The 144,179-nt window shown below is 38.0% G+C and overlaps 7 protein-coding genes across 7 annotated transcripts; 3 read left to right on the top strand and 4 right to left on the bottom strand.

The window, feature by feature from the left end:
* Positions 1-5,020: 5,020 nt before the first annotated feature.
* LOC145778685 (putative monocarboxylate transporter 5) lies at positions 5,021-17,791 on the bottom strand. Its single transcript, XM_082590234.1, has 7 exons — positions 17,710-17,791; positions 15,407-15,570; positions 14,595-14,832; positions 9,400-9,529; positions 8,382-8,520; positions 6,719-6,932; positions 5,021-5,186 (listed from the first exon to the last, which is right to left on the bottom strand). Exons 1-7 carry the CDS (start codon positions 17,783-17,785, stop codon positions 5,029-5,031), a joined length of 1,119 nt encoding a protein of 372 aa, XP_082446360.1. The 5' UTR covers positions 17,786-17,791; the 3' UTR covers positions 5,021-5,028.
* Positions 17,792-25,787: 7,996 nt separating this feature from the next.
* On the top strand, positions 25,788-27,473 carry LOC145779044 (kelch-like protein 25). The gene has a single exon (XM_082590624.1). It carries the CDS (start codon positions 25,788-25,790, stop codon positions 27,471-27,473), a length of 1,686 nt encoding a protein of 561 aa, XP_082446750.1.
* Positions 27,474-42,256: 14,783 nt separating this feature from the next.
* LOC145778499 (cytochrome c oxidase subunit 4 isoform 1, mitochondrial-like) lies at positions 42,257-43,588 on the bottom strand. Its single transcript, XM_082589986.1, has one exon. The coding sequence runs from the start codon at positions 43,430-43,432 to the stop codon at positions 42,899-42,901; it is 534 nt and encodes a 177-aa protein (XP_082446112.1). The 5' UTR covers positions 43,433-43,588; the 3' UTR covers positions 42,257-42,898.
* A 6,417-nt stretch (positions 43,589-50,005) lies between these two features.
* LOC145778313 (uncharacterized) lies at positions 50,006-53,536 on the top strand. Its single transcript, XM_082589775.1, has 3 exons — positions 50,006-51,095; positions 51,392-51,533; positions 51,620-53,536. The coding sequence occupies exons 1-3, from the start codon at positions 50,702-50,704 to the stop codon at positions 53,142-53,144; spliced, it is 2,061 nt and encodes a 686-aa protein (XP_082445901.1). The 5' UTR covers positions 50,006-50,701; the 3' UTR covers positions 53,145-53,536.
* A 10,796-nt stretch (positions 53,537-64,332) lies between these two features.
* On the top strand, positions 64,333-72,862 carry LOC145778130 (serine--tRNA ligase, cytoplasmic-like). Its single transcript, XM_082589545.1, has 10 exons — positions 64,333-64,514; positions 65,147-65,298; positions 65,982-66,140; positions 66,688-66,832; positions 67,661-67,815; positions 68,709-68,930; positions 69,520-69,603; positions 70,283-70,480; positions 71,221-71,350; positions 71,782-72,862. Exons 1-10 carry the CDS (start codon positions 64,379-64,381, stop codon positions 71,916-71,918), a joined length of 1,518 nt encoding a protein of 505 aa, XP_082445671.1. The 5' UTR covers positions 64,333-64,378; the 3' UTR covers positions 71,919-72,862.
* A 3,702-nt stretch (positions 72,863-76,564) lies between these two features.
* On the bottom strand, positions 76,565-90,743 carry LOC145778230 (receptor-type tyrosine-protein phosphatase beta-like). The gene is made up of 14 exons (XM_082589689.1): positions 90,615-90,743; positions 87,428-87,570; positions 86,482-86,611; positions 85,729-85,998; positions 85,086-85,214; positions 84,191-84,331; positions 83,663-83,839; positions 83,133-83,222; positions 81,720-81,834; positions 81,235-81,392; positions 80,213-80,335; positions 79,011-79,157; positions 78,327-78,596; positions 76,565-78,222 (listed from the first exon to the last, which is right to left on the bottom strand). The coding sequence occupies exons 1-14, from the start codon at positions 90,724-90,726 to the stop codon at positions 76,730-76,732; spliced, it is 3,498 nt and encodes a 1,165-aa protein (XP_082445815.1). The 5' UTR covers positions 90,727-90,743; the 3' UTR covers positions 76,565-76,729.
* A 32,718-nt stretch (positions 90,744-123,461) lies between these two features.
* Positions 123,462-141,415, bottom strand: LOC145779045 (uncharacterized). The gene is made up of 17 exons (XM_082590625.1): positions 141,326-141,415; positions 141,063-141,082; positions 139,958-140,095; positions 139,183-139,281; positions 138,041-138,205; positions 136,226-136,355; positions 135,281-135,565; positions 134,105-134,245; positions 133,340-133,546; positions 132,630-132,770; positions 131,581-131,687; positions 130,062-130,336; positions 128,983-129,184; positions 128,407-128,548; positions 127,117-127,253; positions 126,064-126,315; positions 123,462-123,779 (listed from the first exon to the last, which is right to left on the bottom strand). Exons 1-17 carry the CDS (start codon positions 141,413-141,415, stop codon positions 123,530-123,532), a joined length of 2,781 nt encoding a protein of 926 aa, XP_082446751.1. The 3' UTR covers positions 123,462-123,529.
* Between the last annotated feature and the right edge of the window lie 2,764 nt (positions 141,416-144,179).

The raw sequence follows: 144,179 nt of genomic DNA on the forward strand, positions 1-144,179 counted from the left end.
GGCTGTTGTTGCCTTTCCTGAACTAAACGGCTGAACTTTGGTTGCACCGCATGCTTTCTATTACGTACGTAATAGATGAGCCAATCCTGATTTCACTGTAATCGACATGCGTTGTGGTAGATGTAGTTTAAGGTCAATGTAGTAGGCTACAGTACACACTCACTGTAGGCAGCAGCATAGATTTACTTTAATGCATACCGGTAGGGGAGACCGGGGCAAGTTGAGCAGGTTTTTTTTTAAATCTTTTTTTTTTACTAAAGTTTTCGAAGACTCAAGTATTGCATTTCAAAAACATGCTAATAAGCCAAGTTTTAAGACAAAAGCTGGTTGGTTTTATTTATTATTTTGCACTGTATTCAAGTTTAAGTAACGATTGCGCAACTTGCCCCGGATTACTTTTCCGGGGCAAGTTGTGCAACACCATGGTGGGCAAGCTGTGTAGCACCATGGAGTAAGTTGAGCAACACTAGTGCCAGGGGCAAGTTGAGCAACATATTACGACCATATTACAGTTGCACAACTTGCCCCGTCATCAATTGCACAACTTGCTCCATTCACACTTTTTTTAAAGAACACAAAATTTCAAGAAAACTAACAAATGTACAAAAAAAATTTACCTGCGAAAATACAACTACATCATATGTCTACTAACCCCTCCTGCTAAAGTTTGACTAGTTTTATTGTGCATCCAAAAAATCAAAATTTCGTTTGCATCCGAATTTAGATCCTAAGACTTAAACACCTTATATCGTTGATCAAGCCTATCCTGCCCAAAAAACTGATAACTGCAATTCACGTGCTTCAAAGGCATTATAGGTAAAATATAATAATGGCGTTAAAGATTCATTACGCTCTTTATTTCCTATCAAACGGGGACTTGCACAACTTGCCCCGTTGCACAACTTGCCCCGGTCTCCCCTACAGTTTATTCTCGCGGGCTTGAGCTTGACACATTTGCATTTAAAGAGAGAAATGAAAGTAAAAATATATCGCTTTTCGTTTTTTTTCTTCCAAAATTCATCAAGGTAATCACGGACCCCCGGCCCCAAATGCTTTCTCACGGACCCCAGGTTGGAAACAACTGCTCTACAAGTATGCGAAACTACCAGGAATAACTAATCAAGGCTTTGTCAGTCCGAGGATAAAGATTCAAAACCAACCAACCAATCTGTTGAAGCAAAAGAAGAGTTTATTCATATCATGACAAGTTTAGTCTTTTTCTAACCTGAACTGCTGCAAATTTTACTGTAGGCTACTGATTATGAAATTCTTTTGAAGAAGATTCAATACATGAAATCGTGATGTGCAACATGCTAATTTGTTATTTGATAATTTACTAAGTCGTACAATTACCATGAATATAAAATCTCATCATGATTGAGAACTATTTCTTTTAACAAAAGCAAGCTACAAGTTTCCGACTGGTTTCTAATTGAACGTTGAGCTAACGTAAGTTGATGTTAATTTCAAGTTGTTACTATACATTACAGAAACTAAGTCATAATTCCTCTTGTACAACAATGACTTTGTGTGCAGATTTTTGGCAATTTAGCTTCTTATTACCACGCAAGGTAGCCTACTTGTATGGACATTCGGTAGCTTGTTTACATATAGCTAGGCTGGCTGGCTTGCTCTTCCGTTTCTCTCCAAGGAATACCTCAACTGCCAAGCATTGCATATAACTTATGAGTATGACCATTGACCATGCGCTGTAGTACTATTACAGCCTACTTGATCAGTTTGCCTTTAACTCATAGTTTAACAAAATGACGGTTTTATTTCGTGATATCTTTATGATCCCCTTGTGGTAGGTAGCCTGGTAGGCTAAATGTTTTATGGGGTAATAAATACCAAAACCCTAAAACAAGACTGGTCTTGGTACGTTCTCTCCAGCTAGCAACGCTTAATTCAAGCTATACATTGTACTAACAACTTTGGACCTTCTCATTCTCTTTGTTAGCCTTTGTTTAGGGCAGAAGTAGCTTTGGCTACGCGCGGCAGCATTTTTGTCTGTTAACATTAAAGTTACATTTGATTACCGCTTAGCGAATATTCCTCGTTCAAGGTGGCTTTTATTGCTTTCATGAAATTGTGTTGTATGTTATAGCTTCTTAAACATATCCGCAGTGACGTTCGGTGGCTTAAACCATTGGGAAAGCAACTTGGAAATATGTTGCAGCAAGGTAGTAGGCACGAGGGGCGTAACCGTCGGGCGAAGCCCGAAGGCGTGTTGCCGAAGGCAACACTTCCAGCGGGGGGTCTGGGGGGCCTCCCCCAGAAAATTTTGAAAAACACTTCCAATTTGGTGCGCTCTGAGAGCATTTCCAAAACAAAATCTTCGGACTTTCCCAGTCCGAGGATAAAGATTCAATCAATCAATCAAACTGGGACTAGTCTAGAATGTTGGCTGCTTTTTTAGACTGAGCACAAAAACTTAGAAACTTAGAAAGAGCACTTAGAAAGAGCACTTAGAAAGAGCACAAAAGAGCAAATAATTAGCCTATAAATTAAGCTAGTCCATTCTTGAAGAACACAAGTATGTTTGCTCTGAACTTGTGATGTCAGTCTATTGACCCAAAGAATTTAAAAAACACTTGTGCTGTTTCAGTACTGGTTGGTTAATGTACCCTTTGGAATTGCATGTCTTATTGTAGAATCTATGTTTTTTTTGGTAAGAGAACCAGCTTTATTTTCAGCGTACTCAGTAGCCTATAGTTACAAGCCCGAAAATCACTCATGCGTAGAGGCTGTATTCCTTTCGCCTGAAACCAAAATCAGCCGCTATGAGATACGCATGACGTCACTGGGAAAGCAAGTTTAACCATAACACCAGATAACACATCTGATTGGCTAAGCAGCTGGTGTCGTTTTGCAAAACGATTGAGGATTGGATAAAACGAAGGCGTTTTTCAATGTAAGGTAAGCACTTTTGAAAGTTGATTTCCCTGGAGCTTCAGTGATGGTTTCTGACAAAAGCGTTTGCGTTAATTGGCATTTATAGGCAAGAAATGCGGTTTGGTGAGGACTTAGATACTCACAAGAGTTACGAGTAATTCTAGTCACGAACACAGTAATTTTCAAGTTAAAATAGATTTGATAAAAATAATAAGAAGTTAAACCTAGAATTCAGTCATTATATTTTGCATAGTTTTCGCTCAGGTAAGCACTGCTTTCCTTGCTTTCCCTCACCGATCGTCACTGCATATCCGACTGTAGTAGGCTATAGGCTTAGCATCTATATTTCAAATGGTTATAGGTAAATTGTTCGTAAACAGTTGTTCGTAAAACAATTGTTCGTAAACAGTTCTTCGTAAAAGTAAATCTTCGTAAAACAATTCTTCGTAATGCATTTCTTCGTATACATCAATTATTCGTATGGGTGAATTGTTCGTAAATATGTGACAGGTCAATTGTTCGTGAACAATTTTTCGCAACAGCAAGGTTTGTGTTGAAATTTCCGATGAAGGTGCATAATGCAAATTTTCCTGAATAACCAAGTTAAGACCACATAAAAAATAAGCACAATGAAAGAGCGCAGTTTTTGTTATTTATTCGAATACAACAATTGTCTGTGTTTAACAATTCTTCGCTTACACTACCAATACTACCTTAAGCACAGTCTAGCTAGAGACTGTGCTTTAAGTAACTTTGTGCAAATTGTCCACCAGCCAAGTTTAGTATGAAGTATTGTGTATTTTTAAGCACAATTAGCACATCTCCCAGCATATACGCTATCCTAATTAATTGTTCTTAAACAATTGTAACTGTTTTACGAACAATTGGTTGCGAACAATCAGTATTAGGGTCAATTGCATGCACGAAGAAATGATTTAGACAGAATTGTGTTACGAAGAATTAATTTTACAAACAATTGTTTTACGAACAACTCTGTTTACGAAAAAAACGTCGGACACCATTCCAAATTCTGAAAACCTATTTTGACTTAGGCTACAGTGTGTAGCCTAGGCTACTGCGTTAGCCCGAAGACGACTGTATTGTATGTCTTTCTGATTTCAACCTCTCGAGAAGATTTTTTTTTAACTTATCCTTTTGGCCACAACGATGTCTCAAAGTTAGTCAACCATCAAATGACCGATCCAAGTACTTTGCGTGAGAATCTCTCATGCGACAATTACCATCTTGCAAAATCTGTTTGTTTTGCATTGATTCAACGTCTGAGAATGTTCAATCAATGCAGAAGCCGTCGTACCGCAGTGAAAGTGTGCACTGTGCAGCCTTAGCTATGCTAAAGGTTGGGCGAGATGCGCAGTATGTGATATTTGATGCTTTACTTTGATGCTACATTTTGCAATCTTATACTGTTTGGAATTTTTGTGTGTATGTAGCAGTTGCAGATGCAGAGAGAGAGGAGGCGATTGCCCCTTTAAAACACAGAAAAGTAACTGTGTTCACGGTGTTTCTGCAAGGTTGCATTTGTGTCGACCTGTAGACACATTATTGTGCCTTGTTGAAATCGCCTCACCCCCCCTCAGGCATGAAAACGATGTTAAGCCTGAAGGACCTAAGCAATTCAGAAAATAAGATTTTTAATAAGTCATTAAATTAGAGGGCGTAGATTAGCCTATTCCAATTACCTTGCAAAACGTTTTTCATCGAAGGAGCTCTCTTGATAGTGATAATACGTCACAACAGTCATATATAACAGTAAACCTTAAATCAAATATAGTTATTACTATCTGAAGCCTTTACAAATTGTTTCACCTAACGGATCATCAGAAGGTCTTATTCAAATAGATTCTATTTGAATAAGACCTTCTGATGATCCGTTAGGTGAAACAATTTGTAAAGGCTTCAGATAGTAATAACTATATTTGATTTAATTTGCTCTGCTTTGCTTTTATGCTTAGCATTGAGCACTTTTTTGTAGTATTGATAGTTTTCATTGTTTTAACAGTAAACCTTAATATGCTTCAATATTAGTCAGGTGGATACTTGAATAAAAACCTTAAACTAAACAAAATAAATAAATTATTTTTTTTGCATAATTGTAAAGAAACTGACGCAAATTTAACGAGTTCTGATCGCAGCTTTTCTTTGACGAAGTTTTCTTGCGTTGTACCGTTCGGCTACAGGCTGAAGGAAGCACATCAGGGCCGACAGGATTAACAGCGAACCAGCAAATCGAAAAGACCAAACGTAAGATTTTGTTGCATCATATATGACACCTGCAGCATTAAATTATTTTATTGTTAAGTCATCACTAGGGCAACCAATTTTTTGACCTAAAAACTTTAAATTTGGACTTTATAATTTACAAATTTTGACCTAATTTTGACAATAACTTTCTGCGTTTACAACCCAAATGCGAAATACAAAGCATATTAGAAATCAAACCGTTAGGTAAGGATATCTTCTTTTTCTAATGAAATAAAAGAAAAATGTGGAAGACTGAAGGACACAACAGCTAACGAATAGGTAATGAAAGTCACTCGAAAAACTGCAAAAGATAAATATGGAGTGTCTTTAAATATCCTGAAATTACTGAGAGGGTTCGGCAGTATACTTCAACATCAAGTAATGTTTCACATAATCGCCTTTCAAGTTCCTGTCTTCTGTCATTCACTATTTAGGGGTTGAGGTAAACTTAGAAGCGTAATCAAGCAGTGTACTACTACAAACTTTAGAAGAATTTGATTGTTTAACCTTAGGCATAATTATAGGCTAGATAAAGACAAATTTGAGAACATCAGGAAGCTAAAACTCAATACTATAATGGTTTGAGTAATGAGCATTCAACTAATCAAGACCACGTTACCTGCCTTCCACGCCTAGCCTAATTAATATTCAATCGTCGGTAGTGGGCGAAACAAGATTATTACCTCAGAAATTGCAACAAATGGATGATTACGTCAGAATAGCAACAGAAATTGCAACAAAAAATCAGTAGCCTATCTGTGTAACTTCAATAAAATATCAATAGAGAGAAGAAAAACTACGTTAAAAAAATTTTTGACCTAACCATGAAATTTGACTTAATAACTTTAAAACCTCTCTTCGTGTCAGCCTGGAATTTAGTTTATAGACGTTTTATAAACTTTGAACAAGGCATAAAAATTTTGACTTTATTGACTTTTGGTTGCCCTAGTCATCACTAATCCTTATAGTGGTAAAGCAATCAATATGATAAACTGAGAAACATAGGCAGCTAAAACAGCTGAAAAAAAAGTGTCTAAAATATTCTAAATTCCATACATCAAAAATACTTTAGTGATGTCTAATCATCACAATGAGTTACTTTTGATTAGGCGCTCATCACCTGGAAAAATGTCACTTCGAAAGAGGCTGCTTGATTTTTTTTTCCAAACTGCATCTCTCATTCTAACTTCAATAATAACCATGTCACGAAGTGATATTTTGTATGGCTATTCTATTCTAGATACCAGAAAAATAAACTGTTTTCATCTATCAATTGTTTAAACAAATGATGTTTCAACGACAATAAACCTTTACAGAAAGCTTACAAAGCCGTATAGTCAGTCACTCGCCAATCTGGCGTATTGGTTCTGTGTACAAGATTTACAGCTCGTCATCAGCAGCAATCAAAATAAATTGATCTATACTTCGTTTTAGTTTAAAGTGCTGAAACAGTTGCAATATTGCCGGATTCATTCCAGAAGTTCATGCTTTAAAACCAGAAACTGTGGACCAGCAGTTTTTGCTTGCTCAGACTGAAACTAAGTTCCTGCTTCAGACTTACCGGCCAAGAATGGACCCAAAATAATGCCAAATCCTTCCAGCATTAACATCCAGCCAAATCCATCAATGAAGCGACTTGGATCCAGCAACAAAGCCACACATGCTTTTATGAATCCATATCCGCCGGAACAGAGCCCAAATAACACGGCGAACGTGAATAAACCGGATACATCAGACCAAAATGAACTGACAAAAGTTGCGATTCCGCAGACCATCTAGATAAGTTAAAAATACTGGTATGAGTAGATTAGATTTGGATACAAGTTAATTTATTGCTGTAAAACTGACGACACTTATCGAAAGTCAGAGGTGGGCAGTAGCGTACTACTTTTTGGTAACGATAGAAGTAACGGTGCTACATTTTTGTAAGAATAGTTCTGTAACAGCGACACTACTTTTTTCTCCAATGTAGCGGTAGAGCAAAGGCGCTACATTTGCTTCAGTCGTACTTTCGCCATCCGCTACTTTCCAATTTAAAGTGAAAATAAATTAATTGTTGTTAGAGAGTTTTGATAAAGACACTGAAGAATAAGAATAAAGTTTCACTCAGAACTTGTTTTTCATAACGACGTTGAAATAGCAGTGGAAACGAATGTGTTACTGATAGGTGAATTATCATTGGTTATCAAAGTCATTTTAACTTCACAACCTAGACAACCATTTTATCTGGTCAGAACGTACCCGATCTGATAAAGCTATAAACCAGATAAAGTGGTTGTCTGAGAAGGTACTTTAATAGAGCTTTCAGTGTTTGTTTAAGACAAAAGTAACGGTAACTTGCTCTACATTTGGTCCAAGTAGCGGTGGAGCCGCTGTTTTGACATATTGCAGCGGTAGCGCGCTACTTTCAAAGTAACGAATGCCTACCTCTGTCGAAAGCATACGGTTGCGTCTTTGGCAATGTGCTTAAAGAAATGCCTAAAGTTCAGTTCAGTTTGTTTTTATTTCTGACCATCACAACGAAAAAAACAATATATGACAAACATAAAAGAGGTCTAGAAAAAGGTAGAAGCGGCAAAACGCGGATGTTATAACGTGCATGATATCAAAGCAGGATAATCAGTTTGAAATATGGTACGGTCGCAACACCTAAAGGCAGACGCAAAGTTTGGTTCCTTGCCACATTAGGCTACCTCAAACGAAATTTCCCTCACAAGTCATATACTGGATGTTAAAATGTAAAACGTTACGACGTTAAGAAGATTTGATTTTTTGGTGAAACAAGAATCTACATATGGTAGGTTATAGTAACCTAAATCGATTTTTTTTATAATAAACGCTGTGTTGACGGATGTCTTGCATTTTAAAACCCCCAGAAAATGGACAGGCAAGCTAGTACAACATGCATTTAACTTTCATAAGTTAATGCAAAAACATCACGTTGTTGAAAAATTATTTTAATGTTGGGTTGAAGCACTAACACTACAAAAATACCATGCAATAAAATGAATTTGTTGTCGATTATTTTTTTTTTCAAAAATCAGTTTTACTGTTATTTTTTATCTTTTCCCAACATATGATTCGAGGAAGTATAATTTGTTAACTCAGTGGCTTATACGCAAAAAACTCTAATAAAATATAATTATTGTTGAAAATTGATTAATCTTATTAATTTATTATTAAATGAGTTATTGTTTTAAAAAAATTCTACAGACGTAGCCAACCTGTATTGCACAATACGACCAAAGGGGATTAAACTGGAAGTAACAGCAAACAAAACCAGACAATGGCCTTCCAACAAATCCGGCTAGTCCTATTGTTGAAGACAACCAAGAGGCAGAGTTATCATCCAAGCCTGAAAGCCTGAAACAATAAAGGTTATCTCAAAAGTCATTTTCAGTTTCCAAGGCTACGGGGATGTCCAACACTATTATATTGATGAGAATGAAAAAATGTAGGTCGCTAGACCATGTAGCTAAGTGGGCAACGGGAGCAGGTCAATGAAAAAAATAGGGTCACCATATAAATCCTATCAAATTTAGAATTGTGAGAGAACAGCTGATGAAAAAGTTGAACGTTGAAAAAAGTTGAACGTTGCAAAAGTTGAACGTTGAACCAAGAAAGGACGAATTCTACAAAACATAACGTCACAAAAAACACATCATGAGTGTCAAAGCATCATAATCGCTAAATCTTTCCTAAAATGTACAACGAAAAGATCCTAAATGGAAAAAATTACCTTCCGAAAATATACAAATGGAAATCACTTTATTTTTGTGTTCATTGTGGTAACATACAGGCTACAGCACAGTGCAACTGCAACACCACAGACAGCTAGAACCAATCAAAAGGCTTTAGTCATCAAGTCAACTGCTCCCACATTGGCATGCCATTTTAAATGTCTTGCCAGGACACAGCCGAGTGAAATCTAAATAAACAAAACTATACTTCCGTACTGACTACTTGAGCATCACATCAAAACTACGAAGTAGATGACTTTTTTTATATTAGCCTAACTAAGTACAACATGATGTTTTTCAACATGTTTTTTGACCGCTAAAGATAAACATGCGCCCTGAATTGCCGAAACATAAAAACAAGTTAACCCAGCTACATTATAATGATTTTAAAATTTTGTTATGCATTTGGCGTTGAGGAGTAAATCTTGTTGTTTTTGGTCAATGTATTTTTTAGACTTCATGAGCAGATAAACTAAAAATTTCAATAGCTTAACTCTATCACCTTCCTCGTTCCACTAAGTGCACATACGGAATGAAAAATGCTATCCAAGTGAGAACATCAGATATGGCAAGAACCATATACACTGGATTTTTCCACAAAATGAAAGATCTCTGTAGAAATCCTTTTTGTTCTGAAATAATCAAAAATTTAGTCAACAATGACATAACATACTGGTCTATGATGGTAAAGATTAAATGAGGCTCTTTACCAGGCATTTAGTTAAATAACATGATACGTTCTACTGGTGCAAACTAGGGGAGGAAGACAAGCACCTTCACGTGGTCCCCCCCGTCAGTAACATACGAAATTATACAAAATACGTATGCGAAACGAAGCTTGTCAAACAAGAGCTAATGAGACTGTTCAGCGCAGGGTGGGTAGGAAAATGCCCTTTTCAGGGCACGGCAGTGCTCGCACTGTCGAAAAGTACCGACGACCCACCGTACTGCAGCTGAACACCGAGGGCATCACGGCCAGCAAGCTCAACATCATCGAGCACCTGGCCACCAAGCATCAAGCCCTCATCATCCTCCTCCAGGAGACTCACTGGTAATAACCAAACTTGGTAATAACCAACTTCACACTCGCAGGCGCAACCTGCAGCAGGAAACACGGCCTCGCCACGTTTGTCCATGACCGGCTGAGCTGGTCCTTGGTTGACCAATCCCAAGCTCAATCGGAGATCGAGTGGCTTTGTGTAGATGTGGCAGGCTACAACATCGTCAATGTCTACAAGCCCCCACCTTCGCGGATAACATCAACAGCCATCCCAGTGTTCCCCCACCCCAGCCTCTATGCTGGCGATTTTAACTGCCACCACACTGACTGGGGATACAACTCCATCAACAACGACGGAGATAGTCTGGCCGCTTGGGCAACCAACAACAACCTCGCCCTCTTATACGATCCTAAGGGCGCACCGAGCTTCCACTCCGGTCGTTGGAACACTGGCACGAACCCAGACCTGGCTTTCGCAAGTGATGACCCCGATGATCGCCAGCCGGACAGACGTGTGTTAGAGAAGTTCCCAAGGTCTCAACACCGACCTTCGCTAATCACGGCCCCCTTGCTTGCCACACCTATTCCGAGCAAGCCTGTCAAGCGATGGAACTTCAGAAAGGCCGACTGGGAATACTACAGCTTCCTCACAAACGAAGCTACGCAGTACCTCCCATCCCCACACACCATCAAAGTGGATGAAGCCTACCAGGACTTCTGTGATGCAATCATATCTGCGGCAAAAGACTCCATCCCGCGAGGTCGACGGAAAAACTACATACCTTGCTGGGATGTGGAGTGCGACAGGCTTTACCGCGACTTCCTCCGTTCCCCCCAGGGTACCGCCACCACCAACTCAGCAACAGCCCTGCTGGCAAGATTGGATTCAAAGAGGAAGAAGCGCTGGACAGAAGCCATAGACTCAATCGACTTCACGCACTCCAGCCGCACAGCTTGGAGTACACTCAACAACCTCACTGGCAGATCACGTGCCTCTCGTCGCCAATGCCCCATTTCAGCAAATGCCATCGCCTCACAACTTGTGAAAAATGGAGTGCACAGAACGAGAGACCGTGAATCAGACAAGTCCGTCCTCAAGGAAATGACGGACCTCTGGAAGGTCCCAACACCTGTCGAGGGCAACATCTCTGGTGAGTTTACCCCAGAAGAATTTGCCTCCGCCCTCCAGCACCTAAAGCCAGGCAAATCCCCGGGCCTTGACCACCTATGCCCGGAACTAATACTCCAAGCTGCCCCCTCTATGAGGTCCTGGTTAAAAGAATTCCTTTCCTGCTGCTTGCGTCACCTGCGCATCCCAAGAATCTGGAGAAGAGCCCTAGTGGTTGCAGTCCCAAAGCCGAAGAAGCCCCCAGGGGATCCGAAGAGCTACCGCCCCATCTCTCTGCTCTGTATCCCCTTCAAGATACTCGAAAGACTTATCTACGCCCGTGTCGAACCGATAATAGACCCTCAGCTCCCTCGGGAACAAGCCGGCTTTCGCCACGGAAGATCAACTGTAGACCAGGTCACCCTGATGACCCAAGACATCGAGGACAGCTTCTCGGCAAAAAAGAAGGCTGGCGCCGTGTTTGTCGATCTCACGGCTGCCTACGACACTGTATGGCACAGCGGCCTTACCTGCAAACTACTACGTCTCCTTCCTGACAGGCACATGGTCCATATGATTATGGAACTTGTGCAAAACCGCAGCTTTACCCTTTCCACCGGTAGCGGCCGACGAAGTAGACTACGTCGACTCAGGAACGGCGTCCCACAGGGCTCTGTCCTGGCTCCCCTCCTCTTTAACACTTACATCTATGACCTGCCTGACACCATCTCCAGGAAGTATGCTTATGCAGACGATCTGGCTCTCCTGCATCCAGCCGGAGATTGGCAGTCAATGGAGAGGAACCTAAGCCAGGACATGTCAACTATATCAACATATCTCCAGAAATGGAAGCTACAGCTCAGCAAGGCAAAGACAGTGTCGGCGGCCTTCCACCTAAACAACAAGGAAGCAAAACGTGAGATCAACATTACCACCGATGACGAACACCTCCCCTACTGCGCCGAACCCACCTACCTCGGCGTAACCCTGGACAGGTCACTCACGTACCGACGACACCTGGAGTCACTGCGCAAAAAACTATCTGCGCGCGTTGCACTTTTGAGGCGGCTGGCGGGTTCCGGCTGGGGAGCTGATGCGAAAACCCTTCGCACAGCTACCTTGGCCCTTGTCCATTCTACCGCTGAGTACTGCGCACCAGTGTGGTGCCGCAGCTCTCACACCCGCCACATTGACACCGCCATCAATGACGCACTACGCACTGTGACTGGATGCCTGCGTCCCACTCCAACGGACTGCCTTCCCATCCTTGCAGGCATCCAACCTGCTGAGCTTCGCCGTAAAGGAGCCATGATTTCCCTTGCTCGTCGCGCACTGGACCCCGACCACCTCCTCCACAGTACATTCCAGCGCCTACCTGGAGGACAGCAGCGACTGAAATCAAGACGCCCATTTGTGCCCGCCGCACGACAGCTTCTGAACAACGTTGAAGATCTTGGAATAAGTGCGGCACACTGGACGAACTACACATGGAACATGGAGTGGCAAAACAACACCTCCCGACTCCGTGATTTCCTACCCGACGTCGATCCCCACCCTCCGGGAATGTCCCTCGCAAGACTTGCGTGGGTCCGGCTTAACCGCCTACGAACCGGCGTCGGTCGCTTTCGTTCAGACATGTGCAAATGGGGCCTGGCTCCCTCACCGGGATGCGAGTGTGGCGCCACAGACCAGACAGTAGATCATGTCGTCCATGACTGCCCAATCCATCAACCACCACATGGAGCGCTTGGACTGAAGGCCCTGGATGACGAGACTGTCGAGTGGCTGATGACATCATGCCCAAACATATAGTCCAGAAGAACAGCTCATACGACGAAGAAGAAGTTAAATAACATGATACGTTCTACTGGTGCAAACTGAGCTAAAGGATTATAAAATGTCTAAGGTGATAATCTGCTTTCATTCCGACGCTTCGTCAATCAGACACGGCTGACTTCTTCAGGGGGCCAGATCAGGTAATCACTAACCTACCTTTCTAGCAATGCAAATTCCATAAAAGAGTCACCTACTTCGTAGTTTTGATGTGATGATAAGTAGTCCCTAGTCAGTATGGAAGTGTAGTTTGGTTTATTCGGATTTCACTCGATTGTGTCTAAAGCAGTGATGTAGCTGGAAAGAAAATTTTAGAGGGACAAAAGCAACATTTTTGCCATGGTAAAAAAGGTAGTCACTACTTGATCTAACCCCCTGAAGAAGTCAGTCGTGTCTAATTGACAAAATGACGGAATAAAAGCAGATTATCTCCTTAGGCCTACGCATTTGATGATAGTTCAGCTTATAGTTTGCACCAGTAGAGCGTATCATGTTATTTAACTGGTCTTTATTAAGTAACCTTATTTTCGACTAGCCAGTGATTTACTAAACAGGAGATTACTGGAGGAAAAGTCTCCACTCGATAGCCGTACTTGGTAAACTTATCCAGTCAACAGAATTAAAAAAAAATGTATTATTGTCTTTTTACTCATTCTATGGCTTTTTTTTTACACTGAAGTTTATGTTTTTTCCTATCCAATGTTAAGAAGACGTTAGGCATATTTTGTGATCATATAACCAAAAAATGTCTTCTAACATTGGATTTAAAATATTTACATCATAACAGAACTTTCCAGATTTGAGTAATTTAGAGCAGCCTTTTAACAGACAAATTTTTTTGCTGCAATTGATCACAACCAGACAAGGATAACTCATGGATAACTTTTCACGTCAAAAAATGCTCATTCGTTACCCATATACTGTATAGTGTATATGTGAGTCCCATACTTGAATCCAAGCATCTGGGAATGAAAAGATAAGGTTCTCTTTACATTAAGCCTTCGGCTAAGCCTAACGAGAGCAAGGTGCTGGCCGGTTTCTTTCTCTCGGCCGCCTTTACTTCAGCCACTACGCCCACCCAATTTATTATACCCTGGGTAGAGGTGAGCGGTGGATAATTGCGATATAGGCTATAAGCATTGATAATTGCTGGCAGTCGGCTATTGTTTCCAAGTAGGCTATTGTTTTTATCTGCACAACAAAGTCGCTACTTGAGCTTGCAGTAGTCTACAGTAAACACTTTAAGCACAAATCTTTTTTTTAAATCCAAATTTTCTATTGGTGTTTTACAAACGTTTCGAAGTTTGAACTAAAAAACGTAGTCGCACCTTTGCACAATGAGATGTTATATGGCAGTCACGTTAACTTTTGTAACAGAGCGTAAATGAAGAAAGGATGCGCAACAATGTGGAAGATTGTTTAGAATTCAAGCTTAAGAGGACACCGGTTCGAAACCGCTCGAAAGCACTAGTCTGTTCCTTGGTGAGACACTTAAAAATATGCCAAAAATAAATTCAACTGTTCGTCTTTTATTGCTTTCAGATGTATATGGAGTTGCATTTGTAATTTGCAAAGTGCCACTACATTGTGTAGGCTATAGTCACAGTATTACATTGCAATTTGAAAACAAAATATGTACAATTTGTAAATGAGAGCAAAGATAAATAACAGTTATGCTTTTATTACTTAAGCAAATTCTTGACTTGTTAAATATTATTTACCCCCATTTAAAACGTCCCAAACAGTAACAACTTACTGTATTCTTCATCGTCGTTTTGTTGGAGGTACGTACAAGATCCATGACAACTTTTTGTATCAAACGATGATGCAACAAGACTTCTGTCGACTGTTTCACTGAGTTGTCGCTTACGCCTTTTTTCATCATTTACTCTCCAAAAATTCAATGGATGATGTGCGATTTCATTAAAAGGGATGAAGAACATTGCAGCCAAACTCAAATTCAAACACACTGCCCCAGTAATAAGCATCGTGCCCTGAAACAGTAGAAGTCATGGTAAGAGTCACTCATCATTGACAAAGGCTCAGACAGGCAAGGGTCCGTTCCTTTCAAGATAAATATAAAAACTAAATATCTAAGTCCAAATAGTAGCCTATGTTTGCCTCTCTATACTGAAAACTAGCAAAAACTAGAACTGGCCACTTCCTGCTATTGGGATCTTTCTTGGTCAAAATAGGTTTTACAATGTTTCTCGTTCAAGTTTCTGCACAAGTGGCAAATCAGTTGTTCAATGACGTTTACCTAAAATTAAGATTTACTGAAACAAGTTGGACAGTTGTAGCATGAGTATGTTTACTCATATTTCATACAAAGTGCAGTTTTTCTGATTTTTAAATTGAATATAAGGCGATCCATCTTCATGGACGAAAGAGAATGATAAAGGATTTGTAACGCTTTACGTTTTCGAGTGAAAGTTTTACTCTCGTAAAAAGCTTTTTTTGAAACATTTTTGAACATTTTAACAAGATATATTTTTACTAGTCTACTTTTATGGTCTAGGTGCATAACGTTTTCTGCAATATCGCATAACATTCCTACCACTTTCTTACCTTCCAAGTGTACAAATTAGACAAGTATTGTTGAAAAATCGAGATTAAGAATGTGGATATCGACAAACAACCGCCAGCGACACCTTCAGCAAGCATCCTGTCGCTTTTGAAGTAATCGTTAATTATTCCAAACGACGCAAATGAGCTGAAACCAGTTCCAAACCCTTTATAAGACACAAACTCAAAAAATAATTAAAGCCTGTACATTTTACTTGAACTTTATTAGCTAAGTCGATTGTGGTTGTACGAAGTAACCCAACGCTTGAAAAAATAAAGCTGGTATTAACTTGTTGAAACCCTTTCAGAACATGACGTGTGGGGTTCAAAAATTAAAAAGTAGGCCTTGTCTTACCTCAGAACTATTTGTTGCACAAGACGTTTCCTTGCTTGCTGTTAAGTGTTAACAAAAGCAGTTCAGAAATAGTATAAAGTGGAATGTTCGACCAGATTGTGTTTGATAAGAAAAATGTTGTCATCAAAGTAGGAGATATATTGAACCCACTGATTAGCCTAGAATATTGGTGCAGAAGCATTTGTATGCAACCAACCTTATCTTCATCTATATGGCAAGATTTCGTTTAAAAAACTGCAACACCACTTAAGACCACTGCACCATGTCAGCAGGGCCGGATTAAGGGTATTGTAGGCCTAAGGCTGTTTGCTAGAGAAGGGCCTAATTTTGCAAACCAAGCTATAAAAAGTAATAAGAAGGCTTAGATGAAAAATTCAAATTATTTACTGCAAAATAACAAAAACATAACAGAAAAATGGCTACTGATGGCGCGAAATTAGTTTTGGAAATAAACGCAATTTTTTGTGTCAAATTTGAAGCAAATGGAAAATATTCTGGAAAGAAAGAAATGGATAGTAGGTACCTGTGGTAATACTCTACCTAATGACACTATAAATCAGGGATTTTCAATCTTTTTCCCACCGCGACCTCAGAGCAATCAATGTAGTCTCGCGACCCCACTATAACAGTATTCAACAAAAGCATATTTAATGCAATATTTAACCAAATTCGGTTTATGCCGACATCCAGTTATGTTTAGTTTTGCTGTTCCAACTTACTGTAAAATTCCGAAACGAAAAACGATTTTAGCGATGTTATCACTGCTTTTATTACATTTCCTCCGATTGTTATTTCCATTTTCTATCAATCTTAGCTATAGATAATAGGAGAAAAAATAATGAGAATAATCTACGTTTTCGCACTTTCACTGGTTGAATTTATTGCAATCTTTTATGGATTTATTTAAATCAGTTTCAGTGAGATGGTTGGTGTTGCATATTTTTAACTATTAAGTTTGTCAATGCGTACACCTGTTGCTGAAAGAACTTTAAAACAAAATAGCTGACACTAATTTTTTTTAATGCCATTGAAAACGATACTGAGAAGTCTATATTTTGCATAAAATTCTACATAATTTTGCTTTTTTACCATAGCGTGGTTACTGGTTAACTTTAGTCTGCACAAAGCAATGTACAAGAACTTGGTGAAAAATATCGAATGCTTTCCTATAGTTAAAGCCTTTTGCAACGTCTGAAAGCTTAAACGATATAATAACCTCAAGTAGAGGAATGGTCGATTGCGAAAAAAACACAGTTTTTAATCTTTCCTGGCAAAAAAGAATTGAAAACAAAACACTGGAATTTCAAGCGCCTCGCAACTCTCCGAAAAACGGTTCGCGATCCCCAGGTTGAAAAGCCCTGCTCTAAACTCAATTTCAGTAAAAGTGGCGCCTACGTGCATGGTTTTGGAAATGAGCTCTTCATATGTGTTGACTCAACTCGGTCATTCGTTTTTAAGCAAAAACTGTAAGCTACTGTACTGGTAAGTTTATTGGATCTGTATTACTATCAACCTTACAAAAAGTTAATCTTAAAAAAAATTGAGTGCCGACATTTTCCAGGGCCTAAGGATATAGCCTTATTAGCCTAATGGTTAATCCGGCCTTGCATGTAAGGATCTTTTTTGTTGAACCGTGATGATTGCCATGATTGAACTTATTCATAAGCTCTGACATCCCATGTCTTGGGAAAGACGACAGATCTAGATATCTCTGAGGAGGTTGTTCAAAAATTAAAGACAACTCAACCCTTTGTGTAATCTCATTTTTCAGATTTTCTTTATACACTACATATATCATGCCGGATATGACGTTTTTCCTATCATAAAATGCAATATGACGTTTCTATGAAGTTTATAACCGGATATAACCCTCTACCGAAGTCATAATGATGATATGGAAACAGCCCCTTCTAAAAGGAGTCCAAGGATGATTTTTCTAATAAAAGCTTACCTGCAATTACGCCATAAGTAATTCCTAAAGTAAAAACATCCTCAGTTAAACAGCTAGCGGCCATTCCAAAACCCATGATGATTCCTCCAGCAAATCCACATTTTCGCAGCCCGTATCTGTTCAGAAAATATCCTACAAGAGGACCTACAAAATGTAAACAAGCTGTTCATGCCTTGGAAATGGGGTTTAGTTTCAACTCAACAGAACATTAGCCTAATGTTGGCTTATTATTATTATTAATTTTAATTCTGTTTCATAAGATCTGAGTCCTGACTGGTGGCGAAACCGTGACTACTTTGACTCGGTGCTCACCAGTGGTGTATCTTACAGGTCTTCAAGATGTTCATTGACTAACTTCAGGTTGAAGACAATTTCTCTCCTTTGCTTTAATGTGAGTAAGCGTAGAAAACCGCTCTCATACATGCAGGTAGTAACAAATGACAGGAGAGGTTTTGCTGCGTGCGTGCCTACAACAGTCTTTTCATTCTTGACTTTTGTCCATAATTAACTAAGGGTTTCTTTCTTAAAACAGTTCATCAATACACTGTCGCACTGAATGTCAATAAACTCCTCTTGAAATCCAAAATGCTTTGGTAGTTTTCAGGCAGGGTATCAACATCAATAGCAAATGGATTGCGCACACATTCCAAATTCTTTGCATTTTTAGGGATAATCAAATCAAATTCTCGTATCAATGAACCCAAATGCCTTTCTATGACAAGCTGGACATCGTCACAGCCGAACTCCGTATCTTCCAGTATCTGATTCAAAACAGTAAATGCTGTTTTCTGGGACGCGATCTTCTTCTTCCACAACTTCAGCTTTTCCATAAAAGAAATCAGTTTTTCAGATACATCGACCAACAGTATGTTTGATCCTTGCGAAGGTTGTTTGTACAGTGCCAAATGGAAGTCCCTTTCTGTGTGACAAACTCAAAAATCGTAACATAAAGATAAGAAAAATAAATACATTTTGCAAGATATCGAATCTTCCAGCAACAAAAAATGTTTTTTTGGTTCATTGCTGTTGTTCTAAATACAAGCCTTCACTAAAGTTTTTGGCTATGTCATTTTGCAAAATTGAAGGTTATTGGCATTTTAAAAATGCACATCTCTGTCTAAATGAATAAAACAGCTTTAGTAGAATATTTTAAACATTTTCTTTTGTGCAGTACCATAATACAGTAAAAGAAACGGGAACTGGATTATCAAGGATTTGTTTGCTCTTTGTTGAAGGAGAATTCATTCTCAGCGCTGACGTTTCAGTCAACCGTTAAACGAAAGCGTTGCTTATGACATAAACAACGCTTTACCACATAGGCCTACCGTTTACCACATACCACATTACCATCAGTGGCGTAGCCAAGGGGGGGGGGGAGGGTTTCAACCCCCACTTTTGGCACGCGTATGACTTCACAATATTGAGAATGATGCTTTCAGTCTTTGGCTCTAAAACAAAGTTTGCCTAATTTTAAATGAAACTGCATTAAAAGAGCGAGTTTTGCCAATACCAAACATTCAAATATCTCAGCCAGGAATTAGCAACAAGAAAACATAGACACTTAGCTTTATTTCCGAAAAATGGCGAAGAAAACATGATCTTATCCTTTTGCTATGCCACCGGACAGCACCATTTTACAGGAATATTCATACCTACATTTTTGTTGAAAATGCTCTCGGAATGCACCAAATTCAAAGCAATTTTTCAAAATTTTCTGGGAGAGGCCCCCCAGACCCCCGCCGCTGGGTGTTCTCTTACGAGAACACGCCGTCGAGCTTCACCCGCCGGCCGTCAAACCCCCCCTTTAAAATTCCTGACTACGCCACTGATTACCACATACATAAGTTATGTGGTACGGTTTGTATAAGCTTGTCAACCAAAGTTTACTGTATATGTACTGTACGTACAGTGCTTGTTGAGTTTATTGCAATGACTAGTGGCAGAGCTAAAGGTAGTCATAATGCAGCGACAAGCACGATGAAAAATATAGTTATGTTATTTCCCTGCAAAAACTTTGTATAAAACCTATTGTAGTGATACTGTTTTGTTTGTTGCTTTGAACTGCATTGGGAATTAAAGCAGGGACTAATAAATGAGGTTGTTGCCTATGATTTTAGTAGAAGTTAGAAAGCCAAAGTTGAGACCGACAAGACAAACTCGTAGGATATAAATCCTATCTGTTTTTTTTTTCAAAAGCCATTGCCAGGATATTTTTATTTCTATGACTTGTTTGATTGCTTGGCTGGCTGAAAAAACCGCAAATTTGTACAATGTGTTTTTAGTAAAGCATTAGAATTTAGAAAGCATATACTTGTTCTTGAGTAGGTCATTTATTACTGATAGTATTCATTGATTTATAAGTAGGCTACTGTCATGATTTTGTGTTAGTCGATGACGGTTTTTGTTCGTCAGCAAACTTTCGCGTTCCAAATACACAAACAAAACTTAAGGTACGAAGACAAAAGTTTTTTTGTTAAAAGCACTTGTATCATTTTTTATTTGTGCAATTAATTCAGAGAGATTTTGACTGTTGGTACAATATTATGCTTAATGTAAAATCTTCATGTTTCAAAATAGTCGTACAAACATTTACTTCCCGAACATAATATTTAAGAACGGCTTACGAATGACCGGTGGCGCCGCCAGACCTTCAACCAGGCGCGAATCTAAGAGTTTTTTTCGGGGGGGGCCAGAAAATTTGAAAATCAATTAAAAAGAAAGAAAAAGCTAAACAGATATGAACAATGATACTACGACATATACGATATGCTAGAAAATAGACATTAAAAGTTAAAACAACCATTTTCATCAATTGTGATGCCGAGGGACTAATATCAGCTGTTTAGAAGCATATCAAACCATTTGATGCGGAAACATACAATTTTTCACAAAATTTTGGGGGGGGCCCGGGCCCCCTGGGCCCCCCCCATAAATCCGCGCCTGCCTTCAACAATGGGATGGGGGGGCAAGATGTTGATGTAACTTCATAGACGTCATACATCTTGATGAGTGTCAAACAAAAAGCTTTGAGAGAATGAAGTTACTTTATTTCTGATATATTCAAGTTTGGTATAACGAATAGCTGTTTAGACGTTAATCTAGATCGAACAAGCGATCTCAGCCGTTACAGATGACTTGCATCCTTGCACAGTTTGAGTGAAATTACATCATAGGCTAAAGCTTTTCTTGCAAACAATGTACTAACCTCCGTAAATTCAATTTGAAAGGTTGAAACCCCCAAACCCTCTCCCTTGGCTACGCCACTGGTGTAAGACAGTGATATATTATTTAATTTCTCTTGTTTTTTACTGCTATTGTCTACTGCAATATAGCCTACCAAAAGTCCCACATTTTTGACATGTCTGATCTGTTGAAAAAAATAAAATTCAAAATAAATCACAGCTTGATTCCGTATGGGACTTGCAACTGCCATGGCTAGCGAAATTCTGCGCAGCTTTTTTCCAGATTGAAAAACCATTTTTTACAAATGCACTTTCTGATTATCCAAACGGTCTGTTAATTAATGCCTCATGATTTTGACTGGTCTGTTAGTTGACAGAGAAATTATCAAATACTGTACTGAAACGCTGTGAAAACGTTTTTCCATGGTTGGAAATTACAGATGTCAAAACATAGTGGATATATCAAACGCGGCATCCAGGCCGGATAGCGACTGTCAAAACAGCGACTGTCATAATGGCGACTTCATAATAGCGACGTAATGAAGTGAGCGACATTCCAAACAGCGATTGTATAAATGCCGACTGCATTAAAACAGCGACTGTTATGATAGCGACTTAACACTTTAAGTGCCATAAAAATGCCCCATCTGGCACCTATGTGGCATATTTTTGAATTTTATTTATTGTAGACTCCAAATTTGAACACAAAATCGAGGCCAGTATGATCTGCGGCAGTTCCTTCGAGCCCTTGCTCACAATTTAGAAATAAACGTGGCTTGATTTTTATTGCAAGACTTTTAGTTGTTTTAAAGTTCCTTTTGGTTTCAATCTTTTTCTAGACCCTGAATTTTATTGCAAGGCTTGACGACTTTCTGTTGTTTGGCTTGACTAGCCTATTTCTTTTTAAATCATGTGACTTCTATGGATAGTCCAAATAAAATGTTGTTTTAAAGTCCCTTTTGGTTTCAATCTTTCACTACGCAGTGTTTGCCTATTTGTGCGTGCATACGTGTGTAGAGAGGTGTGGGGGATGGAAGGTATGTGTGGAGGGGGTGAAAGAGTGCATGTGCGCGTAAGCCTTGGATTTAATAAAAAAAGTGAGGTCGCTGTTGTGGCAGTCGCTGTTTTTGATGAATCGCTGTCGTGTAGTCGCTCTATTGACAGTCGCTGTTTTAAATGAATCGCTGTCGTGTGGTCGCTCTATTGACAGTCGCTGTTCTGACAGTCGCTATTTGGAACCCGAGCCATCAAACGCAGGGGCGGTCACATGCGTATTGCGTAACCTATGACATTGTGAGAATTGAGGCTAATAAAAGTTAATGGAATAAATATACTGTGACGGCCACCGGGCGTAGCTCAACTGCAATAAATACTCAGCCGGTGTTAAATGATTTTTTATTCTTAATATTTCTTCTTCCTATCCACAAAGATTTCATCAGGAAAATGCACACTATCAAATGATAAGTTGAAAAAACAACATTAGAGAACAATTTTTATATTTCTTATTAAGATGCCAAAAATGCAGTATGACGGAACAATACAGTTAAAGTCAACATATTTTTACGTTTATTAGACGTAAAAACAAGCTTCAACGAAAGTAAAAATAATTAATTAAAACGCCAACCCTAGCCAGATAAATCTGCTGATTTTACATCGATTCAACGCCCTACAACGTTAAAAATGCACAATCTTGCTCGCGGAGACGCAAGTGTTACAATTTAAAGGCAATAAGCAACGCAATATCCTCAGAAATAAAAGAATGAGAAAATAATTTTACTACAAGTGAAACGTATTTTAAACGTAGGAACATGTTGACTTCAGTTGCATTATTTCGTGATACTGCATTTTTTGTATCTTAATACGTATATAATATAATTTTTCGCTCATTTTGTGTTTTAAACTTTATCGTCATTATATTGCGCATGAAATCTTCGTGGGTAGGATAAAGAAACATTAAGAATAAAAAAATATTTAACACCGGTGGAGCATAATTGCAGTTTAATAGAATAAACTTTAACTAATATTAACAGGACTATAACATACCAAGCTGTTGAAAACTCGACATGGAAAGGAAATTGTGGCATTCTTAGCTTCTGAATACTCCAGCCAGAGATAGTCATCAAACCACTGGTTGCTTAGTGTGGTTACTTGCTGCCCCGCCTGCCCCCCTCTGCCGGCGCCACTGCGAATGACTAATTGTGGCCCAGCAGAGTAGCGTCTAAGGGGCACCGGGTAGCATGTGTCCCCCCAATCATTTTGAAGTTGTAATTTTTTTTATTCAAAATTTTTTTTCTATAACGTTGATTTGAAATTTTCTGAATTATAAAGTATCAGGTGTGTGGGGAGTAAGGGGTCAGGCAGTACTGTGTTAAGACTTTTATGGACCGGGCCAAAATAATTTTGGCCCCCCTGCAGGCAAGAAAATCTGTGATAATATAGTGTGTATTTTAACTGTATTTATATGAATAGACTTTCTAACCAGTTTGGAAAACAACACAATGTAGGCTATAGGTTAAGTGATAGCATACACACTACACAGGTCTATCATGTCATAGCTACACCTTTTCTCAGAATGAAAGTCAAAAGCATTAAAGCTTTTTAATCAAAAATATACTGGCAATGGTCATGAACATTGGGGTCATTCAACCTAGAACTTATATCACACAGTAGAATTTGGCATGCTCATTAAATTGACTTAAATTTTAAAAAAATGGACAAGGATACACAAATTAGGAGAATTTTTATTTAGTTAGTTCCATTTGAAAGCGATATTTCCCTAAATTTACAATTATTCGAAATTTTACTAGCTATCATTTTTAAATAGGCTACGTGGGCCTAACAGAGCAAAACATTTTGGGGTGCAACAAAAATTGGCTCTATTACTCGTAGAAATAAACAGGGCCGGATTTAGCTGATGGGGGGCCCGGGGCACTTTTAGATGGGGTGGCCCTCGTGCAAAAAATTTGTTCTCGCCTCCGGCGCGAAAGACCACCTCTACCTCTACAGTAGCATTAATCCAGCACTGCACAGCATTTTGCAGAAACTTCAAAGGCTGAAAGAAAAAAATAATAATAACACAAGATCACATTTTTTCCACGTCGGGGGGCCCTTCAAAAGTCGGGGGCCCCGGGGCACCTGCACCCTCTGCTCCCCCTCTAAATCCGGGCCTGGAAATAAGCGAGGTCTACTGTACTATTTATTTTTTGCAATCTTACGCTACGACTCTTACTTAACTCTTTTACTGCGTTCTTACTGTGTTGTTTTATTAATTGAATGGTGAAGTGTTTTTTTTAGCATCGACAACCCACGGGTAGAAAAGAATTGACACAGCGAGAAGAGCACAATAAACGTACTCAAGTCAGATACTTTAGAGCAGCGTGGTCCAACTACAGGTCCGCGGGCCGCATGCGGCCCGCGGATAGAATTTTTGCGGCCGCGAGCTTTCACAGTATTGATTTAATTTGTATTTATGTTACAGAAAGTAATTTCAATTAGAACAAGTATAGCATTTGGATAAAAAGTGTTAAAAATTTAATTTAAAGTTGTAGACAGCAGGGCCTATACTGTTTCAACCTATCAGGTCTCGTCAGTACAACTGGGCTTCTTAAAGGCTGATAAGTAACTAGTGTTCCGGACGTTTAAGTAGATGATTATGAAGTGAAATGCTCCCGTTTTGTTTAAAATTTTAAGGATTTGTCTTGTGAATTTGAGAATAGATTTAAAGATTTTGATAGATTAAAACCTAATCGCCATTTGTGTAACAATCCTATGGATGTTAATGTAGAAACACGGGTACCAGAACTTCAACTCGAACTCTGCGAGCTTCAGTACAACCAATTCTTGCTGTCAAGAAAAAATGAAACCTCGGAGTGCTTCTGGAAATTGGTCAGCAAGGATAGATTTCCTAAACTGAAAAATTTTGCATTACAAATGCACTCAATGTTTGGAAGCACATACATTTGTGGGAGTACATTTTCTAGAATGACGCAAGTGAAGTCTAAAAACAGAAATCGAATGATAAACGAAACACTGGAAGATGGTCTCCGACTTTCTATCACTAACATTGAAATTGATGTAGAAACGATAGTATCAGAGAAACCTCGACCACAGGCATCTCACTGATACAGATTTGCAATAAATTACTATTTGCTGTTGTTTATCAATTTCGATTACGCACTCGCTATCATTTTATTGGAAATGGCCCGCAAGTTTTCACGTTTTTGTAAAGTGGCCTGTTAGTCAAAAGTAGTTGGACCACGCTGCTTTAGAGAACAGGCCTGTCACACCCGCGGCTGGGCATGATTTGGTGTTGAGATGCACCCGGGGTGGGGGGTGTCTAGCAGGTTAATTGGAGGACTCACATTGGGGGAGTCGAGGTACCTGTGGATGGAGAGTGTGGATCGAAAATTTTGTGGGACCCATCCGCAAAGTTTAGTTGGAACTGACCACGGAGACAGGCTTTGCTTTCCGAAATCCAAAAATTTAATGCGGTTCTCAGGTTAATTTACAAGTATTCGTTTGGCCCTCAAAACAATTTCAGTTTGAGATCTAAAATTTAAATCGTTTGAGATCTAAGAATAAATTATAGGCTGTCAATTCGTTATTTCAGCAATGTTTGCGGCATAATTTGTATTTTCGTTTTTGTTTTGACACTGCAGTTCGGGACTCTATTTGTGTTTTAGCTTTTTACTGCACTCTTACTCTACATTATGATAACAATTTGTACATCGTTGGTACTGGTAAAGTTATTTGAAATGAATTGTACATCAAAAAGTCTGCATTTGAAATTAAAATAATTGGTTGTTGCATTGGTATTGTAATCAGCTCATTTTATGTTTCAGCTGGAAAAATTCAGTAATTCAGTCGTTCCATCAATCTAATAATTGCTTTGTAAACATGTCATTTTCACTTGTTGGTAGAACTGAACTTGAGCAAGTGTCCAGGAAAAGAACAATTGAATCCAATTTGTTGGAATATGCGAATCAGAACAGACTCTCAGGATCGTTTAATGATGTTGAAATATGCGCAGGGAATGATCGTTTTCCTGCAAACAAGATGGTCTTGGCCTGCTTTTCAATTTATTTTGAATCAATGTTCAAAATCGAGATGAAAGAAAAATATCAGAGTTCCATTGAAATCAGCTGTGTAGATGGAAATTCAATGAAAAGTCTGATTGAATTTATTTACACTGGGAACATTGATATCAACAAAGAGAATGTTTGTGATTTGATTGCAGCATCCAATTACTTACAAATTGATGATGTGAAGCAGTTTTGCTTTGATTTTGTCAGTGAAGCTCTTAGTCCAAACAACTGTTTTATTGTTCTTGGAATAGCAGAACACTTTCAAAACAATGCAGTCAAAACTCGAACTGTTGAAATTATTGCTAGAAATTTTGATGCAGCATCAGCTACAATTGACTTCAAAAATTTCAAAGTAAAAGATGTGAGAAATTGCATTTCAAAACAAGATCGATCCATCGTCAATGAAGCTTCAGTATTCACTGCCATATTGGAATGGATCAAACACGATGAAGGAAATCGTGCCAGTGAGTTTCCTGAGCTTTTGAAACTTGTAGATCTTCACAAACTTCCACCAGCATTATTTGAAGAAGTTGTTTCAAAAGAAAAGTTGGTGTTGCAAAACCCTGGTTTATGTCAGCTGATGTTTCAAGCACAAAGCAAGGTTTTCAAGAATTTGATGCAACCAGACAAGAACACAAGAATATTGAGCTTAGGTGGAACTGATACATTGTCTAAAGTAATTGAAGTTTATAATTGTAATGATGAACCACCACTTGCTTTCCCTGATTTACCAGGGGGTCGAGATAGTGGTTGTGCTGTTGTAATACGTGGCTGTTTGTATTATGTTGGTGGAGAGAAACACGACGACGATGAAGGCAAAAACATTCCAACATCTTCAGTTTGGCGAATTGGTTTATCTGAAAAGCAATTGAAGTGGGAAAAAGTCAAGCCAATGAAAAAGGCAAGATCACAGATGGGAGCAACTGTGTTTGATGGAAACCCGGTTGCTGTCGGTAGCCAAGAACCTGGGGAATGTTATTTATTAACATTTAATTCATGGCATAATTTACCTTCATTGCAACAAGCCAGATCTGCAAACGCACTTGTTGCTTGCAACGATCGCTTGTACGCAATCGGTGGATCTGACAATGGTGAATATTTATCATCTGTTGAATCTTTGCGAAGTGGTAAAAAAAAATGGAAAGTTGTAAGTCCCATGCAAACTCCACGACGACGGCTGGCAGCTGTGTGTTGTGATGGATTTATTTTTGCCATTGGTGGAGAAGCTGCAGCTAATGAACATGATAGTGCTACACTTAAAAGTGCTGAAAAGTATGATTCATCAACGGATGAATGGACTTACATCAGTGACATGCATTTCTGTCGATTTACTTTTTCTGCTTGTGTTTTGAAAGGAAGAATATTTGTTGTTGGTGGACTTGATGAGGCATCTCAACCAGTCAAAGAAATAGAGTGTTATGACCCACAAACTAACGAATGGATTATTGTTGGAAAAACTGATGAAGAATTGTTTAATCATTCTGTTGTACCCATCTAACGTTTCCATCAACAATAAGAACTCCGTTTAGCGTGTCATGATGCTTCTTTCGTAGAACGCATGTTGTTTGCATATAGAGACCAATACTTTGATTTTAATTGTTTGTTTTACGTGCTTGCATGAATTGTTTGTTACATTAATTTTCGATTAGTTCATAAGTTGCTTTGAAATGTTTGAACATACAGGCTTCATCTTTTCGTGTGCATGGCATATGTTTGAGAATTGACGAAATTACAAATGTCACGGTAAGTGAGGTTGTTTTATCAACGCTACACACTGCACGTAGTTATAACTGTGTAGTTAATTTGTTTTGATATGTTAATGGTAAATTAGAAAATGTGAACATGTGCAAAGACAAGACAATGGTTGGCTTCTGTGTGCGCGTTGATCCATTTATGCAATTGACAGATAAGCTTGTGGTATAGTAATAATATGGTGCTAAAAATTGTTAAAAAATATGATTGATCGCCTGATGGGTTGATTTCAGTGATATAAATTCCATTCATATGTAGGTTCAGCTGATGGGTTGAAAAATGGAATATTTGTTATTGGTGGTGATTTTGATGCAAAGCTTCAAACAGTTCAAGCCCTACATAGCCACCATGCTTTGGTTGCTGTCTGATTTAATTTTTGTGAGAATTCGAATTTTCTGTTTCTTTGATCTAAAAACGTATTGCTGGCAACTATATAACAGATTTATTCCAATTACAAACCTTTTTATATAGATCCCAGACAGCCAACTTATCTGGTCCAGATCTTTACTAGATCGGATGCGGCGTATCTGAGCCAGATAAAGTGGCTGTTTGGGATGGTGTCCGACGTTTTTTCGTAAACAGTTGTTCGTAAAACAATTGTTCGTAAAATTAATTCTTCGTAACACAGTTCTACGTAAAGCGTTTCTTCGTACATGCAATTGACCGTAATACTAATTGTTCGTAAAACAGTTACAATTCTTTACGAACAATTAATTAAGGTAGCGTATATGCTAGAGATGTGTTAGTTGTGACGTGATGTAGACGAGCAGACAGAGTGTAGAGTCCCTGATTCAGAATGGCAGCGAAAAAGGAAAGCCAAAACTTTTGTATGGTGGCCAGCTTTATTACAAAGATTATAGTGCACTTAACGCACAAGGGCAAGAAACTACTTATTGGAAATTTGAGCATTTTCAAAGGAAATGTCCTGCACGAGTAACAACAGGGGCGCCGAAACAATTTTTGACTGGGGGGGGGGGGGGGCGGGATTATGAAAAAGGGCACTTTTGTTGCTAAAAGACCAATTTTGTAAAAACTTTTAAGATAAGATATAGCGATAATGCTCATCTATCAGCTCACTATCGAGTAATAATACAAGTGTCCGGTATACAATGAAGGACATCATGCTATGTTATAATGATGTAACCTACTGTGTTGCAGAATTTGTGCTGTGAATATTATTTTGAGCTATTGATTAGCGATTTCAAAAATATTTTCATTGTCGAATGTCTCGAAAACTAGAGCCAATTCGAAAAACCTAAGTGCATTTTCGGAATCAGGAGCCTGAAATACTTTAAAATGACTCTCACCTTTATTTGTGCCAATTTTTTTGTTTGTTGGCCTGTGTTATAATTAGGCTAAAAGCAAATAGCAGAAATTGTTATATTGCAAAATGTGCAGTAGCTTACATGACTTTAAAAGGGAACCATTGCCCCCCTGCCTCCCGCTTCCGGCGCCCCTGGGTAACAACTGAAAAATTGTTCACAAACAATTGACCTATCACCTGTTTACGAACAATTCACTATACGAACAATTGATGTATACGAAGAAATGATTTACGAAGAATTGTTTCACGAAGAATTAATTTTACGAAGAACTGTTTACGAACAATTGTTTTACAAACAACTGTTTACGAACAATTCACCTATAACCGTTTGGGATTTATCTGTATCACCTTCAACAACATATCGTTCTTAAATTAATTAATTTTTGTTACGCTTTACTATCGTTGATTTAATGTAGTCAAATCGACTCATTTTTTTACTTCACTATTTGTCTATTTCTAAGTTATTGTCAATTTTCTATTGTCCATTTCTCTTTGCTATTGTCAATCGATACGATCTTAATTTTGCTTTTTTCAAATTTTCTATGCTGTTCATTTGATCTGTATTGTGTTGTTTGCGCCACAAAAACAACAAAAATGTATATACGTTGTTTGTATTGTAGTAGTGTAGTATCGTATGTATTTGTGATATTAAACACTAGAATAGTATACTAGCGTGCTTGAACAGCCATTACGCCATGGCCTATAATTCTCCCAGTAATTGTAAGAAAAAAAAGTATTTTACAATTAGCTGCTTATGATTCTATTTCTATCAGATTAGGGAAAAAATAAATGGCTTGGGCTGAAACAGTTGCATTAGGAAATAGGTCAACAGCGTTATTGATGTAAGCCGCCCAGTGCTATCGAATATGGACTTTTATTAAAACGTAGTTTCAGGCTTAAACATAGCCTACTTTTCATAACAAGAAAAAGTTAAGTCATATTCTGCACCGGATCAAATTGGGATGACTAATTAGGTGGACTTTACCGCTCACTTGATAAGTGGGAACCAATGAAAGGAATTGTAGTCTGTAGGCTAAGTTTGAACGTCGATGATAAAAGTAAACAATAACACAACCAAGACACTAATCAATACGGTGCAAGCAAGCTAACTACATCAGTAGCCTACACGTTTACATAATCTAATAATCGAAATAGGCTACGTTTATGGCCTATTGCATAATCGACACACATTGATAAACTGCGTCGTTATCTATAAGAATAAGATATGAACGCAATATTTTTTATCGCAAAAATTTGATTGATATTACTGGCCTGTGCTGAAAAAGTAGCATATTTTCTTATTAAATCCTCACCAGTGCAACAACTGAATCCAGTAGCCAGGCTTCCTACAAATGAAACGCTGCTTGCTAAAGAATTAAAGTATCTTTTCCAGTCTTTGTACAAGACTCCGACCGCGTATAATAAACCATATGATAAACCATAGCCCATAGATGCAGCTACCAACACAATCCACCTGTATTTAGGTTTGAATGTTTCGTCGTCCATTACCTAAACATTAATGTTGTTTGGATAAAACGTTTGTTAAGCATTGGCTTATGCGTTATTTTTTGTATAAATGTCGATTTTACATCCACAACAATTCGAACAATAGCTCAACCAGCAGCGAAACTAGACCCATATTTCATAAGAGCAAATGTAAGTATAGACAATCTACCAAGCAAAGCCACTGGCCTTGTCTTCTGGTGTAAAATACAAGCAAAAGACAGGAAAATGTGGAAAAGATTGAAATACGACTGAGATTTTTTTCCATGTTGTTTACATTCCTGACATATAGTAGCTAAGCTAAGAGTTCTTAAACTGTTATTGTCGGGACCCATGTGTTCAATTTTAAATGCAGTTTATGACCCCGTCACCCCCAGGGGCGTTGACAGGGGGGTCTAGGTGGTACTTTTGGACCCGGGCCCGGAATATTTAAGGGGCCCGGATTTAAAAAATTCCACGCGACTTCAAACATTATCAAGATCTTAATATAATCAGATCTAAAGGAATTGCCATCAGAGGTTAAAAGAGCGATTTCAGCCGTCAGATGGTAAAGGAATGGGCCCCCTTCTGGGTACCGGGCCCACTTCAGCTTTCTAGTGGTAAAATAGTCACTTCAGCCACCAAACAGTAAAATAAGAATTTAGTCTAGTATAGTGATTTTCCTAACCACGAATATTACCTGAAACACGAATTTCAAAATAAACAGGCTAATATTTGTTCAATCTCAAAAACTAAAATGGCACAGGTAAGAAGATTGCTATCCCTATTTCTGCACTAAAAATTAGACCAAAACCGCTTTTCAGATTGCAGCAATCAGCGAATGTTTGACCTAGGCCCAAACACCTTTCCCAAATCAAATTGAAAACTTTCTGACTGTCTGCACTAACTTTGCTGTCTAAATTTTCTTCTTGTGAGCCTAGAATGACCAGTTAAACATCAATGGAATCGGGAATAATACTCCAGCGCCATGTGATAAAAAAAAATTCGAAAAAGCAACCGCTAGATAGAGATAGTAAGTTTTGCGGTTTAAGAAATTTTAAGATTGCGTAAGATTTGTTAAATGACCATGTTTAAACGACATCAATAAAAGTTTGTACACAACTTTTATATTCATAACATTGTCGATGAAGGGGGCCCGAAAATAAATTAGTACCGGGCCCGAGAAATCCTGTCAATGGCCCTGGTCACTCCATACACATTTTTTTTGATTAGTAGGTAGGTCTATATACTCAAAAATAAATTATAAAAAATATAGACGAGTCCTTGTTAAATTAAAACGCCAAACACAATGCACAATAACCGTAACACAAATCCTAAAACACCAACTTCAAAAGTAAAAATTTGCTGTTTCTGCAGGAGTGACAGCTATCTCATGATCCTGATGTTCACTTTAAAGTGCTTCGTTGTTATTGCTACAGCAACTGAAAAAATATTTTGTGATCCATACGACCCATTTCTTGGACTTAGTTGGCAACTCAACAAAAAGGCTGGTGACCCAATTGTGGGTCGTGATTATTATTTTGAGAAACCCTCGTTTAAGTCCTCACTCACATCATGATGCAGTGGTAGAGCTGATTAGTTTGGATGATTATTGATTTCACTTCTCTTTGAAGTTTTATCAAATTTTGTAATTTTATTTTAATCTCGAGACCTGCAGTGCTGTTTCGACGAAGTGTTGGGTCGCCCAGTTAGTAGGCTACTACATTTAGTAAGGGTGTTCGAAATAATACAGTCCGCCCTAATAACTCAGTTGGTTTAGCGCCTGACTTTACAAACCTAGACTCTTCAAGATCAAGCAACATTGGTTCAACTTTTGAGGTGTGCGCTTGAGCAACGCCATTCAAGGTTAGATCTCCAACGGAACAGCTCTCCAAAATCTCCATTCTGCAGCACCTGGTGAATGGAATAACTCACAGACAACAACCCTTCAACAATCAGAAACTTCACACTGTCAAACTCTGTGACAGGGCTTGCGTCAGTGATTCAAAGCCTCTAACAAGCATGCAAAACTACCAGAATTAAGCTCTCAAAAAAGCATTCTCAGTCAGAGGATAAAGATTCAATCAATCAATATTCAATTTTCAGGAAACGAGATAGCCTACATTGAATTCTTCTGATGAACGCCAATTTAAATAGAAAAGTTTTATAAAAAAGTTGTTGAAACAAAAAAACATTGTTTTCAACAACTATTTTGTTTTTACGCTGCCTACCTTGTTCTTTCACTTTTTGTTCTTACCCTACCTATCGTTTATTCGTCTTAAAATTAGATTATCTGATAACATAATATGATAGCATATATAAATTATTGTTTAACTGCAGACAGTGCACACCGTTTCGGCCTTCCTGCTTCCATTGTTTATGTGATATAAAGTGAAACATGTATTTTTTATCTTTTGTTTAAACCTAGGCTACTTTGTTTTGAACTTTGAACTTCTGCTAATATTTGCGTATTTTCAAGCCCGAGCATAATTTGCTGCATTACAGCTACAATCGTGCCTTAGAACCTTTTCTCTACTTAACTCTAAAATTAGTATCAAAACAATATTTTCATAAACTGAAAGCATAGGCTGCTTGCTTATGATATTTTGCATACTTTTAGAACTATAGAATGTTTTTATTTAAGCCCAGGTCTAAAATTCAACACCTTAAGGCTAGTGGACATTTTCTTGCTAAAAAAACAGACCTTTTTCTTGAGCGCATGCCGGTATCAAAAATGACAAGGAAATTTAAGCACACTAATACAAAACAGGAAGCGCTCTGGTTGTCAAAATAACGAAGTGCGTTGCAGCCGTGATAAAGTTGTAATGAATAATTAATAACATCGTCGCTGTTGTAAGTTATTTGATGGGTGGAAAATGGGAGCCATTGCCCCATCAAAAAAACAAAAACAAGAAAATTGTTTTCGGCTTTAAATAAACTATTGTAGCCTGTGTAAAGAAGAACAATTTTTCTCAAAAATTGAGCATAACACAAACAGTAGGCCTATGGCAATTGACACTACCTTACTTGCCAGACAATTGAATTTTGGTTTACAGCAGACTTAAGCCACTGCACTTTACCAAAAAAATAAATAAATCTTTTCTTAATTTCCATTTTAACTTAATAATCTTCGAGTTATTATCATAAGGAAAGACGATTGAACAACTAAAAGTGGCTTGCTATCCACTGTAAGTCATAAGACACTGTTTGGGCTAACCTGGCTACTTGTCGCTTTAGTGTTTGGCAAATGCTTCTGTTTTGCACAAAATCTGATAAATGAAGCCTGAGGCTATTGAAACACCTTTTTCGATATTACAAAATATTCTCCAGTTTATTAAATACAAATGGTAGGCTAGCCTACTGGTGAGTAGACCTACTGACTCATATAGAAATTTGGTAAAACAATTTTAAAATTCGATAAGAATAGGTACCGTATTAAGTTCAGTAAATTTTGATGTAGGCCTAATCTTGAGGTGTGGGGACAAAAAGAGTACGGTATCGTAGTCTTTTAGTGAATCAATCTTGCTCAAATTTGTTAATGCATTTGTAGGTTAGTGGCTGAAGCATCTACTGTAAAATAAGAGAAACGGTTTCATCACATAACGAATTGTGATTTTGATTTTACTAAGCTGTACCAGGGGAAGGATTGACGATGTTAGTCAACTAGAAAAAAAGTATTAGCTGTATGATATTACCAAAGAAAATTTCTAAAAGAAAACAAAGTCTTCGATTCATTAGGCCTATAAATTCGCATATCTGAGTCAAAAAATGTTTATCTCTGAAAATTTCTTATAGGGCTTCAGGGCAGTGATCTCTTACAGGACAAGCCCACGCTAGTCGATCGGCCCATAGGAAAAATTCCAGAGTTAGGCTATCTGTGGGCCAATTTGCCCCTGGCTACAGCTTAACTTTTTTTGCATTAACCAATTTAAATAACACTTAATATTTCAATTTTGGTAAAGAGGTCACTTTCTTCAACCACAAACATATACAACCAAGCAACCACACGGCATTTAACATGATCCACTTAATATTTCAGCATCACGCGTTTGGTTAAAAGCAATTGGAATAGAACACTTATTGATTTTTGTAAATAAATTAGGCCAAGTTTTATGAAACAAAACGCATAGTAGGCTAACTGATAATTATGACACAATAATGCTTCGTAGACTGGTAGGCACTTTGACATAGGACAGTTTTCCTTGCGAATCAGCTGATTTCAGTCATGCGACTCAGCACGTGATATTCTGACCGATCTACTCGAAAGATTTTTGATACAAAGAAAATTAAGTGAATGTATCGCCACAAGCAGCGTGGCCTAATGGGTTGAGGTTAGGGCAAGGGAATAGTCATTTCGATTGCGGGGGTTCGATTCCCACCCTCTGCTAATGTTCTTTTTTCTTCTGCAACTAAACTGAGTGCAAGAAGGACTTTAATGACTGTAATCAATTGAGTTTATAAGAAAAATTGTCCTACCTTTTTTAACCAATGCGCCGCAATGGTGGTACGGTAGCTTGTTCGCACGGAAAACTGTCTTATGTTAAAGTGCCTACCTCGTAGACTAAAGCCTACTGTACGAGCTACATGACTGTAAGTCGAACTGCGGTTGGTCGAGTGATCGTTTGTGGAATTACAGGCAGATTCGGAAGATTGGGATTGATTGAGGAAATCTGTGTCCTCGGATTGAGTGAGCTTTTTTGAAAACTTAATTCTAGCAGTTTCACTCAAATTGCTTCAAGAGGTTAAGCCACTGACACAGGCCCAGTCACCGAGATTTAAAACAGTGAAGTTTTTCTAATCATAATTTATGCAATTTGGGAGATTTTGAGATACGTACCGTAGGCTAATCCAAACTAATCTACCATAAAATCACAATTTGTAAATCCTCTTTGTCTGGAACTGTGGATAGACCAAATCTCGGTTTACGATAGGCCTAATGCTGCTGATAACCAGGCCCGGACTAAGGTCAAATGGGGCCCCTGTGCTAATGAATTTTATGGTGGCCCTTACCAGCTTACGTGGAGCGTAATGGAAGTAAGCTGGTTTCGCTTGCAGAGGAAACCGAGCCTTGCTTAGGTAAGTTAGATAACTTTGAAATAGCACGTCACGTGATCGATGATTAAATAAGCATGTGCAAATTAAGTCAACAATGTTTACGTTATAATGGATGCAAAATCACACACATTAAATCAACGAAACCGTGCAAGGGAAAACATTGTAGCAAGGGACCACTGTTAGTACTGCACACTACACTGCAAATTGCAATGAAAGGTTATTCTGAATTTCTATTCTAAACTGCTCTTTTATTCACTACTAACTACCAATAGGATTTAGAAAACTAACATGAAATTCAGTCGAACGACTTTTTTCTGAATTGAGAAGTCGCAGTTTATCACATTCTATGCTGAGAAGGCTCAGATTAGCCAACGGATGCAACCTAGTTCGTACCATAAACAGTTCGGACCGTCAGTTCGTACCTTGAAAAGATCGAGAAAAAAAGTTTAAAAAAGCCGAAGTCGCTGATCGCAGTTTCCGCAATCATTTAAAAATTTTCCCCCTGAAAATCGAGAGAAAAAATAGCTCAAAACCGAAGTCCGCTGATCGCAGTTTCCGCAAACATTTTTCCGCTAACTCTAACCATAGAGTAATCTATGCTCTAACCCTAACCCTCGCTGATTGCAGTTTCCGCAAACATTTTTCCGCAGTTTTTGCAAACATTTTTCCGCAGTTTCCGCTAACCTTTACCCTAACCATAGAGTAATCTATGCTCTAATCCTCGCTGATCGCAGTTTCTGCAAACATTTTTCCGCAGTTTCCGCTAACCGCAGTTTCCGCTTACCCTAACTCTAACCATGGAGTAATCTATGCTCTAACCCTAACCCTCGCTGATCGCAGTTTCCCCAAACATTTTTTCGCACTTTTGCAGTTTCCGCTAACCCTAACCCTCGAGTTTATTTCAAATTGTTTGGGGAAACTCCGATCAGCAACTTCGGCTTTGTGCTATTAAACTGCGATCAGCGACTTCGGCTTTTTTAATTTTTTTTCTTGATCTTTTTAGGGTACGAACTGACTGTACGAATGGTTCAAGATACGAACTAGGTTGCACCATTAGCCAACCGCTCTTGTGTCATTGTAGACCGAAGTACGTTTTTGATTCTTTTCAGCTCTTTGAGAATGATCTTTCTCCAGAACAGTTAGTGACCATCATACAAAGAAACAATCTAAGAATTGTTTCTACATTAGGGAAAGCAGCTTCAACTTTGTCATTCTTTATTATCTGGTACATGTTTTCATGACTAAACCTTGCTTTATTTCCATAAGCCTTTTTAAGATACAGGTAGAAATTCAAAAGTTTGTCAACAAGACAGAGATCAACATCAGTAGGAAACTCTTTCGCTAAATTCATGACACTCTGTAAAATCTATTCCTTTGATGCATGAAGATCAATTAAAAACGAGAAATTCTTAGCAACTTTTTTGTACACAGTAGCTCTTCTGCTTAAATGAGAGCGAAGAGCATCAATTACTGGAATAAATGGTTTTATCCTAAATTTATCTCTTGCAGCAGAAGTTTCTAGCAAGTCTGCAGTTGCATTGAAGGGGGAGATATATTGATAAATGTGTTACTTTTTTTAGACAGAGGGGCCGGGCCACTTTTCTTAATATTTTTTCTTGAAAATTTTTTTCAGGAAAAATTTGTTATTTTATTTATTTCATTTTTAGGAAAAGTGGGGCCCTCTGTCTGCGGGGCCCCTGTGCTCTAGCACACCCTAGCACAATGGTTAATCCAGGCCTGCTGATAACCATCTAGCAAACATTTTTATGCAAAAAAAATTAACAAAAGAAGAAAAGTTTTAGCACAGTAGCCTACCTCTTCATTTTATGATTTAAAGCTACAAAATTTGCATGAAAATGTTTCCACGGGTTGTGAATAAGGTAACGCTTCTTTACTTTGATCTTTTTCTGGACCTCTGCTATTGCTTTCGAGTTGATAGTTAGAAATAAAAACAAATTATACAGAACTGAACACTAATTTTAAACAGCAAATATCTATCTAAAACCCTGCTTCATTGCAATAATAAGCCTGCGCATTTTTAATCAACTACAGTACGGTACTAAATTATAGCTAGACGAGGGCAATCGCCTTGTTGCCTTGTCTTTCAATTATTGCATTCGTTACACGTACAGGATATCACTTTGTTTATGTTACCAGTGCACCTTACAACTAACGCAATATTACCAATGCAAAACTCAGACGCAAAGTTCGGTAGAAACTCTGGATAAAGAAATTGCCTGATGCATTCATTTGTCCTAACCGTGCTGCCGATGGAACACTTGATTGATTGATTGATTGAATCTTTATCCTCGGACTGGGAAAGCTTCTTGCAGAGCTTAATCCTGGCAGTTTCGCATACTTGTAGAGGCTTTGAATCACTGACGCAGGCCCGGTCACCGAGATTGACAGAGTGAAGTTTCCGATTGTTGAAGTCTTGTTGCCGGGGAACTATTCCATCCATTAGATGCCGCTGAATGGAGAAGAGTCCTTAACGTGCGTTGCTCAAGCGCACACCCCGAGAGTCGAACCAGCGCCGCTTGATCTTGAAGCTCGAGAAGATAAGTTACTTCCAAAGTTTTGCTACGACAAACTGAAGTTGGTTCACTCGCAGAAGCTGCTGCTAAGTTAGGTCATAGCCAGAGGTGGGCAAAGTTACTTTCAAAAGTAACTGAGTTACAGTTACTTGGCCAAAATAGTAACTGAGTTACCGTTACAGTTACCGATTTCAAAAATGTAACTAGTTACAGTTACTAGTTACTTTCAGTTACTCATAAATCTCAACATAAACGCTGTAATCCAAATTTAAACAAACAATTATTTGCAGGAGGCGCATCCATTCTCCTCAACATTTATTAGAATTAGATGTATCACGCACCCTGTGGTGCAAATTCTTTTCTAGTTACGCAGTTGCCTTTTCCTAATGTAGTTTGTTTTCCGTCTGTCTGTTTTCCACACTATTGCTTATAATCGTTGCGTGTTTCTTGATGCTTATAGTCAGTTAGTTATAGTTGCTTTCAAAAAGTTTAAATATATTGGTACAAAAAAGAAAACTCTCTCCCGAAACTATATTCTCTTTAAATGCTCGAAACAAAGGAAATAATTTGTTTTCTCTGCTATGACTCGAAGTTACTTAGACATCGACTTCCAATTTTGAATCGAGAAAACAATGATGTGATAAGGTTGCGAACAGTGAACGTAACACCGAGACTCCGGGTCCTAAATAGGCTACTCCAAAAATACGACTCCTGTACACCTCTGGCAGCTATACGACAAGCATGAACTGAGCTATCAAGTGTCGCCAAACACTTTTGCTAAACATTGCATAGAAAGTCACATACTGATCAATCACCAAAAGCAATTAATTTAACCAAATCAGTTCTCAAAAAGCGCTAAAAAAAGCCAAATCGCCCAACCATAAATATGAAGCCAAACGTCTTAAAAAATCGCCAGATTTCTGGATTTTGGCGATGAATTTGCCAATATGGCAATTCTGCTCCATAAGATCACAAAACAAGAGCGCCGCGCATGAACAGTGCTGCTCCGATACAGCTGCGAGAAGAATGCATTATTGAGCAACGCGCAGCAAACACGCATAAAGCATGACACAAACATGTGCAGAGTAATGGACGGCAATTAGAAACATAAATTTCAATACAAAAGTAACTTGTAACTGTAACTGTTGAAAAAGTGCTAAAATAGGAACTAGTTACCGCGTTTCGTTACTTTTGGAAAATAGTAACGAAGTTACCGTTACAGTTACTCAAAAAGTAACTAGTTACAGTAACTAGTTACTTTTGTAACTAGTTACTGCTCACCTCTGGTCATAGCCTACTGGTTTACAAGTTTGCGACAAGCTTATTTTGTTAGAAACAAATTTTGATTGCTTTTGCTGAAACGTGATCACATCACTTTTAACCAGGGGTGTTCGAAGAAAATCTGACAAATGACTTTTTTCGTTTAAGACGTTTAACTTCAAAAGAAAACCAAGACAAAGGAATTACGGTATGCGACAAAAAGAAGCAAAGTTTTTAAATGCACAGAATTTTGCATGGAGCATTCTTACGCGAAACTACAGTAGGCTATAGTTCACATATCTTGACTGAGCACTTGCAAGCTCGCTCATTTTGCATTTCGACGCTTTCTGCGTGGTAACAATTTCCTGCAATTTTTTCAAGCACATTACGAAACTAAATAATTGCCAGGATGACCGAATGAAAGAAGGGAAAAGATTTTGCCGTCGAAATTTTGTGGCAGGTTAGGTCTGAAATACTCTGAAAGCTTTTCAACATAAAACCAATTCACGAAGATCAGATCTCATTGAAAATAGTCGGTCATGTTGAAATGAAAGCGAGTACGGTACCGGTAGTTGCAATATTAAGTGAAAATTGTAGCCCACTAGAAATTAGATTAGCCAATTAAGTGAAAAATAGACCTGTTCAGCTTATTCAAGCGAGTGATTTACCTGGGTCTACAGTAGCCTAACTATAGGTTTATGAACAAAAAAATTACTAATTGAGGAAAATTAGAAATTTTGATACCAGTGTAGCGCCTGCGGCCTTTTTGTGTTTGCCTTAGTATAATTGCCTTTGTGAAAATTGTAGCCTACTTTTCTGTAGCGCCTGCAGCCCTTTTCGTGTTTTCCTTAGCATAATTGCCTTTGTGAAAATTGTAGGCTACTTGTTAAGAATTTGGAACGCTGGCTGAAGGTTAGGGCGTTTCCTCGGTTTGATTTACATACGTAGTTTTACGTTGTTGTAGCGTTGCGCATTTGACCACTTGACACATGCTGCATTGCTTGAAGCAATAAGCCCCTTTAAAATCAATCGTTCAGCGTGAAACACAGTTCAGTTTGTGAGTTTTCAGTATGTTTTTTTTTGTCGGCCAGTTGTGTGGTGCCTTAATTTCTCAGTCAGTTTGCCACGGATTCCTTTCTTGGAAATCACGATATTAGTTTAATTATGGTTGTAGTGTAGTTTTTCTGCTCTGAATTAGTTTAGCTCGTTCTAACTTATTTGAATTCAAGGCATTATTTGGCTACAACGTTCCGACGTGGAAGTTCACTCATTTCTTTGCTACACGCTGGTACCCGGGATGTTGCTGTAGCAGCTACACCTAGGTATGGGTGGATGTTCAGACCACTCACCGTCCGCTACACCAGCAATACATTTTTTTACTTTTTTTGTACGTACATAAAATTGCTTGGCTATAATTGCTGTAATTAAAAAAATATTTCTGTCTTTTTTAACCTCAGCATGGACAAAAATAATTAGGTCTAGTAATTAAATTAATGCTGATGAAGAATAATGTATCAGTGGCGGCTCGTGCCATAGGGCTGCAACCCCACCTGAAAGAAAGAGAAGAGGGAAAGTATGTTTTCCTCTGTTTGTCCGACTCGGTTACTTTTTTCACTTAAGAATTGCGGATCGAAAACTAAAATATTAAAGTACATGTAACTGGCAACTTGTAAAAAAAGTTGGCGGCGTCAGCGCATAGCCTACTCTAGCGTAAACTCATTTTGTTTGCTAGGTGCCAAACATTCACAAGGTATAAACCACTCGAAAAAACAAGTTTTATTTTGAATTTCCACGAAGAAACTCAAGCATCTGAAAGTGTTCATCTGACATTTTGCTGCGTTTTGGTTTCAATATGTCTTTGCCCATTGAAAACATTCTTCCAAAAAATGTGGCCCGAAGCGTTAGCGCAAACAAAAAGTCTACGGCGTAGAATTTGCGGCGTATACGTACATCTCTGGCAATAACAAAACAATAAAAACTCAAATATCGTATGTCACTTAATGGCTGCGGGTGACTCCTAAACGAACAAGGATAAAGATTTTAGTACCGTAATGCAGAAATCAGTGTTTGTACTGATGAGGGTTCAATACCCGAAATCGCGCGATATGCAACATAAGAATTTCTAATTGGAACAATACAACAGAAGAATTTTAAATTGGACTTTGTCTCACTTTTATGCATGTACTCATAATATTAACATGTACTCTAAAAGGTCGTCGTTTATATTATAGTGTTCACATTTTTCTTAAATTTTTGATGCTTTTGTATCTGCTTTACGCGGATCCCCGATTGACTTTACGTTGATACGGGTTTAAGGTAATCGCCCCCTTTTTTTAAACACTACTTGTTGGTCACATTTTTTTGAAAAACGCCAACTTCATTGGTGATATTCCTTAACTTTTACTACTATTTCTTGTCTTGCATTCGAATTTTAAATGTATAAATTACGCAAATTAAGTGATTTACAATAGTTCATTGACCTCACATAGTTCAAATCCAAAAATTTTTCAAACTAACCTTATAAACAAAAACATTTGCACGTGCCCCGTAGACGCTACTGATCTTGTGCCTTAACTTTGTTAAAAAAGAAACATTCTGCAAGTAGTGTAGCTATAGTTATAGGTGTCTCGAGAGAGGCAGTTTATTAGTTCAAAAGATCGGGGAGTCTTTTTCCCCAGGCATGATATCAAAGAAAAAGCTGAGGATAGAGAAGCTTTTTTTTTTCATTAGCTGCATGTTACAGACGAATATAAAGTTACTTTACGCTGCAAAAGTTTATCAATTCTTGGCGAGGTCTTAGATGCGGTTATAACTCGACTTTCTCTTCAGTGTCTTTCAAACTGTTTAATTTTGTAAGAGCTCAACACAAGGAAAAATATTTTAGAGCATTTCTTTTATCAGCATAGGTAACACTGTAAAACAAAAGCAATTGACTGAACTTACAAAACTACGCACAAATCAAAGACTGATTGCAAACAGGTTCCAATGTAGTTGCAAATTCCATAAAACTTGATGTCGGCTACGTCTCTGTACTAAGCGTGGTGAAGACTTAACTGTTTTAAGGTAAATTTAATTATAATAAAAACACAGTCAAATGACACACACAGCACACATTCAGAAAATGAAGCAAAGTATGGTATATATTAACAATAAAAATATGATAAGTTCACAGCGACATCAGTTGAAAGTGCAGTAGTTCAAAATGTGAGTGGACATTCAGTACTAGCCTGTAACCCAGGAACGGTAGCATGCTGGTTTTAAAATGATGTCAAATTACCCTCTATGTCCCACTTTCTCACATGTATCTCTCCCTTCAGAAAAACAGATTACAGGCTCGTCAAGAGAAAAATACACTTAGCCTACGGTACTTCAGAAACATGGTCACTAGCGTTAAATACCATGAGCAGGTAATAGCACTATATTAAAATGGGTTCCTTACTTTGTTGCTAATTTTCATAGCACACCTAATCAGTTACTATAGGCTACAGAAAAAAGAAGAAAAAATATTTTCTAACATCACTTCTTCCAGCAGTTGTTTTCATAATCCCACATTGATGAATACCCAGTAATAGGATTGGCATGGAGCTGGATCTGTTTCTTTATGGTTGCTTGAACCCATTCTGGATCATTGCAGCTTGGTGCATAGGGTGGCAACACGTATTCATGGATGAACCAATGAAGCATTAAAGAAAGACTTATAAACATGCAAACAACGCCAAAAACACTTTTGTACTCGTCTTTGGTTCGTAGCATGTCGGCCATTGACATGCTGAAGTACATATTGTAAAGATCCATGCGTTCTTCTTGGTTCAGAAGTTTCCAATCGCCCTTTTCTTTCTCTTTTAACGCTCTGAGTTCTCCTTCGAATCCAACAATACGTGGAACAGCTGGAAGTGGGGTTGTTAAACTTTCATAAAAGTCCATGTTAACACATGGATCTGGACCAGGCGGTGAAGGAGTAAAGCGATTACTTGCAGCAGCTCCAGTCAGATGCAAAGGGCGACGAAGCACCACTCGGTGCAGAGCAACACGCAAAAGACTAGAAGCCATTGTGGTGACAGTTCCTTAACTAAAATAACTTAAGCATCTAAATCATTAACATTTAAAAGCAAAACTTTCTATTTATTCTAAATTGCAAATATATATCTGTAAAATATTTTACAAAACTGGTCTTACCACAGAAAAGGTTATATAATTATACAGATTGTAAAACACTAATTAGATTTTCAAATTAGTCATAAGACAAACTTATATATAAAAGAAAAAGCAATATAATATTTTTAATGCTGATGCAAACCAATGTGTTATGCTACTGTACTTTCTACAAATTAGGCACTATTACTTGAAATAAAGTGTTAAAAGAACAACAAAAAATATCATTGTTGCAACATTTTACACAAAACTTATCAAACGATATCAAAGAAACTATCAATGAACTTTAAAAGAGTGTTAAAGTTTTAATGTATGAAAAATGTCTGAATAACAAGTCCTTTCTCAAATGTATCTCTTACTTAGTTATTCTTTAAATTACACAAATGCTTTGTTGCTCTTATTATTCCTTCTTTTTGTGATAGTGCTTGAAAAAAAGACGTAGTACCGTACCGTACGGTATGTGAATTGTTTTAAAATGTTTGATGAACTGCTTGTTTTGTATTCTGAAGAAACTTAATTATTTTTATATAGGGTGAAAGTACAAATTGTTTTACCATACATGGATTGCAACTTTCCAACCATTTGTGAATGTATAGATGGTTGCTTAAACCAGAAAGACACTTGTAAGCAAGTCTGGATAGAGGATCAAACAACAGATCTTCATTAACGTAATATTTATTCGTTTAATACTACAATACTATTATAAATCTAAAAAGCTACGTTCCAGATTCCTATTCATGAGGAATTGCACCGGACCATTTTGTACCAAGCATTTCAGTTAACATTGTACTTAATAAACTATCTGCCTTATACAATGCTGAGAACATTGCATATGAGGTGTTGCAATCATGTCATATTTTAAACTTGTTGGTTTGTTAGCTCAATGGTGAAGTGCTCGACTCAAAATTACGCGACACTGATTCGATTCTTGGGATGTGCGCCTAATCAACGCATTATGGGACTGCTCTTCATTCAGCGGCCACTATTGAATGAATTAATTTCCCAACAATATTTCAACAATTGAAAACTTCACTTCTGTCCATCTCGGTAACCAGCTCTGCATCAAAAGCTTTTACAAGTGTGTGAAACTACCAGGAATAACCTATTAAGGTTTTGTCAGTTCTGGAATACAGATTCAGATTCAAAGTTAACCAAGCAATATAAATGATGATTATTATTTCAAAACCGTACGTTGTGATGGTCAGAAATAAAAACAAACTAAACTTATGTTGATATAACTCAGAGGTGACAAACCTGCGGCCCGTCAAAGAATTTTGTGCAACCTGCAAAACAATTTGACTAACGCTCATGCATTAAAGACATCTCAAAGCTGTTTTATGCCTTCACTGGTACACCTTTCCTTTGCTATTTTCTGAAAATCTTAGTATGCAGTCGAGAGTTGTCACATCGTCTGTTTGACCTAATATTTGTATTGACCTAATAAGGCTGCATAGCCGAGTGGTGAGAACACTGGAACGGCAATCGAAAGGGCGCCGGTTCAACACCACGCAAGAGCATGCGGCTGTGTCTGTGGCAGGACACTTAAAGGCATGCCTGAAGGTAGACACGAAGGGGAGCAAGTCTTTTAGGCGCTGGTCTAATAGGCGCGCACACTGTGGCGTCTGGATATTTAGGTGCGGAGCGCTGTGGCGCCCTGTCATTTAGGTGCTATTTCTAGTAAAGTCTGTAGATTGTATCAGCTTGGCAACTTGCCAGAAAATTATATCATGGCTTCCGTGAGTGAAGCTGCTTAAACCGGCAATGCTTTTCACAGAAAATGTTATATTGAACAGAAAATATATTGTTGTTTTATGGTGCAAATGAAGTGCTCAGATCCAACATCGGCTTATATGCAGGGCAATTAGAGCAGTAGACCACCTGATCTCCACAGGACACGTACTTCTGGAGTAGAAGTTGCTGGTTTAAAGGCGCAGCTTTGTGCAGTCTGTTACCTTTAATAATTACTTCTACTTGAGACGGATAGATCGTGTGGAGATGAGGTGCGGGAAAACGCTCTACTACTCTTGACATTAGCACATCTCTACAGGACATTTGCAATGCATCCTGAACACAAGTTGCAGCCAGATGGAACTTTACTTCTGTTATCTTTCACAATTACTTCTGTTCGGGATAGATTGGCCATGAGACGAGAACGCGTAAGATGCTCTACTACTGTTCACATGAATACATTTCTACAGGGCATATAGGCTACACCTTGGCTACAAGTTGCAAGCATAATGGTGAAACTTCGCGCGTTATTAAACCTAGTCGGGGTTTTGACGGAAAACTAAGTTACTCTTCACTCAAGCCTACCCCCGCTTGAATACAGGCTACGGTACATTTTTTACTGATGTTTAGTGTAGTTATTATTTGACCTAACTAAAAGTGAACTCATATGTTCGGAAACTTGAATAATTTATTGATAAAGCTTTCGCCGACGCAAACCTGGACTAACAACAAATAAACGCTGAACAAGCACATTAAAAAAACAACATATTTTTCTGTTCAATATAACATTTTATGTGAAAATCATTGCCGGTTTGAGCAGCTTCACTCACGGAAGCCATGACATATTTTTCTCTTCAATATAACATTTTGTGTGAAAAGCATTGCCGGTTCAAGCAGCTTCACCCATATATTTTTCTGATTAATATAACGTTTTGTGTGAAAAAGCATTGCCGGTTTAAGCAGCTTCACTCACTGAAGCCATGACCAACAACGCACATGCATCAACAAAACAATATATTTTCCTGTTAAATATAATATTTTGTGTGAAAAGCATTGCCCTACGCCCCTCCCTGCCAAGCTGATACAATCTACAGACTTCACTAGGAATAGCACCTAAATGACTGGGCGCCACAGTGCTCCGCACCTAAATATCCAGACGCCACAGTGTGCGCGCCTATTAGACCAGCGCCTAACTGTCGGCGCCTAAAAGACGTGGACCCACACGAAGATTGGCTTCCTTGCCTTCCCGTCCACTTAATCTAAATCTTCAACCACCGGGTGTAAGCCTGGATACGACAAACAAAAAACCTAATATTGAACGCTTAGTCAAGCAAAAAAACTTTCCAAATTCAACAAGTGAAGGCAACCCGCCCCTCTTGAAATTTTTTTGTTTTTGAATATGTTGATGTGCATGAAATTCTGAGTGCAACAAAAAAAAAAATTATGAAAATTGATCAACCGGTTCACTAGATATGCCATTTTGAAATTTGTTGATCACTTGGTGGCGCTGATGAGTTGCCAAACATAAAAATGTCATTTGTTGCGCCCCCTGATGATAGAGAGGTGATCAAACATTCGATTTCACTATTTTTAAGGGTGAGGATTCCAAAAATGCAAGTGTTTTCTGTGTATTACTATCACAAAAAAAGTTATAGCAACTTCTATTGTTTTTAGGTGGTCGCAAAAAGACGCCCAAAAAGCCTTGTGGGAATCCACGTAGAGTGAAAATTTTTTTTTGTAAGATAGTCAAAGATGTCTTTTATTACATAAAAGAAAAAAATTAGAGGTGTTTTTTGTTATTTTTTTTTTAATATCATTTTAAAGTAAAGTATGGTTTTCACAGAATTTGTCCATTTCCAAGCCTTACATTGTTGCTCTTGTGTCATGTAATAATTGGCACACCAATGACATCATAATGGTTATTATTTCTTAACAATCAGCCTATTAGTTGAGATTCAAAATGGCTGCTCTTTTAAACCTGACTGCTTCCCTATTGTGTTTTCTGTCTGAGAACACCCTGTGTAGGTTAGTTAGTGGGTGTTGTAACTTGTGAGTATAAGGTATTGAGATGGAGGATTGCACTGTTGGAAAAAAAAGTAGTAGTACTTGTCATTTGAAATCAATATTTAATGATTCGAATATTCTTTCAGAAAGTAAGCAAAATGATGATTGCAAATTGTTGACATTGGCAGTTCCTCTTTTTCAAGTTCAATCCCAGATCTCCATAGATCTAACTTTGTTTCAGTTTCAGAAAGGTCAGACAAAGCTCTGTAGCTGTCTTTACGGCTATACCATTTCAAGCGCATTATTATTAAGCTGTTAAGCGCATTATTACTGTACGGTACTTTATTGTGTACCGTAATTAAATTCTTTTCTCGCTTTCCTCTTCATCTCACTCTACCACTATCGCATTTAATTACGTCGCGGAGCACCATGAAATCAATGCGACGCGAAACAATGGCAAAATTTAGCTGTTTGCATTGGTCGTCAGTTCGCGTAAGTCGTCACTTTTTTCTGTTCCTCCTGGAGTGACGAGTTATCCAAGTTCTACTGTAGAACATCGCTGATCGCAGTTTCCGTTTTTCCGTAGGTTTCCGCAAACATTTTAAAGTTTCCGGTAATGATCCTAAGAGTTTACTGAAGTCGCTGATCGCAGTTTCCGCAAACATTGTAAAAGGGTAAGGGTTGATCAGAGTTTCTGCAACATTTTAAAAGGGTTAGGGTGTTTCCGCAAACAAATAAACTGAACAAGATCGAGAGAAAAAATAGAACAAAGCCGAAGTCGTTGATTGCAGTTTCCGTTTTTCCGCAAACATTTTGTCTATTTAAAAATTTTCAGTAATGATCCTAAGAGTTTGCCGAAGTTGCTGTCTCGCTGATCGCACTTTCCGCAAACATTTTAAAAGGGTTAGGGTTGATCGGAGTTTCCGCAAACATTTTAATAGGGTTAGGGTTGATCGTAGTTTCCGCAAACATTTTAAAATTTCTGGTACTTTAAATCTTTTCAAGGTACGAACTGACGGTACGAATTAGGTTGCATCCGATTAGGCTATTCTTTGAAGTTCATTTGCTTGCTTAAATAGAAATCCGGAAGAGATTGAAAGAAAACATAGAACAAAGCGGAAGTCACTAATCGGAGTTTCCGCAAACATTTTAAAATTTTTCCCTTGAATTAATCATTAAATTTGTATGGGCCACCACAAAATAAATGTGACTTTTTCTTTGTAATTTTGTCTGGAAATGTTGGTTGGAAGTGAATAGATCATTCCAGTATGGCAGCTCGTGATCATTTCTAATGAAGGGACTAATCTTAATTGGATAACCCTAAGGCTAACCTGAAATTCCGTTTTTCAAAATAACCCTAACCCAAAATTCGGTTTATTACGGTACGGTAACTATTATTATTTCAAGATAGTTAGCGGGGTCAATTGTTCGGCAACTCCAACCAATGACTTCGGGGTTCTGTATTTTTTTCTCCATCTTTTCAAGGGAAAAAATTTGAAATGTTTGTGGTAACTCCGATCAGCGACTTCGGCTCTATTGGATTTTTTTATTGATCTTTTTAGGGGACGAAATCAAGGGACGAAGTATTCAGGGGACGAAATAGGTTGCACCCAGCTTCCAGACCGAAAACGTGCTTCAAGCGGACTAACTCTAAGCTGTTCCATAGCACATCATAATGATAGCGAAATGTATGTCAAGTGTTTAAAATGGAATAACATCTTGACCAATAAAATGGACAAACACAACGATATTCATGATAAAAAAAAACTAGCCAAAACACAACCTATTAATTGTAGAGTACCGCAATCACAGTAAATTTTTTTAAAGTTAGAAGTTACCTTATTTTCAATTTTAAGCATTTCAAATGGATGGTTACGTCGGTTACTGAAACGCTAACTCAAACTTCGCACTTTTTACAGGAATCAGAATCAGTAATCAGTATCATTTCTTGATTGATCATTGACAGTCAATTATTTTTTTAATTTTTAAATGACCTTCAACGAGGTGTTTCCATTCATTTTCTAATATTTTGACAACAGTGTGCGATAAAAGTAAACACACGAGTTTGACACCAATAAAAGAAAAACACGGCGAAACCAAAATGTTTAAAATATTATTATTGTTATTGTAACTGTCTCCGCCGCCAGTGTAGCCAAATCGTTTGGCATCCGCTGGCTTCGATCAGTCTTTCAACAAGGTTGATAGGATCTCCATTCTGTTTTGTCCTTTGCGATGTTTTGCAATCGATGGAGATGTGGTGTGCTGAGCAGGGATCCCAGGCCAGCTTTTCTGATGTCAGATCTCAGCAGTTGTAACAAATTGGTACGGTGACGTCCGGTTCGGCCTTGGTACTTTTTGCTGCCAATTATTGCAAATTCAAGGGCTTTCTGGGGAGGTGAGTCCTGGTGAAGTCTCAGAATGTGTCCAAACATGTTCCATCTCATGGTGGAGATCTTGCAAGACAATGGTTCACTGTTGCATATTTTGTAGAGATTTTTGTTCGAGATAAGACTGTTTGGCCAAGTATGACCAGTTATGACACGTAAATGTCTTCGATGGCAGGCATCCAATCTTTCAAGACTTCCTTTGGTAACAGACCAGCTATTACAGTTGTAGATCATAATTGGGATGCAGTACGCGTTGTACAATCTTAGTCGCAACTGTAATGGGATTCTCGATCTCTTACTCCATAGTTTCCAGTGTGATCTGAAAGCGACATTGCCTAAATTGCAGCGGGATTTGACATCGGCAGTGCTGCACTAATGATCCCAAAAGTTTGTGTAGGCCTATAGGGGAGAGTGGGGAGGTTTGAGCCACTGGGAGGTTTGAACCATGGCTGTTATTGCGGATACCATAAAAGTAGAAATGACGTAACTATGTCTGTAGACAGAGGAAGTAAAGTGATTCCAAAGCATGTCTACGTTAGAGCGATAGCAGCAGCGATTTTAGCGCAAGCAGGTTAGAACTTGTTTTCCTTGCAAAAAGTAAATTTTAGGAATTTCAGTTTGTAGCTGCATGCCATCTTCGCTGTTTTACTTAGGCAATAGTTAATACTACCATGAGTAGTCCTATCTAAAAGGTGTTTAATGATGCTGGCAAATGCTCTGTAAGTGAAAGATTTAATAGCTGATTAGACAAGTTTCTTAAAATGGTGGCAACAGGGAGGTTTGAACCAGTTGATTCGGGAGGTTTGAACCGGTGGCTCAAACCTCCCAGAAGAAAATAAGTTTTAGTAGCTTCTTCTGAAATAGTTTGCGGTCTGTAGTAGTCAATGTATTGTAAGTCTAGTGCTTTAGTATGCATTTGGCTACTTATAAATAGGCTATACAGTCTATGTTAACTGTAGTAATATTGCGAATTGCTTACACAGGGTATTCCTATTGGCCACAGTAAATTACAAGCATTAGTTGAATTTAAGTTTTTATTTCCATCACTATGCCTCGCAAACATGTTAGAACTACAAGCCACGCATCAGCCACTCGTGAGGAGATGTTGCTTGCTTTGGAGGAAATAAAGAATGGAATGTCGATCAGAGAAGTTGCCAAAAGAAGACATATTAACAGGACCACTTTAGGTCGCTATTACAAAGAGTGCAATCGTCCTGGATCTGATAATGGTAGACTCTCAGAAAACATTGGCTATAATAGAACGAAGGTAAAAAGTCTGGTGTTTCCTTGGGAGTTGGAAAGTCTGCTCGCACAGCACATAAAAGACCTGGACGATAGATTTCACGGACTCACACGCACCAAATGCCGTGAGTTGGCTTTCAGTTTGGCTGACAAGAACAACATTCAGATGCCAAGTAACTGGGTGGTTTCTAAGATGGCAGGTTTGTTTTATTTTAAGCCTATGTTGTTTAAAAATTGAATGAGACTGTTCACCAGGCATTTAATTCAATAACATGATACGCTCTTCTGGTGTAAAATAAGCAAAACTATCACAAGGTGTTTTTAGTGATAATCTGCATTTATTTTCCGACGTTTCGTTAATCAGACACGATTAACTTGTTTATTAATTCTGTGTGGAAAATTGTGTACGGTAGCACATTGTAGATCACATTGGTTTGTTTTTTCGACATTACTCAACACACACCACCTCTCAATTCTTTCCCATAAACTTTTGCAGGAATTGACTGGTTTGAAGGTTTCAAGGAGAGACACCATCTGACATGTCGTAAACCAGAAGCGACGTCTTTAGGAAGAGCGACAGCTTTCAACAAAACAACTGTTGGGGAGTTTTTCGACAACCTTGGAAGAGTTATGGACAGGTCTCGTAACAATAGCCTAACATTGCTTTGTACTTAGCAATTCTTATGATCTGAAAAAGGCTTCATTGTATCGTTTTGTGTTTTAGGTACAACTTTGCTGCAAGTAGAATATACAACCTTGATGAAACAGGTGTCACAACCGTGCAAAGACCAAATCATATCGTGACAACGAAAGGAAAAAAACAAGTTGGTTCTGTGACATCTGCAGAGAGAGGAGAACTTGTAACAGTTGTATGTGCTGTCAGTGCTTCAGGTGTTGCCATTCCCCCCATGTTTATCTTTCCAAGAGTAAGATATAAGGAGGAATTTGTTAGACATGGACCAGCAGAATCCATTGGAGAAGGTACCAAATCTGGGTGGATTAACGAAGAAAAATTTTTGGTCTACTTGAAACATTTTGTGAAGCATAGTGGTTGTTCCCCCTCTCAACCTGTCCTCTTAATTCTCGACAACCATGAGTCTCACGTTTCTTGGGAGGCTGTGGAGTTTGCTGATAAAAGTGGCATTGAATTGCTGACTTTGCCTCCTCACACTTCTCACAAACTTCAACCGCTTGATAAATCAGTGTTTGGGCCATTTAAAGGCTATTACAACCAGGCTGTAGATGGATGGATGCGAACCTACAACAACAAAACTTTTCGGATTTATGACATTCCACAATGCGTTAAGGAGGCTTTTTTAAACGCTATGACGCCAAGGAACATCACTTCTGGCTTTGCCTCTACAGGAATATATCCTTTTAACAAAAGTATATTCACAGACACAGATTTTGCCCCATCACTTCTGAGTGATAGACCAAATCCCCAAACAAGTACCTCCCATCAACCTGAAGTGAATGAAGCTAATGTTATGGCCGCAGTTCCCAACACTATTGCTAACCGATCAACTGATAATGCTTATTTCTTTGAAGGTGCGACACATTTACCCGTATCTTCATTGCAAGATCTCGAGGAATATCACGCCTCAGAAAGCTTCATACCACCCAACGAAGTTATTCCATTACCATCAAGCAAAACCCCAAGAGTTCAACGCAAAAGGAAACGAGTAAAAAGTCGGGTTCTCACAGAGACTCCAGAAAAACAGGCAATAAAAATTCAGCACGAAGAAAGACGTGCAAAGCAGGAAAAATTGCTCAGAAGAAAACAAAAAATTATTAGACCAAAGCCAAAGAAACCCCCCACAAAACGTGTGCTAGCTCTTAATGAAAGCTCAAGTTCTGATGAGGATGATGCAGTTCCTTTGGACGATATGTCAGACACAGCATCAGAGAGTGGAAGTAGTGTAAATGAAGAGCAAAATCCCAAAGAACTTGCTGTAGGAGATTTTGTTGTTGTTAAATTTAATACCAAAGAGAACACACGTCATTACATTGGCAAGATAGATGACGTGGGCACAATCGACGAGGAGCCTGAAGCTCGCTTCTTGCAAAAGGTTCCATCTACAAATAAGAGTGGAAAGCCATCATTTACATTCAAAGAAAATGATGAAGGGTCTTTTCCACGAAGCGACATAGTAAAAGTTTTACCCAATCCACAAAAAGCGGGAGGAACTGCAAGAAGGGAGAGCCATTTTATATTCAATTGTTGCCTGAAAGAGTTCAATTTGGAATGATAACATATTGATGTTGACAATGCTTAATTACTCTTACGAGACAGTTGATTGACAGTTACTGGTCGTTGTTTGTGTTGCATGTTTTTTATTATTTTTGTACTTATACCGCTGTAAATGTTTGAGACATCTTTTTCATTGATTATTTGTGAAACAATGTGTATTTATCCAACTTTGAAAAGGTGGGTTAAATTACCCCAGTGTGGTTCAAATCACCCTTTTGAGTGGTTCAAATCACCCCAACCCAAGGGTGATTTGAACCACTTGAGAACTTTCTGAAAATACTTTATATTTTTCGTTGTAATAAATTTCATTTGCAAATTCACTTTGGGCTTGCTCAAGTACATCCTAGACTTGGATGTCATGCAAAAAAATTGCTGAAAAATTGAATCCTGAAGCAGACATTAGGAATATTGAGAAAAGTGGTTCAAACCACCCCACCCTCCCCTACGCCATTTTTCGTTTCCTCGAATCGGTAGGCTATCAGTATCAGTTTCATTTGTGTCTGCAAGAAATATGTGGGTGCAGTGGCGGCTCGTGGTATTTATAACTGGGGGTGCTGCAACCGAAGGTATACGTGAAAGAGCGAGTGCCAAGTCTGCGATGCCAAGCTAAGGGGTATGGGGCATGCACCCCATACAATTTTAGTGGTATTTCGTGCATTCTGAGGCTATTTGAGCAGTTAAAACTACCACGCTTTTTTGATGCATTTTTCAGAAATTAGCTTGAGCAAGGCTTTGATTTTGAACTGCAGTGTTTTGCGAACGGTTGGCCCAACTGCCAGTAAAAAATCAAAACATGAAATTTGTTGCATTTTCAACAGTCTTTTACAATATGTTTACAAATTTTGTGTATTTTTTTTTTTTAAATGACTAAAATTTCTGACAAACTACAAAAATGTTGTGTGTTTTCTTTTATTTCTTTGTTTCGGTTTAGATGTCTGAAAAAACCTTTAATAAACTGCGGTAAACGTTACCGCTAGATGTCAGGCAAGTGTTAAGCTTTCTACGTTGTCACGGTGATATTTATGCGTTACCGATACCTTGTACGCGAAGAAAGAATCACATAAACTTCGCTTTGCACAAAAAAGTTCTCTATAAATGATTGAAAACAGCAGAAAAAATTCAAATACAAACCTAGTAATTTTTTTGAGCTTTTAGACAATACAAGCCTTCTTCTTTCTAAAAAAGTAAGACCCATGTAGTTTGGCAAACAAAAACCAGAGTTATGGTGATTGCAAACAGTGTGTAATGTTTAGGGCTAGGGCCCTTTAAAGAGCTCGTGGCAGTTAAAGGGTTTTTCCTGATGTTCAACAAGTTTAAATAGGCTGTTTTAGCATGTGACCTTTAGCCTTAACTTATTATCGTAATTAACATTAACCATGAACCTAAGGTGTAACAACAATAATGATAATTTAATTCAATTCCATTTTTTGCTGCTGGCGCAAATATGTACAGAACGATAAAGTATAAACATACGAATTTGACACCAACAAAAGGGAAAGATGGCAAAACACAAAAGTTTAAAATATACATCGATAAAACAGTACCGGTACTAGCTAAACTACCACTATCTTAAAATTGTACAGCGACCAAACCTAGTAACCTAGTCTAAGCTTTATGTTTTTGTGCAGAAAGCAAAGCACATTAGTCTAACCATGTAACAGCATAAGTCGCAGCCACCTAATATCGTGCTTGAAAACGATGAAGTATACTTGCTACAGTAACTAGCCTGACCAGCAACTGCAAAATTTGCAGTTCGGAATTGTGGGATTTTAAAGCAACCTTAGCCAAAAATGACGTCACAATTTATCTTTGTTCTTCTTTTATAAGATGGCAACTGCAGAGCTTGCAGTTCAGAGCTTCCAAATATAAAACTTGAAAAATTATAATATTTTTTAAAATCCAGAAATTATGAAACTTTTAGTCGGTTGGATTTATAAAGAAAATGAGAAAAAACGTGAAATTAATAAAAAAAAGAAAATGCTGAAATGTGCAGGGGGTGCTGCAGTTGTGCAGTTTCTATGCACGAGCCGCCACTGTGTGGGTGAATTCAGTTTTAGTCTCATTCATGAAAAGATTGTAGTTTTTCAGGTTCTTTGTAGCAATAGATTGTAGCATATCAAGTGGCTGTCTTTCCTCATCCAGAAACTCAACATCGTCTGCATACTCCATTTCCAAAGGCATGCATGTGTCAGATATAGGGGGGTTTGGTTTGGAGGACTGCTCTCGCACTGAGCTCAATGCTGCAGATAGGTAGCTGGTGAAGAGTATTGGGGAGAGGCTGTCTCCTTGAGGGGAACCGATGGTAGTCTCAAAGTTTGCGGACATTTCGTTGTTAATGCGCACATACAGTTTCGTGCCAGCTAGCAGGGTGCGGGTTAGTCGCAGTTCATCTTCATCACAGCCAGCTTGGTCTAAAATTTGAAGAATTTTTTTGCGTTTGGTGGTGTCAAAGGCTTTGGACATATCTATTCCCATTTTGTGGAAGTCCCATTTTCTAGCCATTACCACTGAAACGAGCATACGTTGTGCCCAGACAATGTCAGCACAGCTTCTGCCACGTTTGAAACCGCTTTGTAAGGGTCCAGTAAAGCTGTCAATTTTGTCTCTAATCCGATGCAAAATGATGATGGAGAGGATTTTTCTGATGCTATTGAGGAGCACAATGGGTCGAAGATTAGCTGGTGGTCCTTTTGGTTTCTTGGGTTTTGGTATAGCAATTAGTATGCCTTCGCCGATGGTGTATACTGGTTTGTGTTGTTTGAAAGATTCATTAATAGTCTGTGATATTAAACCGGAGGTTATGTCTTTGGAGAATTTGAAGAGTTCGTTGTTGACGTTATCAGGGCCAGCAGCACGACGGTTTTTCAAAGAAGAAATTGCTGCAGACACTTCCTCAGTGGTTATTGGTGTTTGCAAGGGTCTTGCTTCTCCGGTGAATGGTTGTATTGGTTCATCATCTGAATCTGTAAATTGTTGCTGAAACCATTTTCTTACAATCTCTACTTTGCTTTTGTCTGAGAGCACAAAACTGCCATTGACATCTTGAATCATGATGGGGGTAGGAGGCTTTCTCGCTTTAAGTAGTTTTGCTGCTTGAAACATTTTACTGCTGTCTTCAGATGCGGATATTTCTTCTGCCAAAGAGTTGGCTTTCTCCATTGCAACCTCCTTTAATCTTTTGGATATGCTGTGTAGGATGTTTATACGTTTCTTTCAGAGGTTAGAGCGTTCCATGTTGTTTGTGCTTTGATAAATTTGTAGCCTTAAAGCTTTTTGCTGTTTGGACAGATCTGCTACTTGTTGATCAAACGTATGTTGTGGTGGGTTGCTTCTGGTGATGCCGGCAGCTTTTATGGCTGAAACTTTCATGCAGTCAAGTAGGCCTAGATGGTTTATAGTTGTGTTTTGATCATCGTTGCGGTCTAATTCGCTCAACATATTCTTCAGAATTTTCCTATATGATTGCTGGGTCTTTCGATCATCTCTCAGGCGATGGATGTTGATTCTCTGTTGCTTGGATTTCTTTGGATGGCGTTTGTGAATTAAATGAATTTTATCAATTCTTAGTTTCGTGGAAACAAACTTGTGGTCAGAGTTTAGGTCCGTGCCTGCAAAAGACCTTGCGTTTTGTAGTAAAGGGCGTGCTTTCTGTTGACAGATGACGTAGTCAATTTGGTTGTAAATAGGCTTACTTAAGTTGGGGTTGTTTGGATCTTTGATAAATCCCGTCCAGGTAGTGCGGTGTCTGCTTGGGTGTTGAAAGGCAGTGTTGCTAGCAAAGTAACCATTGGCAGAAAGGAAATCCATGAGTGCATTACCGTTCAGATTGCGTTGGCCAGTGCCGTAACTGCCCAGGCATGCGTTTAGGCCCGTGTCAATGTCATCTTGGGTAAGCTTTCCGAGTTTGGAGTTCATGTCGCCACATATAAAAGTAAGCCAGTTAGCGGGGGTGGTGCTAGCAGTGTGAAGTTCTGCATAGAAATTTTCAAGATTTTCTGGTGTTTCTGCTGCTCTTTCAGAGGTTGGTCCATAGGCGTTGATCAGCCGCATTTTTGTTAGACTACCATTTCGAGTTGGAATAGCGAGGTCCATAGTTGCAATTCTGTCGCTAACGTACTTATAGTTCACAACATGATTGATCAGTCTTTGGCCAATAATAAATCCCAAGCTATAATGAACTGATTTGTTTTGTTGCAGCAGGACAAGTTTGTGCCCTGTTTGTAGGTTGACTTCTTGGTGGTCCTTGATTTTGGTTTCTTGAATGCATAAGAGGTCAATATTGTAGCTTTGGCAGTCTTTGCCCAGAGTTTGCTTTTTGGTTTCAGCATTAAGGCCTCGTACATTCCATGTGCCGATGGTGATTTCCCATGGTATAGTGTTGGGCCTTGAAGGTGCTTGTTGAAAGTTAGACATCTTTCCGAAGGTGGGCCGAGGGTTTATCCTTTTACCACCCACTCGGTGTTTATGCGGCTGTCAGCCCGCAAGCCTAGACGATGATTAGCTTCCTGAAAAAATCAGTACTGACAGGGTGAACCGCGAGAAGGTTATCGTCTTTTCCCACCCCACATTTAAAATATGCATTGCTAAAACAGTGTTTGGAAATAATTTTTGATTTGCACAGCCACCAAATCGGTTGGTTGGTTTTAAGTCTTTATCTTCGGACTGACAAAGCCTTGATAGGTTATTCCTGGCAATTTTACATAGCCTACTTGTTGAAGAGAGTTTTTTGACGCAGGGCCGGTTACCGAGATTGGTAGAGTGAAGTTTTCCGATTGTTGAAGTGTTGTTACCGAGGAATTGACCGTGCTAAAATTGACCGTGGTGTTGCAACCGTGCCAAATTTCTTACAACTCAATAACTTACTTCGGTTACAAGCACGTTTTAACGTTCGCGTTTTGTCGCTTCTACCTTTTTCTCGACCTTTGCTATGTTGACGTGTATTGTTTTTGATATGATGGTCAAAAAAAAAAAAAAAATTGAACTGAACCTCGGCTATGTTTGTCATATATTGTTTTATCGTTATGATGTTCAGAAATAAAAACAAACTGAACTGAATTATTCCATTCACTAGGTACCGCCGAATGGAGAGCAGTCTTGAAAGTGCGTTGCTCAAGCTCACACCCCGAGAGTCGGACCAACGCCGCGTGGTCAGTCAGCGTCTGATTAAATTTAGAGGTTGAGTTTTAACACATTCACAAATTAGCACATTTTGTACTCGTGAATATGACTAGTTTGCTGTACTGTATACAGCTCATGCTTGAAAAACTTTTTGCCACTCCGATACCAAAGAAATGAAATTGCGTGTGTAATCAAAAAAGTAGAAACTGAAATTCCATATTTACTAAAACATACATGGAAACATGGCATGCGTGGATGCGCACAAGGTTGCCAGATGTGGCTAAAACTAGCCATGGTGGCTAATTTCTGGTGCGCTTGACTAGAAAAAAAAATTGAGTTTTAGCCACTTGATTTTTGGCTAATTTACAAAGAGTTAGAGTGTTAGTGGAACTGTGGAAGTTTTCAACGCTTTTATGATGTACTAGAGTCATTTAGAGCAATTTCTCAAGGCATTCTAAATAAATTTTCAATTCCTGTAAGGTGTAAGTGCAAGCAATGCTCAGTTGGTTAGAGCGTGACTTCTGGAACGAAGAAACTTCAAGATCAAGCGCCGCTGGTTCGACTCTCGGAGTGTGCGCTTGGGCAACGCACGTTAAGGACTGCTCTCCATTCAGCGGCATCTAATAGAGTGAATAATTCCCTGGCAATAAGACTTCAACAATCGGAAACTTCACTCTGTCAATCTCGGTGACCGGGCCTGCGTCAGTGATTAAAAGCCTCTACAAATATGCCAAACTGCCAGGATTAAGCTCTGAAAGAAGCTTTTCCAGTCCGAGGAAAGATTCAATCAATACATTTGTGGAACTGGTGATTTCTTTTGTCACTAATGTCAAAAGCAAGCAAAGAAATAAGTTAAATATCTCTAAACTGGATTCAATATTAGGAATTAAGTCCCGTCCCGGTTAACTTTAAATCAGAACTGCTGAAAAGATTTTAAAGTACGTAACAGCCAAAATGCTAAAACTGTTCACAAACGGTATGTAACAACAATAAAAGAACCAAATACAGGGAGATACTAGAACCATTAATCTTGGAGAACTTGCTGAGCAAGAATGTGACATTGTTTCTATGAATTTTTAATTGTGTCAGTTGTTTTAATTAAAGTGTGTTTAAATTGTTTCATATGACTTTTGATTTTCATTAGGGTCGATATAGGGACTGGCTAATTTTGGCTAATTTGTTGTCTCCTGTGGCTAAAAACGCTTTTAGCAACCTGGCAACGCTGGATGCGCATCAACTGTTTCTTGACTAGTGGTACCACAGTACTGTAATCCAGTTTCACTTCCACTTTCCAATTTCTCTTTTTTTGTGAAGTTGCAGAGGAACTGTACTTCAGCTCAGTTGTTTTTATTTCTCACCATCACAGCGAAAACAATACATGTCAACATAGCAAAGGTCTAAATAAGAGTAGAAGTGACAAAACGCTGTTTTGAACTAAAGTAAGCTTACCAGCCAGTGTAGTCATTGTTCAATGGTTGATTAGGCTGTAATGTTAACTGGGGTAAATATTGTAAATAAAAAACCCGCTGTCATTTAGCTTACTTTGAGTACTTTCTTAGGCATTATGTTGAATTCCATTTAATGTATTTTTAGGGGCGTGAGACCAGAGGGGGGGGTACCCAAAAAATAGTATATCCAATTTTATTTTGATAGATATACTAAATCTAGGCTGTACACCAAATTTTAGGTCAAAATATTGAAAAACCATTCATTAGGGGCAAAAAATGTGATTTTTGACCCCAGCGAAGAAATTTTTTTCATAAAAATTAATTTTGGATATAAAATCTGACACAGTTGAGGGAATCAGTTGATTTAAAAGTGTATTCCTACTCATTTTTCAGCAATGAATCCATTTTTGGTGGTTAAAATCATCTATCTCAAGTAGAAAGTGGCCAAAACTTGATTTTTCTTCCAAAAATACTGAAAAAATACCCCTCGAAAAAAAAATTATTGTAAAAATCTTCTTGCTGTGCCCCCCACATCCCAATTCCAGTATTTTAAGCCCTCGTGTGGGATGGTCAGAATAAATGCAAACATTTTGGTGCAAGAAAAAGTGAAAAAGCTCGTGAAATGGCCAAATGGTGCCATTTATGGTATTATATACATGCGAGAATTTGAAAATTTTCTTCATTACATAGCACATAATTAACTCACATAATATATATGTACACAGTATATTGAGCACAAGATTAGACTATAGTCAGTGTTGTGTCCCAGGGGTGAATGTTCTTCCCCAATGCATGTGGAAATTTAAGGGTTTGTATTTAACTCCTTCTTTGTTTGTTTATTATATTGGTAGGGGGAGATTGAGAGATTAGCAGGGGATTATATCAGGTGTTTTGAGAAGAATATTCACCTCTGATCATCATAATCTGATGTGTCCCAATATTTCTATCATACGCGCCGACTTCCGGGGGGGCCGAGGGGCGGCGCCCCCCGTAAACTTATGGTTGAGGGGCAACAAAAATGGCTATTTCAAGGTGTTTCAAAAATAATATATTTTGCGAAAGAGTTTTAGATCATTTGAACGGACTTAAAGAATGCTAAAAGCGAAAATCAGCCTACGTTGCTCTTGCCCGCAAAACAGAAGTTGATCGCATGGCTTTCTCTGGAACGTAAATTCTACTGAGACGCTCAGTCACACACTGCTTATCTTCCCGCGCGTGAGGAGCAACTTCAAAGCCAAAACGCGTGGTATCGAAAAAGCGAACTTTATCGAGTTGAAAACTACGACACAACGAACAATTACGTAAATACAGCTTAAAAGAAAAAATGCATTTTTCAAAACTGTAATCCGTGTTTTGCTTCAATAAGCACTGTGTTGATGTATATTATGTGAAACTTTATACATCTCATCCTGCGCTACCGCATATAGCCTACTCGAGTATAGGTAGATCTCGTGTATAAGTCAAACCCCTACTTTTGAACTGAAAATCGGTGATATTTCCTTCTCCCGTGTATAAGTCGAATAGCTTATTCCTGGCACTACCATTCGATGGTTTATCCAAGTATTGGCATTGACATACGGTGAGGAAATTTCAAAGTAGGACAATATTAAGTAAACCAGGTAAATTAGACGCGCTATTTTCAACGAGGTTTTTCCGCTGTGAGATTAATTATGATTCAACAGAACGCATTGTTGTGTTTGCAATGTGTGAGAATTACAGTGTAAATCAAAAACCGATAAAAGAAAAGGTGTTTAATGGTCTTGGTCGCAGATATTGTCTGCATTAACGACGTCTCTTACCGCTATTTCACCTAGCCAACCGTACATCATTGTTTTATGCGGCCGCTAAGGTTTGACATCGACTTCAACGGTCATGGAATGTTACGTAATAAGAGCGATTATATCCTACACAAAAAATTAAAAAAATTGATCTCTTAAAACAGCTCTTTCTGCTGTTTTCTCTCGTGAGCTTTGCATATTGCTCAACAAGTGCATAAAGTTTATAATTGACAAGAAATCATTAAATTTGAAAATTAAGTTTGAATCACTGCAAATAAACGTATGCGAACATTTCGACCTTACTCGACTATATACGGTATTCGATAAAAGACTTTCGATAAAAAACAGAAGTGAAAACAAAGGTTATGACGTCATCACATTTCTCGCCCCCCATGGTTTTTTGAAAAGTCGGCGCCTATGATTTCTATGTTGCCATAATGAATGTTTATGCATATCAGAATTATGTTCCTCTTTACTGATATTTAGATCAGCAATTGTGCATGATATTGATACACTTAGAAGGTAGGTTTTGCTTTGTTGAATAGAACTTCGATTTCTTTGGCATTTTTCAAACAGAATTTGTTTGTTCTACCAAAGTCCCACTTTCCTGTAATAATAAGCCTTTTTCCATTTTCATTTGTAAGGATCTGTTCTACATCAACTTTGTCATCAACTGCTTTTTCTGCATGTACCCAGTAAACATTCTTTTCAGAGTCCTTTCTCACAAGATGTTCAATACTATAATCTTTGGCTGAAAGCATCTCCTTGAAGTATCCAATATACCAAACTACAGTATCTCGTTCCACCATAATGTAGCGCAAAGTTCATTGACCTCAAAAAGAGAAATAGGAGCAGATTGGTTCGAGATTATTGCCAATGCGACTTCATTGGTAGGCAATGCTACATGAGCAGATGATATTGCTGTGCCATAGGAACCGCCTAACAGTATGCATAAATTTTCCACCTTTTCTTCAATTGAGATTCTACTTTGGCGGTATAATTCTGGATTAGATGCTCGTTCATGAAGATGAGTGTGAATAAAGAATGCTAGTTCAGTGCATACAATTGATTTAGTATTGTCTGGATGTTGTTGGAGCACAGCCAACAACTCATCTTTGGTTGTGCATGGACCATTCCAGCTCTTGCAGGAAGTGAGAAGTTTTGTGATGTGATCAGTGTGCTTTTGTTTTTTCTCACTTCCTGCAAGAGCTGGAATGGTCCATGCACAACCAAAGATGAGTTGTTGGCTGTGCTTAGTGAGTTAATTATGTGCTATGTAATGAAAAAAATTTTCAAATTCTCGCATGTGTATAATACCATAAATGGCACCATTTGGCCATTTCAAGAGCTTTTTCACTTTTTCTTGCACCAAAATGTTTGCATTTATTCTGACCATCCCACACGAGGGCTTAAAATACTGGAATTGGGATGTGGGGGGCACAGCAAGAAGATTTTTACAATAATTTTTTTTTTGAGGGGTATTTTTTCAGTATTTTTGGAAGAAAAATCCAGTTTTGGCCACTTTCTACTTGAGATAGATGATTTTAACCACCAAAAATCGATTCATTGCTGAAAAATGAGTAGGAATACACTTTTAAATCAACTGATTTCCTCAACTGTGTCAGATTTTATATCCAAAATTAATTTTTATAAAAAAAATTTCTTCGCTGGGGTCAAAAATCACATTTTTTGCCCCTAATGAATGGTTTTTCAATATTTTGACCTAAAATTTGGTATACAGCCTAGATTTAGTATATCTATCAAAATAAAATTGGATATACTATTTTTTGGGTACCCCCCCTCTGGTCTCACGCCCCTAGTATTTTTCAAAGCTAACATCTTAACAAGGTATTAGAAAATAAAAATAAATCCCTAGCTTGCTTAATGCTTATCAGTACGGTATGTTTATCACTTTGAGTTTATGTTAGCACGCTTTTTCACTCTCTTACTTAAAACAGTTTAACTTATTGGAAACAATAAGTATGATGCAGAAATGTATATGAATTATTTTGTCCTTTATTAAGTATCTTCATACGCAGAGGCTATTCTCACCAATAGCCTATATTACTGTGAATATACCCTCAGCTCAGCGGCTATATGCACTATTTTGTCCTTTATTAAGTATCTTTATACGCAGTGGCTATTCTCACCAATAGCCTATATTACTGTTATTGCTGTGAATATACCCTCAGCTCAGCGGCTATATGCACTATTTTGTCCTTTATTTAAGTATCTTTATACGCAGTGGCTATTCTCACCAATAGCCTATATTACTGTGAATATACCCTCAGCTCAGTGGCTATATGCACTAGCTTCAAAGGCTATATGCACCATTGCACCTGTTCACTCAAGCACAACATATTTTTTCTGGCCTTCTCTTTTCTTTACTACAAAAAAAGCTGCATTTATAACATCTAAACTCTACATTTTACCATGCATATCTGTGACTCATAGCGATTTCATTGGTTTCAAATTCCAAAGGGCATATGTTTGACACTGCCCAGGAGTGTAGTACTTTTTTGCTGCTTCCAGTTGTAACAGTATGAATAATCAAGTTTAATTTGTTGCAATTTTTTTAATTTTGCTGGAGTTAGAAAATATCTTTTGGTAAATTTTTGTTTGCCAAAATGAGGACCACATTTGCCGAAGAAAGTTCTATGTGACCTTTACTGTACAACTGTTTGCTTGATGTCACGGAGTAAAATTTCTTTTCCTGCAATTTGCCAGCCAAGGTTATATGCTGTCTATGGCGCCTGAGTAAACAGACTAAACCTGGAAAAAGTTCCTATCTAACTGTATTGATGAGTAACAAGATTTTTGTTGTTTTGATATCCACAGTAGGTCTATTTGAAGTGTTTAAAGTGTTCAGTCATTTATACTACTGCAAAATGGTGTTGGATCTTGATGTATTTCGCAAAGACAAAGGAGGAGACCCCGAAAAGGTTCGGGAAAATCAAATAAAACGATTCAAAGATGTTAAACTTGTTGATAATTTGGTAGAAGCTGATACAGAATGGAGAAAATGTAAGTTTCAATTTGGTAATCTATTTTTTGTAAGCTTTATTTTATGAGTTCTTTACTGTATGATGGTTGGCTAAGTATACATATTACATATGTATGGCTAATTGCTATTTGTCAAGGTAAAATCAATTTTGTGGTTGTACAATGTACAGTATCACCAATTGTCATTCCTTCATATCATTGGCACTTATTTTCTGAAGCTTTTCATGAGTTCTTTCTCTGTTTCAAAACACATTTTGTAACATTTGAATCAATGCAATGCTAAACCATTATTGTCGATTGCATAATCAAGTTCTGAAAGTACCTGAGTCTATAGTCTATAGACTCAGGTACTCTAGTCTATAGGACAGTGGTTTAACACTGCTCAAGACTGTGCTACTGTATTTCAGCATTACATTTGATGGCATCTATATCTATCTATACGATTTAATGTCTCTTGTTCCCCTGTATTGTGAGAGTTGGGCGATATGGCATGTCAGTTAAATTAGACGCAGCTGTTTGTTGCATTGGAGATGTGATTTTCAGTGTATTGATGTACTATGATGTCTCAAAATAAAACATGGTTGTTATTTTGAAGCTTCTGTTAAAGTTTTAAAGAATTTTATGATCATAGTTTTCACGACTTTGTTGCGCAGGTCGATTTTCACTGGACAATTTAAATAAAATGAAGAACGTTTGCAGCAAAGCAATTGGTTTGAAAATGAAGAAGAAAGAGCCACTTGGTGACAGTGATGCGTTACCAGATAATCTTCCAAGTGTGGAAAACTTAACCGCTGACATTTTGCAAGTAATCTATTTTTTCAGCTACAATTTTCTTTGTTCAACAGTTCAGCTTAAACTTAGGTATTAACAAATGAATGCTTAATAGTGATGTTTTTCTCTTGATCACAGACATAGTATTTGCCCAACCTGGGTAGTTTAGAGTTGAATAGAATTTTCTGATTGAAACATGCCACACAAGGCACACAATGTATTGAATTTCATTCCAGTGATACTAAACTACTTTTGAATTTTATAGCAAAGCAAAACTGTATACATAGTAAGAAATATATACAGTATAAATTTGCAATAACAGTGAATAAAATCAGTCAAATTGGTTAACTTGTATAATTTATTTTAAGGAGGCTTCCGCCATCATAATAGTTGGTTCTTCAGTATATATAAGTTTAGTTTGAAAGTAGCTTAGTTTGGAAAAAATAGTTTTGAAAAGTATCTGTAGAACCTAAGTGTTTGTGTTGTAATGATATGTGGTAGGCTGGTGGAAGCTTTTGCGGCATTTTCATTACTCTACACAAGAATCAATGTCATCAAGCAGATGTTTCAAATTATTTATATTGCCAAACATGGACTCTAGGGAGGCGATCTACTACAATCAACAGGAGTATTGCTTTGTTGGCTACTGAGCAAATCTACAAGGAAGTGCAATTGCAATTTTGCATGTTAATTTAACTTGATTTCTAATCTTTGCAGCCTCTGACAGTTGTTCAAATAAAAAAACTACGCGTAAATGTTGATGAAGAAATAGCAAAGTGTGATCAGCGTCGGCAAGATCTTGAAAATACACGACTTACAAATCTCAGAGAAATTGGAAACTTTCTTCATTCCTCAGTTCCTATCAGCAATGACGAAGTTGGTCAATTTTTATCATATTTTTGCATCATTTTTATCAGGCACATTTGTTTAACCATTACCATGTTTTTGCTTTGTTTAAAGCACTTCTGTTTTATTCAAAGTTTATATGGAAGTAAGCCAGAACAGATTCAGCTTATTCGCTTGAGTATTGTGCTCTTTAAAAAAAAAAAACGAACTGCATCACAATCTTATATTGCACTGATACATTGATATTTCCTACCACTATTCCAATATGTAAACAGACTTAGTTGTATTTTATGCATGTTTTCAAAACAAAAACGTTTGATGTTATTCTCTTTTCGTTGTATTAGATCACCTAATAGAGATGCACTCCCAGACAGCAAAATCAGCTATTTTTACATTGATTCAATGTCTGCAGACGTTGCATCAATGTAAAAATGGCCGACTTTGCTGTCTGGACTAGATCACTCAATTTTGCCTGGTTTTACTGCCAAACTTTTATTTCGTAACATTGACGAGAAGTTTCACTATCCCGCTATCCCAACCTTTGTTCTGCCGTTAATCTTTACTTTTTTTGTACCAGGATGCTGACAATAAAACTGAACGAACCTGGGGCGACTGCGCAGTGAGAAAGAGATACTCCCATGTTGATCTTGTGGTTATGGTTGATGGGTATGAAGGAGAAAAGGGTGCTGTGGTTTCAGGGAGCAGAGGATATTATCTGAAGGGTGAGTTGAAATACTGTTCACCGAACTTAGACAAAGAAACTCCATGGTTGATGTTGATGTGAAGTAACATACCCTGTCTTGATCACACAGCTTTGTCTTCTGTAGAACTTTCGAATTTCGGAATGGCCCGTTTCGGTATGTCCGATTCGGTGAGTCCGATTCGGTGAGTCCGATCCCTTAACGGGGGATTTTTTCAATTTTTTTTTTAAATTATCGGGTACCGTAGCCTAATTATCATTGCCGTTTTAGGGTTAGGGGTTAGAGGTTAAGAACTCACCGAATCGGACTCACCGAATAGTAGCAGACCCCAGCGTGACAGCACACTAAGTCAGCGATATGCAAACTGATACTAAAAGTTTAAGCTGATATGCCCATACAAATCCAGGGTGTTTTTGTAATATAAAAATTTCACTGGATTTGTATGGGCATATCAGCTTAAACTTTTAGGATCAGTTTGCATATCGCTGACTTAGTGTGCTGTCACGCTGGCATTGTTACAATATAACAATATGTTTTCAATATTTGATTGTTTTCTTCCACTTGCAAAGCGTCTTTGTTGATTAGTAGAGCCCAGATTAATGTTATTACTTCGCACTGTAGTCGCTATATGCAACCTCAGTTTGTATCTTTTCTGCTTTACAGTTTAGTAACGACAAACCCATATTTGGTTTTAATCATATGCCTATCCTTTCGAATAATAATTAAGATATGAACCCAGAGTCGTGATTACAATCTCAGACGATTGCAACTGGTTTGATGTCTACCTAATCAGCGAACACTTTATCTTAGAGTTTTTTTTCTGAAGTCAAGTTCTTTTCCATATGACAGGAGCGTTGGTGTTTTTGGAGCAGGCGCTGATAAACTTTGCACTGCAGAGCCTCGCATCAAAAGGCTACATGCCTCTGTACACTCCCTTCTTTATGCGCAAAGAAATCATGCAGGAGGTCGCCCAGCTCAGCCAGTTTGACGAGGAACTTTACAAGGTGGCTTTGTCGTTGCTAAAAATTATTTTTTGTATCTGCGGTGTGGCGCATATTACACGAATTATTATCTATTGCCCTCGTTTACTTTTTCTTTTTGAGTGTCTGGGATCGAGGTCCGAGGCCTTATCCTTTCACAACCCTAGGTTGACAATTTTTTCCTAACTACGTTAAAAGGTTGCCAAAAACAATCAATTTTTGGTCTTATAATGCAAGACACATTGATTACATATATATAGGGAATAACAATGACTCCTATTGTTTTATGCTGTATTTACAAAAAAGTTTGCAAATCATTTTATACCACTATATAATATATATTTGCGCTGAGATTACCTGGCCTTTTTTTAGGAAAATACTTGGTTCATAAACAATAAGTTGTTTGCATATTTGAAAGCAACCTTTGATCTCCAAAACGCGCTTGTGGAATTGTGTTGTTCTATATATAAATCGGTTAGTCAGAATACTGAAAAGTTTGGGTGTTCATCAGGACAATTATCGTTTCTAGCACTAGTTGCTACGTTTATCTGATGAAATTGAAAGTAAAATTAACAACAAACAAGATGGTTTATTGCTTCACTGACGTTTCGCGCACCATGACAATGCGCATCCTCAGAGCGAATAACATACAAAATAAAATTTCACCAGGTTATATACTACTGTAGTGCGATTGTAGGCAAGAAAAAATAAAACACGCAATATTTTAAAAAATTGGCCAATGATGTGTGAGCGGTTACGTCAGTGAAGCAATAAACCATCTTGTTTGTTGTTAATTTTACTTTCAATTTCATCAGATGAACGTAGCAACTAGTGCTAGAAACGATAATCGGTTAGTCAGCCGCGGCTAGTTGTCTCGCGCCAAGATGTTCTTGTCTTTCATATTGCTACCTCGTCAGGTTTTAGGAAAATCTAGCGAAAAATCGGAAGAAGGTGGAATCGATGAAAAATATCTGATTGCAACCAGCGAGCAACCGATCGCAGCCCTGCACAGAGACGACTGGCTCGAACCAGAAAAGTTGCCAATCAAATACGCTGGAATATCGACCTGTTTCCGGCAAGAGGTCGGCTCTCACGGCCGAGATACGAGAGGGATATTTCGTGTGCATCAGTTTGAAAAGGTGGGTTTTGCCAAGAAAAATCTTTGTTTAGGCCGCGCTTGAAAGGTTGCCTCTGTTTTTAGTAAAGCGCTGGTTTGCGAAATCTCATTGTTGCTTCATGTGCATTTTCTTTCCAATCGGCTTGTGCATAAAATCATTTGTTAAAGACTATATCCAAACAATATCAAAATGCCCCAACATTTTGCATTAACCAGCGTTCCTATACTGTACCGTTATTTCCGTGTTATTGACACAGCCGTCCCATACAGCAAATCAACCGATTTTTTTACATTGATTCAAGGTCTTCTGACGTTAAATCAATGTAAAAAACCAGTTGATTTGCTGTTTGGAGTTCTTTCGATGTTTTTCAATAGAGTGACGTACATCCTATCTAAGTCATAAAAACAGACTTAGACAAGCAAAAAAGTATTTGAATAACAAGCTGCTAAAATGCAAATTAAGCAAGATATAAACCGTCATTTGTCAATAGAGCCAGACAGTGCTTTCGGTTAAAAACAAGTTGACGTTTTGGAAAAGTACCAGACCTTGTAAACTGTAGCTTGTTAAATTTGACTTTTTCAACTCCATTTAATAAGTTGCTGTGTTGCAGATCGAGCAGTTCATTTTTTCTGCACCGGAAAAGTCTTGGGAGCTTTTCGACGAGATGATCGCCACGGCTGAGGAGTTTTACAAAGTGTGTGTTTGTATAATTTGAAATCTCTGAAAGGAGAACCCTGTGGCAGTCAACGTTCAAATTAGGAGTACGTGAAAAGCCGCCATCAAATGGGATCGAAGGTCGCTGACGTCTAACGTTTGCAATACTGGGGAACAAAAAATGAAAAACCGTAAACTAGCCAACCGCCCAACCACCAGCAACTGTTTAGCTTAATTTGCCCCAGTAGAACAACTCATATCATGTAATTAAATGCCTGGTGAACAGCCTCATTCAATTTTCAGTGTTCTCATTTCTATTGAAACTCATCGGTGTGAAAATGCCAATTTTGCTGTCTAGGTGATGCCATGCTTCATACGAATTAGGTTCAGCATCACCACACAATTTCTACAGACTTCCCCACGTCACTTTTTTATCACTTAAATACCATTTCTACAAATTACTACTGTGTTCTAACGTCCATGACAAGAAATACAAGCTTGATAGAAACTAAGCCATGTGTTTACTTCAGATTTTTGAGCAGAGTTCTTGCAATGCAGTAAATCTAAGGCTTTGATTATTTGGATTCGATGCTGCACAAGAACTTAATTTAACTTAATTCAGGAACCATTTTTGTTGTGCGAAATACTTGTTTAATTTGCAGTTTCGTAGGGGTAACATGACAAATTAGTAATCCCATTTTTATTCATCATTTCCACAGCAACTGGGCATTCCATACCGCGTCATCAATATCGTGTCAGGAGCATTGAACCACGCCGCATCCAAGAAGCTGGATCTGGAAGCATGGTTCCCTGGCTCTGGCGCCCACAGAGAACTCGTGTCATGTTCAAACTGCTTGGACTACCAGGCCAGAAGACTGAAAGTGCGGTTTGGTCAAACGAAGAAGATGATGGAAAAGGTAATTCGGCTGATACGCCTTCTGTTTTTTTTCATTTTGTATCAGTTTTTGTTCAATTTTTGCAGTAGTCTTGCCAGTGTTTCAACATTAGTTTTTTTTTATATATATATACGTCACTCGTATTTAATCAATTCACAATCAAAGAACCACGCTTAGCAAGAAAAGTCCACTCGTGAAATCAACCATACGCTGCTACAGACACAGTTTTTTGTAAATGATGTTTTTTTCATTACTGCTAGGAGGAACTCTGAAACGGGAAATATCTCTGGTGCAAATAGCTTTTATCTTTATGACTTGGTGAAAGGGAAATTTTAAAGAATTTTGTTTGTGCAAATGTCATGTAGAAAATATTTGTCATAAGGTGACCAAAATTTAATAAACTGAACATTTTATTGCTTTGCTTCAAGTTTATGAAATTCTGACTAATAAGTTTTCATTCTGCTACCACGAGAGATTTCAAAGTTGTTAAATTATAAATAGATTTTAATTTACCATCAGGTCAAAATTTAATTTTCTTCACAGTGTTTTCTTTTTCACATTCACATTTATAGCAAAGTTTTAACTGATATCGGTTTGTTGGTGCAAATGCAACGTAAAATCGATTTGCTACATCATTCACGCCAAGAAGCTTACCAGGAACTGACCCCTCTTAACTTTGTTATCGATGGCTGCCGAATTCGAAAATGCATTCTAGAACAAGTATCAATTATGACATCAAACGTGACGCCGTTCGTACGCAGGCTGAGTTCGTGCACATGCTGAACGCAACAATGTGCGCCACCACGCGGGTGATATGCGCCATATTGGAAAACTACCAGACCGACGAAGGAGTAGTGATTCCTGAGGTGTTGCGCCCCTTCATGCCTGAACGTGAGTTGTTTTTAAAGATGTTTCCTTTTACTTTGTATTTTTTTATTATGGAAAGTTAAAAAGTGAACTGACCTGATATGGATGACGGCGATGACGATATTGATAACGTCATAGCGTGGTATTTTACTTTTCGGCTGCGATGGGCAAGAAGTAAAAGCTGAGTGTGTGACGTTCAGAAGGACGTGGGTTCGACACCGCTGGAGAACATGATTGTGTTTTACGAAAGCACTTACCTCGTAACATGCTTTTTAACAGTGAATATAGAAACATAACGGTATTCAGTATTCACTGTCAGTGAAACTAACAGTAGGGTAAAAAGCTATAAATTTGGAAAATATCCATTTTGTCAGTTTGAAACACGAGTAAATCAATTTGAAGTTTAAAAAATTCTCCCAAAACCTTGACTTTAACCTGTAATTTGATTTTTTTAGAATATAGAGAAATAATCAAATTCTCTCGACCAGCACCAATTGACGAAGAAGCAAAAAAACAGAAAGCAAAAAGCGGAAAAAAGGACGGAAAAGGAGACGTTTCTGCCGACATGAAGGATCTCAGCGTCAAGAGTTGAGAATAAAACTCAGTTGAAATAATATATACTGTAGTGCTTATGCCTGTCTGTCATAAAACCACCCAAGAGTGGCTTCTCCTTTATATCATGTCGTAAAATCCTGCCATTTCTCGGTAGTTGTCACTTGGCTTTTACCACCGCTGAGAACCAATTGCAAAAATTCTGTTTTTGTCTTTCCTATGCCCAACCGAAAATATTATTAAGTCAAATCGCTGGTATCTTTTTGTTGTTGCCTGACCACTGGCAACGTTCTTACCCCAGCTGCTGCTTTATATCATGCGATATTTTGTTTGATTTTCGCCAGTAACTGAATCTCGTTTATTTGGGAACGAACTCTGTGTTTGGTGCCAAGTTCTATTTAGTGTTTACAGCTCAAGTAAAAACAAACAATTAGCCTATTTTATGTAGACTTCCATTGTTGGGCTGTTCCGTTTTTCTTTGATTGGATTTTTACGAATTCTTGTCTTTGTCAGTTGCATATTTTCATCGTAGTTGTTCCCACGAAATAATTTCCAGGATCTTCATTGAAAAGTAATGTTTGTACACAACTATCGCATGAAAATCGAAATTATGCTTCTACTGGAAACTGAAGTAGCACAGAGTCCCATTATATTAAAGGTTGCGATGCATCGCGAGCTTTTTCTTCCATTGTTCAATGCAAGTTAGATTTTGAAGACTTGCGGCCTTCAAATCTCGAGCAATGCTAGCTTTGCTTATGTCTAAACATTAAGTTATGTTTGAGTAATCGTTAGAGTGTGAAATAGTTCTTTATCGGTTTAAATTGACATGTGATTGAATAATTATGTTGTAACAAAGAGTTGAATAATGCTCGATGTAAGAAAGTGATCGGATTAATTAATTGTGAAACAACCAACTTCATTATTTTAGGGTTGTTGAAATTTTGTAAACATATTCGGTGAAATAAATGTTTGGTGAGACAGCAATTTGTGTGTGAGAATAAATACCGATGTGGTGAAAGCCAGTGCAAGGAATTTTGATATCTGTTAAGTTACGTTGAGTGGATGTGAAAATTTGCAAGCTTGGTTGTAAAGCGGTTTCATTTTACCCCAGGACATGATCCCGATAAAAAGCCTTTTGACCAAACGTAGCATGACGTCATCGGGAAATGGCTATAATCCCGACCTTGCTTTTGTTAGCTCAAAATACATCAACTCCTTTAAAAGAACAATCCTCGAACCCGTACCCAAGTCCCAACACCTCCCAGTATGCATCAACATAAACCCAGTAATTCAGCCTCGAATCTCCAAACCACTGCCACGGTTCAATTTCCGCAAAGCTTACTGGGACAACTTTACACAAGTATTAGACGCAGAAATCGACAATATACCCCCCACACCCCAATCATACGCTTTTTTTTTCAAAAACTGGTTTGGAAGGTCTCAAAACGGGTCTGCTACTATTCGGTGAGTCCGATTTAGTGAGTTCTTAACCCTAAAACGGCAATGATAATTAGGCTACGGTACCCGATTAAAAAAAAAATTGAAAAATCCCCCGTTAAGGGATCGGACTCACCGAAACGGGCCATTCCGCTCAAAACAGACCATAAGAGGAAGCCGCAAAGAATACATAGGCTACCTGGTCTCACAACTGAAAGCAAAGAAGTGTATGAAGAATACCTGAACCCAATACAACCAGGATCCTTTCAGCCAAGAAGCTCTGAGCCTTGGCGAAACAGTCCTCAACAAACTCGATGAAGAAAGAAAAACGCGCTGGAGAGAAATGATAGAGTCAACTGACCTTCGCCACAATAGCAAGAAAGCATGGGCTACCATAAAAAAATTAATATCTGATAACCAACTGCAAACTAACCTCGCAGCAGTCACACTAAACCAAGTCGCCCCCCAACTGCTCCTTAATGGTAAGGCCAAAGCCAAGCACCGATACCACAAACCCACCAGGCACAAAAACGATACTTTACCAGAAAGGGAAACCAACGATCAACTTTTCACACCAGCAGACCTCCAGGTAGCCTTCAAACACTTGAAAAGTGGTAAAGCAACTGGCCTAGATGGAATCACTACTGAACAGATCCTCCATTTTGGTACGAAAGCTAAATCCTGGCTCTTAAAATTCTTCAACATTTGTCTGGCCAGTGCAACAATCCCAAAGATCTGGAGAAAAGCAAAAGTAATAGCTCTTTTGAAACCCCAAAAAGATCCCTCTTCCCCAAAGATTTATAAACCAATATCACTTTTATGCATCCTCATGAAAGTATACGAACGCCTCATACTAAGTAGGATCTCAACGCAAGTAGACGACCAACTCACACATGACCAGGCAGGTTTTCGACCAGGGCGCTCTTGCTGCGGTCAAGTTTTAAACCTAACTGAATGTATAGGCTAAAGGATGGATTCGAACAGAAACACGCCACTGGAACCGTCTTCGTAGACCTATCTGCCGCTTATGATACCATCAACCATAGGGCCTTGCTTCTTAAACTGGATCATGTCATCAAGAACCCCACAATCAACCAAGCTATTCAATCACTTCTTACAAATAGACAATTTTTGTTGAGATGAATGGTCGCAAAAGCCGCTGGAGAACCCAACATAATGGCCTGCCGCAAGGCTCTGTGCTTGCACCTATCTTATTTAACATATACACCAACTATCAACCAAAACCCCCCAACGTACGTCGTTTCATTTATGCCGACGGTTTCTGCTTAGCTACCCAATCAAAAAACTTTTCGGTGATAGAAAAGACTTTAACAGGAGCACTCTCCGAGTATTCCACCTATTACAAGTACTGGAGCTTAAATGCAAACCCTTCCAAAACCCAAGTCGCATGCTTTCACTTGAACAATCATAAGGCTAGCCAAAAACTTATCATCAATTGGGAAAACACTGCATTACAATACACCCCCTTTCCTGTATATCTTGGCATAACACTGGACAGAACCCTATCCTATAAGACACACCTACTGAAACTCAAGAAAAGATTATCTGCTTGCAATAACCTTTTGCAAAAGCTGGGAAACTCAAACTGGGGAGCAGATGAGCACACACTGAAGTAAACAGCATTGGCTCTTTGTTACTCGACCGCTGAATACTGCGCTCCAGTATGGGCTAGGTCAAGCCTCACTAAAGTAATTGACTCCGAATTAAACCAAGCATGTGGAATCATAACTGGCACACTCCGTCCAACACCAATCTCCGACCTCTATAACTTAGCAACTATAGCTCCACCTCATATCCGAAGAGAAATCGCTACAAAAAAGAAAAGAGTAAAACAAATATCCGACCAACGCCACCCTCTCTATGAACACAAACGTATTCCAACAAGACTCAAGTCACGCAAGAGCTTCATCAAAGTCGGCCCATTGGAACACACAAGCGCGGCAGCTGCACGACTAGAAATGTGGACCTCTGAGCCCGATAGGACACAACATCCTGCCATCCCAAATCCTTCCGAAAGTCTTCAACAAACTCCCACCCTTGAGAGAAGAGAGTGGTGCTGCCTAAATAGAGCCCGCTGTGGAGTCGGGAGAAATAAAAGCAACCTTTTCCGATGGAAGATGACTCCAGACCCTACGTCTGATTGCGGCCTAGACAATCAGACGATGAAGCACATCCTCACCAACTGTCCCCTTAGCCCTTCATGTGATGACAACGACCTCAAAAACATCACAAACAATGCTCTTACCTGGCTCCGACACTGGCGTGACAAGCTATGAATGAATCGGGAAATTTGGCGGGAAAGTGTTGTCCTGACTGATCGCCATGTATTTGTCTTAGGTGAGACCCGGTGTTTATCCTGGCTTACAGGGCTCGTTGATATTTACAGTCCCTTCTCCGTGCTTTCCGTTTATTCTGGAGTTATTTTTACTCTATTTTCTACCACTATTATCTTCGCTCACCAACTCTAGCCATCTTTTTGGCCTTCAGAAAATTCAAAATATACTGACAGATAGTAAATCCACTTCGGTTAATTAGCTCCTGTGTCTGACACGAGCAATGGTTATTTCATACGATTTCTGATGCATCATCTACCTTTCAGAGATGTGTTGGTAAATGCAAGCACGCTGATTTTCTGAAAAAAAAAACGTTTCTGCCTGAGAAAATCTCTTTAAATTTGAATGGCGTATGGATTACTTCATGTTTCAATATAACACCTATTCATATAACGTCAAAAGTATCATTGCGTGAAAGCAAGTCATGCGTAAGTCTTATAAGAACTTTTTCATTTATTCTCTTGAATAGGCTACAGAAAGCATAGCCTTCTGCAGATTTTGTGACTCACGGAACTTGTAGCTATGCTAGGTTACATTCAGAAGGATTCTTTACATAAAATAAAGTATGTTGTTGGCACAGTCTGTCTGTGTTGTTGTACAGTACTGTTGTAAGGGATGGGGATTTGAAGAAAGTAACCCTATATGACATTATACACGAAAAATGCCGCAATTACCGGCAAAGATTAGCCTATTCAAAAACAATCTGTATAAATAAGTCACAACACCATTGACTGTGTTTCCATGCCAAATGACAGAGAGGCTTGGAAGACCATGATCGCTAACGTCCATCAGGGCCAGACACTAAATCACTTGATTAGTCTTTTTTTTGTGGTGTTGGTGTACAGCTACTAATCACCAATTTAAAGTTATGCATTACAACTCCAAAACATCAGATAGCGTCCGTTCAAGGTAATTTAAAATCGCTGCAACCTAAATGCTAAAATTAACTGCTTGAGTTGACTAATAACACTGTTTCATTTTACTTCGTTTAACGTAAATTCTGTAGAGTTTGTCCATTGTTTTCTCAAAGAAATGACATAACTTTGACAAGAGTGGATCATCAATTGTCCGAAGTTAAAGAGGCGAGAAAAGCAAGCTGGTTTTCCTTTTTCTCGGAAACCGGGCTAGCAGTGGTCGAGTCTGTCTGAGGAGCAGTGACATGACTTTTTTCTGTTGATGGATTGGCATTCTGGTCACTTTCAACGTTAGGATTTTCTTCTTGATCCAAAGCAGTTTCTGGCTTACTTGGTAGAACAAAAACGGGATGAATCTCCTGACTTTGGTCAAATGTTACTTTTCTGGTGTCAACTATTGTGTCTTTGATCTCGCTTTTATCCTCATCTTGTTTATCAGCATCTTCTTTGGTTCCGTTTACTTCCTTTGTATCGTCGACTTTGTTTTCGTTGTCAGCAGTGTCATTTTTATTATCTGTGCCTTCTTCAGGAGATGGAGCAATATTTTCAGGCTCAGGAATTGTCTCAACTGGTAAAGTTGTAGGTGCTGGCGCGATCTCTTGCTTTTGCAGATCTATATTGTTATTTTTCTCCGGTATAGAAGAATCAGTCGGAGGTTTACTTGGTGTAGTTTGATCTTGAGGAAGATCTGATGCGACGTTAGTTGAAGATTGTTCTTCGTTTACTGAGGATGAAACTTCTTGCTTTTCAGGCGTTTCATTGATTTTTGTGAGTTCCATGTCGACTTTTTCCTCAACCGGTGGAGTTTCCTCTTGCTTCATCTGAGCTTCTTCTGTTACGTTTTCCTTTTGATCTGATGTCGGTAAAACGATTGTGTTATCTTCCACTGGAGGAGAGGGAGGTTCTGTATCTTCTGCTGAAACAGATTCAACATCACACTGCGTAACATTTTTGGCTGTATCACAGTTTTCTATTAGCAAATGACTTTCGCTTTCTACTGAAGAAGCTGTTGTATTAAGAAGTACTTCTTTAGCTGATGCAACTTCTTCTGTTATCGATGGCAAATTGTCGAGGGGAGTAACTGGAAGCTGGGTATTTTCAGCTTCGGGTGTGGTTTCAATCTGTGATACTTTTTTTTCTTCAACCTGTGCATTTTCCGCTTCCAAAGGAATTATAGCCTGCGATACCTCTTCTTTTGTATTGACGACATCTTGTGTCAAATTAGGGGGTGTTTCTTCTTCCTTCACCGGCTGAGTTTCAGTTGGCACAGGTTCTTCTACTTGTTTTTCAATAGTCTTTTCTTCCGTTATCACTTTCACAGGTGCAAGGGTTGCTTGGGTAAACACAGCATCATTTCCAATTCCAGCTTTCCCGACCGCTCTTAATCTGATCCCATAAACAGTGTCAGACTCTAGATCGGCGAAAGTCACTTCACTTGCTTTTGCATCTCCAGCGTGTACGTGTTCTTCTTTCACAACTAAAGGGCTTGTTTCACTGTCTTCGTCTTGACATTTCTTGAGACGCGATAAAATCACGTCCACATCTTTGCAATATCCTTCTACTCCCCACCATTTAACTGCAATGGAATTGAGAGTTACCAAATCTTCTGGAATATGGACATTTAGAATATCCCCAGGTTCTGAAAATGAAGTAAAATTAATCGTTAATCGTTTGTAGACCAGCAGTTGGGTAACGGAGATTTTCTCCAAGTGCTCTACTCGGAGTTTAGCTTAGCCTACTTACTTGTGTAAACATCAATTGAGGAAGACTTCCCTTTGATTGAACTTGATACCGGAGTGATTTCAACTTTGTATAACATGCCAGGGATTAAGCCCGAAAACGTGTGTTCTTGTTTGGAAGTTGTCAACTCAAGAGGATGTAGCGTGCTTTCGTCTTCAAGTGACGTGAGTTTTAATAAGTAGTCATCTGCACCTTGATCCGGAGACGTCCATGAAACAACCAACTCTCTCTTACTGCTGGAGAGAACAGAAAAGCTTCCAACACTTGAAGGACCTGAAAGCAAATTGAAACGCGATTTAAAAACAAAAATGTATCCAACAATTAAAAGAACAGAAAGGCGCGAAACCAATTGTCTTCTCCACGTTCAAGTAAGTTATGCAGTGCCTTGCCAAAACACAGCCACCTTTTCTTCAAAGGTGTCGATAAGACAAATTTTATGGCAGACATTTGTCGCTCAGATACAAAGGTGAAATATCAGCATCCATAGAGGCAAAGTCTGTACCGCATATGATTAAAAACATTCTATAGGCGATGGATGAGAAAACAGTTGTCTTACTGATCTGCATGCTACGTGCTATGATGGCCTACTTGTACTTATATTCTGTCTTTATTTGCTATTGAAATAATATTAAGTCTATAAAGTTAATAAAAATAATTGTGTGCGTAACTCAATTTTTATGCCATTACCGGTAATTTGTTTGGCTTTAGTAGGAACACTCAATATTTCATTGCTGACGGTGGTAATTGAAAATTCGTAAACAGTTGATGGATGCAAAGATGTGAACACGTATTCGGCGCTGTCCGATGAAACGAGAACTTCCTTGGCTATTCCTCCTGCGTTTCATAGTGAGCTGTTAAATACTGTACTTAAAGATTTAGAACATCAAGGTTAGAAAATCAAGGTTTAAAACATAGCCCTATTTCACGCTCTGCCTTGGGAAACATCTATTAAAATTTGTTAAAGGTAGTTTTCTTCATTCAAGAACATCTTATCGCAAAACCGATTTCTTCAAAAACATCTTAAAAGTGCAGCAACTGAGGTGAGAACCCTGGAAAATTGTAATCCCGAAATTTAAGTAGGCTACCGGTAGTTCAAACTACGGTATTTTTAAATCCACCTTTTTAGATTTTTAAATGTCTTGAAGTCTTGCAAGATTTGAAAGAAAGTCAGAAAAGTTGGCAATATATTGACTAGACTAGAGCCTTGAAAACGATTAAATTCATAGTGTAAGCCTGTATCAGTAAAGGCATTGGTTAGAAATTTTAGTTATAGCCTAGGCCAGGGCTACTCAACTAGCGGACCGCAGTCCGACTTTGGACCTTCTGGGTAGGCCTATTGATGGTGGACCACAGGATTTTGGAAATAAATAACTCCACAGCCACGATTCAGGGCTTCTTTAAACAAATTTCTGCTGGGAGGAAGCAAATTTTTCTGTGATGAACCTAGTAGCTGGGGGGCTTCGCCCTTCAGACCCCTCAACACTTTGTCACAAATTTAAGTCAAGTTAAAGTTACATTTTACCTAAACAAAAAGGTTCGGTACCGGTAGGCTACTGGTACTGATAGTTTAACTTTCGTGATTGCCTGTGAAATAACTTATTCACGGGACCGCTAAAAATATTCAACTTGTCAATCTGGAGTCTGGACTATTGTTACCATCAGTTGAGTAACCCTGGCCTGGCCGCGTTCATTATTTTTTTTTATACAAGACCACATTCTTATAATTATTGGCGATGGTTTATCCCAAAAATCCCATTTTATAAGGTTGATTGCTAAGTTTGCGATTTCTATTTTAGACCGGCACATTCACTCATGACTTAAAAAGATTTAAAAAACGCACAAAATTAAGCTATGTTTTGCAATGTAGGCTATGTTTTGAAATAATCTACCTTCACACTTGGCCTTGATGGAGTAACTATGCACGCCTCCGATGCCGGCTTCCCAAGATAAAGTGATTTGGTCCCAAGAGCATTGATCCTTTGGAAAGTACATTGAAGGAACTGATGATGGAACTGAAGTAAAGAGTTTTGAAAAAATGCTATTAAATATAGCATGATTTGAAAGTACAGTAGCCTAGTTGAAGAGAAATCAGCCCTTGTAACTCAATTCATTGTAAACAAAAAAGGGTCAAGCGACATTTGTCACTGTGTGAAAATCAAACAATGAATTTTATGAATTTTTTTTATCTGATGATACTTTATGGATGGAAGATTAGATTATATTGAACTTTGGAGTGCTTCAGGTGCCATCTACTTATGGGTGTGTGCCATCTACCTCGGTGTCTGGGTTAGCATTTGTATGTTTTTTTGTTTTTTTTTTGATCTTTTTCCTCGGATTGATAAAGTCTTGATAGGTTATTCCTGGTAGTTTCGCATACTTGTAGAGGCTTCGGATCACTGACGCAGGCCCGGTCACCGAGATTGGCAGAGTGAAGTTCCGATTGTTGAAGTCTTGTTGCCGGAGAATTATTCCATCCATTAGATGCCGCTAGGTTAATGCTGCTCCTTAAAATGTGTTCCTCAAGCGCACACCCCGAGAGTGGAACCAGCGCTGCTTGATCTTGAAGCTTTTCGTTCACAAAGTCACGCGCTAACCAACTGAGCTATCGGGGCGGACAAGCATCAGCATCAGAGAAACAAACTTCTACAAGTAAATGAACCGTAGGAATGAGCTTCACAATATACCATCTATGTCCAACAATACAATTATCTTTTCCCCAACCATCTTGTGGTACAGGTTGCCAGAGAGTTTCATTCGTATTTCCACTGACAACTTTGTCAAAAGTTTTATAGGCTATGCAGTATAAATGTGAAAGGCAAGAGGTAACCAAACCCAGAAACTTTAGATGATATCGTGTGGATTATGGTTTCAATAGAGCTTCACTAAACTTCTAGTGCATAACATTACTAACCTGTGCCAAACACTGTTGCCACAGAAGATGACTCTCTTCCATCTCGCATTGCTGCCACCTCGACGTGATATAGAGTGCCAGGAGTGAGACCTGTGATGATGTGTTGAGGGTGGAAGATATCATTGATTGTCCAACCGTCTTGCTGCTTGTCTTCCCTTCTGTAAATCAAAAATGCTTTTATAGACGAAGGTCGAAAGCTACTGTAAATGTGGCCCAATATCCAGTATGCCGACAACAAAACATGCTGGGACAAAGATAAAGTAGGTTATACAGTAGGCTAATAAACATTAACAACGCAGGCTTTTATTCAGTTGTTGATTTTATTTCTATCAATCAAAGCACTAGCCAGCAAAGATAATTATTTAAAACGACACAACTTCAGGTGACTTTAAGACTTTCTATAATTTATCTCTACGTTTAAACTTCTACCAACCTCTATTTTACACAACAAACTGCTCTATTTTTAAAGAAAGGCATTTTAATACCTGATTGATATTATATAAAAATCTACCCGTCCTCCGGCAGGGGGCCAATTTATCCCTTGTGTGGTGCAAGAACGCTCAGTGGTTGATACTTCAATTTCGCCGCACATTCCCGGTACTGTAATGGAAAAGGTTTGATCTTAGTTAATAAAGGGAAAGGAATAGAGTAGGCTACTGTATATCAAGCTCTGCTGTAAAGACTGTTTTGATTTATTAAATCATCGATTGTCATAAAACTGTACATTATTCTACGCTAGTGAGATATGCAAGAAAGGTCTGTGTTTAAACACAAACAGCAACTCATTTACGGCTGAGCGGGATATTTTAATAGTGTAGCTTAGATAAAAGCATACAAAGCAGCGTGATCAAACTTTTTCAAACCAATTCCATATCGCCAAGAAGTACAGAACCCACACCACATAAGCTACAGTAACCTGTAACAACAAGCTGATCTGATCTAACAACAAAACCGTTGCAAACTGGTAGGATCCAACTGTTGATTAGAAGATTCATTTGTCGGTTAAACTTTTTAGCTTTCTATTTAAAAGCAGGTTTGGGGTATGACTCAATGAGACAAAAATATTAGGCTGCATCTCTCGTCCTACGCTGGCTACAAAGGCTTAAAAATCTTTCGGATGTTTCGACAACGATTGCCCAACCCTAACTTAACAACCTTTGAATAGAAAAATAAAAGATCTCTCCGTACTATAAGCCTAATAACCCAAGCTAATGTGAAAAAGCGTTGTAAACGTATTTTGCAAAGATCTTGTTTTTTGTATATTTTAAAATTGTAGCCTTGTTTATTTTGCCACAAAGTAGAAAAAATATGAACAGTCTTGCAATTTATCTTTAAACACTTTGTTTTTGGAAAATATGCTCACAAATCCAAAAACTTCTACAAAGTAAACATTGCAATAACTGTGTCTGTACGTTACAAATAGTCTATTGTAGGCCTACTTATTTTAAAACGCAAAAGTAACTTGTACAGTGGCTGTCCTCGTTGCTTAAGCTACTTCACGGCGACAAAGGTAGCCCATTCTCCAGCGTTACTGTTGTATTTTTATGACAAATAAATCAACAATCGTTGCACCTAGAAAATATTGGATGTTGCACGTTTCAAATACAGGCCCATGCTTCGATATCATCATCATCATCCATTTTGTTTCAAAGAAGCCTGATCTTCATCCCAAAACATGAGGATTAGGGTCGACCAGTTGACTGATGCAGCGACTCCTCGATCCTTCTCTGTTGTTGGCATCTTCAATTTTCAGGTTAGCCTACTTTTGTTCATGTCATCTCATATTTTCCTTGGTCTATTTTTCCTGTCACTACCTTATTCTAATTGTTTTGATTTTTTTTTGTTTCTTTTCTCCACTAGCCTATAGCCTAATACTGTGTCAATAAGTAGTTACTTACGCGTGGTAAAACTAGACACTATTCTTTTGCTGCTCTTGTCCTTTGAGTTGGTAACGATGCCGATGGTGTACACTGTTCCTGGAACAAGACCTAAGGAAAAAAAATGGTGTGAGCAATGCATACCTTTAGATCGAATAAAATATAGGCAAGTTACTTTGAATAGCCTTGTTTCTAATTTTTCAAGCTATAAGTATTCTTTTGTCCACAATCATACTGATCAGTGTATTCAAAAAGATTAATTTTAAATCAATATCGGATTTAAGTTGTTGATGGTGCTCAAGAGCATTGAAGAATTCACTCAAAATGTTCTAGAATGTTTGGAAAAAGAAATTGAGGCTGTTTTTTAACCTATGTAGTAAACTCGTTTGTTAGCTGAAGAGTTTTTGGGTCTAACTATGACTTTAAAACTTCCCGATCGGACAATAATTTTTCCGGTTTGGCTTTTTAACATTGAGTTCGTTTTAACTTTGACATTAAATAAATTTACACTGAATAAAATCCACGGTAAAAAAACTAAAAAATTTTCTCACCTGTGAATTGATATTGCGTATTTGCGACACCACGTGGGCTTGTTTCGCCGACCACTCCTTCTTTTGGGGTCAAGAAAAGGTCATAGCTGTCCGCGTCTCCTGATGCGACAATCCACGTGACGAGGGCTTCATCTGGTCCTACGTCACGCGTTGCTATTCCAGCCACCTCTTGCGGGACTATTCATTGCAGAAAAAAATGTTGTTTCAACTTCAATTTTAGTTGTTTCATTACGAGATGACTTCAATTAATTCTTTTAGCTTAGGTTCGTCTAACAGTCAATACAAAGCCTGAGTTTTTGACCTTCGTTATTTTAATTGAAGTCTGTAAACATTGAATCATTGTAAAAAAGGATAACTTTTTTGATCGTTTATTAGTTTTTACGTTTTTTGTTGTGGCTTAACTTTTTTCGAAGGGTTGAAGTTTTTTGTATGAAACACAGTTTCTTAATTTTGTTTTCGCTTCTAAATTAGCAGCTAAACTCTGCGTTTTTTGTTAGTTTATTTTAACAAGCATGTTGATTTTCTTACCTGTACACTGCGTAAAAATTTGTGGCTGGCTGGATTTGTGTTGAGCCATGCAGGTGATCTTGCAGTTATACAGTCGTCCTGGAGTCAGTCCATTAAATGTATAAAAGGTCTTTTTCAGTCCTTCAATTTCTATTGGTTTTCCTGTGTAATGAAAAAGAAGGTGCTAACATGCAAGGTAAAGTTTTGTAAATTACTCTCGTATGACTTTTAAACTTACGGCCCAGTCGTAACACGACCGATAGACGAAAAGGAGAGATTCTTTAATTGTTTGATCGGCAACTCTTACAAAACAAAATTTGCTGCAGCAGTTCCTTTCATAAAAGGTAAAATTAAGGTCTTACCAAGACTTACCAACAAAAAAATAACTTTTTCACACTGACAGAAATTAAATGTAAATCGCGAAGGTTTGTGATAGAAAAAACTATTAAAACAGCTAAACTAATAAGAATGCCACTGTTTTCCCCATTTTAGTAAAGAAAAACATGCTATAGGGCACGATTGTGCCAGCACTGGATTGACTTACTGATAGTTTATGATAACAATTTATTATTTATTTATCTCTTCTTCGTTTGAGGTTATAAGGCCGAGCAATGGCGGATACAGGGAAAGGGGGGCGATTGAGGCGAACGAAAGCACAAAAAAAACTTCATTCACAATGTTTGTGCAAAGTCGTGTTAATGACGTACATATCACTGTATACGTTCTAAGATGGGTACACATCATTGTGTTTTGTTGAATCCCCCCCCCCGTAAAACTACTTGATAGATCTGCCATTGGGCCCGAGTCTCTATACATTTACCAGCTCTATTACTTTTATTTAATTATTTATTAGTTTAATTGCACTTCTTTGATTGGTTTCTTGTTGTTGCCTCCTAAAGTAAAAATTGTTTCTAACCTGGCTGCCAAGTGTTTTCCGATAATTCCAAAGAGTAACTGTCGATGTTTCCTTCTGGCCGTTTCCACTTGAACGTCATCTCGTGCTGTGTGACGTCACTGAACGTAGCGTCAGAAACGTATCGAGGTGCTGTGGAAAAAAATTAAACCTCATGATTTTAAGATTCTCATGGTCGATTCTCCACGTTTTTATTTTTGTTTGCGTCTTGTCAATTGCTCAGAGGTAAATTTATCCCATCAGCGTTTTTAGATCCGATTTTGGGTAATTATCATGTCCCCACTTTCCCCTACTCTCTACCCACGTCCCCATCATTTATGCAATGTAATTTTTGCTTATGTCTATTCCTTCGCAGACTGGACCTCCTAAGTTACAATCGACATCAACCTTGGACACAAGCTTGAGGTGACGACGACTCAGTCACTTTTTTGCAGTAAATTCACCCTTTTAATTGAATAAGTTATCCATCGTGCTTGGGTTAAATTTACTCGAGTAAAAGCAATTGTGGTATAGTGTATGTTCTATAAACTTTAAACTTTACAATCGAAGCAACTTATTGATGCTTTACTGTATTTTTCAGTCCAATGTTAGTAAAATGACAACAGCTTTCAAAACAATAGCTATCCTACTGAACTCTTCAACCGACCTGTCATAAATGTTCCAGTAAGTGGTTCACTGCTTTGTCCATTCATAACATTTGTGACACTGACCGTGTACACTATTCCTGGCATCATGTCTTTGAATACTCGGCCTGTTTGCTTCAATGCAAATGCTGCGGCTATTGGAGTTTGTTCTCCTTCAGCGGTGACCGTGACGTCATATGATCCTGGCTTTCCTTTGCAGTGTTTCCAAGTCACTTGCAATGAATCACTTCTCGTGTTGGAAGGAAATTGAATATCACGTGGAGGACGAGGCACTAAAATTATTTAAACGTTGGTCGAAGTTTCTCCTTTGCTTGCTTAGCTTACTTAATTGAAGAAAGTTTCCAAATTGTATTTTTATGAAACATCCCAGCCAGCAAATAGTGTAGCCTACATCCTTTTTGCATTGATTAAACGGCTGTAGAAGTTTAATCAGTGTACAAAATAATTGCTTTGCTAACTGGGATAACACTATTCTAACAATTATGTATTGACAATGTTCCTTCGATGACTTAAGAAGCATCATTAAAGCACTAGATCATCAAGCAAGACATTAAAGACCAAAGTGGGTCATCCTGTAAATCTCTGGTAAATTACTCATCACAAACGACACATAAATTACACACGTAGAATACAAATTTAATCAAAATAAAACCTCTTAGCATGGCCTATACAACAAAAGTGGGTGTAAATGCAGCAGTCTATTCTAGACTCTGGATAGTAAAAATGTCATAAACATTTTTCAAAAAATAACTCACGTGTCCACACATTAGCTGTGGCGCAAGGTGTTTTGTTCCCGTTTACATCAGTAGCGATCACGGCCACCGAATATTGTGTGCATGACTTCAGTCTTGTAAAGGTATGGCTTGGTGCTGGCAACGCTTTTAACTAAAAAGACACATCGTTCAAAAGAGAGGTTCTTAACCAGGAGTGCTAGCACCATAAAGTGGTGCAAGCACTGTTTCTAGATCTAATGGGTGCATGATTGCTGAATCGTTGGAGTTGTTGGAAGCGGCGATCTTATATTGTGTGTTTCTTTGTGTATTTACCACTACCTAATGTGCTGATCCTGTATTTGGCAACCCTGGTGGATGTTTTTTGCCATGAGCTTTGGTCTTTTCGATCGTCGGCGTCGGATATGTGGTCTGGTTAATATTTTTTCGTATATTGTTTGGTGCAGAGTCACGTAAAGTAAATCCCTGATCTGTATGGAACGGTTGTAGATACTCGGCTGGTACAGTGTTAGGAATTCGGTAGTACTAATTTCTGTGCTCTTGTAGATTCTCTGGTAGTCAGGTGGCTTTATTTTGGGTTTCCCAAGCAACGAACGATCAGCGAGACACCACACTAAGAAGATATCCGGTAGGTATCGAATATTTCTTAAAGGGGTTAATTATAAAATGGTGAAAGAAGTTTTAGCTTGCTTACCGGGACTTTTAGCCTACATTCTGGATTGCATGTGGGTAGGCTACAGTTATTCTAAAAAGGGTGCGAGGACTGGTAGGTGATTTCAACGTGGTGCCAAGAAAAAAAAATTAAGAGCCAATCACTTACGAGAAAAATAAAAATGAAGTAAACACACTTGGGTTCTGAATAAGCGAACAATATTGTTAAATTTTATGATGAAGAGTATGTGAGCAATATTCTAGTAGTGGGCTATCGGTAGGCCTACCTATGAGTCAAAATAAGAAAAATTTATGTTACCAAAGTTCTGGACTTGATTTTGTCTGGAGGGAACAGCCGAACTTGATACGAGACAGGATTGAAATTGCTTGGAGGAGCCCATCTGACGCTGAAAGACTTTATGGCAATCTCGTCGAAAGCAAAGTTCTTAACCGTTTCTGGCCCTACAAACAGCACTAGTCTTTTGAATATGTTTTTACCATAAATTTTAGCAACATGGTAAATAGAAACAATCAAGGAAATTTAAACTAGATGAATAAATTTGATTAAATGTAAAAATATTATAGATTTCTTAAAAATTGTAATCTTGTTGGTGGAAATAAAGTGCTCAAAATATATTAGGAAGTGTAGATTGAAACTGTTCCTATACAGTATGTAACGGTACCGTACCATAGTTAATTGACCACACCACAGGTACAGTAGGGCAGTGGTTCCCAACCTTTGTATACAAGGAGACCGGTAAAAATGGAAAAACGTGTTTGCCGACCAGCAACAAAAGATCGTTGCGAGTAGTACAAACATTTGTTATTAGTTGTTGACCAAAGTTGTTGCTGTGTACCATAACGCAAGATTTCGGCTTTACCTATGCATTTAAGACGAAAATTAGGTTACAACAAAACGGCAATGAAATCTATTTGTATACAAAATCAATGTGAATGAAAAAAAAATTAATATTTTTCTCTACCAGAATGCTAGCAGCAAAGAAATGTCTGAAGCATGTGGCTCCGCTTCGAGCCATTTTCCTTCTTTTTAAAGCTAGAGATGAAAAATTGTTTCGCTTTACCTGGTTCAAATAATCACCAAAAATTCGATTGCTTTGAAAGTTAGACACGAATATTCGTTTACAGAAGATATCTGGACTGCAAAGTAGGATCACAACATAATTCTACATGACTTTCTTGTTTATGGAGATTAAGTTCGCATGTGTTGACATTTTCGATGAATGGATTGTTTATTTAGAGAGAGAGAGAAAACTTTTATTTCGTCTGTTGCGAGAATAGTGCGGTACAATTATAAACAATACGAATAAAATAGCACCATAACAAACTAGATTCCACAACAGATAGGAAGCAGCGAAAGACTATATCAGTCATCAAGTCAGCTACTTTCAAGTCGTGCTTTCAAAAGCTGCTTTCTAATCTTATTTACACTTTTCATGTCGGGGATTTTCATATTTTGAAAAATCATGCGCAAAATTGTCAGCCAACTCTTTCCAGTGTTGACTTCAATGCTCAGAATTTTTTTAATCTTTTCTCCAATTGTAACTCTTTCATCAGCATTTTTTCACCCCAATCAGCTTCTAGTGTAGACTACTTTTGCCAACTCTTAGCTTATTCTGAAGCGCTGATTTCCTACCACTTTCTGCATAATTTCTGAAATTTAAGGAACTTTGCCCTCTCGAATTTCGGTTTTGGCAGGTTTCCAGTGCAGGCCTTACGTTCTGCTACTTCTTTCCGGAATCTCTAAATTTCTCCAATTTCAAATTTTCGTTCCCAACAACTTTGACATTTTTCGACATTAGGAACAAAATTAGCTACCCATCTGGCAACCTTGAACTACTAAACTTTTTGATAGCTGCACCCAATTCATGGTGAAACAATCATAAACGGGACAATATTTAGGTCAGTGGTTCCCAACCGGGGAGGAATTCCTCCCTAGGGAGGAATTTCATGAGTTCAGGGGAGGAATTTCAGTTTTTGCCGTTCGTGTGCAAGAGCTACATTTAATAAGTTAATAGCTGTTTATTTGCTAATAAATTTCATACAAATATTACCCTAAAAGTGTTTCCAGAAAGCGCTATAATTCATTATTTTAGTGTAATTTTGCAAAAATTTTCCGGGGGAGCATGCTCCCCCGGACCCCCCTAAAATACGCGTGCCTTCGGCACGCTCTAACCCCCACCAGTTGTATTGCTTCCTTTGCTCAACCGATCAGGATACGCCACTGCACATGAGGTAGCGATGTCTTTAATCAAACACTTTGTCGTTCTCTTCGATCCATCAAATATTTGCCCCCCCCCAAAAAAAAACATTTCTGGCTACGCCACTGACCAACACCACTAAAAAACCTTCACATACCTTGGGTTCCGCTTGCGCAGAATGAGGATGATCGACACAATGGTTTTGATAAGCCGAACCAAAAACTGGCTTATCCGGTCATTTTTATAGACCGCTGGCTGTGCGGTCCCTGATCCCGTTTTTACTTCCGATCGGAATGAGGAAAGAGTCTTAGAACCCTAACATAATGGTGTCTATTACAATCTGGGGGAATTGTAGAGAAACCATTTTAGTTAAAATTCTAGGGTTTCTAAAATTTAGGACTTCCTTTTTTCTTTTTAGTAATATGGGGAGAAATGAATAGTTCCAAAATGGGCAAAGGGAGGAACGCAACAAAAAAGGTTGGGAACCACTGATTTAGGTCATCAAAAAGTTTACCTTTATTATTTTGTGATATAGACGAAGGCGAGTCAGTTGTGCTGCAGTGAATCAGCCAAGCGTAAAATAAGTTTTACATGGAATAACAATTTTACAATGCCTATGATTTCATATTAAAATTAGCTTTTGCAAAAAGTAAGATCTTTTACGGACCGGAAAGAAATTTACGCAGACCGGCGGTTGGGAACCACTGCTGTAGGTTATTTCTATAGCTTACGACAAAGTAGTCTGCCTTAATTGTAAGCTAGGCTGCTGATGCTTCAAACCTAACTAAAACATGAGTTCAAAGTTGATCAAAAACAAATTGTAAATATCACATTAAAAACTTTTAGTGCTTTACATTGTAATTTTTTGAAATTCTGGATTGGCAAAAACAGAAAGGAGATTAATAACAACGTTTAGAAAGCGCCAGATGCAATTTATAAATCATGTTCACAGACACGAATATTTGAAAACATTAGCAAAAGTAGCAGAGGTTGACAAATATTAACATATTTAAACAGCTTCAATCAATGGACCACAAACACATCAGTCAAAACTAAGAATTTTAGACAAAATCAAAAGATAGAGATTATAGAAGTTTAGAAGACCGTGATAGTCAGCGTTTGTAGCCTACGTGATCAGGTCAGGCGCATAATTATTATATTATCAATCATCATTGTCATTTTAAAAGTTGGAAAATATCCACAAGATTTTTCATGATTGGTAAATTATAGACTGCTCACTGCTCAGTCAAGTCTAGCAAGTGAATGAATGAAGAATCTTAGACAAACCTTCATCAGCGTCAGTGGCGATGGTATCCAAGGAATCTGTTGATGACGTGGAAACAAAAGACAAACCGCTTCTAGAACGGACTTGTACAACTTTGCTGGGGCTACTGCCCATCGTTGCTAGTGTCGTACAAAATCTATTTATGTTAGAAATCTAATTGAAGGCAATGCTGTAAGATTGTTATAGTTTTTTTTTATGTAGGCTAGGCTTCCCCTACTTTACTGATCTGGTAATTACACGCTACTAAGTCCACTGAGAGGACAAGAGTGCGTCATATTTATGTTCTGTTTTCAACCACAACTCTTTTGATTACTGTCTACATTGATGCAGCAATAACAATGATGATAGTATTAAACATTTAGTTTGGTTGGTTTGGCTTAAAATCTTTATTCTCAGATTAGAAAGCCTCTGGAAGGTTATTCCTGATAGCTTTACATACTTGTAGAGGGTTTGAACTACTGACGCAGGCCCGGTTACTGAGATTGGCAGAATGAAGTTTCCGATCGCCAAAGTGTCGTTGTCTGTGAATTATTTCATTTTCATCCAAAGCACGCGTTGCTCAAGCACATACCCCGAGAGTCGAACCAGCGCTCCTTAACCATGAGGCTGCTTCGTGCATAAAGTCCGCTTAACCGACTGAGCTACCGGGGGGGGGGGGAACTGATGTTGTCAGGTATATTCGTTGTTGAAATGAAAATATTGTTCAAAGTTACAGTGCTTTCTTCAACTTTCACTATCAATTTATACATAGATTAGTTTTCGCGGCTTTTATTAGGTTCTTCATGACTTTCAGTGATGCTGGCCTGTACGCCGCTATTACAGTACAGCCTGAACCTAACCTTCTTTTTTCTGGGACATGAGGTGGTGGCGGTCGCGTTATTTCACATGGTGGCTACAATCATTGCATTGTGTTACCATGAAGCGCCGTGAAAGCAACAGACAGCAACCCAAAGCATAACCTCAAAGCAATAAACCAACAGTTAGGGTCAAGCTATCTAAACATCTGCTAAAAATGCGGTACGGTATGTCATATATAAAGTGGTTGCAAATGATTCTTCAATGAAACACAAAACTTTTTTCAACTGACTAAATTTTCTTTAATTTGTATGCCACCTCACTGGCTTCATTAAAATACATTAACCTTACATTTTAGACAACAAACAGATTTACTTTATATCACATTATAGTGTTCTGTAACCAAGCTAAGGTCACAATAAACAAAGGGCGTAAAACTTGGAAGAACACTGAAGTGTCGAATGACATTTTCTTTTGTTTTAGGAAAGCTTGAATGGTCACATGAGATGAAGACATATGTGTTGGTGATGGTAAGAGGCGGGCTTAATTGACTTGCACATAATGACATTTTTGAGACATTTTTTCTCTGGAGTTTGATTACGATACTTTGCAATTAATATCCTATTCTTAGTTTTCGTCAATGTCTTCTACTATTCATCCGACATCATAGGGAAAAATAATACACCTGCATGGAATTGTAGCCCATTTAAAAAATAGCCCATATTGTTTTTTCATCTTGCTAACTGATTTCTAGAATTGAATAAAAGCTTTTCGTTATTTTAAATTTACATTATTTTTGAAAGATGGCGCAGTTTATCTAACTTATTCTTTTTTCAAAGGAGCGGAACTCATATAGTTTCTTATAAAACATTTACAAAACCCACATGGTACAAAATTTTCGTTTGTTTGTATGTCTATTTATTAATTTGAGTGGAAAAGCAACCAAAGCCAGAAATAATGCCAATTACTTCTTTCAAGATTAGTTCACCAACCGCTGCCATCTTACAAACCTCCATTGAAAGCAGCGAGTCAATAAAACTTCAATTGTCAACGTTAATATTTTTTTGCGTTTTAGAGCGTCAGGAAAACCTTTACAGCAAATTTTAATCATCAAATCTCCTCCCCTCGTGCTGCAGAAATGCATTTGGCATGCCTACCTGTATTGTTGAAGGGCGGGGAACCCAAATTAACTTTTTGCGAGTTTTTTGTTTCAGCGTGATGTCATTGTGTACAACATGCGTTTTAGCAAAAAAAAATCCAAATTTTGTTGCCCTTGTCTCTAAGGCCGCTTTTGTCTGATAGTTTCAGTTGCATCATCTTTATGCATCATCTTATATCTGATGCAGTATTTTGAAGTAATGCAAAAATCGTCATAAATCAAGTCTGGTCTTAAACTTTTGGCCACAACTATATGTACCTTGTGACGTCACAGCGAACAGCATCACAGCTTGATGCGCAACGAGACCTCGCAAACGGGTATCAAACAAAAGCGGCCTTAGCGAGACGAGGGCAACGAAATTTGGATTTTTTTATTGCTAAAACGCATGTTGTACACAATGACATCACGCTGAAACAAAAAACTCGCAAAGTTAATTTGGGTTTCCCCGCCCTTTAAGTTGTCTTTGTATTGTTAAGTTAATTAACCACCTTTGTCAATTTAGTTGTTTCTGCGCTTTCAATGCAATATAAGCGCATCGTTAGGAATTGGAACGTCCCTTCTTTCGTACTTTGTCCAGCGTAGGCAACTGATTGAGATGTTACTCTAATTAAGCTACTCCGCTGTACTGAATAACTTTCTAGCAAAATTTTTCTGATCCCAAATCTGAACCATCTTGATTTTTACACCAAATAAACAGGCATAAAAATCAACTTCATTAAAAAAAAAAATTGATAAATTTTGTAGAGACTTTTACGTTAAATTGTGTCATTTGCCAACCTTCTGAGAACTTTCCTTCGGCCATACCTTACAACTTAGTATCAGAACAAGACTCGGCTGCGGTTCCAATGGACAACAACACAGAAGTTGTGAAGCTTAATTGTCATTATTTTGCAAGCATGATTAAAAATCCACTTATGTGATGACTTCAAACGCAAAATTATAGCATGGTCTATAGGCAATAAGAAGTTATAAAGATATTTCATGACAGATAAATTCAATTAAAAATACCCCAATGTGAATGTCAAATTGTTTGAACGGATTAACTTTTCAGTTTCATCAGCAGTTCAGCAATAGCGCATGCATCTAAATGACAATTCTTTTTTAAGTAAAAAGTGGATTATTTGACACAAAATACAAGCAGAATTAAAAAATGTTATCTACAAAACAAACCAATCCTCTTTATACAAAGAAATATTATTTTTCACTTTGTGCCTCCAGATCGTCTGTGTGTAAAATGCCATCATAACAAGCGACATCCAGTTCTCTACCTCCATGATGCGGTAAAAGAATCATAGTTGAGAAAAAAAATCAACTTACAACAGTTGAGTTTACATCACGGGAAATCAAGACTTGAAACTGTTTTTCCACTGACAAAGTAGAACAATCTGCTCATTGCTTTAAAGCGTTTTGTTTTCATTTCATGTGATCTTCAGCTGCTATGTAGCAGTCAGAAACTGCTAACACCTCCATCTTATACACGCTTTTATATTTTTCTCTGTTGCTTTCACGTGGTACACGGCATTGCAGAGGAAAATTATTTATATTGTAATTCACAGCGCAGTCGTCTTTTTTTGGTAAATAAGAGTTTACTTGGTGTAGTGGCACTGATTCAGTATTTAAAGTTCTTTTAGTTGCATCAAATTCGTTTGTTCGTCTATAATCGATATTGGGATATGTCTGGCCACCCAATTGTGAGCATTCAGTGAGGTAGCGATAGTGTGACTGTTCGTGGGCAAATTCTTGTCTCGGGTAATACCCAATCTCGTGGCACCTGGCACTGAATTGTCTTCCATACTCTTTTGATATGTCTGGAGTAGATTTTAAGAAATCTGGAGTTTCAATGATTGTTTGCGGTAATGGTGGAGATGATAAAGAGGACATCAGATCTTCGTCTTTGGGATAGTGCATCGGCTTCTTGTCAATATGACTCGAATCAGAAGCGTTTTCGGAAGCGGCGGCATCTATGGCATTGCAGACAACTTCATCTTGACTCTGGCACCAAAATCTTGCTCTGTCCTTCCAGCTCTTCTTACCAAGAAGGCAGTCGTTCAAGTACCGGATATAACGAATAGCTAGCTGAAAATAGAAAATAAAGTGTTATCAATCAACTAACATTTTGTTTTAGTGTAACTTCACCACGCCTAACCAAACAATAAAAGCATAGCTGCTCTCAATGTAGCAGTGAGTTAACTAAAACGTTAATTTTGAAAGCAATACTTGAACTTTATTTTTATCATAAAATCTTTTTTTTTAACTTATGGGCTATATTACACTCAGACTAAGGGCTTTAGCAATTGGAGTTTAATTTTCACACACGTTGCTGCAAAGTTATTAAATATCTGTTTGAAATAACTTGTAAGACTGATTTTAAGACCAGGTTAATTAAGGCTTAAAGTTAAAAAAATAAGGCCATATTTATACTATGCGTAAGCCAACTGACGCACTTAGAAAATTTGATCTTATTTTGGGACTAAAATATTTTTTTATATTCGGCCGGATCTCGCTCTTACACTCTTGGCTCGACCTCGAAACATGAGGGCCACTTGCAACTTTATTTTATCACTAAAACTGAAAATGTTACAGTGATATCTTAAAAATGCCATAAGAAGTTCAAACTAAAACACTCAAAAGGTCCAAAAATATCTAACTATCTCACATCTTAATGGAGGCTAATAAAATCTCAGTTTTAAAGTTTTGATAAATAATTAATACAATTTACTGAAAACGCGAAGGTAGGCTACAGAAAGGCAAGATTCAATGCTATGAAATAAGTCTTAAAATATTTTTAATAAATGTATTACAACTTTGAACCTTCGTTGTACGTCACTAACCTGCAATGTCTGCTTTTTATGAAGCTTTCGATTTTGAGTCAGCCTCACAGGAATGACGTATTGCAGAGCATCCAAGGCCTGGTTAAATTCACGAAGTCTCTCTCTTTCTTTGCCGGCTGCGTTACTTCTTGGCCGCTTCGAAGACCCTTCATGGAAGCTGTCGTCCAATGAGTGTTTTCTCATAGCTATACTTTTCTGCAAGCAAATAAAGCAGGTATTGTTGATCATACTGCCACATGACACTTTTTACATTGATCCTACGTCTGAAGAGGTACAATCAATGTACAAATTGACCGATTTTATGGCAAAAAAAATTCAAAATCCATCAATGCTAAAATAATTGCGTTGTTGTGTTACAGGTTCTCTCTATTTAGTCTGTATTTTAAACAAAAATATCACAAGCAACACCAAGACGTTTGCTTAGTTTCTTGGTTGAAAGCTTTTGCAATTCAGCATTTTTTAAGTGTAGCCCTTCTGCTTTATATGAAACTTATACAAATTTTCAAAAATATAACATAGCTTCAGCACATCTCTTGCTGTCCACTGTATGTAACATTGAGCAATATAGCCCAATTTATAACCTGAAATCTTTTCTTAGCCCCATGCTTGATCAAGACAGAAAGGCGAATGTACGATTAATTTTATGAAATAAATTATACGGTACTTCTAATTGATCAATGAAATAAAGAACAAAACAATGAATTGTTACGCTAACTAATTTTAAACATTTACTATAACTTGGATACTAAAATGGTTTAAACTAATTTTAAATAACATATTTTGTGCATGGTTTATGCATATTACTTAAGATTAAAAAAAAAAATTGTCTTGATGGAAATTTTTATCAAAATCCAAGCACTTTTTTGGGGTTGCCCGTTTTAAATGCAGACGCAACAGACAAGAATGCGAGAGCGAAGAAAGCCGAGCAAATGTTGAAACATTTAGACTTCTACTCAAGCATACGTGTGCTTGAAACAAAGTTATTGTAATTGCTAAGTTTTTAAATTAAAAATTTGGTAGAGCGTTTGCGTTGTTGAACCATAAACAGACAAAACAAAGTAACTTTAACGGGTTTAACATATTTAACAAAAGTTTAATGAAAAATAATTGTGGGTTCGTTTCCAAACCAATTCCTGGGTTTAATTTACTTTGGTTTTGGTTCGAATTGTTGGAAATTCATTTCGAATAAAATGCTTAAAATAAAACTTTGTGGTTTCAATTCGGCCAAAAATAATGTACAAATGTACTCATAATGCACTCAGTTGCGCCTCTATACGGCTGCATTGACACTGTCTGCTTTGTAAAGCGCTGAGGAGCAACTCATTATGCTATGGATACAGCGCTATATAAAAACAAACATTATTATTATTATTATTGTCAAAAAAACTAAATTTTTAATGCCTTTAGTGACAGATTATCATATAGGTAAACAGAACGAAACAAATAAAGTAGGCTCTTTGTATCCATTAGTCAGGTAAATTTCAGGTTTTGTAGATAAAGCTAAAATTCCTTACGACTTTTCATACCATAGCGTGTGTGTCTGCTCGTTTTTCTCTTCTAAATTTGCAATAGCTTTCTGGAAATGAGCATGACATGTTCACTGCACTGCGCTGGCACAATCCAGTTAAAGATTCGAAACTGTCATTGAATACAAACGCTCTTGAAATGAGTTCGTTTTGATTTTATCAATTTATACCAGGTCGTCTCAAACAATTCCTTCTTCATTTTATCAAATAAGTATGCTGGGCTAAAAGCCATCGCTTTTGATACTCTGCCCAGCTACTTCGAATTGAGATATTGTCCTGATTGTAACGTTTCGTAATGTTGAAATTATGTTAGCGAGTCAAAAATGCATGCTCCAGACAGACCTTTTCTGCCATTGGGATAAATCCACATGCAGAAGTGAAAAGGATTAATTATTTTATCGCCTTCATGTTTCCGTCTTCATTTCTGATCCACAAACAACCCCCAGGCTCACCCCAGATGCGCTTGCGTACACATTAACCTTCAGACAGCAAAAATGTCATTTTACATTGATTCAACATCTGCAGACGTTGAATCAATGCAAAATGACAATTTTTGCTGTCTGGGTCCTTTAAAGTATTTTTTTCAAAGTGGCTTCATCAATAAGCAAGCTAAATTGTTTGTCCTAGTTATGTTTGCAAACAACATGAAAGAAAAACTTAATCAAACCCTGAAACTACAAAAACAATTCATGTCTATCGGTTCTGCTCACCGCCTTGTTGGTCCAAATGCCATCAATTGTCTTAAAGCAACAGCTCAGTACATTAACAGTAGCAATATATTATTAAGATACAGAAGTTGGATAGCACATTACAAATGTGTTTGGTTTCTTCTCCACTGGTCACTCCCAGAAAGCAAAATCTGTCAGTTTTACATTGATTTAACGTTTACAGACGTTTGCAGATGTAGAAATGAACGATATTTGCTGTCTGAGTCGCAGTGGGCAGCTGGGAGCTCACATTTTGCTTAACACAGCCAGAACAAAGTTGTGATAATTGTAAACGCTCCTTTAAGCAAATTTGTGATTTTAACAAAACAAGACGGCATCCTGTTTGGAACTCTCAGTGTGATTCTTGTTAACGATTTCCGACTGCTCCAGAGAAAAGGTGCAAGAGAGGATGCAGTGGAGACTTTGACGGTATAATCTCGAACTTGACAGCTTTGTTTAGAAATTTTCTGATAGTTGACACAAATGCTGACTTAATGTTAGTCTTCCATGTTCATCAAAGTGTTACGTAATGAAACGACTTTGTGAAGAAAGGGGCGTTCTTCCCGGCTATCAGCACAAGGCTGAGCACTCACTAGTACAGCGAGCAGTTGCGATTCGCTAACTAACTCTTTAGACGACAATCTATGTTGGGAATATGCAGGTATAGGCACATGCTATCTTGCCCTTAAACACATGTGGATCCTTTTGGAGCGTAGGTGGCATACTGTGCTGGCAAAAATCGTTTCAAGAACAATGGAATTATTCTAAAACTATTTAAGCATCAAAACCTTTCGAATTCAATAAGTAATGTTGATTGCTAAATGCTAGACATGATAACAACAGTCAATGGATTTGAATTGATATGAAAACGCTTTTGTAGAGTAATTATGAAGCAATATTGAAGTTAAAAGTAGTCATTCCAGTAATGAAATTAGGATAATAAAACTGTTATTAGTGAAATTAAATGATTCCTTTCCTTGGCAGTCGAAACTAAAAGGACGTGGTCGCTTCAAAATCCACAACTCGATAGGAAATGCATGGTCACCAAAAGAAAGCGCTAAATTTTTGTTTGTTCACAGAAAGTAAAAATTTGACTAGATGAGTGAAAAACAATTGAGCAAATATAACTGGATGTTTACATAAAACACTTCAAAGTTATCTTTACTAGCTAAGTCATACCTGATGGATTTGATTTCCGTTTTGCTAGTTTGTACCTCCTTTTAAGTAGGCTATGACATTGGATGAAATTTCACAAACTCAAAATAAACCTTTCTAAATCAAAGAAGAAAAAAATTGTTTTATGTTATTAATGGGAGTGTTCAAAATAAAATTATCCTGAAATATTTTGTTGGACAAATGACGTTTGCATGGATTTTTTTTCTTTTGGATAAAAACAAAGCCTTAAGTATCAGAACTTCAAATTAAAAACCAAAAAAGAACATAAATTGCTACGTATCATATGTTAACATTGAATCAACGTTTTTAATCGGTACATCAACCAGACGCAACTGCTCAGGCTGATGCCCCCCGTGGTGCCCAACTAGGTATCAAAACACTTTAACACCTTTCAAATTTGTAATGTAATTGACACCACAGGTCAGTTCTAGTCGGTGGTGTTCTAATCCGTGTACAAATGCAATCAGTAATCCAAACAAAATCATTTGAAGGCTCGTAGCTTCAGGTTTTGGAAATTCACATTTTTGTTGTTTTTGGTTTTATGAAAAACAAACAAGGCTCCGATTCAAAGCTTTTTATAATTTTGGTTCTAAACTGTTGTTGGAAAATAGATCTTTTCTTTTTGATTAATTGACCGGACTATTCTCAGAGAACCACATTAAAAAAATTTGAACAACAAAATGTAAAGTTAGCTATTTTTATAGCCTCCGCTGAATCTAAAGTTGCCACTATATCTTTTATAACTATAGATATACATAGAGCACTATATATAGGCCTGCAATTATAGCTTAGATAAAGGTCCCGTACTCAGATACTGAGCTTTGGGGTATGAGAAGATAAGGTTCTCATGATACTAAGCCTTCGGCACTAAAGAGAGTAGGGTGGCCAGTTCCTTTCTCTCGGCCGCCTTTGCTTCAGCAACTACGCCCACCCAATTTATTACACCCTGGGTAGAGGTGAGCGGTGTTGTTCAACAACCAGCTGAAGCCGAGAGTCGAACCAGGTTTGCATAATTGGAAAGCCAACGCCTTATTCGCTGCGCCATCCCACCGCAATTATAGCTTATTCAACCCAAATTTTGTTATATGTTGATCTTCTTTGAAGTGATTTGCCTGATTCAGCCCAAAGAGCCAACGCACTAAGGTGTGTCAATTTGAAGAGTAAAAATGATTTTTTTGAATTTCAGGTGGGAACTTATTTAAAAATATGTGTATGGCCGTGAATAAACCGAATCCAAATTTTTATTTTGATTGAACAAAATTTTGCTTGGTAAATCTTTGTTTGTTTTAAATAGTGATAAAAAAACCACAAATAGAAAACATTTTATTTTTTTTCCCCGATTATTGTTTCTAATGAGACATGTGTTCTTTAATTCCATAATAATACGGTGTTTATTAATTACTAGGAAGTTTTTCTCCCTTTAAAGATCAGTTTTCAGGTTCCACAAGCAATTTTTTTTCTCACATTCACATTTTTGAAATTTTTTACAGTTATTTCTCAATATTTAACGTTATTCTCGTTAGTATTATAGCATGAAGATAAGCATTTGTTAATGTAATTTTTTCCATGAACTAATGTAAAAACATGTAGACCAAAATTAAGTCGCCTACCAAAAATAAATCAACTAACATTAACGATTACCAACAGCAATAATCAATGGTAAAATGACAATACAAAACACAAATAATGGTATTTTCTTAACCAACAAGTTTCATCAAGTCTTGTTTTGATTCATTCCTTGACATCATGCGCCGACTTGCTACTTGGCCCCTGATGCAACCCTCACGTCTTTCATGCGTATACACTTTTCCAGCTGCCTCAGTGACTTGCTTAACGCACCTTTCAATTGACTGACCATGACAAGGCCACTGTGGAACTTTCATAGGGTCGTTAATCAAGCACTTTACTTGCGCTATTGTAAGCTTGCAAGTCAAAGGTGGTTCGTACACCCTGTCGGACCAGTCGATTAGCTCAATTAGAGATGAAGCATCTGGGTTAATGAAAGGTGTCTTTCTGGGTCGTACTGAAACATCTCCGAGTGTGTCATCATCTCCTCCCCTCAGATCTATAATCTTTTGTACTCCAGCTTTTCTCTCCTCAATGTCTTCTGAGCACAAAAGAGTCTGGATGATGTTTTCGCTGAATGCATACCATGCTGAACGTTTGATGGTTGGCATGACAGCATCCACTACTGTCTTGTTTTGCATCCGAAATAGCCGGAGTTGGCGCAGAATGTGACGTGGCCCTTCGACCCAAGAGTGCTTAACTTTAATGTTGAACCAACAGGAATAATATACCCCGACGATAAATTCTACCATCATTCTTAAATTATGAAGAGTATTGCCTTCAAGGCCGTGGTTTGAGATCCATATTCTGCAAACCCTATTTGCTGTTGTCAGCCACCTGGAATGGCTCACAGGACCAATTTTAAGGAGAGCCAAATCAGCAGGAAGCTTTCCTGTTTTAATGGCCTCGGTAATTCTATATCCGTAAGCTTGATCAGTAGACAGATCCGTTATAACATTTTGAGATAAAGCAATAAGGGGTTCTCCAATAGGAAGTTTAACAAATGAAGTATCCACTTCAAGTGTTGTGGCAATGTCTAACATCTTCCCAATGTCACCTGTCCACTTGTTGTTAGACAAGGTCTTTCCATCGATTGTTTTCATTAAATGCCTTAAGGGTAACTCGTTGGTGTGGAGGGCACAAATCAACCATATCAGCTTGCGTCTGAGCTTCACTTCTACCCAATGGATAACACCACCCGCCCAGCCAGTATTAGCGTTCGTGGAATCGCTTCCAATTGCCTGCAGACTTTTGTCAATCTCTTTGTTAACGAAAAAATCCACGAGATTATCTGCAATCACTTCAGCAGGTTTTTTGTTGGAAGATCCTTTCACAGGAGTGAAATGATAAAGATATCTTCCTCCTGGTTCACTGCATACTGAATAGTGCTCTTCTTTGATGATGCTCGGGAATTGTCTGTCTGAATTGTCTGCTTTTATTAGAACCTTTGTCATGTCTTGGCGGCCGTCAAAAAATATGCATTTAATGTTACCATCCTTGCAAAACTCATCAAACGCTGCATCCAAAGCGTTCATGACTTTTAATTGGGCTCTTTTTACTTTACTATGATCAACTACAAAACTCTTGTCTTCTTGTGTGATCAAGCCACCATCCATAAAGGCAGCAGTGGTCATAGCAGCCGCTGCACGTAGGCCAAGACCATATCTAATGCTCGTCATAGCCACATTATGTATTTCTAATGTATTGTATTGTAATTTATTACAAGATTTGCTTGGCATTTCTGTGCATGATGTCACATATTGAACATCATCAATATTTTCATCATCGGAGGACATGGTTTCGTTAGAAGATATTGAAACCTTTTCCCTAATTGTTTCAAAATCCTCTACAATCAGTCTTCTTCTCTCATCTTCTTGTCGTTTCTGTCTTTTGACCTGCCTGTTGTGCTCAGGTCTATCTGGTAAGGCAATCTGATGTGGCCCAATTGATCCGATCTTATTTCTCTGGCCGTTGATGAAAGCAAGCTCTTTCCCTGGAATCTTCTTTTCCTTTGGGCATGTACATATTATGTGAATTTGTATTTTGCAAATATCTGCTGAGCAACCAAACTCGGAACACGGAATAATGTTGCCTTTACAATTTAGGATATCAAAAAGCCTGTCAAGCTTTGCAATAAATGCCTCTTTGACTTGAATCTTTCCTCTTCCAAGAGATATATCTTTTGCCTGTTCCCAGCTCAAACGAATCTTTTTTAAGATTGCGGGTCGGCACGTAATAATTGGGTATACAAAACAACAATTTGCTCGGCCCCATCTTTTCAATAGTTCAGGGTATATGTCCATTGCCAGATTTGATAGAGGGTGGTTTCTCACATCCTCACAGCTTCGTTCTCTCAACAGTAGTCCATATCTCAGAAGACATCTCAGAGTGGGAAGCTCAGAAGGCAACATCTCTTGACCTGTTCCAATAAGTTTGCTCATATGCGTCAAAGTCCCTTGTCTTGTCCTCTTCTTACAAGCCATCGTTATTAAATTTATTTTCAACAAGTTAATGTAAATATTTTAATCTTGAAAATAAAGTAAAATACAGCGTGATAACAGCGTGATAATAGCGTGATAAGGTTAGGCCAACTGGGTGATTCAATGTATTCAGGTGTTGAATCAATGTAAAAATGAACTGTTAGGCTAACTGGGTTCTTGAAACAAATCGAAGGGCTTCTGTGAATGCTTCTCTGTTTCAACGTATCCTATTCAGCAAAAGTTCCCTTTTCTACACGATTTCAACGTTCAGCGACGTTGAAACGATGCAAACACGGCAATTTGTGCTGGTCGGGATAACTAGGCTACGGTAACTAGGCTAGTAGGCTATGCTACCTGCTGATCCTAAACGACCACTAGGCTACAAACTAAAACTTAAATTATTTATGATGTTACTAAAAAAAAGAAAAAAACTTACACAGCACAACTATCAAGAATCATTACCTAACTATCAAGAATCATTACCTGAATACAGTGCAGCCTATAAAAACCAGTCTAAGCTTTCTGGACCAGAAATTGCAGTTTTGCACAAAGAATCAACAACAACATGGAACTCTGCAGCTCCTCTAGCGGATAATTCGTATTTTCGCTTTTTAAAGGGGATCAATGGGTAAAAAATCGTTTTTGGGGATAAAAAATAAAAACATCTGTCAAACCCCAAGACTGGCGACACAGCAAGCCCTTTTGGGGCATTGTGACATCATGGGGCGTCACAATGCTACGTGATTTCGCGTAGTCGGCTCAGGCAGTTAAATAAACGTAAATTTACCAAGCTAAATCTTGTTTAATCGAATAAAAATTTTGGATTTCAATTATAGATATCCACACACGTGTTTTTATATACGTTCCCTAGCAAATTTCCAAAATAATTTAAATCAACACGCCCTACCAACGCACTCCAATTGTTTCTGTCCATAAGCTGTAGAAGATGTGGTGTATTCAAATTAGCCCAATTTTTAAAGTGCTTTCTATATGCTATGCTACTTTTTGTTGTCGAATTAGGCTGCAAAGAAACCTAAGCATAAGTTTGATGAAAACGGCCGATTCATAATCAAACAAACGGAAGTTAAAAGTTTATTTTTTATACTTCTAGCTACCAGTCAATGCATCAATGTGGAACAGGAAACCCTGATGCGAGAGTTTTAATCAGAGCACCATTATTTAAAAAGAAAACGTTTTCAGTAAAGCTACATTTTGTGATAAGATGATATACGGAAAGTGGACGTAAAAGTTTTTAAATCCAACGCTGTTAAAAATTTGTTTTTGCTCTATGTTAGTTTGCCAAGAAAAAACACCATATCGGCCAATATGCTGAAAATGGTTAACAGGAGTGTTGATTTCGAAATTTAAAGTTGTTAATATTATCATCAACTGTTGTAATGATTTCACTAGAATTAATGCTCAATCAAAATGAGTTACCACACCATATGACAACAGTGCGTGAGAAAAGCGTCCATTTTGTTTGTAGCACAGAATACGACGAAAGCTTAACTTAGATTTCACAGAACGCAATCGTGCTACACTTCAGGTTGTTCAACGGGATACTAGTCTGAATCGTTATTGAATCTAAACCGTTAAGAAAAATTATTGCTTCTGTTTTTAACAACTGCTTTCTAGAGCCCCTAAGTGAGTGGCTAAGCCTTGTGTATGAGAAATAGGGTTTGGCTTTTAGGTGTAGGCTACTTGGTCTATGGCAGGGCTACTCAACTAGCGGACCGCGGTCCGAATCCGGACCTTCTGGGTGTTGATGGTGGACCTCGGGCTTCTGGAAGAATAACCTCATTGCCACGTTCCAAGGCCTTTTTAAACAGACTTCTACTGGGAGAAATTTTTTTCTGTGATTATCTTAGTAGCTAAGCCCCCCAGATTCCTGAACACTTAGTCAAAAATCCAAGTCGAGTTACATTTTATCCAAAAAAGGTCCGGAACTAGCATTGATAGTTTAGTTTCGTTATTGCGTATGAAATAATTTATTCACCGGACCGCTAAAAAACATTCAACTTGTCAAACCGGACCTTTGTCAAGATTAGTTGAGTAACCCTGGTTTATGGCATCTATGCAGAGTCAATGACTGGGCGGTACCTCTTTGACATTTGGCATCGGGTATCGAACTAGTTTCGCGTGCTTCAAAGTCAAACGCTTTAAATATTTAGCCGCTTCAACCCATCATGGCCATTCTATGTTGGCAGGATATGAAGCTATACGAATTGTTGTTATAATAAGAACTATACAAACTTGACCGCGATTTTGAACAGTAACAAACAGGATTCTCTTGCATTTCATTTTTTAAATTGATTAAGATTCGGTGTTGAATATTTTTAAAATATAGGTTATTGAAGAAGGTGAAGATCCCTAGGAATGTTGTTAAAAAGTGTGCATAGGCCTACAAAGCATTTAATTCTACGCACAGAAAACAAAGCTAACTAATGCCTGAAACACACCATAATCCTTTTCAAAAGCATGTCGCGCAACTAAACCCTTACTGAATTGAAATGTCATTGATCGCACAAATCCATTCGATCAAAGATTCTTGTTTTGAGCAAAATGGTAAGCTTAATTTTTATTTTGTTATTTTAAAATCTTGAAAGGGAGCTAGAACTTAAAATAATGAAAAATTGGTCAACTGAGAATACCTTGAAATTAATCATTGTAAGTAGTTCTTGATATTGCGTTTGCACCGCATTTAAGCTTTTCAACCCATTTTGGTTTTGACTTCATACTCCACAATCAAAAATTAGGCATGCGCGTGGCTAAATAAGACAAGGTGGATGAAACACCAGTGTCAGGGAACGCCAAATTGATTTCACATTGTACGTTACAATAATGGCGCACACATAACGGTCATTAATGGATGTAAAAAGTGCCATTGTCCTTCAGCGTTGGAAATCCAAACTGTCATAAAATGCAATTGCTCTTTTTTGCTGTAGCCTACCTGAGGATCAAGGGTTTTATTTTCACCCATACAAACGACTAAAGAAAGAGGAATACGTAAAAATACGATAAAAGAATTGTATTTGCGTCAGTTACAATATGTAGCAATAGTAAGTCAAAACAATAGAAAACACTGGATTAAAATTAAGATCAAAGACTTAGTTGAAAGCCACAATAACATGTGTACGCATTCCTTTCTTTGTGCCATCCCAGTTCCAGACCTGGATTTTTGGGTATTAGTTTTTTTGGTCACACGCTTCAACTATTTCAAAAATTCCTCGGCTGCAAGATAAGATGATAATACCTTTTAATCTCATCAAAGAATTTTAAGCTTTTGTAAAGTTTTTTGAAACCCTCTTTAACACTTTTGTTATGTTTTTTTAAGTGTCACAAAATGCAACTGTAGTCTGTAGGCCTGCAGTAGGTCTACGGAGTAAAGATAGATTTCATTGCGTATATATTTTGCATAATTATAAACACTTGAACAATTTCAAATGTGGTCAAAAATAAAAGCAATTGTCGGAATCTTCAAACGCCAATTACATTGAAAAAGAGGTCAATGGAACAGGACCATTGCTCAAAACAGGTTCTGATAAACCGTGGGAGAAATTTATAGCGTTCACAGTAGGAAATGTTTCACTTGTTTATGTAAGAGATTAGTAATTAATTGCTGCTATTCAATGATAACTATAGGTACAAATCAAAACAAATCGCTTGCTTGTAATAGACGTTTATGTCAGCAGCAGTCTAGCCATTTCGAAAAGACGGAAATGTAAAGGATAAGCAAATGCAAGTCAGTGGGTAATTGGATCTGTTCGTAAGTTTAAGTGTTTCACTTTTATCTAAATTTGTCAAAGGGTTTAAACACTGTTTCAATCTGGGAATAATTTTTTTTTTATTTTTTAAGAGTTTCTGGCGCATTGTTCATTATAGAAACCTGTATTTTTCAAGGGTTTGATAATTATCAATACCCACCATTTTTTTCTGTAATTTAATTTAAATGGTGTAGTAGTAACTTCTTTCAAAATTTGCTTAAATTTATGTTCTCTACAACACCTCAGTCGATAAACACCCTGCTGTAAATTTTAAGAAATAGCAAGATTGAGAAACATGGTTGAACTCTTGTGGAGTGCTTGGCCCTATAACAATTCACGAACAGCTGCAGCGCCACTTAGTGAGTGAAATACCGTTCTGACAACTGCATGGAAAGCATCGTCAGGTACTTCAAATAGTCGAATTTTTTGTGATCCGACTGAGAAAGCCTCTGATAGGTTATTCAAGGCAGTTTCTCATGCTTGTAGAGGCTTTGAACTATTGACGCAGCAGTGACGTAATCAGATCAATTTCACAAGGAGGCAGGAAAGGGGCAAGGCTTTTTCCAGGAGGAACAACATTTTCACTGATGTTACAAACGAAGGCGATATAAATTGTTTTATAAGTGAAGTTAACGTTAAATTTTAATTGGCCATGAGAGGTTCACTTTTGAAGGCATTTTTTGACTGGTAATGCGTAGCCGTAGGGTATCATCCAGCACAGAATCCTGGGAGTAGAAAGTGAGTAGCCACGATGAGGGTCTGGGGTGCCTCCCCAATAAATTTTTGAAAATAAAATGCCTTAAAATTGCGCATTCTAAGGATAATTTCAGCCTAAATCAACAGAAAACTCAGTCAAATATTCGGTAACAGTGGGTGAAAAGTTTATTTAAATTAGGCCACATAAAACCAAAACAGCAGTAAAAATAAATAGATTGAACTATAGGCCTATAAATGGTTGCTGTAGCGCACCCAGCATGGGGCTAAGGGGGCTCAAGCCCCTCCCAAACCCACCACCAAAAATGAATTTTTTGTATGTTCCCCATTTATACCTTTTGCTTACAGGTTAGATATGAATAGGACACAACAATACAACAAGGCTGAGCATTATAGCAATATATTTACATTTTTACAAATAGTTTTAACAGTCGAACGTTTTCGGTTTAACTTAAGCCCTCATCAGAAATCAGAAATTAGGAAATGGCAACTACATAAATAACTACAAAAAAAATTGCACCACAGGGAACGTGATACATCAAGTAGGGGAGAACGGGGTAAGTTGAACCGGAGGGTAAGTTGAACCATCCCTTATTTTGTCTAAAGAAATTCGTAAAGAAATTCTTGTGCGTCACCTACTGGTTAAGTCAGTTCAGAACGCCATTTTATTCTAGGAATCATGAAGAAAGCTGCAGTGGTTTGGTAGTGACTGAGCAGTACTGAATTTGTTGAGGTAAAAGTGAAAAATTAAAAAAAATATTTTCGGTTTCATAAGTTCTAATGTTGAATGTATATTTATATGATATTGGAGCTAATATATGAGGTGGTACCACTGTAATATTTTGCCTAAAGCTTGTACACCTAGGTTTTATTGTTTCGATGAGAATTTACTTTAAAGTTGCAACACAGGTTTGGGGAAAGTTGAACCATTCAGATAAAGGTAAGTTGAACCATGGTTCAACTTACCTTACCGGCCAAATGTGACATCTGAGCATGGCACCAATGATACAGACCATGAAGAAAGTACAACAAAGTTAAGTGGAGCAGAGAGTCTTACAACTAGCAATGATCTTGATCATTTGACCACAAGCAGCTTTCATAATAATGGAAACTATGTGTCACCCGCACAGATCGTTCCCCTGCCAATTGCAGGCCCAAGAAAACAAACACGAAAAGGTCGTAAAAGATCTAATACTCGAATTCTTACAGACACGCCAGAAAAAGAAAAATTAGAATCTTTACATGCAGCAAAATTAGCAAAAAAAGCACCAAAGAAAAGACTAATTCCAGACGAAGAAACCGATACTGAAAGCAATAATTCAATTGAACTACAAGCTATCTGTGATGACAACAGTGATGATGATATGCCTATTGTTCAACCATCAGAAGGAGATTATGTGCTGGTGCGGTTTACAGGGAAAAAAAGAATTCTTCATTACGTAGGACTTGTCGAGTGTGTAGATGATAGCCTACAACTGGAGAATGTGAAGGCAAGTTTTTAAAGAAGGGAAGGAATGATCCAGCAACTGACCAACCAACATTCAAAGATGGAGATGAATGCTCCTTTCCCAAAAAGGACATTGTCATGACTCTTCCATTTCCTGAAATCAGTGGAACCACAAAGAGGCAAAAAAAGTTTGTTTTCCCAGCAGACTTGAATAATTGGATAAATTTGCTTGAGTAGTTGTTGCATTTTATTCTGCTTGATCTTGCAAAAACAATTTTTGTTATACCCTGTAGTAGCTTAATGTGTCTATTTACGTTAAATATTGTATATAGTAGGATAGCTGAAAATGTTGAATGTCAAGCTCTGGTAGTATTTAAATCAGCACATTAATCCATGATAATGGAGAAGTTGTATATCATCTCGGCAGTGTTAAATCTCAATTTACCTGAAAACATCTCAATGATGGTTTTCAGCTGCAGTATATACAATTAGGCATGTATTGATAGTGGTTCAACTAACCCTATTGTCCAGTTCAACTTACCCCACGAGCAGGGTAAGTTGAACCACAAGACTGACCATTTTAGGATTATATTTATGTACATAATAAAAGCTGCTACTGCAAATAATCTACTCGTAAACATGCATGATAGGTGTCACAAACTTGTGTCCAAGTATCAGGTTCTTAGTGCCAGTATTTTACGATCTGTGGCGATAATCGCGATAAACGGTTCAACTTACCCCGTTCTCCCCTAAATGTTGAAGACTCTGAAGAGAATGGACGCGCCTCCAGCAAATAATTGTTTGTTTAAATTTGGGTTGTAGCGTTTGATTAACAGTGCTTGCTATCATAACAGTGAATTTTGGTGTCAAATTGGGATTTGCTTTTGCGTAAAATTTTAAATGAGTCAGCAGAGAATTTTCGATCAGTGCAAAAAGAACACTCCATGATATGGTGTTTAATGGAACTTTTCTTTAACTCTCTAAAGTTCAGATGCTCCCGTACTCTCGTGGTCAAATGTCTGGTGGACATTCCGATGTACCGTAGGCTACGTCAATGCCGAATCACACGGACCTGTAAAAAAGCCTACTGTTTACAAAATTTGTGTTTTGTTTCAAACTGTTTTCGTGCTAGTTGTTGTTTTAGCACTTAGCCTATTTGTGTTGGCAAACGGAAAGCTATATAATTCTATTTTGTCATACATGACAAAAAAGTCGAGATCTATAGAAGATTGCGAGAATGGACGTAGGGATGAGGTTGCTGATGGTGCTAGTAGCATGGGCAGGCGCAGATTTATGGAGGGGGCCCAAGGCCCCCCCCCCCCCCGAAATTTTGTGAGAAATTGTTGAAATTGTATGTTTCCGCATCAAATGGTTTGAGATGCTTCTAAACAGCTAATCTTAGTCCCACGGCGGACTTAATTTATCCCGGGGGGAGGGGAGATAATTTTTTGTTATTATTATGGTTGAAATTATCCATCTATCAGACTCCGTTATTTTGTTTCATACAACTTCAAATACATTTTAATGGCAACATTTGTTGAAGCTGACTCAGCTACCAACGTTGAACCAAATGACAGTTGAAACAATCTGAAACCTTGAAGAGCTGTTTTATAGTTTTTAGTCTTCATTATAATTTCCATCAAATACCATGTAAGCCTGCAAACATACAAATATCCAATTGATCATTGACACTGTATACAGGGTTTCAAACTAGATTTCAAGTTTAGCCTACTTTGCATGCTTAGCAATTTTTATTCAAGCAGAATTTATTTTTTAAACATTCTCAATTGATGAAACTAGCTGTGTCGTAGTATCATTGTTCATATCTGTTTTATCTTTTTCTTTCTTTTTGATTGATTTTTAAATTTTCTGCCCCCCCCCCCCCCCCCCCGAAAAAAACTCCTAGATCCGCGCCTGAGCATGGGGTTCACTAGGCCAACTTCTATTCTGATTGACAGAACGCATCCTGATGTATCGGCAACCTGTGGATTGTAAGTGCTTTTAAATACCGTATTAATCAAAGGGATGGGTATTGACCTATTGTCACTGTCACTATTGTCGCAAATCACTCGGCCTGCATTTCTGAATTAGCCCCCCCCTAAACTTTTTTCTGGGTGCGCTACTGAATGGTTGGTTTTGTGGTTGGCTGCAGTATGTCAATAAATACCTTTTGTACAAAATACAACACAGTAGTCTGCTTATCTAAAGTTCATATTAGAGTTGAGGAGTGCGTCGTACGTAGAAACAAACATTCGACATTACAGTTGGCTACTGGTAAGCAAAACATAAAAGAACAAAATTGCATACAACGGCCTCTGATTATTATTATTAACAGCAAAAGTGTGACATGACTAAATGCTGCATAAATTTGACCAAAGAAATGCATCTTTTGTAACAGACTTTTCTACATCTTTCCAATAGCTTACAGGTTTGTTTGTCGATTGCATATACAAAATATTTTAAGGGGAGCAATGCCAATTATCCCCATGACTACGCCTCTGATTATGCGGATTGCACTTGCTGCTTCTGGTTCGGTTATAATTGAAGAAAAAATAACACAAATGACAGTTTCTAAAGAACGAACATGCTGGATGAAGATAACACGTCATCAGTTGTGACATATAGCTAGGCTACTGTTTTCAGCTGGATCAAGGAAAACGGACAACCAGATTTAGGTAAATTAGGCGAGCTATAATGTGCTGCACTATGAGGTATGGAATTCCAATCAAAAACTGTTTTCCCTTATCAACGTTTAATTTGCTGCATTTTACAGAGAGGGACAAGAAGGGGGCAAAAATTTCTACAGGAAGACATTTTCCCCTTATGCTTTTCTTGAGCCTACACCACTGTGGCTCAGTCAGGCCCAGTTCCTGAAACTGTCGAAGTGTTGTTGCCGGAGAATTATTCCATCTACTGGGTGCCGCTGAATGGAGAGCAGTTCTTAAAGTGCGTTGCTAAAGCGCACACCCCGAGAGTCGAGCGAGTTAAAAAGTTTTACAAGCAGATCACGTGAGCTTGTTTTCCTGCGTATGAGGAGGTAGCAGTCACGTTATTCCATCCACGCACTGGCACTGCAGGCATTGGACTGTGTTACAATGAAACGCTACAAGATCATTTCCATCTCGAAGTCCGTAAATACCCAGGCAGCAAAATCTGTCATTTTTACATTGATTCAACGTCTGCAGGCTTTGAATCAATGTAAAAATGACAGATTTTGCTGTCTGGGTAGGGCAGTGATAGATGATGTGCGGTCTGGAACTTGAAAAAGGTTTATCCAATCTAGGTTTTAGGCTTTTAAGCAAGAAGAAGTCATTTCTGTATCGTTTCAAAGTCGTCAGATGTTGAAACCATGTAAAATGCCATCTTTTCTAACCAGTATATAGTGTATATAGGGTATAGTGTACTGTATGATATATGATTCGATTCATTCAAATATAGATTTCTTTACATTTGAAGACAATTGACAAATAGGCTATCACAAGCACATTGGCTGAAGTTCTTTGCAAGGTAACTCATCAAGAGGAAGAAGTGCATGCTCACTACTGAAATATTTACTCTTTAAAATTACCTTGCGCGGACATTTTGCCGAAAGACATTTTGTCGAAAGACATTTTGTCGAAAGACACTTTGTCGAAAGGACAAATTGCCGAAATGCATTTTGCCGAATGGACAAATTGCCGAAAAGGACTAAGGTTGTGAACGATAGACTAAAACACATTGTGGAGAACATCGATACATATAACACAAAAATGAGTTTCGGCAAAATGTCCATTCAGCAAAATGTCTTTCGGCAAAATGTCCTTTCGGCAAAATGTCTTTCGGCAAAATGTCTTTCGGCAAAATGTCCTTTCGGCAAAATGTCCGGGTACCAAAATTACAGTATGAACGTCCTCGTTCCTATAACATCGGAGATTCTTGGTGAGATTGCAATTGGGTTTAGTTGGTTGGTTTTGAATATTTATCCTCGGGCTGACAAAGCTTATAATAAGTTATTCCTGGTAGTTTCGCATACTTGCAGAGGCTTTTGACGCAGGGCCGGTTACAGAAATTGACAGAGTGTTGTTTCCGACTGTGTTGAAATATTGTTGCCGGGGAATTATTCCATCCATTAGGTGCCGCTGAATGGAGAGCAATCTTGAAATGCGTTGCTAGCGCACACCCCGAGTGCCGAACCAGCGTCGCGTGATCTAGAGTCGAGCGCTTAACCACTGAGCTAAGAGAGCGGACTGGCTGTGTTATTTGCATATGGAAAGGGAAAGTTCTCTTCAATGGTTTTGTTGATTGTTTACAAAATTATTATGAAAAACTGTTTTAAAGTTGAGAGTCTTGCCAATTTTTTTTTCTGTTTTAAAGGCATACTAAATGAAATTTTCAAACGGGAATTAAGCATTAAAATGCCTAAACTGAACATTCAAGAATACATTTCATAAAAAATTACCGAAAAAAAAAAGTTTTTAATGGCGCTGGCAAGGTGGAAAGTCCAATGTTTCAGTTATTTTTTATTTTTTGCAAAATGACCAAAAAGTGGAAACACTGCTCGAGAATTACGTCACCAGCGACTAGCAGTAGCATCATCACAAGTCTTTTCGCGCGTTGGTTTGAAAAGTTCAGACGTGTTGCGTTCCAAGAATTTTCACATTGATTCAAGGCCTGGACACGTTGAATCCATGTAAAACATACTGATTACTCCACGCCTTCTGAATTGCCTAGCTGAAATAGTTTCACATGCCTTCGTGGAGTTTGCCTTCAAAAACTTGTTTTTTTACATCTTCATTTTACATTGTCCAAGGACAGGACAATGTCACAAAAAATGGAGAAACGGATCGATGCCTTCGAGCTCTGGACATACAGGCAAATGTTAAAAATTTCATGGAAACAAAAGATCACTAACGATGAAGTACTCTCCAAATTCAATTCAAGCAAAATGCTCTTACAAACAGTCAAAAGAAGAAAATTGAAGTATTTCGGACACACAATAAGGCAAAATTCATTACAAAGATCATTAATAGAAGGGAAGATAAACGGTAAAAGAAGTAAAGGCAGACCAAGAATGATTTGGACAACAAACATCACAAAATGGACAAAATTAACTTATGAATGTGCAGTACCCACAGCTCATGGTCGAGAACAATGGCGCATTGTATCCAACCCTCCATACGAGGAAGGAACAAAATGATGATGATTTTACATTGATTGAAGGCCTGAATGCGTTGAATCTATGTAAAAGAGGATGATCCACTGTTTGAAGAATAAGATCTGCCATTTGAAACTCACGCAGTAAAAACTCTTGCCCGATCAGCTGATTGCTAGTCGCTGGTGACGTAAACTGTATAATCGCACGCTTCGCTGCTCACGCCCATTCCCGTGTCGAAAGCTCTGACAAAATCACGCGCGCAGTGGTGGTCAGACCGCAATAGGGCCAAATTATTTTCAAAATCGTTTTATGGTAGCATGTTAAACACAAAGAACGTGGAAAATCGCCAAGTCAGGTTTTTTCTTTAGTATGACTTTAAACCAGATTATGTCTACGTCAATTAAAACCAGGGGGTAAGACTTGTGACTGAGGTCGTTTTCATATTGATCTAAAGCAATTTTAGTTTTTGAGATTACTTTTGTCAAATTATGACTTTGTTTTGTTCTACAAAATTTATTCAAAGGAACAATCAAGACAAACTTTGTCTATCAAACTTTGTGCGTTTTATGTTAAATTTTTTTTTTTTTTGCGTGAAAGAGCTTCACAAGAGTCAATTTAAGTACGCACGATGTTGTAGAACAACAATAAGCTTAATTTGCAAATTTTCTCACAACAGACATTGTAAACGCAGGTGTAGCGCAATTGAGACTTCGAATCGACGCTCCTACACTCATTTTGGCATTCCATGAGAAACATCTTGCCCTCGATGGGACTCGAACTAGCAACCTGATGAGAACCGGTCAAACTTCTTCGCTAATGGACCAGACAATCGATGAAGTATGCGATGTCATTAACTCTCTATTAAATAAACTAATTTCCATTCTTAACGATATGTTGCAAGTGGAAAAGCTAGCAACATCAAGAAATAAAAATATGCCATTTTTGAAAGTATCTCTTGGGGTCCTTTAGACCAGTGAAGAGCAACGTGGTCCAGGTGGACCACAAGTGGTCCACAGAGAATATTTCGGTGGTCCACGGATAAAATAATTATTTAATATAATAAGTAATAATCCACAGATTTACGAAATTGTACAATCTTTCATCATATCCTTTCCAACAACATGGCTAGTTGAGGCTGGATTTTCTGTTATTAATGACATTCTTTGTAAAAAAAGAAACCGACTTGATATTAATAAGCGTGGTACATCAAGATTAAGATTGAATTAAGCTTTTACTTGTAGGCTAATTATGACTTAATGTGTGACAGAAAAAGGCAGTCACTGACGTAGAATTTTATGATATTTGGTCAATTGTTACTTATACTGTAAATATTTGGTTGAATTTATTACTGTTATTTTTCTAAACTTAAGCCACAATTTTACTGTAAAGCTGATTTACGAAAAAGACTATAGTCCACAGAGATTTCTAAAAAAAATTTATGGTCCACAGTCACAAAAAGGTTGCTCATCACTGCTTTAGACTGTGGCCCGGTATTGTAGACCAACATAGTAGTAGAAAGAGAAGAACCTAATCAAAAAATAAAGAGCCCAAACTGTAGACACCAAACTCATGTTCAGCAAACAAACGTTTCGAAAACTATAATGTCTTCATCTTCAGTGATATAAAAATAAGAAGACGCAGTATAGTTTTCGAAACGTTTGTTTGCTGAACATGAGTTTCGTATCTATATTTTGGGCTCTTTATTTTTTGATTAAGTTAACCAGGCGTTCCAACCATTTTGCTCCTAAGAGAAGAACCTGTTTTGAGACATGGACATTTTCAAACAAATCGATCGAATTTTCCCCGCCTGTGATTGGTGGTATATGTACACGACCATTGAGCAGGGCTGTTAAGAGGATAATTTGGGCCCGGTACCATTGAGGTCTTTGGGCCCCAAATCAAAACATTTCTAGGAAATACGCACTATATCCAAATAATCCTTGGTGGTTTTTCAAGTTCCTGGGTCCTTGGGAAAGATTATGAGCCCCTAAATGATCCCGAGGCCATGTTCAAAGTATCCTCTGGTCCCCTTATTAAAGCTACTCACTTTGAAATATTTGAAAACTCTAGTTTGATAAAACTTGGATCGTCTTAATTTCAAAATTTGAGGGTGATTTAATTTGCTAATTTTCCCTTGCTTGTAACCTTCTCCTACTGTGATTCTATGCAAGAACATGTCCATAATTTCCTAGTGAATGCAATAAATTGGTAACCAATTAGTTTCAGCGTTTTGTCAAAGCATTTGACAAGGTTAAAAGGTAACAAAAGAGTCCATCTTATATACTGCAGCATATGTTTTACATACGATATGATCTTCTCGGTGTTCTACCAACAAAACTGACTCCATTTTAAGCAGAAACTCTGTGATCACAAGCTGCAATAAAGATTGAACCAGCAATCGATTTACAACAAGGCTATCGTTCCGAGCTAGGTTAGATTTCACACACTTTGCAGCGGAAACTTAACTTCCTTACAACAAGCCGTCAACCAGATTTACTTTCCGGAGACCAAGAGATGAAGCAAACAACAAAATGGTGGTGGAAAATGTTGGTGGATGATTTGGACAAGCAACAGGCAGGTACTGCGCGCATTAAACATAAGCTTTGGCAGTTTTTATCAAAATAGATGTTCTGAAGTCTACAGTTGCTAAGGATTGGTTGACTTTGGAGCTAACAAGAGTTTATCAGTTAGGTGATAATAATTAGAAAAAGAATGAATAACGTTTAGGCAGCGTTGATTTATTTTTTATTTATGTTTATATTCTAAATTGGGCAAACCAAATTGACAAAGGACCATTGAAAACACGTCAAAGTTACTTACCAGTGCAATACATTCGTTTATTGTTAAATGTTTGACAATCTATAATTCTTAAGTGAGGTATAACGGTAGAATCAGATGTTTTGTAAGAAAACTTAAAAAATAGAAAGTCGTTAACTTTCGGAGGGCCTGCAACTAACTTGACAATACTCAAAAGAAAGTTCAATCTGTGGTCTAACATAAGTTCGCTGTTCAGCTATGTATTTATATAGATTTTAAAATTTGCATTCAACAAAGATAAGCTACGATGCACGAAGAATGGTTTTGTAAATGGGCCAAACGAAAGCTTGATGCTGCCGAAATTCTTTATTAATACTGTAATAAGTAGGGCCATTTTATTTTGACTTAAAAAAAATTGTTTTGACTTTATTTTTATCAAATTTTGACTTTAATTTTGACCTAACGAAATTACTTATTTGTTGAGGCCACAGTTCTTCCTCGAATTGATACCAGTTACCCAAACATAATATTTTGTCGATTTCAGAGCCAAACGTGTTCAATAAAAGGGGCTTGTTCAATAAAAGTTTGTCTTGATTGCGATGCTTATCGCTGCAATCCAGCTTGATGGCGTTTACTTTTCCTGTGGCTTTCAACAGAATAGTTTTTATCGCACTTCACTATAAACTAGCAAAAATTGCGTCTTAAATCACCCAGGGAGTTGCACTAATTTCATCAGGAAAATCTCGACAAATCTGTCTATCTTTTGCTGAAGACGATTTAGCTTGCTTAGGCATTTTTGTATAACAGAATGTCAGTAATCTATTTCTAAAATCCAAACTGTTGATCTTCGAAAAGACCTCGTTGGTGAAGAGGAAGTGCTTTATAAGAATTATTTAAATACATAGCAATGAATGAACAATGGACAATTTGCGATAAAATTTACTTCTGATCCAAGTGGGCATTCCTGTGTTTATAGGTTACTATGGTTCAATTGTGTCGCAGTTCCTGATTTACAATGCTTCTACGAGGATTTTGACAAAAAATACTCTCGAGAAATACAAAAAGTTTGTCAAAAGCGATAATTTGACAAATTTTAACTTTCTTCAAAATTTTGACTTTATTGTCCATTTTGACTTTATTTTGACCTATAAACTTCTTAAAAACAGTCCTCTAGGTGCTGAAAACAACCTTTTTCTTTGATTCGTGGACAGACGAGCTCCTTAAAAAGTTTTAACTTTATTGACTTTTGCGGGCCCTAGTAATAAGATTTTAAAACCATTGCGTATTAAATTCTTTTAAAATAGGTTTGTGATCTTGAGATTGGCTTTATTATGTTGTGACGTAAGCTCGAAAGAATATAATACGCTTGTACTGTCACTAAATAATCGATTTGAAGCATAATTCTAAAGTTGTAGCATTTCAAGTCATTTTATTTTTTCATTGTTTTGTACTGTGCAGTGGAAAAACAATGAAAGCTCATAGTAAATCCAGCAGCTTGCGTTTTAAATTGTGCTTTTTGGCGAAGTTACTTGAAAAAAAATTCAATTTTCTTATTCATAATAACATCAAACGATTAGAATTTTTAGCTTGAACATCCTGGGGTATTTCTCAATCATTTAAAATACGCTAATATAGATAATGCTCACTAGCCACCAGGGCTTATACGCTTAAAATAAAGCGACAAGAACCATAAAAAAATGGAAATTTAGAAAATGGCGCAATTCAACGCGTCTCAAAGATGCTCCAGGCTTTTTACCGCCTCAGCAATTCCGCAGTCTCATACTCTGTCTTTTGCATAAATGGAAACAGATTATCTTCTTGCTTTGCATTTAGCATTGAGCGAGTGGATTTGAAGCGCTCAATCAGAAAATAAAACCTTGTGCATTTATTCAACGTCTACATGTTTTAGCAATGCAAAAATGTTAAATAAATATTACAACAATTAACCACACTCGGCTGTACAACTAAACCAGTAAAAGGAGACGATTGGAGCAATGCATGTGCATTTGCCATGGGTTGTATTACATCGCAATAGACAACCCAGAAAAATAAATTTAAACCATCCTTTTGGGGTGAAAGCAACTGTTTTCGACCTCTTGTATTACTTATTTACAGAGCTTATTTTCTACTTGGCTCTTCAAAATGCCCCGAGCATCGTCGTCCAAGAAGCGGACATGTGAAGCAGGAAAAGAAAAAGTCAAACAGGTGATTCCGGAAGGGCAAAGGCGACCTACACAGAGGCCAAATGCAGCAATCAAGGAACGGGAAAGGTTAAAAAAGTTCAACGAACATTTAAAGGCTTTGCAGAACGTGATCCCAATCCATCTGCCGGAAGGAAGAAAATTACACAAAAAACAAACTTTACAGGTGGGAAGTGTGTTGCTGAATAATCACAAACTTAATGTTTTTTTAACAAAATCTTTAATGACAAAAGCATTGATGAAAATTTTAAAGCCCAAAATTAATTTTTATCATTATTTTTGTTTTTCTAGCATCGAAATTCATTAGAGCACAAAGGTTGTTAGGAACGTAATAAATGGTTCCTTTTTTTATTATAATTTTGAATAGAATATTATCTAAAATTAGTATCAATACGGTATAGTAAGACATTGAAACCATGTAATTCAAATGCAAAATAACTGAAAACCTTAAATATGTTTTGACTCTGAGAAACTTCCTGACATCATATGGGAAGCAAAAGAAAAATATACTCTCAACTTGCACTAAAATCTAAATCAGAAAATAATCTTACCCAAGTCAATATTACCCTAAATGGCAGCTAATTTTGTTGGCCCTCACTTAAATCTTTGTAACTCACATCTTTATTTTAGAATCAATGTTGATGCAGAAGTGTGGCTGTGTTTCAACAAGTATTTTTTAAGCTTTCAGTCCAAGATTATCCCAATTAAGCCTCAAATATTTTTACACCCATGTCGAAAATAGAAACAGAGACTATAGACCTATAGATAAATATTTGTCTGCTTTTTTCCGTTATCTCAAAGAAAACTGCTGGAAACCAAGCCATCATTGCGGCTACCTGAGAGGATCACCAATGGAGGCTGGAGTTGAAACTTTACTATACTTTAAAGCTTCTCTCCAATAGTGCCTTCCATCCAACCGCAATGCTTTTGCCAAGAAAGACCTGGTTGTGGCTCACCCGCCTGCGCAATGGCTTCAGACTTTTCCGCTTTAACATCCACAAATGAAGAGTCCAGGTGCATAACGATCAAACTCAACTCCATTATAATAAAAGTAATTTGCGTTCTTCTGGTGACTATTTACTAGGTTACCTCCTGATGTTAAAGATGATAACTAGCTTTTGTATTTCGGACGTTTCGTCAGTCAGCACGACTGACTTTATCAAGGTGGCTAAAACAGGTTAACACAACCTGTTCAGCAACGATGGCACAACACAAAAACGTACTGATAAAATGAATAAAGTAAGCAGCAAGAATCAGAATTAAAACACGCAACAAGACACCTAGAGGTTAAACTGAATGCAGTGAATGCCTAAAACCAGTAGGCTGCTTTCCAACAGCGTAAATTTATCTATCTATTGGGCCACCGTCAAGAAACATTGAAAAGTCATCAGACAAGACAGAAACCAAGGGAATTGGCAATAACAATGATAGAGAAGACGCACTGAGAATGGAAAAGGTGAAGTTAAAGTTAAAGTAATTTTTTGTACACAGAGGGAAAATTCTGACCATCTTTCTGGTTGAGAGCATGTTGTGCTTTCTTTCCACCTTTTCCATTCTCAGTGCGTCTTCTCTATCATTGTTATTGCCAATTCCCTTGGTTTCTGTCTTGTCTGATGACTTTTCAATGTTTCTTGACGGTGGCCCAATAGATAGATAAATTTACGCTGTTGGAAAGCAGCCTACTGGTTTTAGGCATTCACTGCATTCAGTTTAACCTCTAGGTGTCTTGTTGCGTGTTTTAATTCTGATTCTTGCTGCTTACTTTATTCATTTTATCAGTACGTTTTTGTGTTGTGCCATCGTTGCTGAACAGGTTGTGTTAACCTGTTTTAGCCACCTTGATAAAGTCAGTCGTGCTGACTGACGAAACGTCGGAAATACAAAAGCTAGTTATCATCTTTAACATCAGGAGGTAACCTAGTAAATAGTCACCAGAAGAACGCAAATTACTTTTATTATAAAATGCCTGGTGAACAGTCTCTCTCTGTTTTTACTCAACTCCATTATTAGTAATTTTTAAATTTTACCATCTCCCGTTGTGTTAGCATCGAAAGTTTTATGTAGCACCCAATTTTTGCGGCAAAATGATCACTATCTCTCAAAATAAAGCTTTAAAATAACAGGGTTCTGCCACAAAATGATCAATTTCAGAGTTAATTTTCAGTTTACTCGAAAAGTTGGTAATTTGATCGTTTTGCACCTGGACTCTTCAAATGGGGATGGCATCATCCGCGGTCTGTGAGTGCATATGAGGAACATGCCGCAAAACACACCATCAGTAACTGAGCCAAATCGACTGCGTGGTCTCCGCCAACAGGATTGTCAATCAGTCCAATAGCTGATCGACACCTGCCCAAGCATCTAGTTTGAGTCACCGCCACTGCTTATGGTGCTTAAGGGTGATAAAAGCCAGAACCCCTCGACGCTTGTTGCAAAGGAAACATAACGCTCAAACGAAGAAGAGAATAGTTTTACCAGCATAACTATAGATATAGAATAGCCTGCGTAATTTAAAAAACTAAATTTTTCTGAAATTTTATTTTACTAGATGGCTTGCAGATATATCCGGTTCTTGGAAGATTGCTTGAAAGGAATAAAAGATTGGAGTGACAGGAGGCGATTCTGGTGCGGAAGCGATGAAGATCACAGCATGATACAAGCAATTGATGCCGCTGAGCTGGGAGCTAAAGCATTAGCAAGTGAAAGAGTAAAAGAAAAAGTTGATCTTAACCTCCGAGCTTCTGAAAAAATGGCAACTGCGTCTTTTGAAAAGAAAGCAGCAGTGACAAAAACGCCGTATGCTCTTTTAGAAAACCAAAATACTTTTACAAACACTGGATTCTCTGGACCATGCTACAGTACTGTAAGTCAGTCTGACTGGACTCCTAATGTTTTGCCGGATTTCAACATCCAATTTCCCACCAATCTTCATTCCTTGCATCCTGAAATTAACCCTCAACCACCTCATTGTTCTTTTGAGAACCTGAAAACATGTCCAAAACAAGGAAGTTTTCCTGTATCTTGTATAAGTACATTCAATACTACCATCCTGTCTCCTAAACCCTTAACGCCACAATCTTCTCCTGCAGAAGTTTATTCAGTGCCACTGTATAGCGATGAAGAGCATCTGGATGACGTATGGACGGATATCAACGAAGTTATTTCACAAAACGAGCCAAAAGAACTCATTCAGTAAATTTCATTTCCAAGCCCACACCAGCAGTGGATATGAATGGCTACTTGTATTATTTTTCTCGGATACCAGATATAAATTAAAACATAATGCAAAATACGTGTTAATACGTGAGAAATACCACTATATCTACTGTATATGTGCTTCAATGAATACGTATTTATTCAAGGAATTTCAATAACATATTCAACTCTTTCATTGGAAAGTATGCATAATAAAGAACTGTTCAAAAGACGACTTATTCTACCTTTTGCACATGAAATTGCATGTTTATTTGCACTTTAAACAAATTTGTGATTGTTTGAACAATACGTTAAAAATAAAACCACTTTATAAATGTAAGTACAAACGACCTGTTTTAGTAAAACTTAATCTATTGCATAACCACTTTACTACACCCAAAAAAAGTCGTCGTCGTCTGAGCTTCTGGGGCCGAGGGTCTATCCTTTTACCACCCCAGATTCACGATGTTCCCGGACTACACTGGAAGGCTGCTAGAGAGCAGCCAGTCTTTAGTTTCATCATCCATGACGCGCAGACCTTCCACTCCGTTAGGTGGCTTGAAGATGGTACAGTCATTGATGATGTGGTCTGCGGTCTGTTCCTCGGCACCACATTCACAGGAGGAGGAAGAAGCCATTCCCCATTGGTGCATGGTTGAGCGGAAAAGCCCGACGCCCGTATGGAGACGGTTGAGGCGCACCCATGCCTGTCTCTGTAGTGTCAGGCCGATGGGGCGTGTGTCGGCATCGGGGATGAATGAATGGAGTCTGGTGGTGCTTAACCTCCATTCAGAATTCCATTTATGGTCCGCCCAAGTAGCCGCAGAGATGTCTTGTTCATCAGCTTCGTTGATCAGAAGCCGAGCGGCTGGCACGAATGGGTGTCTTGATTTCAGTCGGCGGGGGTACCCGTTTGGGAAGGCAGAGATCTTGTGGTGGAGAAGATGGTTAGGCTCCAGTGCCCGTCGACCGAGGGACAGAGTGGCTTCTTCGCGACGAAGCTCAGCAGGTTGGATGCCAGCGAAAATGGGGAGATTGTCCAATGGTGTGGGACGCAGGCATCCGGTCACTGTGCGCAGGGCGCTGTTTATGGAAATGTTGTGGCAGTGAGCACTGCGGCACCAGACAGGTGCACAGTACTCTGCAGAAGAGTAGACAAGGGCTAAGGCTGCTATTCGCAAAGTGTCAGCCCTCGCCCCCTAGCTAGAGCCTGCCAGCCTGCCAGGCGCCAAAAAAAGTCATCAAAATATTTGATTTGATATTCATGCGAAATACGTGGATTTATTTTATTTATTAGCCTAATTATATTAAAATTCTTGCATTATCAAATTGATGAATATACACTAAACGAATACAAGAAAACAGAATTAAAAAAGTGATGATTGCTGTTTTAGAAAAAAAAGTAATTATGTGAAACATAACTTCATAATTAATTCGGTTTATATTTATTTTGTTGATAAATGCATCATTTAACACTTTGCGTTTTCACATAACTGTACAAATCGTTCAATGTGAAACTGGTATTCTCATCTTCTTCCAGAATAGACTGGGAAGCAGGAGTTAGGTAGGTGGATGTTGTTTTGGGTCGGATCAGGGTCAATTCCTTCTCTGCGGGAATCTGCTGTGCAGAGGTGGAGGAGCGCCGTGACTGGGGTTGAGTGTACATAAGGGTCGACAAACTAAAGTGAATAAAATCCTTCGCTGTTTCCAGCCTCCTGGAAAGAATACAAAGTGCTATAAGTAATGACAAGCGGCGGAGTTGCTTTTGTAAAGTATGCACAGTGATGGGCATTATCGCCGATAATTTATCGGCGATAATTATCGGCGATAAATTTTTATCGTTTATCGTTATCGCTTAATTATTTTTTCAGTTATCGTTTATCGTTATCGCCAAAGGCAATACTTGATTATCGCCGATAATTAATCGCCCTAACAACACAATAATTTTTAGAGTTGCAAATTGCAATGCAATGAAATGCATGCAACAAGTCTCTTGTTGTTTTGCTGCAATCGGCAATCGCGAGTAAATTTTACAATTAAAATGTAAGCGCACAGGCAGTACAGATTCCTTTGAAGCGAAGCGAAAAAAATTGGCAAGTGGTTTATGAAAGTGTCGCAATACGATGCCACTTTATCATCGGAAACATGGTCTTTCGCGCCACCATCACTGAAACAAGTCATTGCAGAATATGATATTGCTTGAAGCATTTGACATGCAGACCGACATCACACTTTTTGCATCTTGTAGTAGTTTTGCATGACAATAGGCGCATCGAGTTCGAGTTGCGTGGTAAAATTATGCTAAATACAGTATAACCTTTCTTATTTACCCATGCTGCATAGACGAGTGGTGAGAGCGCTGGAACGGCAATCGAAAGGGCGCCGGTTCGACACCGCTCATGAGCATACAGTTGCGTATCGAGTTGCGTGGTAAAATTATGCTAAATACAGTATAACCTTTCTCATTTACCTATGCTGCATAGCCGAGTTACCTATGCTGCATAGCCGAGTGGTGAGAGCGCTGGAACGGCAATCGAAAGGGCAGGACACTTAAAGGCATGCCTGAAGGTGGACATGAAGATTGGCTTCCTTGCTGCCTTCCCGTCCACTTAATCTAAATCTTCAATCACAGGGTGTAAGCCTGAATACGACGATGATTTACCTATGCGACATAGCCAATGCTCAATCAAATATTTTTATTCCCACTGATAATACAGTGCCTATATTGTAATTCTTATCTCAACAACTCAGCGTTCTGCCATTGCTTGATGGTGTTCACAAAGAAAACAGAAAAATTTATCTGAAATTATCAGTAAATTACGATAATTATGTTATTGTTCTTGAACAAACACGACTAATTTGACAAGCTTGATGGATTTCACAGTATGCATATTTTTACTACCAATAACGCTTAAAATTACTGATAAATTTTCAAGCATTTTGCGTTTTTTGGAATTTTTTCAATCATTGCTGACTTTGCTGTAAACAGCCGTAGAAAGCAAAATACAAAGTTTGGAATTTTTTATGGTATTTTCATTTGATTTAATTATTTTGCCTACTGCACGTAAGCGGCAGTGTAACTCAATTGAGAAAAGCATCCAACTGGTATCTGAAGGTACTATAATTATAAGCACGGCGGTTAGCCTACCTCAGTGGTTTGATTCTGGATCAAGAGGTTGAAGATTGATACCTACTGCCGCTGTTGCGATTCTATTCATGCATAACTTACAAAAATTTTTGTCCCTTTACAGTATATTATGTTCGATTTTTCGTCATGTTGATGAAAACAGTTCGTGCTGCATGGGATGGGGCAGCGCTAATCGAAAAAAAAAATTATCGTTATCGGACATTATCGGCGATAATTTATCGTTTATCGTTATCGCTTAACTTTTTTTTGATTTATCGTTTATCGTTATCGCTTTAGGCATTTTTCGTTTATCGATTATCGTTATCGCTTAACTGAAAAATGAGTTATCGCGCCCAACACTGAGTATGCACAAGCAATAGCTTTTAGTACTTAGTAGGATCGTTCAGACATTTAACAAACAAACGATAGACATGGCATCCATGCAAAATGACGGATTTTACTGTCTGGGGAGGAATATAAAACGCATTATTGCGAAGGTGGCATCGCAGCACACATTTTTGTAACAATTTCAATGTGTATCAAAGCATGACTATTAGACTATCACATGACGTGCTCTAACTATGACATGGCGATGTGATAGCGCGATACCGTTTTATGAACAAAAAGTTACAGAAGGGCCTTGAGGAATAAAAGTTTAGTCTAAGGGCCTGTAACAGCAGAATAACTGATGGTTTTTATGCAGGTTGTCACCAAGTTAAAACTTTTCACTCTCATTGCAGGTAAAACAAAGAACGTAGGTCTCATTTACATTCAATGTAAAACAAAATCAGTTTTACAGGCAGATAAATCACTCGTACACATGATCATATAAAACTTGAAATGCAAAACAAACCACATTAAAAGCCGCATACTTATGGGCTGGGGGTCCAGTTTGTGGTAAGACCAAAGATGATGACGTTACATCTGAGTCTGATTTTGAAGCGTGCGCTAGACTGACAGTGAGGACTCGATTTTCCGATAAACTTTGCTGTCTTTTTGCTTCCTGGAGCTGCCTATGAGATGTAAGAAACATTCCCGGTTCTCCTTTTCCGTTGACACCGGCACCTCTCATTTCCCCGCCCCAGGCTGCTCGAAACCCAGTCTTGCCCCGATCTGGTGTAAACCTGTAATGATTGTGGAGTTCTCAGTGAGCACTAATAGGTCACTAGTAGTTTATCAGCCGCAACTGAAGTTACTTTCATGTCCAGGCAAATATGTTTGTTTTTTCTCCACTAAGCTTGTTGTTAAATGTGTTCCATAAAAAATGTACTCAGGCAGGTAGGCTACTTTTCTGACGCCCATATACAGTAGATATGTCCACGGATTTTAGTGCACACGTTTAGCTGCAGTATAGATGTATGATGTTGTGTGTCGATGTAGTTTATTCACAAGTGTTAACTTCATGTACCAATAACTCGTGACTGGTTCGATAACCGTATAACAGCATAAGCACATTGGAAATTTAGATTGAAAGTAGATTTGGTTTGGTTTTGAATCTTTATCCTTGAACTGACAAAGCCTTGATAGGTTATTTCCTGGTGGTTTCGCATACTTGTAGAATGTAGAGGCTCGTGACGCAGGGCCGGCTACTGAGATTGTCAGAGTGAAGTTTTCCGCTTGTTAAAGTGTTATTACCCGGGAATTATTCCATTTACTAGGTGCCGCTGAATGGAGAGCAATCCTGAAATGCGTTGCTCAAGCGCACACCCCGAGGTTCGAACCAGTGTCGCTTGATCTTGAGCTGGGTGGGTGCGTAACCACTGAGCTAAGAGAGCGGACTAGATTAATACTTATAGCCTTGCTTAAATTGATGATGATTATGTGCCTGATCTGATGCAGACGTTGGCGACCATGGTTTTCCAAACGTTTCTGTCTTTTGACATCCTTGCCTAAATAAGAAACAGGAAAAAAGGTTTACAAATCACCTGAAGTCATCAGGAAGAAAATGTCCTCTAGCGAATTCCATTCTTGATGTCATCACTTGTTTTAAAAAATCTTTCTTCGCATTTCCATAACCGTTGAAAATGTGATCAGCAAAAACAAGCCGTCCACCGCAGTACATCTGCAAGTTGTCACACAAGCGATTTTCAGTGAATGATAAGTCAATGGACGTAAATTTACATCTTTTCTTAACAGAGGTCTTAGAATACGCTGTTGTAGCCTAAAACCAGGGCTAAAATTGGATTAAAAAAAAACAAAAAAAGCGATTACTCCCCTATACTGTAGGCTGAGTGTAAATTCACTAAAAATTGACGTGCAATATAATTCAACTGATGTCGTATAATCAAATTTAAGTGTTATATCACAAAACTAAAACAACTGCAACAAGTTTCCCGAACTGTTAGTAACCTCACCAAACACTACAGTTTTTTTATTTTTGAAAAGATCAAGATAACAAAACTAGGCCTTTTAGAACTTGCTCACAGAATGTGGAATAGGCAGCCGTAACTCTAAAGGCCATGAGACACGCTATTAGAAAACATGTTGAAAACACAACAGCATGCTCTTGAGCGGCATCCAATATGAACTCTTTTGAGCGTCGCACTGACTCTCACCATTCGGCTTTACAGCCGATCGTTGAGTTTACTTTTAATCCAACACAAGGCAAAGGTTGCAGACAGTAGTGTTGACAGGGGGTCCAGGAGGTACTTTTAAGGGCCGGAAACTTGGAAAATCTACAGCGAATTCTTTGGGTATAGTGCGTTTTTCTAGGTAATGTGTTGATCTGGGACCTGAGTGTTATTGGTACCGGGCCCAAATTATTTTCTCAACGGTCCTGGTTGTACCTGGTTGTAGGCTTCTGCTTATTCACACTGGTTGGTTGGTTTTTGAATCTTTATCCTCGTACCAACAAAGCCTTGATTGGTTATTTCTGGTAGTTTTGCAAGTTGTAGAGGCTTTTGACGCAGGGCCGGTTACCGAGATCGGCAGAGTGAAGTTTTCCGATTGTTGAAGTGTTCTTGCCGGGGAATTATTCCATCCACTAGGTGCCGTTGAATGGAGAGCAGTCTTGAAAGTGCATTGCTCAAGCGCACATCCCGAGAATCGAACTTGCGCCGCGTGATCTTGAGCCGGGCGCGTAACCACTGAGCTAACGGGGCTAACGATCGCGTAACCACTGCCCGACCGGCAACATCTTCTATTTTTACAATTGTAGCAACGTTGAAATGTTGTAAAAATGGCGACTTTTAGTTGGATGAGTAAATATAACTAACCATGGCCATTCCTGGTACAGCATTGTGACGTCCTAACAGCAATGGAGTAGAACGATAAGTTTTTGATTTCGCTATAGCGACGTCGTAACGGAGCATCCGGTAGCGGTCATAACGGCTTTGTAAACAAACTTGATTGCGGTTTCTGCGTAAATACACATTTTTTGTAAAGACAAACATAAAAGCAAAATATAAAAAAACAAGAAGATAGCAATCACAGTGACTGAACAGTTCATTCTTCGTTTTAAGTCAATCATGCATAACGTTTGATACAACCGACCGACAGTCCGTTTTAATAGCTCAGCGCCGAACTTTGTGCACGAAGAAACCTCAGGATCAAACAAAGCTGGTTCAAATCTCTGAATGTGCGCATGATCAAAGCACTTGACACAGCCATTTCGTAAAACTATGTCTTGCAGACTTAGAGGGAACAGATACGGACTGCCTTTTTTCAAAAACTTGTAGCCTACATGTAAGATAAAAAAAGATTCAAAACATCTAGGTTACGGTCCATCTTTCTGATACATTCTTCATTCATTTCTAGCTTCCTAGATTCGAAAAACTGGTGTTTGATCTTACTTGTTTTTGAGAATATACATGTCGTTGAGCATTTTGTCGCTGTGCGTATTGCGAGGGTACAGGCTGTTGACCACAAAAATAACTATGAGCTGTGTGGGTGGCGCCACCATGTGGAGAAAATAATCAAACTCGAGATCATAGATCATTGGAATATGTTTCTTGCGGCATTTGCAAACATAGACTCTTTTCGAAATTTTCTTATCTAAACAACATGAAAGTTGTGGTGAAAGGTTAGTCTTGTTTAGTAATAAGTAACCTTCAACCTTTTGACATATCTAGATTAGAACAATTTCAATACCTTTTCTACAATATCTAAATTTATTCTTTAATTGTTTACTTACAATAAAGTTAACACAACACATTTCCAGGTAAAATTTTAACTTTTTATTCATCTAATAGCCTTGCACAGTTCAAATTGTTTTAGAAAAGCTACTATAGGTGGCCTACAGTACAAGGTACATAATCTCTATATGCAACGTGGTTGAAACTGAATGTATTGCAGAAGTATTTTTTCGTCTTTCCAAAGATCTACTTTTCTCTCCCCTGCTTGGAAACCACTGCTTGTTTGTTAATATATGGCGCTGTTGAAACAAAATAAATTGACTTGACCTTATAGCTACCAATGTAGATGCGCCTAATTAGCCTATGTTAGATCGTATAGATGCGACCAACCAGAGGCGGATCCGTGGGGGGAGGCGATTGCTTCTCCTAAAACACAGAAAATTGACTATTTACCATGCTTTTGCAAGGTCGGATTAATGTAACCTACACATGATTGTGTTTTGTTAAAATCTCCCCCCGCCTAAAACTACTTGCTGGATATATATACCTGGAGGAGTTTGAAATTAATTGTTGAAATTGAAATTATTTACTGCAAAATAACATAAACATAACAGAAAAATGGCTAATGATGGCGCATAATTGGTTTTGGAAGCAAACACAATTTTAATTGTCAAATTTGAAGCAGATGAAAAATATTTTGGAAAGAAAGAAATGGATGGTAGGTACCTACCTATGGTAATACTTTACCTAAGCAAATAAAACAACAAATTCAGCCTTCAAACATATAATCGTGTCACCTGTGATATTCAAAAGCATGCGGCGGGTTGCTGCTGGACAACCGTCACATGTAGGCAGCGGCGAAGTACTTCCACCTTCTGGATTGGTCATATTGAACGGGCTGGCCTTGCTTGAAGTTATAGACGAGATAACGCCATGTTGAGAACCCCAAGCTTGCTTTAGAAATGGCGTTGACATGTTTGAAAGCTGTTGTTGATAACTTAGCACTGAAGGTGCCGATTGAACGAAAGACTGCGACGATGTAATGCTGAGAATGGATTTGTGCCATGCATGGCTACCTAAAAAAGTAAGGAACTTGATATTAGCTCAGTGTCCCCTTAGCTCAGTGGTTATGCGCCCAGCTCAAGATCACGCGGCGCAAGTTCGACTCTCAGGGTGTGCGCTTGAGCAACGCACGTTAAGGACTGCTCTCCATTCAGCGGCACCTTGTGAATGGAATAATTACCCGGCAACAACACTTTAACAATCGGAAACTTCACTCTGCCAATCTCGGTAACCGGTCCTGCGTCAAAAGCCTCGACAAGTATGCGAAACTACCAGAAATAACCAATCAAGGCTTTGTCAGTCCGAGGATAAAGATTCAAAACCAACCAACCAATATGACTTTCGACAAAAAAAAATTGCTTGGCTACCCAAAGTTAACAGGACATGGACAAAATCGGTGTATTTTGTTTGTAGATGGACAAAAGTAAATTTTACTTGATATAGAAAAATTTACTTGATATATGGAATTCACAAAACATTGACATCCTGATGGCTTACTGCATATAGAAAGCAATGATGATATATATTTTGTGTGAGTTGGCAAGGGTCTTAGAATGGAAACTTTAGTTAAAGACGAGAAAACAATGTTATACAAAGATTTCTATTTCACATATCACAGACGTATGATGACTACTATACTACTGATAATAATCATAGAACATAAAGCACGTAGGTTCGGTGGTATAGCCTACTACTGCTAGTAAGAAAAACATCAACAGCAACATGCCAACATCGTTTGAAATTTCAGATTTGTGTAGCTTCTTCAGTGTTATATAATACCATATGCAAATAAAATACAATGGTGGTCTGACCTCATAAATGGTAATCATATTTTAATGTGAAGACATGCTTGTGAAGATTGTTTGCCTATGCAAGTTTGTAAAGTTAACTGCTGTAGCCTAAATACAAATCATAGGTTTGTTAAAGTAGACAATTAATCGATGTGTAGGATAACGGTAAACACGCTACGTTTCTCGGTATGAGCACAGCCTTGTGCTGATAGCCAGGAAGAACTTTCTTTTTTACATAGTAAATGGACTGGTTGGATCCTTTCAAACTTTCCGATCGGATATTATTATCAGAGTCTCTAAAGTTAAAATCGCTGTGAATGAATTAAGTTAGACTCGTTAAGTGGACTTGTTCAAAGACCCACAAAATATGCACAATTCATAGCCTACCCAGATCTGACTAAAATTCATTTCAACTCTGAGGCTAAGGTTTAACCAGTCATGTTTGAAATGCCACGTGACCAACCTACCGCTGTGCAGGTCCCAGGGTTTCACTGATCCAGTGCGCAATCTTTGAAGATTTGTATTTTTTTCGGCACCAGGTTTTGCTCGTATGTCTTTCACAGTGAGTGACTAAAGTACACATGACAGCCTAATTACAAATATGTTTGATCGTGTCCAATGGCGTACGCAGGGGGAGGGCATTGATCCATGGATTTAGCATTTGCTTAGTTTTTAACAATATTGTGATTTGCTTTGTCAATGCTACCCAAAGCATATTGATTGTCCGACTTTACTTTGTTAAATTAACTTTTGGATAAAACGAGAAACAAAGCCCAATGTCCCTCTCCCCGCCCATCTGCGTACGCTACTAATCGTGTCCACAGTCCAGCCTATTTTTGATAAAAACCGAAAAGAAGAGCAAATCAACTTTTGTGGCCTCATTCCAGAAGTTGGTTGAGAATGCAAATTTCTTTAACAAATGCTGCTGCAGCGCAGGGACGTAGCCACGGGATGAGGTTTTGGGGAGTGATCCTTCCGAAATTTTATTTTGCCGCCTTCCCCCAAACAAATATGCTTCTAATACTATTACAACGTTTTAATGACATTGTATTACATGTTGAATGACGTTTCATAAATGTTTGGCTGCTTTCAGTAGCTACATTTTTAAACAAACTTTTTATTTCAACGTTAAAATATTTCCCGACCCCCAACAGCTGCTTTTGCCCCCATAAAACTTTCTTTGTAGCTACGTCACTGCTTTAGCCGTTGAAACTTATTAAGCTACAAAAAGTAAATTATTTAATTGAAACCAATCTTTGCACGTTTGTTTATCATCAAACACCAAGTTCTTTATTATTTTAAATCTGAACTGACGCCATGTAAAAACTTTCTTGAAACTATTCTTGTGCTTTTACATTAATCATTATTTCTTGAGAGATGCAAGTTCAAATAAATATCTTTCAAAAAATCATGAGCTAATATTTGAACACTTAGTGCGGTAACCTACAGGCCATTATATTGCTTTATCTCTTAAAAGTTTCATTTGCAAAAAATTGATGCTTACATGGGGACCGGGTAGCATATGCCGTGGGGGAGCTGAGTGATTCGAAAAGACTGATATTTTGTGTCCACGTCTTCAACATCTTCCTCTTCGTTAACGTAAAGCACTTCACGCCCCTTTGCACTTTTCGCCTTGGGAGTGGGAGTCTTCGGCTAAATATTGTAAACGATAATGATGCGTAAAGATACAAGCTGCAAATGCTGGTGAAATAATTTTAAATTGTTATATTTTCATTTACTTATGCTCTCCTAGATATTGAAAAAGCCGCCTTTACGGTGGCGAAAACTTTAACAATAAATATACAAGTTTTCGAACCTGACAGAATTTGTTGAATTATTGCTTGTGAACTTGCAAAGAGAATGTGAGCCTTTTTAGACCTAGTTTTCTTGCCTGTCGGCACAAAAATACAAATTAACTCTTTCTAGACAATAAAGAAAATTGCATCAAATTTACATCTCATAAACGTCAATTGTTTCATGAATGACTCATAACTTGATCTTACAATATTTTGAATGTTGTATTGCAGTTATGTGCCCGTTCAAAGCAGACAACAATAGTCTAACTTTTTACATCAGTAGCTTGCTACTCAGAAAACCATACATGTTGAATGTCTTATCTGTTTTGATAACCATTTGTACATTTAGGCCGGGTATATGAAAAGTTCTGTACAATGCGTGTGATGTGCATGGAACAAAAGAATTCTAGAAAAACTCCGATCTACCCGTGGTTTGTCAGATAGTTTCTTTTGTGATGGCGAGCTCATTCCAAGTAGAGCTCTAGATTTGCTCATCCACTTTTCCAACAGCATTTTGCTTTTGTTTCTTAAAAGAACTAAATCGTGATCAGCCTGGGATTCGAACTGGAGTTGCTTCAGGTCCAACTCGACGGAAGGCTTCGTCATATCCAAACTTGAGGACCTTTTCAGGTGCTGCGTGTCAAATAAAGCTTATACTGGATAAATTAGTCTAGAATTGTAATACGATACAATTACAATTGTAATTGAAATCGAAAGTAATCAACTAAAAATTTTCATGTAATTGTAATTGCAACAGTAAAAGAGACTTTTTGTTGGTTTGTAATTGTATTCAAAAAATTTGCCCTAATTACAATTACATTTGGTAGGCCAAGTTGCACGCACGGTATCAGTACTTTTGTCGAGCCGCTAGCTGGGGTTCAAAAAAAAACTATAGTTGCAACTTACTCTTTATCGAATTTAATTCTACTTGTCTTTGATAAAATCAAACTGAAAGAAATCATCGATAAACACAAATATTGAAACATTTAATTTTTGTTATTGAAACGTGTAATTAATTATATTTTGTAATATTTGTAGTTTGAAAATATCAGAACAATGTAATTGTAATGTAATAAAAAAAAATTGATGGTGTAGCCTAATTGTAATGTGATCAAACTGAGAACTATGTAATTAGTCTAATTACGATTTATATTAATAATTATACGAAACGTATACACTTTATTATTTTACCGCATTTTTTCTTAAACCAGCATGTTTTCTGCCAAACTGCTTTGCGGGAGATTTTTTAGTACTTATTTCCTCTGTTTTGTTTGAGTGCCCGAAATCTGCTGCTGTCTTTAATGTCATACTGTAATCTGACTGCAATAAAATCTGAAAAAAAAGTAATAATTAAACAAACTTATCTTGGCTGCATTGAGTTAGACTTTAAATCTCATAACAAAAGTGAAAAGCTTCTAACTTGAAAAATCCTTAAAAGTTACACTTGCACGATTTCGCTGTAGCGTGCTCACTAGGAAACCAAGTAGGCTGCGGCAGGCTATCAAAACAAATTCGCGCCTGAGAATTAACAGTCATCCCAATTCCCAACCAATTGACCTCATTACAACCAGCAATAATTTCAGCGTCTTTTGAGATCAAATATATGAAGATGCAGCTTCGACCATTAGCCTAGAGATAGGCTATAAGTTAGCTTGGGTCGATTTTTATTCGTTTTCAATTCGCAAAGACACTCGGCTCCCTGATGATGAGGAATTCCCTTCGACAGGATCTCAACCGGAGTTTTTGATTTATGGTCACAACTTTACAACCACAAGTGTAATGATTAGTCCAGAACTTTAAATCCAATGATAAATCTTAAATTAATTTTATGTTTGAACACAATGTGAATTCAGCTAATAAAACCTGGCTCTGTAGTAGCCTAAGCCTAGGCCCGATTGATGACGATTGGTTAGTTTTCAGAAAATTGCACTTTTAGACTTTGAGTGCTATAGATTTATGGAATAATATTTATTTCATACTCTTCTTCAGAGTAAAGTCTTTGTTAGTAGTGGCATGTTTCTTGTTAGCATGATCAAAAAGTCGCCAATTTTATTTTATTTTGTAACTCGTTGTGATTAGAACGATTGTTTAGCCAATTTTTAAACACAAAAACGTTTTTAACTTTGCTGCTTCCAGTCTGACATAGGCTACTGCAGGCTACATAAATTTTGCGCATAGATGAATACAAAATATTTATTATGAAATTATCACTTGGTAAAGCAGTGTTTTGATGGCTAACACTGTTGCTGTTACAATATAACAAACAATCATCGAACTACATTTGACCAGTTTCCACCAACTGCTGCACTTTGTATTATTTTGTACCAAGGTTAAAAGATAGATTAGGCCATAAATAGGCTTACATACCATTTGAGACGGTGTTTTGTTAGAAGGTGCCTGACAACCCCTGACTGCACCAACTTGCAACTTTGTGCTTTCTCCGGATGAATTGAAGTTTATTGTGACATCACGGAAACTGACCGCCCGAACAAACATTTCTTTGTTTAAAGTGAATGAAACCGGGTCTTTCAATTTTCCTTCATTTTTAGGCCATTGCCATTTTTTAATGGTTGTTCCGCTTTCTGATTTCACTATTCCCCCACTTTCTGATAAACTCATGCCAGTAGCACCGTTTTTGTGATAGCACGTCGACTGAAATATATTGTAAAATTTATTCAAAAAAATGTAATTACTGTACCTCAATTCAAAATCTATGATAGCTATTTTTCTTGTGTTTGAAGTCTAAACAAGTGGTGAAAACAAAAACAATAGTGTGGAAATAGGCATTACAAAATAGCGCAGTGGTAAATACACAGAATCAAATGATAGGCTACAAACTTACAATCGGTAACATTTGTGCTTGAAGGCGTAGCTAGAGTAAATAAAACAACAGTAGACTAGCCTTTGAAAATCTAATGTGGTGTTTTTCTGCGTTTGGGTTAAGAGGCTCTGAGATATTCTGCTCAGAGTTTTTTATTTAATTAAATCAAGTTCAAACAGTGTCATATTATTCACTTATCTCGTTACACATGGCTTTTATGTTTTATGTTGTCTTGTTTTGTTGTGTAGCCTATTATGTTAGGTTGCCTACTGGTATTATGTGTTAACTGTGTTTTAATTTATGTTTCCATTTTTTTGGTGTTTTGTTTAAATGTTTGGGTAGCAGCTGACTTTGGTGACCTTTTAATCTCTCGCTGCCATTCTTGTGCAAATTATTGGTGTTCATTGTGTTACTGTTTTGTATATTTTTGTTTATTCGCCAACAGAACAAACTACACTAAACTGAACTTTTCATTTTTACAAAAAACTTACCTTTCCGTAAGGAGTAAACATACCAAGACAAGTTCTTTCTGCATCGTTGGCATAGCAATGGACATAAAACTGACCAGGTAAGCTTGGAATGGCGCTGGACAATAGTGCCAATTCTCCATTTCCGGGATAGCTACATCACAGCGACAAGTCACCAATCATGCGTAAGTTGAAAAGATTTGAAAAGCATTTCTTTGTGGTAGCGAGGAAAATAGGTATACATTTAATGACAATAATTTGGCCATTACTGAAAGCCCCCGCTCGACGTTCAAGGAACGGCGGTTTACCACTTATCAAGTAGGGGAAGGTGGGGCAGGACGGGACACTTAACTTTAATCGATGTTTTGCAGAATTCCTTTTTATCAATATCGGTAACTTTGGTATCATGTTATTTCTATTGCACACCACTACCAACCAGCAAGATACAAAGACTCAGTTAGTATCGCATGACCTTATAATTAACAAAAACAAAAAAAAATAATTTGTCCCATCTTGCCCCACACCTGGGGCAGGACGGGACGCGTATTGTTCATATGAGGAATTACCTGTAAAACCACAAATCTACTGGTAATATCTTGTAATTTCAAAAATGACTTGCATTTACAACACACGTAATTACATCAGGGCAAAATGACAGACTACTTTTTTCCATAAAAATCACATACAAAATTGCCACGCCCATTATAAGCAGAACAGATGTCCCATCCTGCCCCAAGCAGCTCTGTCCCGTTTGGCCCCAATGACTGACATTTTGAAATTTTCTGTTTGTTTATTATATATGCAACTCACATCTAAAAAGTCAGATACCCCAAAAAGCACTTTTATTACTGTATCTCCAGACCACGTATCATCTTTCAAATTTTTCTGAAATCATGCTAAAATGTGAAAAGTTTTGATAAGATTTCTTATAGCAACTAGCCTCTAATCAGTTATTTTGTTGCCACGACCACGTTTTTTCTCTGAACATCTCTTTTTTTTGCAAGTCATCGAGAATCATGGTGTCCTTTAACATCTAAATGGGTAGAGGACGCTAAAGCTAATACTTTTAAAAATATCCACGGTGTCCCGTCCTGCCCCACGTCCCATCTTGCCCCACCTTCCCTACACCGAGCTGCGTCATGGTAAGACACTGAAGGACGTGTGCAATGGTGGACACAGACATCAACTTTCTACCAAGGCCCTTGAAAGGATAAGTTGGGCCGGTACCGATAAGATCCTAGGGCCCCAAATACAGAAGCTTCTAAGAAAAATTTGTCCTGGGTCCCATAGAAAGATTTCGGATTCCTAAAATCATCCCGGATCCAAAAATAACCTCTCAATCTCCTTGTCAACGCTACTGCTTTCTGTCCTTCCCAGTTATCACGAAACTCGTCAATCACTGAGTAGCAGGTAGCGCATAAGGATGCGACCAAAATTCAGTGTTCAAAGAGCCAAAAAGATAAGTAAGTTTAGAATTTATAAGTTATAAATCAACGAACAAAGAACGAGGGGAAATAGTTTTGTTCATTATAAGAATAAATCTCAAACCAGTGTCACGCAAACAACTAAACTTGTATGTGACATTAAAAGACAAAAATAAAAACAAAAAGAATAAGCGACCAGCTGAAAACAGCCCTACTCTCTTTGCTCTTATATGGCTTACAAGTTTAGTTGTTTGCCTAACACAAGAAAAAGACAAATAAGGCTACATTGGTTTGTCAATCAAACATTTGCTGGGGAGCATCTTAACACAATTTTTACAATTTTTTTTTAATTTGTCACCAAACCTCTGATTGTTTTCATTCACTAATAAAAATATAATTTGAAAAATCAACTCACTAAACAGAAGTTGATCCATCAGGAAGGTGCACAGAGAAGCGTTGTCTATGAATATGATCATCAGGCTTAACCAGATGAGAAACTTTGTGAACTGCACGACTTTTATTCTTGGTTATGGAAAGTCTTGTGTCAGCAAAAGTGGCTCTGACGTCATGTACGCTTGGTCTTCCAAATGAATTAAAAATTAGCAATAGCATTTGAATACGTCATCAGTACAGACTCTAGCACAAGTACGACCTGTTATTTATATGAAAACATCTTTTTAAAGATTTGACTACAGTTTTTAAGTTGTTGAGTTTTCCATCAGTGGTTCTCATATCAAAACTGTGCCACATCGACTGTTATTTGGAAAAATATTTAAAAAATATAAAATTAACGAAACGGAACAATGGATAACACGTCTGCCCACGAAGAAAAATATTCCAGGTGCGAGTCTTTGCGAGCTCGCATTATTTTCGAATCGTTTGTACATTTAAAAGTTTGCTTTGATTTATTGAATTTTATTCCATTCAGGGCTGTGAAGTCGGGCGAAAAAATGCGAGTCCGATTCTTCGATTCAAAACTGGCCAATTCCGGCTTTAGAGTTGCCAATTTTTTTATTATAATTAATTAATATTCAAAAAGAGTAATCAGTAGTGTTCTGAAGCGTAGTGCATCAAGGCAATGGTGTTGCAAGTAATAAAGTTTTGGTCTTATTTATCATATTGCAAGCAGTTTAAAATTCCAAACAAAAAGGTTGCAAACGAAATTTATTTTGCAAAAATAATGAAAAGGCAGTATAACACAAGAGAACAACTGCACGTTCAGCAAGCTGGTGCTTGAGAGAAGTTCAATTACGGATCCTTATGATGCACTGCCTGACAATTACATCAAATATAGTTAATAAATAATCATTCCAAATAAAGGATCCTGCTTATTGTGGGCTCAGACACTCAGACTGCACACCACATCATCTATCAATGTCCATTGTACTGTACAATATACCGAATTGATATATGAACCTTACAACGCTCGATAAAAACACAATCCATTGGTTGCTGTGTCTGGATATAACAACGTGACCTGCGGCGACCCCATACGCATACGCAAGAAGAATCTATGAGTTATTTTTCACGTAAACAAAACAGTCATCCTTTCCGTACCTCAGTGACCGTATGTCGTGTCGACTATCTCCATAATAACGGATTTCTACGGGTTCGTCAAATCTTGATTTTTTTACTTCTTGTTCTTCTACCATTTCTCTACAAAACACTTTCCACACTTCCAAAACAAAATGAACTGAACTTTAATGATGGTGAATTAAGGCAAAACTCAAAGCAGATACGTTTTGAAAATTGATTTGCAAGAACCTTGCTCAAAAACTTCTCATATAATTTGATTACCGTGTTCAACACACTCAATAAGTTAGTTTAATGAAGTCTTTTCTGTCAAAAATAAAACACATGTCTTTTGAGCAGCCTGCCAGCTAGCAGTGGCGGATCCAGAGGCGGGGGGTGATTGCCCACCCCCTAAAACACAAAGGAGTAACTGTATTCACGGTGTATTTGCAAGGTCGAATTAATGTAGACCTGCATATCATTGTGTTTTGTTGAAATCCCCTACCCTGTAAAGCTACTTGCTGAATCCACAGCTGCCAGCTATTAAATGCTGCCATTTTTAGATCATTTACATTTGTACTTTTACCAGTTGGGTATTATTCTTAGTATGGGTACAATCGGTTAAAATTTTCTCTAGGTAAAAATTACATTAGTAGTTCATACTTTTTGCATCGGTCAGTTAGGGTATGGAGTATTATAATAAAGATAAAAATACCAATAGGCTACGTAATTTAAGACTAGTGTAATCTGGTGTTCGATCTAGATACCGTAGTTCTAAACAGGTGACGCATTTTTGTGATAAAAAATTATCGTGACCTACCTTTCTCTTATATTTTCTCGTAATTTGCTGGAAGCCAGTTTCATTTGTTTGCTTTGCAAGATATCTGTCTCTGATAGAGGATTTATTATCCATCCCTCGTCAATAGCTTTCTGTGAAGTTAGATTGAAGCATATGGTGCTGGGAATACCATGCCGGGAAAGTCTTTCTTCATGAAAACATAGAATTGTTTGCAAAAATAAAGAATAAATAAACAGTATTTTCAAATTGTTGCAATTTATTTTGTCTAATGGTTGGTTGGTTTTGAATCTTTATCCTCGAACTGACAAAGCCTTGATAGGTTATACCTGGTAGTTTCGCATACTTGCAGAGGCTCTTGACGCAGGGCCGGTTACCGAGATTGACAGAGTGATGTTTCGTGTTTGTTGAAGTCTTGTTGCCGGATAATTATTTCATTTAGCCTACTCGGTGCCGCTAAATGGAGAGCAGTCCTGAATGCGTTGCTCAAGCGCACATTCCGAGAATGGAACCAGCAGCGCCACGTGATCTTGAGCCAAGCGTAACCACTGAGCTAACGGGACGGACAGTTGTCTTTTGTTGAATCGTTAATTAGTTTGGAATTCCTTTTCTGGCTTAGGCCTAAGCAACGTAAGCATTAGCCTAATTTTGCTGCTATGCAAAAGCCACAAGTTTAGGAAGTCAATCTGACAAACGTTTTGGCTGGTCAGTGGTCAGTATGCTGCCATACACCTACCGCATGCAAGATGTTGTTCATAACTATTGGTCTCTCTCTCTTTCGTTTGAGACTAGATCAAACTTCAGGGCAGGTGGTGGAGAGCCAGGTGAGTGTAGCTTCGTCCAGCGTTGCTATACCATGCGTTCCATTTGGTGCCTTGTAGATGGGACATTCGAGAACGACATGGTCAGCAGTTTGTTCCTCCGCGCCGCATTCGCAGGCCGATGAGGGAGCCAGACCCCACTTGTGCATGTTGGAGTGGAAGCGACCGACTCCGGTTCGGATTCTGTTGAGCTTGACCCAAGTCGGCCGAGGAAGGTCCATACCAGGGGGGCGCGCCACCGGGTGGGGCATAAAACCAACTTATTGGTCACTATTGGTCAACAACAGCCCAGTAGCTTACTTCAGTACTTGAAGCGATATGACAAAGCCTGGAACGAGAACATCCTTAATTCCTTATATATTAAACTCATGTTTAGTAGACTTTTCGAAAACTAGACTGTTTTTTTGTTAAATAGCACTGAAAATGAAAACAGTCTAGTTTTCGAGACATCTGCTGAACATGAATTTTAAATTTACATGCCGGGCTCTTTATTTTTTAGTTAGATCTAATCGTAGCCTATATACTTTATTGATTAAGCTTTCAAAGTCCACGATACGTTTGTCCAACTCACCATGTTCATGACCAAAGAAGCTGGTTGCAGATTTAACACCTGATTCTTTTTGTCTGATTGTTCCTTGGCCTGCGACATCAAATGGACCATTTTAATAAAAAATTCATGAAGTCATTATACACGCTATCTTGAACGGTTGAACCAGGTTGCTGATTGTTTACTTAGGCTACGTATTTTTGCCGAGGTGAGCATCCGCTATTTTACAAGTAGCGCGCCACCCGCTACCGCTACTCGGGCAAATATAGCACGCGCTACCGTTACTTTTGTTTTAACTTAAACTGACTGGGGAAGCTCTTTATGACGTCAAAATGACATGCCAAAAAACGTGCCTTTCAGGAATAAAATTGGTAGTACATGTTAGCGTTGTCAACCGCGCCGCGTACGCGGCCGCGTGCGCGGTGACGTGGCCGCGCCGCGCGGGCACCGCGTAGAAATGTTGACTGTGCCAACCTCGCCGCGCGGGCACCGCGTGGAAAAATAATGAAGAAAAAAGAAAACTGAAAAAAAAATTTGTCGGTAGCATGGTTAAACAAACTTTTCAAGCTTGAGCTCACTGTATCGTTGAACATTACAGTGGGATAACTGTTCTAGCGAGTTTATAACAGGTTGTGGAAATTTGCAAGATCCAAACTTTTGGAGAATTACAAGGGGAATTAAACTTTTGGAGAATTACAGGGAAATTCATTTATGAGAATCTGGTTGCTGGCAAGTGGCAACACTGTTCAATGCAATGCTGAGTGACTTGAGTCCTTGTCAAACCAGTCAGCAAAAAGGCTGTTGCATGTTGTTACCTGTCAGTATTTAGTTCAGATTTTTTTTGACCATCACAATGACAACAATACGTAGCAGAAGTCTAGAAAAAAGGAGGCCTGTGAGAATGTAGGAGCTTTTCTCATTGGGTATCACAGTTTATGCAATTAACCGATTTTATCTGTGCTATTTGAATACAGTAGCAGTAAAAAGTTATTCATTTAAGGGTGAGAACAACTAATCCAACTTCTGTGGCTGTGAAATATTTAATTGAAATGATCTGTTTGATATGGTCAGTCAGTAACAATGCTGTTACAAAAGTATTTGGTCTTAAATGTACTCTCTTACTGTATTGCTCTCTTACAGCATGCTATGATACTTTCAGATTTTGCGGTGCGGTGCGGGCGCAGTGTGACATTTTCAGAATTTTTGCGGTGCGGTGCAGTGTGCGGGCAGACATTTGCAGTGCAGTGCGGGTAGCGGGCAGATTTTTCCTGCCCGCGCCATCACTAGTACATGTCGTGGCAAAAAAGTTGGACTATACATTTGGAATATTTATTAAACATTCCGTGTTTGATTTATGCAGAAAGTTACACACAATTCTATAACAAATAGTGATCGATAAACCTGATAATTGCACAAAAGTAAACAATACTGTTCTCAACTAAGCGCATTGAAAACGACTATCATTTTTACATTTTACATTACTTATAGTGTATAACGTATTGTTAACTTGTTGTTGTCCGTATTTATAAAGGGGTTAACAATGTGCTGTTTTAAACAGTAAGCTATAGACCAGTGCTACTCAAACTTTTTTATGCCGTGTACCGGCTGAGCACCTTCCATCACTTGGCGTCCCGGTCAATTTGCGAAAAAAATACAAGAGCAAACTCATTACCGTATTACTTTTGTATCAAATACACAAAAAAAAACAAGTAAAAAAAACACTTTTATTAATTAATAATTGCCTTATTCTCAATGCCTTAATTGCCTTATTCTCATGACACTACCAGGGCGGTAGTTTGTAGTGCTTTAATCATGTGGTTCTTTTTAAAATCGTAGAAAGTTTTGTAGTGCAGCTGGTACAATGAGCTACAAAAGACAGTTAGCAAATGTTACATAAAGCATATTTAAAGAATACATGTTTACAAAGACAGTTGAAATGTTTCCAGTAAGACGTTTTTTTTAACAAAGCCTTTGCAGTAGGCTAGATGTAAAGCAACTATATGGGTAGTTGAATTAACAAGTAACCATGTGCATGCAGTGAGCATCCCGGCCTGATGCTAATAGCGCAATGCAAGATATCATAACAAGATTTATTAAACTACTATCAGTGCCAATTGTCGTTTTACGATAAACACAGATTATTTACGATAAACAAAAGCCCTTCTATTGTAAGACGTAATAAAAGCCTTTTTTCTTTAGATATCCCTGGCTGCAGGTATAGTCAAGCACGTGGACACAGCACAAACACACAAAAAGGATGATCATTGATCATCTCGCATCGAACATTGCGATAGTTTGTTGAGATAATGGATAACAATTACGAAATAACATTTCTTTGTGACGTAATTGGAAGTCGTCGCAGTAGCGGGCCACCAAACAGTCTATAGCTGGAAAAGCAGATTGAACATTATCGTTGCCTAAAAATTATTATATAGACGTTCTGATCAACATAAAACAAATTACTCAATTTACAATTTCTCTTTACTGACCGCGTACCAGCAGCCAAGTGCTCGCGTACCGGCACCGGTACGCGTACCGGCGTTTGAGTAGCACTGCTATAGACCACCCTACGTTTAATTATTTGAAATTAAAAGGCGTAAAACTTGGACTACAACCAGATCTTATTATCCTACGCTTTAGGTGAAACAGGCTTAATGCAGATGAAGATTCTATTTGTTTAAAACCATCTCAATACCATTTACTATTACAATAATAAAGATTTATCAGAGCTGGCATATTCTGGGGATATGGAAAGATAAACTCACATGAAGATATAGGCTTGCCTTTTGGCTGCACCAAATATGTAAGATCAAAATATAGGTTACTACTCTGTCTCTATTGTATGCATATGAGCTTACTTTCTTGATCCAACTTCTTC

The sequence above is a fragment of the Aplidium turbinatum genome, chromosome 10 (genome assembly GCF_918807975.1).
Source record: "Aplidium turbinatum chromosome 10, kaAplTurb1.1, whole genome shotgun sequence".
Classification (NCBI taxonomy): domain Eukaryota; kingdom Metazoa; phylum Chordata; class Ascidiacea; order Aplousobranchia; family Polyclinidae; genus Aplidium; species Aplidium turbinatum.

Bases quoted from the DNA above. Each gene is read 5' to 3' on its own strand.
- LOC145778130 (XM_082589545.1), top strand. From the start codon at position 64,379: ATGGTGTTGGATCTTGATGTATTTCGCAAAGACAAAGGAGGAGACCCC. The intron at 64,515-65,146 runs GTAAGTTTCAAT...TTTGTTGCGCAG, and splicing joins TGATACAGAATGGAGAAAAT to GTCGATTTTCACTGGACAAT. The intron at 67,816-68,708 runs GTGGCTTTGTCG...CTACCTCGTCAG, and splicing joins TTGACGAGGAACTTTACAAG to GTTTTAGGAAAATCTAGCGA.
- LOC145778499 (XM_082589986.1), bottom strand. From the start codon at position 43,432: ATGGCTTCTAGTCTTTTGCGTGTTGCTCTGCACCGAGTGGTGCTTCGT.
- LOC145778313 (XM_082589775.1), top strand. From the start codon at position 50,702: ATGCCTCGCAAACATGTTAGAACTACAAGCCACGCATCAGCCACTCGT. The intron at 51,096-51,391 runs GTTTGTTTTATT...AAACTTTTGCAG, and splicing joins GGTGGTTTCTAAGATGGCAG to GAATTGACTGGTTTGAAGGT. The intron at 51,534-51,619 runs GTCTCGTAACAA...TTTGTGTTTTAG, and splicing joins CTTGGAAGAGTTATGGACAG to GTACAACTTTGCTGCAAGTA.
- LOC145778230 (XM_082589689.1), bottom strand. From the start codon at position 90,726: ATGGGCAGTAGCCCCAGCAAAGTTGTACAAGTCCGTTCTAGAAGCGGT. The intron at 83,840-84,190 runs GTAAGAAAATCA...TGCAATGAATAG, and splicing joins AATTTTTACGCAGTGTACAG to TCCCGCAAGAGGTGGCTGGA. The intron at 78,223-78,326 runs GTAAGTAGGCTA...CTTCATTTTCAG, and splicing joins CTCAATTGATGTTTACACAA to AACCTGGGGATATTCTAAAT.
- LOC145778685 (XM_082590234.1), bottom strand. From the start codon at position 17,785: ATGGGTTTTGGAATGGCCGCTAGCTGTTTAACTGAGGATGTTTTTACT. The intron at 15,571-17,709 runs GTAAGCTTTTAT...TGTCTTATAAAG, and splicing joins TACTTATGGCGTAATTGCAG to GGTTTGGAACTGGTTTCAGC. The intron at 14,833-15,406 runs GTAAGAAAGTGG...CTACTGTTTCAG, and splicing joins CTAATTTGTACACTTGGAAG to GGCACGATGCTTATTACTGG.
- LOC145779044 (XM_082590624.1), top strand. From the start codon at position 25,788: ATGTCATTTTCACTTGTTGGTAGAACTGAACTTGAGCAAGTGTCCAGG.
- LOC145779045 (XM_082590625.1), bottom strand. From the start codon at position 141,415: ATGGTCCATTTGATGTCGCAGGCCAAGGAACAATCAGACAAAAAGAAT. The intron at 133,547-134,104 runs GTAAAATAATAA...TTTGACACGCAG, and splicing joins CTGGTTTAAGAAAAAATGCG to CACCTGAAAAGGTCCTCAAG. The intron at 130,337-131,580 runs GTTGGTCACGTG...TTTTTTAGGTAG, and splicing joins TGGGACCTGCACAGCGGTAG to CCATGCATGGCACAAATCCA.